At 33.5% G+C, this 144,179-nt stretch overlaps 2 protein-coding genes and 1 long non-coding RNA gene across 3 annotated transcripts; 2 read left to right on the forward strand and 1 right to left on the reverse strand.

Moving 5' to 3' along the window:
• The first annotated feature begins 243 nt into the window (after window positions 1-243).
• On the forward strand, window positions 244-58,117 carry LOC129951077 (protein vestigial). Its single transcript, XM_056063087.1, has 7 exons — window positions 244-859; window positions 30,239-30,494; window positions 33,934-34,173; window positions 48,869-48,960; window positions 49,178-49,362; window positions 49,474-49,547; window positions 57,532-58,117. The coding sequence occupies exons 1-7, from the start codon at window positions 764-766 to the stop codon at window positions 57,579-57,581; spliced, it is 993 nt and encodes a 330-aa protein (XP_055919062.1). The 5' UTR covers window positions 244-763; the 3' UTR covers window positions 57,582-58,117.
• Window positions 58,118-83,272: 25,155 nt separating this feature from the next.
• LOC129951903 (uncharacterized) lies at window positions 83,273-84,314 on the reverse strand. Its single transcript, XR_008782252.1, has 4 exons — window positions 83,814-84,314; window positions 83,613-83,738; window positions 83,462-83,542; window positions 83,273-83,396 (listed from the first exon to the last, which is right to left on the reverse strand). It is a non-coding gene; the product is annotated as an uncharacterized LOC129951903 (long non-coding RNA).
• Window positions 84,315-116,672: 32,358 nt separating this feature from the next.
• LOC129949142 (uncharacterized) lies at window positions 116,673-138,767 on the forward strand. The gene is made up of 5 exons (XM_056060414.1): window positions 116,673-117,798; window positions 117,850-118,023; window positions 118,072-119,580; window positions 120,388-120,668; window positions 138,351-138,767. The coding sequence occupies exons 1-5, from the start codon at window positions 116,673-116,675 to the stop codon at window positions 138,765-138,767; spliced, it is 3,507 nt and encodes a 1,168-aa protein (XP_055916389.1).
• Window positions 138,768-144,179: the final 5,412 nt, after the last annotated feature.

Genomic DNA, 144,179 nt, shown 5'->3' on the forward strand with positions numbered 1-144,179 from the left:
CTGCCGCCATTCACCACCGCCGCACCGTTTTGCCGCGCCGCGCCGTGATGACAGAAGATAAAACCTCGTCGTTTTATCGTTACCACGATGATGCGATGGTGCACCTACTCTGACTTTGACTCTTTCATTCAGCAAATGTACACACACCGCAAATATACCCTACCTTACCTGTCATTCTTTAATGAGAGAATATATTTAACTCTTTTTTTTTCTTTCCAATCACAGGGTGCTGCAGCGGAGAAGGCGTGCAGAGAGGGCATCATCCAGCAAGCTAAATAAATGCATTGTAAACGTCAACCTTCGACAGGATAACAACAACAAAAAACTTCAACTCCCAACAATCAAAGCGTTAATATGTAAATTTGTTCGATATAAACGAACGAGTAAAGAATTTGTGCGGCTTTCGTGCAGAATAAAAATTAAAATACAAAACAAAAATCATGCCGAATGGATACACCCTGTGATTTTGTTTCTTTGGTGTTGAATAATTTAAAAAAATATATAAATATATTGTTGATTCTCGTGAATTAAAATACCTAATAATTGTTTCTGTGGTAAAACGAGTGAGTTCAGTGAAATAAAGAAAAAATAAAGTGAAGAAAAATAAAGGAACGAGTATAATATTGCGTTTACCTTCTGCTCGTTACTTTCTTTCAACGTGCGTCTTCGTCTTCGTCTTCGTCGTCGTCGTGTTTGACGTCAAATTTTTGACAAATTAACGGTAGGCGGTGTCGTTTGTGGTTCGAGGCTTGGATACATCGAAATGGCAGTATCCTGCCCAGAAGTGATGTACGGTGCTTATTATCCATATCTATATGGCCGTGCTGGACCTAGTAGATCATTTTATCAATATGAGCGGGTGAGTTTATTTTAAATTAGTTTTTATTTTCTATCATAAATTAATTGAAAAGAAATTCAAATAGCTGCAATTTATATGAATTAAATTTTTATGAATTTATAGGAGCATAGATTTTGATTCGTGTGAATTTAAAAAAATATGAGCTCAGGAATGTTTATCTATCTACAGTTAAGGTTTGAAATTATGCTGATTGAAGATGCAACTTCCAGAGTTGGTATTTAATAACTGGTTGTTTGCAATTTTTATTTTCTTTCGATATTTCTTTTTTTTTTCTATATACGAATCTCTGGCCATTGTGATGAAGCTTAAGAGTCTCTTGATTCGGAGTTGGTATAGGAAGGTAAGGTATATTATTATGTTAATAGAGGCTTGATGGCGTTTTAATAAAAAGTCCATGCTTATAAACGTATACCTAGATATGTGTTTATTAACGTTCGTATGTGATGCTTAATTTATGCACTTTTAGAGTGAAGCAGTAGCTCGAGGCATAGGTACCTTTTTACTCTTTAGTATAGACGCAGTGTCATGGTGGCCGTGGTACTTTGGCGCGGTAATTAATTGGAAACTATTTTCTCTAAGAGAGAATTTCTTATTAGTTTGTTTTTTTATTTTCCTCTCAGTCTGGGGATTTCCAGATAATTACAATGTGCAATTAGGTTTTTATTTGAGTTTGAATAAATTTCGATATATCGTTGGTTTAAGGGGGTTTATTTGAAGATGGTATACTTTCATAACTTGTATATACCATTGTCTAAGCGTAAATCCTTTTTTAATTGATGATGAAGTCGAAGTCCCATGGCCTGGTTAGATATGCATATTCTAAACTAGAAACGGAGTTGCATGCTATCAAGGGGTACAAAAGACCCGTCATATGATCTTAAAGTGTAATGGAACAACTTTTAGGTATAAGTACATTTTTCAATGCAATAAACCAAAATTATTCTGTCGAAAAAAAAATAAAGGTAAAGTTAGTTTCCTTTAAAAAAAAGACTCTCCTGACACATTTCGATATGGAAAGGGCTCAAGAACTTATTTTTAACGATGCCGTCGCGTCGGCTTATGAAATTGATGTGTGATTAAAAGTAGGCCTAGAAAATGACTGGATCTAGAAATATTCGAAATTTTTAAGACGCATATTAATCAAAAATTTATAATTCTTAGATGTTATTGACTATATAGTGTATTTTTCTATATTTCGGGTTAGGTATACTCCATTTTTGAAACACTTTTAATTCGCTTTGTTTATTTGTTTTCTGTGAAATTTTGTAAGATTAATATAGTTGCAGTTAGGTTGTGGCTGGTTCTTTGTTTTCTGTTTCAGTCAATGGCGGATCCAGAGGGGGGTCGTAGGGGTCATGACCCTCCCCCTGGGAGATAATTTTTTTTTTTTTTGTAGGAATTCCCTTCAATTCAAAACTAATCGTATTGAGTCAATGGATATGACCCCCATTATATTTTGAATTATTTATTATTTCCAGGGGGGGTCATATGAGCCATAAAGCTTACGCAGTTAAGTTGTATAAGTAAAGGTTTGTTAGTAATTTGATGGCGTTCACCAAAAAGTGGTTTGCTGTCAAAAACATTTAAAATATTTGTAACTTTAGTAATGCTTTAAATTATTTTCATAAAATTTGTTTCCAAGAAAAAGAGCAAAGATTCAGTTTTTTAAGAAGAAACTTTGAATAAGGATCTTCAATTTTATATTAAGTTCCCTTTAAATTCATGAAACTAGCCTTCAATTCCATCTTATTTTTTGTATGCACATAAATAGTGAACATTGAAGTGATTTTTACTTGCGACACATAGGAACTATCAATCATGACATTACGATGTTAGAAAAGTTTAAAAAGTTGGTCCCCATTCCATCCGTCTGTCTGTCGTGCCGATTAAAACTAAGCCGATTAGCTTAAGGCGTTTTTTTCATGTTTTAATACTAAAAATAACTGCTGTCCCCATACAAATTTTTTGGTGTAAATTCGAAAATTCTATTTTTTCAGAAATGAACCGATGGATTTTTTAGAATTTTCTCTATTTTTTTCATAATTCGGCCTCTTTTTACAAGAAAAACATATTTTGCCATTGCTCGAGAAGAGTACCCCTCATAAAGCCGTTGTTTTGTTTGCAAATTTTCTCAAGAACTTAATCAGATCTCAATAATATTGTATTTCAATGCAAGCTCAATGATGAACGAAAATGTCATTATTTTTTGTAATGGCATTTATGGTATTGCAGTCGGTCAATATATTTATTTTAAAATTGATTTTCTGTTGAATAAAATTTTTAAGGTCGTAGCAAATTAAAGAAATATACATTTTGAAGGACATTTGCTTTAGATGTTCTAGAACTGAGATTTAAACATGAATTTCAGAATATAAACGTCCCAATAACATCAAAAGTGACACTTTTGTTTAACTTATGGCTAATTGAAAAACACAATGCACGTTTAATATCAAATTAATATTAAAGCTTTGAATCTCTTGAGAACTGAAATGAAAAAAATTCTGAAACGTGTAATTTGTGACTGCTACACAAAATTTTCTTCCCAGCATATTTGTTTACCTTAGTTTATTTTTATTTTATATTCAGAAAAATTATGTGCCTAAATGTACATAATTTTTTAAATTCAAAAACCAACAATTTTTCTCTCCACAATTTTCAAGTTTTGTTGACTTCTTTAAGATGAAGCATCAGCTCGAATCTACCAGTAAGCAGACTGGTAGCGATAGTAATACTAGACTCCCGAAAATTGAGTCCGAAAAAACTACGTAAAAAAAAAAGAAAATTCTTGATATCAGATTTTTTCTCATTTACTGGGTTTTGTAATGGCAGCAAAAAAGAATATATTTTTTTTTGGAAGAAAGCAAAGTTTCCAAAACAATTTCATACATTTCTCCATGAAAGCAATAGAAACCCTGTAAACTATTGTTTTTTTTGTTTTGCTCTTAAATATGACATATTAAGAAAACTGTTAGAATCTTGGAATTCTTTTATATGAAGAAAGTCTACTTAATTAAATAGTAAGACTATACCTTACTGGACAATAGCGTTCTAAAATAATTTAATAACTATAGTTGTCACTTTAGCCCTTGAAATGTGTACATTTAAGGTTAATATGTACACTATGTGATTTAAATTTTGTTTGCCTTCTTTAAACACACATTTTTTAGCAGTAAGTAAAAAATTGTCTATATGTTAAGTGCGTGACCCCCCCCCCCCCCCCTAAAAAAATCTGGATCCGGCCTTGGTTTCAATCGTCTGCAGTTTGGTTCGATCGTTATACAATGTATACATTTAAAATTCCTTCAATAGTTTTTAATTTAATGGAATCGATGGAGGTAAAATGTTTTATTTCATCATCATGAAAACTTAAAAAAAATCTAGAATTAATTTATTTTTAATAAAAGTCATATTAGGTTTTCTCACATTATTTCATATAAAAAAACGGTGATTTTTTAAGAGCTTGAGAACTTTTTTAAAAAAAAAAAACGCATAAAATCTGCAAAATCTCATCGATTCTTTATTTGAGGTGGTCCATTCGGAAAGTCCAATTTTGGGTAACTTTTTCGAGCATTTCGGCCGGAATAGCCCGAATTTCTTCGGAAATGTTGTCTTCCAAAGCTGGAATAGTTGCTGGCTTATTTGTGTAGACTTTAGACTTGACGTAGCCCCACAAAAAATAGTCTTAAGGCGTAAAATCGCATGATCTTGGTGACCAACTTACCGGTCCATTCCTTGAGATGAATTGTTCTCCGAAGTTTTCCCTCAAAATGGCCATAGAATCGCGAGCTGTGTGGCATGTAGCGCCGTGGTTTCAACAACCACATGTCAACCAAGTTCAGTTCTTCCATTTTTGGCAACAAAAAGTTTGTTAGCATTGAACGATAGCGATCGCCATTCACCGTAACGTTGCGTCCAACAGCATCTTTGAAAAAATACGGTCCAATGATTCCACCAGCGTACAAACCACACCAAACAGTGCATTTTTCGGGATGCATGGGCAGTTCTTGAACGGCTTCTGGTTGCTCTTCACTCCAAATGCGGCAATTTTGCTTATTTACGTAGCCATTCAACCAGAAATGAGCCTCATCGCTGAACAAAATTTGTCGATAAAAAACCGGATTTTCTGCCAATTTTTCTAGGGCCCATTCACTGAAAATTCGACGTTGTGGCAGATCGTTCGGCTTCAGTTCTTGCACGAGCTGTATTTTATACGGTCGGTATAAGATCTTTGCGAAAATCTTCCATGTGGTCGAATAACACAAACCCAATTGCTGCGAACGGCGACGAATCGACATTTCACGGTCTTCAGCAACACTCTCAGAAACACACGCAATATTCTCTTCTGTACGCACTGTACGCATTCGTGTGGTTGGTTTAATGTCCAATAAAGTAAACTTAGTGCGAAACTTGGTCACTATCGCATTAGTTGTTTGCTCACTTGGTCGATTATGTAGACCATAAATCGGACGTAAAGCGCGAAACACATTTCGAACCGAACACTGATTTTGGTAATAAAATTCAATGATTTGCAAGCGTTGCTCGTTCGTAAGTCTATTCATGATGAAATGTCAAAGCATACTGAGCATCTTTCTCTTTGACACCATGTCCGAAATCCCGCGTCATCTGTCAAATACTAATGCATGAAAATCCTAACCTCAAAAAAATCACCCTTTATAATATGTTTATTTAATTTGTTTGGCTAAATTAAAAATTTTGAATTCTGTTTGCTTTTTTCCCTCAATAGAATTGTATCAGTGTTTATAAACAGCAGTAATTTCAAATAAAATACAAAATAAATATTGAAGATCCTTCATATACATATGTACATATCAGGCACGAAGAATGACTTTTTTCGTAGCGGAATCACTTAACGTTGAACTTAAAATTAAAACTCATTTATTTAAGATCATATTTTTTTTTTACAGAAATGTAAAAGAAAATTGTATAAAATTCATTTTTTTAAATAAAATAAAATAAAAAAAATAAAATTTAGTAATATAAATAGTTTAAAAGGTTATTTATGTAAAATTAAATGTTAATTTCTTTTTCAAAGAAAACTATAATTGATCACAAAATATTTCTTTGACTCGAGATCATTTCGCGTATAATAAAGGATAATTTAATTGAGTTCAATTATATAAATAAAATTAATGTAATGTATATTAGAATAATATATAAATAATTTAAAGGGTTATTTGGCTTGAATTTCTTTTAACAATCCTTTTTCAATCGAAATGAGAGCTAAATTTGATAACCTTCTTGGCCACATTTATTTCTTAAAAAATGTTTTATTCTTTTAAGACACTAAAATGCTCTCTACAGATGCGGTTGTCACGGGAAAAGTCAACATTAGTTTACAAAGCTTAAAGTACTCAGTGAAACTTTCATCCAAATCAGTATTTATTAAAAATCTAAATGTTTCTTGTAGATTTTTTGACCTAAAATTCTCGTCATTGAACAGTTTTTAAAACTGAAATTTCAAAATACCCTGGGTATGAACTCTGTAAATTATTCAGCAAGTTATTTGTAAAATGGGTTTTACAATAGTCATACAATGTTCCATCCGAAAGCCTTAAAAATTCAAAGTATGGCAGCGAACTAAATCGATTATCGATTTCAGTAATGACTTGGTGAACAATTGTGGTTAAAAGAGCTTTATATTGTTCTTTTGTAGAAAGGTTGACTTCAGAACGCCTGTTGTTGAAATTTGAAAAATTTTCGGTTTCCAAAATGAATCAAAACTTCTTTATTTAATTAAATTAGAAATACTGTTTTTGAAAATATTTACTTGATTGAGACAATATTGAACATCTCTGGACTTGGATTAAAGAATTTTAAATAAAATGTCACTTTGTGGAAAAAATTCGTTAAAAAAATATAATAGAACAATAAATTTCCTATCATTAAAACAATACATCAGACCTTTCGATAAAACTATAGTGACATTTAAGTTCAAAGATTGTTTGCACAACGAGTTGGGGCAGCGCTAGGAATTTTTCTTTTGACAATTGCATTAAATGCTGCAACTCTTTTAGACGAATGGGAAAAAAAACTTACAAAACTATTTAAACTTTTAAAAAGACAAGAACATGGCTTAATTTTAGACACTGACTGTGTTAAAACTAAATTGAGCTTATGAGCAAAACAGTGAATGTAATGTGCGTTTGGGATGATTTCTTTTATTTTAGCTTGTAAAGCGTTTGAACTTCCTGACATAACAGCCGCACCATCGTAGCTTTGACATACTACATTTTTCAAATACATTTCCTTTTTTTAAAAAATGGTACAGTAAAATCAAACAAATTCTGTGCTGATCTTCCAAGCGAAACATCAAAAAAGCACATAAACCTTTTAACGACAGATCCGTCTTTTTTTACCATACGCAACATAACTGACAGCTGTGATTTGTTGGACACGTACGTATTTTCGTCGAGAAGTAAGCTCACATAGTCTAAGTTTTGTATTTCCATTCGTTTTTCTTCGAATAAGATTTTAGCAATTGAGGCAATTAGTTCATTCTGAATGTCACTTGATAGTCCGGAAAAAAACGTGAAACTATCCAAATGCGTTTTTAACATCGGATTGTATGAAGCAAGCAAGTTAACTGCTTCAATAAAATTTCCCTTATTTAATGAATTTTTGGATTCATCATCGCCTCTTAATGGTAACTCCAAGCGAGCTAGATGACAAGTCACATCGATTAAACTTTTAATAATACCACGGTTTTTTTTTCACTTCATCATTATATTTTGAAATTGACAGCGAACGCTATGAATCAATTCAATTTTTAATGCGAACCGAATCAAACATTTTTAAGGAAATCATCGCACTTAAATGAGATGCGCACTCTTTTCCATGCCTATTTCCGGCCTTAGACTTGAGTTCACTCAATTCAATCTTCAATTCTTATTTGAACGCCAACAAATTCAAAAATTTGCTTTGAAGGAGATTGAGTGAGAATTGAGAGTAGGCGATATATCAGAATGCCTAGCTGGTATGCATTCCAAATATTTGTAGGGACGCTTCGTTCCTGATACATATGTATGCAAAAAAATGTCATGTGAAATAACACAATGTTTTTAATTTATTTTCGATCAAAAATAACGTATTAAGCCATTAAACTTATTGTCACGTCTTAAATTAATAATACTGACCTTAGGCATGAGTGATTTAATGGACCTGCTAGTAAACTATTGATTTGTTGTTTACGACACAAACATTTGTTGGCGGACACAATAATTTTGCGGAAAGATCTTGATGTCTTTTTTTTTAGTGTAATTTTTCATCATCAAAAATAAATGACTACCTATCCGATATGTTTCCATCGATCGTCACGTTGAAAAATTAAAACGTTTTTTTCCAATAACTCAGGCTTTCGTTTTTGACGTAATTATTGGTCCAAAAATTATAAAAATTCTGCATTAAAGACTATTTTTTCAATTATTGAAAACTCTTGTAAATTGTTTTTAATAGCAAATCGCAATTGAAAGCAGAGGGTTTCAGGGTGATTGCCTATGCTGACGACCGCGACGTTGCAATATCCGTATCTGGGAAGCAACCCCAAGTTCTCTCGGAACTCCTACAAAATGCCTTAAATAGGCCAACAAAATGGGCTAAGCAATGTGGCTTGCACGTCAATCCACATAAAACAGAATTAATACTCTTTTCGAGAAGATTTAAAATTCCTCAGATTAGCTCACCCAAGATTAGGGGAATACCATTAAGCTTTTCCGACCAAGCTAAATATTTAGGCCTCATTTTAGACAAAAAACCAAATTGGAAGGCAAATATTGATGAACGAATAAAAAAGGCTACTGTAGCGCTTTTGACTTAAGTATAAAGGCCATAGGATCAAAATGGGGCTTCTCCCCAAAAATAACCCACTGGCTATACACTTCGGTAATCAGACCGATACTCATTTATGGAGCTGTCGTATGGTGGACCGCACTGGACAAGATGGTAAATCTAAATAAGCTCATCAAATTCCAGCGGTCAGCAGGTATGTGCATCACAGGAGCACTTCGCTCAACACCAACCGCAGCACTGGAAGTGCTTTTAAACCTAACACCTCTTGACATCTTCTCCAAAATGGTGGCAGCCAACTCATGTGTGAGGCTTAGAGTTACCTCTCAATTGAACAGTAACAATACTTGACATACTACTATTCTAGACAGTTTCAGATCTATCCCAGATCGCTTAGACTATACCACCCTAAAAATGGTATTCGGTAAAAGCTTCCATGTGTCCATCCATTCAAGATCCTCCTGGGAAGAAGAGAGACCCCTGGAAGACGATGCGGTACACTTCCATACACACGGTTCAAAGACCGATCACGGAGTTGGAAGTGGTATCTATTCGAGACAACTGAATCTCAGTCCATCCTATAGACTTCCCAATCAATGCAGTGTATTCCAGGCAGAAGTAATGGTGATTAAAGAAGCACTATCCTGGCTCAAAGAAAATGTTATATCTTGCAAGGATATACGAATCTTCTCGGACAGCCAAGCCGCTCTTAAATCTCTCGCGTCCGTGTCCACAAACTCTCAAACAGTCCACGATTGTCGATCATCTCTGAATGAGATGACGGAACAGTTTAACATTCACCTCATTTGGGTACCGGGCCACAGAGACATTTCGGGAAATTGCAAAGCCGATGAGCTCGCCAAAATCGGAACACTTCTGCCTTATGTTAGACAAAAACATAACATAGGAACACCACTTGCTATATGCAAATATCTTCTCAAACAATATGCTCTAGAATCAACAAATGCTAGATGGTCACAGAGTACCAGCTGCCTAGCAACCAAGCAAATATGGCCAAGTACTGACTTAAAACGGTCAAAAGGATTGATATCACTGAGCAGACAAAGTATAAGCTCTACAATTGGAGTAATAACGGGACACTGCCTCATAGGAAGACATGTTCTGAGGCTAGGGGTCTACACAAATGACTTCTGTAGAAGCTGCATGGACGAGGAGGAAGAGGAAACAGTCCAACACCTTCTATGTACATGTCCAGCACTCTCCATTAGAAGGAATAACTTTCTTGGTAATCCCTTCTTCAATAATACCAGTGAACTGGCAACAATTGACACAAAACGTCTCTCTAACTTTATTAAAAGTACAAAATGGTTTGTTTAAGTTCATTACTCTCAAATGAGTAACCTCATTAGATGGAGTGGTATTACAATGGACCCTTGAGGTCTACGTGCGTCAAAGACATCTGGACCTAACCTAAATACATATACATAAGTAACAAAATAATTAAATTGATTTAGATACTTTCTATATTTGAATTCATCGTGTCCCTCCACTCCCCCTTCTCCACGAAAATCATTGTTCAATTCACAATACAATAAACTAAAATAAATGGTTTTAAATATAAACTTACTAACTTATCACTTACGAATCATTTTTCGCCGACGGTATTCAAGCTGGTTTTATTTATTATGATGATGGATACAATGCAGTACTATAAGATACTTATTTTAATAGCTGCTATAGAAAAATTTGTATAGAAAAACTTTCGAAAAAGCAACAAAGCTTAGAAGAAAAATCATGTCAAATAATGCTTCTTTTTTTAAATTCACAGGCACTCAAAGGGTTATTAGTACCCTTTATATATTTATATTTAAACACAGTGCGAGCGTTAGGAAAATAGGGAAGGATTTAAAAGGAGATACTTGTGCACATTCGTCTTAAAGTTCTGAACATCAAAATGGGAGGGAAAAACAGAGTTGGCCAAAGCGATTTAAGAAAGAATCTCTATACTTGACTGTACGCCCGAAATTGAGCTCAAGGGTAAACTGATGAGCATTCCTAGAAGTGCGAGTATTACGGCTGAATTGTTTAAGGGGTGGAATGCAACTGGCTAATTCGACAGAACATTGTTTGTAAAAATATCTATAAAACAACGAAAGGCATGAAACATTGCGGCGCGGCGGTGTTCTAGCGATGTAATTGTTTCAATTATAGTTCTGTCGCCTATCATTTTTAAAGCCCTTTTTTTTCAATTCTATCCAAGAAATTTAAACTTTTTTTGGGGGCACCTGCCCAGATATGCGAATTATATTCAAGCTTTGGACGGATTGATTCCCCATTTTACAATGCTGTCAAGATCAGAATTTCATGAGCTTATCATACGCTGCCGTTGAAGTTCCACATCCGAAGGACAAGGATGTGAATCTAGAAACGAGTATGAAAAGCTGAGGGTACTGTCGTCGGCGAAACAGTTTAATGGATTAGAATAAGTATGACAGACAAAAGATCGTTTATGAATATAAGGAAGAGAGTCGGAAACAAAACGGAGCCCTGGGGGACACCAGCATTTATTTTATGAATTTCAGACTTGAAACCATCTTATACAACTTATATTGAACGGTTATAAAGATAATTTCTAATCCAACAAAGAAGTGATTCATCAATACCAAAAGCACTCATTTTCATCAATTTTTTTTTGAAATATCAAGTGCAATAATCTTACTTTCTCCAAAACGATGTAAAGATTTGTTCCACTGTTCGGTGAGATGAACCATGAGATCACCAGTTGACCTATTGCGAAAGCCATACTGTGGGTCATTAAGAAACTTCCGTTCTTCGAGATATTTCTTGAGCTGATAATTAATCAGCGTTTCCATGACCTTGGAAAGAAGGGACGTGAGTGCTATTGGACAATAGTTAAAGGGACAGGAGGATTCGCCTTCTAGCATCTTTTGATTACACTCTGTGTATAGCTCTCAAGGGTTTAATAATTAATATTAATAATAACGCTTCTATATTTTACTATAGTCTATGTCAGCTAATTTGTTTTGTCGAAATATTTCAAATTTTGTTGTTGATTTGATTTTTACGTTTCTATTCCCGTTTGTGAATGATAAAACTACACGATGTTTACGAGGTGTGAAGCCCTAAACAGTTAAGTTTAAGAACGATCATACAACTAATCTTTAATTTATGGTATGTGCATCAAATCTACGACTTGAGGGCAGAGTTATACATATGTATATGTGAATTAGTCACCAAGGCCATGACTGCTAAACTTTTTTCGACAGGTTTCTTAAAGTCACAGGTGTATGCCAATAAACTAAAGATAACTGTTGCCCTAAAATTAAACATAACGCACACAATTCCTCAAATGAAGTCGAATAGATTTGGAAAGTAATTTCAAATTTTACCTTAAAAATCTGTGCCACTATATAAGCAACTAAAAAGTCGAGACGACCATTTCAAAGTGCCATATTTTTAACAATTTGAATCTTTTAAATAAAAGAATTTTGTTTAACATTGTAAAAAGCTTGTTTTTTTAATCCAGCATCCTTCCCTTTGAAGAATTCTTTTCAATAAAATTAACGTACAATTCGTTCATAAAATATACAAAAATATTAAAGCAAAACCGATACCCGAATATAGCCTTTTCTTACCTACTTTGAAATCGTTGTCTTTCGATATTTTTGATATTGTGTTGTTATTTTATTTGAAATATTTACAAAGAATCTGTTGTACGGAAAAATCACGGTAATAATGTAAAAACTTTGAAATTGTAGTTAAACTTCTTGCATATTTGACTTTTGCAGAAACTTTAAATTCCCTAATTCGAATACATGAATCTAAGCTTTTTTGTTCCCAGAGACTCATATAAAGTTATCGTTATAAATATAAAATTTTCTATTAATTTCAAATCTCTATCGATTTCTCTATCGACCAAGGCATAATGCCATGTTTTATATTATAAGTGTCATTTGTTAGTTTTCAAATTTTCCCAAGTCAAAATTCATGATTTGATTTATGTATGTTTCTTTAAAAGAAACCAATCGATTTTCCGAGAAAGAGTATACCTATGCATAAGATAAGATCAACTCCAGCTTTGAATATGCCTACTATAATTCTGGAAATATATATTTTTTGTCTATCTCATCTGACTTATCTATGGCAAAGACACACTTTGCCAAAAAAAAAACCCAACAACTCTTCCCAAACTTCTTCCAAAAAAAGACTCGATTCCGATGGATATCCATATCCAAGTTAAAAAATGATCGTATTTATGTATATTTGTTCTTCTTTTGGTTTTGTCTCCGAATTTTCCCACACTCCCCATCATGTCGATTATTTGTGTGATAAAAAGCAAACACAACAACAACAACAAAAAAGACAAAACAAAATTAACATAAACAAAATGAAAAGAAACAAAAATCAATACAAAAACCATCAAAAGCGGTCAATTGCCGGTAAAACACCGCCGAGTACAACTCCGATTAAGTTCATTAGCATTCACATGTTATTCTACAACACACCGCGAACCAACCGACCGACCGAAGGACGACACAACCATCGTCCATCCGTCGTCGTTGGGGCCATTTATAGTGCGATTCCCGATCCTTCCTCTTCCGCTGCCATTTTGCATTGGAACCGAGTGAATCCCAAAACTGTGTTCCTTTATATGCACGTACAACATATACACGGCTGCTGATGCTGAGGCTGAGACTGAGAACTGAGCTGGATATGGGACTACTTATCGTCCTCCGTGATGACGACGATGATGACCAAAGTTTAGCTAAAATTATTAGGTGAATCGATTTTTGGGACGAACTTCATGCGTGGATGTCGTCCAAGAAGTTTCCTTTTTTTGTTTGTTTTATACAAATCGAGGAATAGGGAACCAATGTGCGAACTAAGTCACATAAAATAAATCACCGCAAAAGGGACCGTCCTCGTCCTCATCGTCATCGTTGTAGTCGTATATAGCCGTGTTGTCTTCGTCGATACCTTTACTCGCTCTCAAGATATTGCACTCGCGCACTTCTGCGACCCACAAAAGGGATATGCGCTCACTAAACCGCAATCCAAAACGAAAACAAACAGAACGTGGATGACAGGGATCGTGTTTGGCGATTATCCCTATCTGATCACCGGTTAGTTGGCTTCGATATACAAATTTTCGATCTTGAAGCTCAAATCAGACACCGACCGGCAAGGCACAGGCCAGCATCAGGGATTTACTATAAATTACCCAAAACACGATGAGTAACCTAACGACCGAGATTGGATGAGTATAGTAGTTTCAAGATCCCAGCCTCTCTTATTTTTTTTTATTTTGCTTATAACTTTTTCATCTGATATCTGGACTTGATGATTATATAGTCGTCCTCGCGCGACGACAACTCCTGCCTTAACTGATCTCATATAGTTAGACCAAATTTTTACTTTAATACAGGTCCGCATTTTCTATCATTGTTTGTAGGAAGTATGGGCGCTTAGTGATAAAGGTGAAAACCCAAAATAACAAGACAAAACTAGGTTTACTTTACTAGAAATTACCTGATTTTCCTTATTTTCAGTCGTTACAATTTAAATGTTTTAAATAAGTCGGTAATATACAGTAAAAAGCAATTAAAGTGTTTGTGTTTAGTTTATCTTTATTGAACTTCCTTTCAAAATGTATCTTATTAAATGGACATTTTTAAGTTCAAACCCGAATCATGCTCCTCGAATGGTTTTTGAAATGTTTTTTTTAGCTTTTTTCTTTGAAAAGTAAGGCCTTTTTAAAAAACAGGGAGATATTTAAAAGTGTTTGTTTTGTGTAATTTCCAATCACCTTAAACTTGATGAAAATCAGCAAACTTCCATTTGTCCAACTTGTCCTTTTGGCTTTCGTCGTTTGGCATTTCCCATTAAATTAGATCTTGCAAGCTCTCTTTTGAACTACCTTAAAAAAAAACTGTTAAAGCTACAAAACTTTGATTTAAAGCTACAAAATTTTTATTTTCTAAGTCTAAAATTTCTGTTATGCAGCCCTCTTCTGATATTCACGTGGATCGTATATTCGATTCACCCATTTGATTCCCTTTCACACTGCCTTTGCATTCTGCTATTCAACGGGTGAATTACATTATCCGAAACCAATTTGACATTCAAATAAACAGATGTTCATGTGAAAATCTTGGGATTTATACAAAAATTAGGTTTAGTCAATAAACCTAAACAGAATAATTTGTGTAATTTTTGGAAATGGGCAGTATTTGACTTTTTATTCCAATTGTAAACAGAGGAATACGAGAACCCTCAAACAGAGAATTTCGAAAAAATGTTAAAAAGTGTCTTCCTTCCCCTAAAAATATTAATATTCTTTTATTTATAAAACAAATATTTTAAATTTAGCAATAAATCAGTTTTAACTTACATTTTGCTTACAAAAATTAACAAACCAGACATCAAATGAAAAATCCGCTGCATTTTATATGCGGATCTGAATTGTATAGAATGAATGCATTCACGTGAATAACGTCGATAATACCGCGCAGTATTATCGACGTTACCGACATTTCACCGCACAGATTCACTTCGAATGAATAGCAGAATAATGATTAATGAAAATGCAAGTGAAATTCCCACCCATGAATACCAGGATAGCCCTGATAAAAAAACAAATATTTTCTTCAAGTTCTTTACTTTTGAAACTGAAAATTGGAAAACAAAACTACTAAAACGACAAAAATAATTGTTGGGCAACAAATTAGCATAAAAGGCTAAAATGTTTGGCATAAAAAAACTAATATTTGTGTACGTTTCTACGCTTATAACGTATATATATTGTTAATTTATAGGAAATTACAAATAAAAATGTTGGGGCTACAAAAATTAATTTTTTAGCATTTGAAAAGTAAAGTAAACGGGACATATTTTCCCTATTTCAGCCGTTTTTTTTAATCAGAAAATTCAATTGCTCAAAAAGAAAGCTAGATACAAATTTGTAATTATTATTTTCAATCTCCGAGATTATTACTTTTGTTTCCTGGACAAAGTTTTCAACAAATCAAGGGACGTCAATGGTTTGATTTGTGTAATCTTTCGTTTCAAGTAACTACTACTGTGAATTATATAGTTGCTACAAGTCTTAAAAGAAGATAGATTGTAGCTATTTGTATTGCCTTATAATTCACAGTAGCTCTATGTAGCTCGGATTATATGGAATCTCGATATATCAAGACAAAGAATTGGTGTAATAGTCATCTTCTGATGAGCCCAACCATTATATCGAGGCGAAACGCATATATGAACACTTATGCTGGTTTATTTTTATTTTCATTTTCATGATTTTAAAGCATATTTATTAACTGCAATAGTTTTGTCACTAAAATATTGCTAAATGACAAATGTATAGTTTCGCATAGTACCAATAAACCCTGTCTAGGTTTTTTATGAAAAAGTTTGTTTTAAAGCTATCAATTGATGGAAAATTAATAAATATTTCCCGATTTAATTTTATATACTTTTGTTTAGCTTTAGAGTATATCTAAAAAAAAACATTAAAATCATATTTTGGTTTTTCATGGTTTTGTTCAAACTATTCTGAAACCAAATGTGATTGAGCTTTTTGCTGCTTAGATTCAAAACCCAGACAATTAAAGTAGCAATTTGGAGTTTTTCTTTTAACAAACACCACATTTCTTGGTAGAAACCAAAAAATATTCAATAAATTTAACATTTAACTGATGTTTCAAATAATAATGAACTTTTGTATGAATTCCTCTTGAAGCATGTGAAATGTTAATTGCATACTTGATAAAACTTTTAATAACTTCCAACTGTTTTTGCTCTTTCTTTTTGAATTGAAGCCAAGTTCTTTCAAAAAAGTAGAAAAAGAGAAAAAGATTTTTTTTTCTATTCATGGTAAAGGTCAAGTTTACCAATAGAATACAATATCGCAATTTTATTTCATAATGGCTAAAACACAAACACTCTTCAGCTTCGGCTTTGCCTGACGTTTACGAGTTCAGCCATAGGAATTCAATTGGTGTTTTTCTTTTTTAGTTCAGAGCAGAGCTCGAACTGTCAAAAAAATAATTGTTTCCTTTTGAACTCTGATCGTGCAGAGCTTCAAATTCGTTTTTCTTTTTCAGTTCTGAACATGTTCAGAGCGCGTTTTGTGAGCTCAGAATAAAATAACAGAGTAAACGGAGTAAAATGCTGAACAAAAACAATTTGATATTTGAAAGCCAGGAAATTAGAAAAAATCATCATCAAAACAATAAAAATTGCGAAAGAGGCTGGTCACTCTAGTGCAATGTTAGATAATTTAGAAAAAAATAATTGCACATAGCATTTTTATGAATCAAATTTATTTCAGACGTCAAATGGACCACAACGCTATGACTGTTTTTCAAATCATGACAATTTAGTGTTTAAGTTGTTATTCATAATTAAATCAGAGAGCTCTGAACATACTCAGCTCAGAACTCGCTCAGAATCTGCTAAGTGCTTAGCTCCGAACTAAAAAAGATAAACGTCAAATGCATGATATCACAATGAACGTTTTATTTGACAATCGTAAGGAAATAACGTAATGTTACGTAATGTGACTCCAAACTTTAACTGTAGTTCTATTTTTCTAAACATTTGCATTGTCTGACAGCTCAACAGCTGTAAAAAAGTCAACGATCAAAATACATTTTCTTTTGGAGGGCTTTCCATTCCTTTTTATGGGCTGAGTAAGCTAAATCCGCGATAAATTTAATTTTTTCGATTTCAAAACTATTTTTTTTTATTTTGAGGAAAATAACGGCTGCTAATGACAGAAGTGCCATTTTAGAAATGTCATATTTGAAGTGTCATTCAAAGCAACCTCGAAGCAGGGCCAACGTAACGCAGGCGAAGCCGTAGCTGAAGCGTGTTTGTGTTTCAGCCATAATACTCTTAAGTGCCTACTTTTGAAAGTAAATATAAAAATAAGAGTGATTAACTTTGCATAGCTAAACCATTTTTTTTAGAATTAATGTCATATTATCATTTTGCCGACGCCGACGGAAAAATAATAAAATGTCTTTTTAATTCCAAAATTTAACAAATTTCTAAAATTATAAAACTCAAAAGAAGAAGAGTATTTTTAGATTTCTAGGAAAGTGCAGAGTGTTTAAGTTTAAAATATTAAAGAAAACGTAACTGTTTGGTTTTAAAATATTTTACAGGAACGATAGAATTATAAACAGTGTTTTTACAGTACTTAAGACATTTAGTTTGAAATTCTTCAACATTACTTTTATCATGCATACTTTAAAATTTCCAAGTGGTGAAGAGAGCTAAATGAAATGTAATGTTCGTTTACAATTCACAAGCTTTTTGACTACTTTTTTCAAATTGTCTTTAAAGCAGAACAAAGAAACATTTTTGAATGATAAACTTTATTTGTTTCTCAAGTAAAAGAAAAGAAAGTTTAATCAAAGATTTCAGAAAACTTTGGTCAGAAAAGGTTTCTAAAATGTTCCCATATGTTTAAAAAATCATTTTGGAAACATGACAAAAACTTTCAGAAATGTTCCTGGGTTGTTTTCTTTGCGAAAAGTGTGGATCAACTAGAATTTCATCTAATTGATAAAAATGTATGAAATACAAAAGTTTTGTGAGGTTGAAAAAAATCTATGTTTCAAATTTCCAAAAATTCAAATTATAAAGAAAATTAGACAGAACCAAAAACACATTCATAGGTACGAAAATGGGAAAAAAAGACATTTCAGAAATGCTTCTCAAAGTGTCCACATACAAAATAAAAACAAACCGGAAACATTTCTGAAATGTTTCTGCAAAGATTTTCAAATGTTTTTAAACAAATGAAAAACATTTCAGAAACTTTTTTTAAACAATGTTGTCTGAAATGTTTCTTTGGTGTCGACACCCCTTAAGATACAAAAATCGGAAATTTTAATCATTGCTGCTGAAAGTATGAACCATAAAACATTTTCGTACTCATTTACTCATTTCTTCAAGTTCATAAGATTCCATTTTCTTTATATCAAGAGTCGGAATAAGTTTAAGCATAGAGGTTATTGTAAAAATAATAATAAATAATTTAATATAGATATTGTTTAAAATATTTACTCTTACGATTGAAGTTTTATTTAAAATACACATATTACCCGTGTTTTGTTGGAAAATCTATCAATAGTAGAATAGGATTTTACACGAATAATAAAAGCAATATCCGCAGTATGAATACTATTGATAATAGTTAAAGTACAATCTTACTACGGACGATTTTTTGACATTTAAACGAGTCTCGAATGGATCTTATGTAATTTCGTTCTCAAATGTTGGTACGATTGATATTGCATTTGTATCTCGATGGCTGTGTTCATTGCGTTGTTGTGCATTTGGAATCATGTGTTTTTCATTTGCGAAAAAAATCAATCTGTTACTGTTGATATTATTTAGTTTTGTTAATGAAAATGGACTTACTGGGCTATTTTACAAGTGAAAACAATAGAAAAGTCTAAGTATTGCTATGTTTCCACTAAAGGGTTATCTCAGTTTAGATTCAATAAATCTTTTGGTGTTTCCACCGCACATGAAGTTTTAAAAATGATTCAGTTTGACAGCACTTTCTAAATTGCAAATGGTGTTTCGATGTTTCTTCTGAAGTGCAAGTGCGATAGTTTGATTGGTGTTAAACAATGAAGAACTGAATAGATCAGCACCATACAGGAATATGCTGAGTACTCTATGTGCAGTTTTTTTTTTTGTTATTTAATTAAAACATACAAATGCAAATAAACAGAGCACAACGCATTATCTGTAAAACCAACTCCTGCACACAGGTTTTTCTTCACAAATTTTGACTCGAACCCGATCCCAGATCGAATCAATCTCATTTCAACTCGATTCAGGTATATAAATAATTGAAGCGAGCATCAAACTTACATGTTAAAGTAGTAGCCTATGAACAAACCCTCTTCTTTTTTATAGAATCTTAATTTTCAGACGTTTTCTTAACACTTCTTCTTGAAAATTGTCCATTTTATTAGTTCTATAGTTAGTTTTTTTTTTCTGCTGAAGTTAATTTTCACAAAACTTTCTTCTATTTGTGTTTTTTTTTTGGTTATTATCGTGACAGGTCTTCTTTCAGTTGTACCAAATTTTAAATACAAAAATCTGGCTATTGCCGCTGGGTTTTCTTTGGAATTTTCTACTAGATTATTAGAACCCTAAGGGATAAGACATGGAATCGACTTGGGTACTTGGGACTTGGTCTGTGAAAGATGTTTGTCAAAGTGACAGCTCAATAGATGATGTTTATTACATAATAGGAATATGTAAAAGTAACCGTTACATGTTCTTTGTGCATTTAATTTTTTCGTTTCAAAAAAATATTCCTTCCACAGGAAATGCTCACGGCTTTCAAAAAAGCTAAGAAAAAAATACTCAAATTTTTAAAAGTCACATAGGTAATTTGAAATTTTGTGTTTTGGAAATTGTTTAATTAAATTGAGTTGAATCACTTTAAACAGACGGAAAACTTAATTACTGTTTATCATCTTAGCCGATTCCATCAAATTGAAAATTAAGGTTTATAAAATCAAATTTCAAAATGTTCATTAAAAAACTCCATTTTTTCATATGCTAATTATTCAACTGTGAACAAAAGTCCCTTTTCTTAAGAAGTTTCACTTAAAAAATGAATCTTTTAAACTAGACTGTGTAACTTTTAATTCAACCAATTAAGAAAGTCTTAATTTAGTTTTACATATATAAAATCTTGCAAAGCAATTGCAACTTATCGATTCTAAGGTTTTCATATCTTGCATTTGTTATATGTGCCTCATGGTTACTTTTTCCATCTTTATAAGATGCGGTCCTGAATGTTTATATACATATCTCCTTGATTTTTTCCTCACTCAGCGCGCATTGGCAAATTTTTATATGTGTATATGGCTTTCCGGCCCCCTCTCCATTTTATTTGCCAGATATTTTTTCGCAACCATCATCATCATCATCGCACGCTCTCTTATTTGCGTTGCGAACCTTTTTAGCTTCTCTCCTCTATATGGTCATAATATCGCGGCGGTGTGGTTATACATTTACGTAGATAGTTTTATCCATATACCTAACTCTGGCTGAACTTCGAACAACCATACATGAAAGACCAATTTTGTTTTAGTGCCGCGGCCTTGTATAATTGGGCGTTAAGACAGTCGGAATGCTTTTGTGCTCGGCCGCCAGCCGGTGATGTTCCTGTTTTGTTATATGCCTCGACCGAGGCTTGAGTCTTGAGCCTGAGGAGTCTGCGAACTGAACTGCTGCGCTGAGCTGAGCTGCGAAACGAAAAAGAAAACAACCCTTTGGACGACTTTTTAAACTGCGATTGTTTTTTTTCTCAGTCCGCATATCAGTGCGGTTCTGGCTGACTGTTCCATGGGAACTTTTGCGAAGTCTACTAACTTTATAAAAGAAAGAGGAAAAAAAAGAATTCATCTAAAGCTATTTTATATATACCTAACTACGAGTAAGTATAAAAATGGCCACATCTTTGTTAGCGAACCAAACGGTGGCCCATCTGGAAAATTTTGCTACTTCATTACAAAAGACCCGAACACAAAACAAACACAAAGGCGGGGAGAATGTTGAGCGTAATCTTAAAACAACTTCGTATAGGTACGAACTTGTGAAGGCTTAAGGGGGACTTATTGAAGGGTCGTTATAAATGATAGTTTCTAAGTGTAATTGAGTGCATGGATAAGGTAGTTTTCTAGACCTCTCTTTATAATTCAAAATTAATTGAAGTTGAATTTTTGCATCTCAGAGATTAGATCAAATGTTTGCGTCTTTAAATAAGAACGATGGTTTTCAAACGATGGAGAATACATAGATATTTTTTAAGAAGTGACAGTAGGTTAATCAGAGATCTGTTTCATTTAATTTATGTGTGCTTTTTAGCTGTATGAAAGGTTTCGAATGTCGTGGCTTATGATTTGACAGTTAAGAACGTCAAATTGACGTTTGTGTTGACATTTCTGTTAAGTAATATTTGGTTATTAATCACAAAATGTTTCAAACGCTGCTTTCGAATTGTAAAAAATCACATTGACATAAATAAATCTGTTTGTGATGCTTATAGATCACTTCGTAAATTTTATGGTGTTTATAGTAATATAGCTTATTTCATGTCGTTCATGAAGCGAAGGCTGTTCTCAAGGCATTAGAAATCGATATTGCTTTCATTAAAATTTACTTCTTGGTTTGGTTTATAATTGGTGGCATCATCAGTCCCTATTTCTTTTTAAATATAAGAAAGGCGGCAAGTTAGCACTGATAGCTCTAAGTAATTCTGACTAATTTTTTGTTTCCAAAGATTGCTCAACCAAACAATGAAGACATTTGGTTCGAACAGGTCACAAACCGTCAAATTGTAGCAAAATTAATTGTCAACGAATTTGTATAAAAGAAGTTGTCCTGATAACAGGTACCGCAGTTTATGTCGACAAATCAGCAAATTTAAAAGCATTAGAATCCAATATCTAAGCCACCATTGACGTAATGGAATTATTCATAAAAGTAGTGAAAAATTGGACTGATTTAACTGTTTTGTAGCAACGGGGGGGGGGACATGTTAAAAATCGTATTTAATAATAAAAACTTCATTCCCAAAAAATATTTCTTTCTTGTAACGATTGTTTTTTAGAGGTATAGAACTTTAAGTTGGCAACATTATTAAAACCTGGCAGCCATTTTGTCAGCTGTCAAGTGATTTATTTTTATTTTGGTTTGACATTTCAACATGAATAGACTGACGCCGCAAGAACTTTGCCTCGAAACTCATTTTTGGTGGAATGAATACGTCATCAAACAAAGCTGCCATATTTGAATTTATGATAACCCTTAAATGTTAAGACACCGTTACACCTTGGAAATTTAGAGCTAGAATAAACTGCGTTCGAGCTAATATGGAGCAATATTATTTAAAAAAAAAAAGTAAATTGCCTGTCAATTTAAAATATTCATCTTGTTTTAATTCCTCTTCAAAGTTATATACCCGCCTAAACAACATCCTTTATTATTATTTAAAGTTCTCAAACTCTTAAAAATCACCCATCATCAGGTAATCCAATTGTTTTAATCTTTAACTTTCCGAAATGTTGGGCTATTAAATTTTAACTTTTCATAAGCGCCATTTTGTTTTTACTACTTCCTTTGACATTGACATTTTGGTAGCTGATTTGAAGGTGCGTTCACATTGAAAGTACAAGTTTCTTTAATTTCTTATTAGCTTTTGGTTTCGCATCTGCTACTTACCAACATGAATCAAATTATATATGTAAACCCCTTTCTAGAATTTTAAGCTATAACTTAACTTAAAAGCGATCAAATCTTAAAACCATACACTTACCATTATGATAATGATGTGATGACATTCCCCGACCACTTATACGCTTTCCTATACTATAAATCTGTAAAATGTATCACATCCAATTACCAACCTATCATCCGACTTTTATACTTATATTCAATTCTAATTCTAAAGTGCCCTTAATATTATAATATTTAGTCATCGCATTAGTGCTATTATGTGCGGTTAATGTGCGTCGATTAGGGTCGGTCGTCGTGTCGGTGCGGTAGTGTCGGTCGATATACCGATAAAAAGTGTTAAAATAATGGCCCTTCTATGTTCCCCCCTTTTAATGATGTATTTTAAAATTTATAGCCAATAATTTTACGGTTAGGTACTAAATTTTGTTTCTTTTTTTTTTTGTTTTAAGAGCCCTCTACACTTTTAGTTATAGTTCAAATAATTAAGCTACTGCCTGCCACCGCCATCTATCGCCATCGCTACCACGTGTTTGTCACAGAGTACAATTTGGCGCCAGGTTGTGTTTATTTTTATCGAATATTATATGCATTTTGGTGTTTTAATACTATAAAATACTAATGCCCCTCTCTTCTCGTTATGAACACTCGCATTTTAATCGCCCCCCAAAAATTGTTTGTTCACGTCAAAAGTGTTATTAGGTATAAGTCTACTATAGGGTTAACAGTTGTGTCATTATGTGGCAGCAACGCGCAACGAAAATTCACTTGATTTATGATGACATTTCGGGCGCGAGTTAAGACGTTTTGTACAAAAGTCAAAGTTAATTCCGCGCCTTGTTCGTTTAAAGTATATTCTTGAGGTATTATATGACACCGCAGCTGAAAATCCCTAATGGAAAAATAAAAGGATATAATCTACCAGATAATATGTGCGGTGTGGCAGCCATCAGCAGCGGCGCGGCGGCGCGCGGTGTTGTAGCTGTTTTAAAGAGACTTTTGCGTTCTACACTGAACCAAATCATGTAGGTCATATTGACGGAAATATTTTGTTAACTTTTGAAGAATAATTTATTCAAATCCACAAAATTTCATGAAAATTTTCGTCATTATGAATATTAAATATTTAAATCACAAAAATTTCTTCAACTGCTAATAGATTTAGTATTTTATTCAACTTAACAAATTTTTTTCATTTTGACAATCAGAAATCGTTGAGTAACTCAAATCTCCGATAGGTACCTAATAACTGATTTCTTCATGTTGACAAAATTTATCAACTTGAAGAATATTCCTCAATATGTTAGCGATAACTTATATGCCTACAAATATGTTATCTTTTGCAAACAAAATAATTACTGCAAACTAACGGAATTTCCATAGATTTTTCTTCAAATTGAATAAATTTATTCAAATGTCGGAATGTTTTTTATTCAAATTGATGAAATTTTCTTCAAACCGAAGAATTTTCATAATTATTCGCATTTTTCGTTCCATTTTCTTCAAATTGAAGAAAATTTTTCAAATAGAGGAAAATATTTTCTTCAGATTAAAGAAATTATTCAATTTGAAGAAGTTTGTCCAATATTTTGCCGTTAACTGTTTATTAAGTGATAAGTTTTATTTTTGTTAGTGAAGTTGTGTCGAAAAGTTTAATCGCGTTTTGGAAAATTTAAAATTAATTCATAATTAAATACGGATAAAAATACAAAACTTGTAGAAATAAATACCTCAAATAAACATGTAAGTAATTGAATAAATCCATTTTCAATTATAATATGAATCCAACAAAAGAAAAACAAACAATTATAATCCGTGTATGCATACAAACAAGAGCTTTTTTTATTAAAGTAATTGAAAGTTTAATAACATCTCAATTAATTAAATTTTCTTAAATTGTCAATATAAATACATGAATAATATGTGCATTTAATTAAATATTTTGCTAATGCTCTATCTTTAAGGCGAAATTTGTTTTTCTTTAACCTAACTATTTTCACAATACACAATTTGTACATGTTTGTTGTATGTCATTCACCGTTTCTTGCAGATAATTTCCAGTGTTTTATAAGGAATACATTTTATAAATACAAATAATTCAATATTATAAGAAGTACTATTAGTTTATTTTACCTTAACAAAATTGGGAACCTTTTCAAGACGGAGTATTTGGTAAGAAAACCCTTAAAATACACTTGGCTATAAATGTTTACATATATACTACCACATTTTTAGGGGTATAATTATACCAAACAAAGCGGTCAAAAGCCTCAGGGGAAGATCTATGATAAATATTATAATTTTACACGACTTCTCAAGAAGAGTGGTATTTTACAAAAAAGATCTTACTCAGCCTTGTCTCCAGGAGCACAGCACAAACGAGTTTTTAACCTTGGTAAGAGAGATTATATTCAAAAGAGAATTTTTTCCTCGTGATGTGGTCAATTTAGATGAACCAGAATCCGATGTTTCCGAGCACATTGAAGAAATTATAAGGGACAATTGTACTTGGGCGGAAATGGAAAGGCATTGGGATGCTTCAAAAAACTAAAGACTATTTGAGATCACAAAAGCCGAATCAACAGATATCCTAGCCAAATGGAAGCAATATAAGAACCCGACTGGCTTTAAATTGGTAAGTTTATTTTAATTGTATTTTTAAGAGCTAAAACAAGAAACAATATAAAAACATTTTTGCGTTTCGAGGCAATGTAACCTTAAGCATTGAAGTCACTAAAATGCGTTGATGAGTACGACTGATAATAATGCACTTATATAATTTCTTTCAGATCAATATGGATTTCAAAAACCTATATCCTAAAGCTGAGAGTTTATTATTAAAATATGATGATTTTTCTGTAAAAATTATACCCATTTTTGAACACGAAATAAAGGATCCAACTAGTCGCCAGACCTTAAGCGAAATGATGAATAATAAAAAAAATAAACTCGAAAGTAAGTTTACTTTTAATCATTGAGTAGTTTAACATAAAAGATTAAATTAACCAATTTTCGAATTTCCTTAGACCCACCTTAAAGTTATATTTTTTTTTTTCAGATGGACGTGCCTGTGGCATTTTTTATTTAATTCACAGCCTTCTTATACCAACAGCTAAACTCATCACTGGCAGTGGATCACAGAAGGCCATTACTCGTTTTTCTATTCGGGACTCCTAAGCTAGCTTTCTTTTAGTTGGATCAACTATAGCGGCATGCGACGAAGAGATTCTCCGGAGACAAAAAGAAAAAAAAAACATTCAACCACTGGTCATTGTTACTGGGACAGTTTTGGATCCTAAGGACATCGTTGTATTTTTCGATGGTATAAAGTTCAAACAAAATTCAATTATTTTAGCAATCGATCTGTGTTTCAAAATTTTTAAGTTATTTAATTTGGAATATCCTACTGATTCAAGTTTGGTTTGGGCCTTTATTCAAAACTTTTTTTATAAAATTGAAACTAGTTATGATAAGCACCATCCAAAAGTAAACTCACTCATAAATAAGTTAAATAAATCTTAAGTTCAATATTAATATAATATAATATGTAAGTACATACATAAGAGAATAAAATATAAACATATTCTTGTATTTAAAAAAAAAATATTTGTTTGTCTGTTTTACTTATTTAGATTGATTGGCTAATAACTTACATTTTTAGGATACCTTTTAAATATTTATATAAATAATACAGTAATCAGTAAAATTATTTTTCAGTAAATAAATTTGTTTAAAGTAGAAAAATATTTTCTACTTTAAAGCGTTAAATGAAAACAAAAAATTCAAAAAAAAAATCATTAATTTGAAGAATATAATGCTTTATATTGAAGAAACAAGGAGGTTAAAATAACAACTTTTCTTCAATTTAAAGAAATAAAACCGTTCAAATGACTAAACATTCATTAATTTAAAAAACTTGACCTGTCAATTGGAAGAAAGTTTCTTTATTATAAAGAAATGGGTAAGTTAAAATGAAGAATTATTAGTTAAATTGAAGAATTATTATTCACTAAATTTCATGAAACAATGATGGATATTAGTCAATTTGACAAAATTTTGTAGATTTTACAGCGTAACGAAAAATTTTAATCATTTCTTCGAAATGACGAAACTTCTTGAATCTAAGAATATATTCGTCAAATTGACGGATAGGAGGTGTTGACCGTATATTGATCACCCTTTCTTCAAATCTACTTGCTTTTTCATCAATATCACTACCAAATTTGGTTCAGTGTAAATGAACCGCATAGGAAATCATCTCATGAAAATAAATATATACAAATCTTCAAAACAACATCAACCCTTGTGATGGTTGTATATTTGAAAAACCAAACCACTAATTAAATCTTTACAATTTTCGGTTGCAATGATGAGGCAGTTTTCCAAGAAAATTTGCTTTGTAATCGTGAAAATAAAATGTCAATTTAGAGAAAGTATTTTTGCGGCTTAGGTACATTCACTGAATAAAATTTCAAGTCAATATTAAGGTGAACAAATTTGAAAGTGTAAACAGAGCAAAATAAAATTAATGACATTTAAGAATTCATACAAAATTGCAGTAACCTTTCCCCTCTGCATTATGGATAACCAGATTTTTTATGATATTATCTCAATGTTAGCATAATTTCAACTCAACTTTAAATGAAGCTCAATTGAGATAGGAAATCTGATTGAAATGCTCGACTTAAACCATGGAAAATATAGGTTTTTCATTTACTGAATGCATTCATTATCGATATACGTTGTGACAATTAAGACCCATGAATTTAGTTATAATTTTAAAAGTGGCAACACTTTTGCATTTGTTATCATCTGTCTAAGAAGGGGGATCTTCCTTTCCTTAGGTTTGCGTTTTATGCGTATTTTGTGCAAGTAAATTTTTCAGTGGCGTAGTTAAAATGTGAACGCACAATTTTTAGTGAAATCTGGCGAAAAACCCTCGGAAATCCTCCGAAAATTGCAGGTTGTCTATGGAGACGATAGCATGCCAAAAACACGTGTGTTTGAAAGGGCGAAGCGGTTCAAGGAAGGGCGTGAATCGGTAAAAGACGATCCACGTGAAGGAGCTCCCTTCACCTCTCGTACCGACGCGAATGTTGATCGTTTGCGATCGATCACATGATCACGTCTGACCATCGCCTAAGCATTGGTCTTATACGAGTTAACCATTAAAAAAGAAACGGATCGCAAGATGTTACACTACAATTTGAACATGCGAAAGATCTGCGCAAAGTTGGTGCCTAAAGTTCTCACCCATAAACAAAAAAAATGCGGAAATCGATTTCGGAGGATCTGTTATCTCGCATTCAGAGTGACGGCAGAGACTAGATGAGTCTTTTAGTCACTGGAGACGAGACTTGGATATTTGAGTATGACCCTGGGACACATTTGAAAGCAATGTTGATTGTTTTTTTCGAATTCCGTGGCATCATGCATCGTGAATACGTTCCCGCTATGTTGGTGTTTTGGAGAGGCTACGGGCACGTCTTTTTCGTGCCAAGGATGGCTGGATCTTGCATCACAATAATACACCGGCCCATTCCTCGTTCGTTGTGCAAGAGTTTTTGGCAAAAAGGCATCCCAACATTGCCTTACCCACCCTATAGTCCCGATATTGGGAACTCATCATGGCGGCGGCGTACAGAAGGTCCAAGAAGCTCTAACCGTGGTGCTAAACGTGCCAACTTCGGAGGAGTACCAAGGGTGCTTTCAATCATGAGAGAAACGTTGTAATTGTTCTGCAGAGTTAAAGGGAGATTATTGTGAAGGTCTATAGTAAATTTTTTCCTAAAACTTTATTTTCTTGTTTCTTATTGTTAAATTCCCGGAACTTAATTGCCACACTAATCTGTCAAAATGACTTATTTCTCATAAGTTTTAAATTCACTTTGACATAATATGGTTTAAAACCATTTGTTTAAGAAGCGATTTGAAATGATGAGAAGTCCAAATGAGTTTCAAGCTAAATGGCAACACTGTTAACTTGGTACTTGAACTGGTTTCTTCCGGATTCCTTCGGATGTGATCTCAATTTTAAAATCATTTCAATTCAACTTTAATTGGGAATCAAATAAGAACAGAAATCTGATTGAGATATTCTATACCTTTACGGCAGAAAATACTCACTTTTCGAACAAATTTGCTGAACTGAATGCATTCATTATCCGTTAAAATGGTAAGGGCTTGTTCTTATTGAACTCCATGGAGTTGATTCAATTTGACGTAATTAAAAAAGAGTTCCCAATTTTTGTTATTTAAGTAGAAGCGAGATAAAAAGATGAGATGTCAAAATGAGTTTCCTTAAAAAAGTTTAATGTGATCACCGCCTTATATAAAAATAGCAAAGTAAACATGCCACACGTACATAATTTGTTGACATGCGATTGACTAAACATACTTAAAACAATTTTCTTCCGATGTGATTTCAAAGTGATAAGAAAATATCTGATTGAGAAATTTTACTTTTATGACACAATACTTGAATTTCACTCTTAACCACTGAATGCATTCATTACATCGATATCATTTATCAGAATGCTTCAATCAACATAAGATCTTCTAGGCGTTGTTCACATTGAACTATATCAATTCGATTCACTTGACGTATGTTTCAATTCTCTATTTGTTTTAAATCTAAGTACAAGTGAGACAAAAGGAGAGACATAAAAAAGAATTCCTTCAAAATAGTCTAATTTGAACACCGTTTAATAACAAAAAGCAATATAGCTCAATCTCATGACATTTTTGGAAAAAGTAATTTGCGTAGAAACTGCAATTTAAATAAATTCAATGCGTCAAAATTTAATTGGGTAGAAAGCATCAATCTGGCAGTTGATACGTTAATGGCTGAATAACAAACACGCTCCAGCTTCGGCTTCGTCTGCGTTACGATGGGCCTGCTTCGAGGTTGCTTCGACTGACATTACTATTATTTCATCCCTCCAAAGAGCAAATATTTTGTTTTTTGACATTTTTTTTACAGCTGTTGAGCTGTTTGATTGAACTAGAACTTCCGTTTGCAGTCACATTACGCTCTTTTCCTTACGATTGTCAAACGAAACGTGAGGTCGAAGCTTCATTGTGATAGCATGCATTGAATTCCTATGGCTGGACTCGTAAACGTCAGGTGAAGCCAAAGCTGAAGTGTGTTTGTGATTCAGCCATTAGTGTCACTTTATTAAAAGTATTATTAAAAGAAAACACAATCTTCTTGATTAATTAATTAGTTTTTTATTACATTACTTTTACTTTACTGATTATTATAATGAAAAGTTATATTTAATTGTATATTTTTTAATTTTGTTTTTTCAGTTCAACCAAGATTTATACTCAGCATCGGGAGTACCATTGGCTTCTTCCAGTGCATCTGGCAGTTCGCACTCGCCATGTAGTCCAATTCTCCCGCCTTCGGTTAGTGCAAATGCGGCAGCGGTAGCAGCTGCAGCCGCACAACATGCAAATACCAACTCTAGTTTATCAGCGTTACCAATAGGAAGTAGTAATTCAATACATAGTAGAACATTAACCAAAGAGGAGGATCTCGCGACGACGCGGAGTGATAATGAAGGTAAAAAACTAAAAACATTATTAATAAACATATAATAGAACTTATGTAATTAAGACTATATATTTTATTCTAAATTTTTCGATCTAAAAGTGTTTGAAAATGGTTCATGTAATAGTTAATATATACAAAAAAAAGTCCAGTGAAGTTAAAATATAAATAATACAAAAGCGTTTAAAATTTTCCTGATAGACTAAAACTTGAAAAATGAATGTCCATCATAAATTCATCATTTCGAACACCTGAACACGAATTGTTGGCATTGGCATTGAATTTTCACAAACAGAAGCGATAAGTGCATAACATTTAACAAAAATAAGGAAGATAAGTTCACAGCAAAAGCATTCAACTCCCTACAGAGAGCGCGAACAACCTGCATTATACTGACGTCAAAAAATAAACGGAACCCTATCATGTGAACATGAACATGTCAGCGGAAGTCAGTCGTTGGTTGATTTGCAAATTTATAAGCTGTCATCGTTTGTTGCCACTGAAAATTGATTACGAATGAATGCCTGTCATAGCAAACGTTTTATAATATTTATGGGCAGTAGGCACCTCAACCTAGCCCTTCAAAAATGAATTGCTAAATTATTTACATTTATTTTCTTTTAAATATATTTACTTTGAACGTGCAAAGTTGCTCGCTCCCCCAATAGGTTTTTTTTCAGTAGCCTCTTATATGTCAAAAATGTAGAATGACTTAAAGATGTGCGCGTGTAAACTATGCCCACTCAGGTGTATAAATGTCAACCGCCTGCGTTCTTTTGCAAAAATAAAAAGAAAATAAATATTTAAACAACAAACAAACTATCGACCTATGCGAATGAGCGCGTGAAAAAAATGTTAATAAAAATTCACATAAGAAATGTCAAGAATTTATCATTCCGAATCGTTGACATATTTTAGATTCCATCTGCTATACAACCTAGCGGTGTAGCACCAACAAAACAACGGTTGAAAATATAGAGATGGTGCGGTGGTGGCAGTGGGTGAATGATCCAGGAACTCTCGCTCAATGCGAAAAAATGTCTGCTGATGTCTACACTACTCAGTCACCACTGGTTTTCTTCTGTTGTTTGTGGGTTTGTTTGTTTTGTTTATTTATATGTTCTGTTTTGTTGTTTTATATTAATTGTGCCAATAAACTCGAATCAAATTTGCATCAACGAACGCTTGCCGGCCATTGTTGCCTTCATAGTGTCTGTCTTTTTCCTTCTCACATCATCACTATGGGGGACAACAGCAGATTGACGTTTCTATAATATTCTCACTGAAAACAGAAGCTGTCCCACTGACATGACGCAGTCATGATTCTTTGAATTTGAATTTAAATATATATACGTTGAAAGTTGTGGTGCGTGGTGTGAAAAAGTCTATTCAAATATCAAATACCAAAAATGTTTTCCGCGACTAATTAATTTGCAAATTTTTCAAATGTTTTCGTGTCATTAACTTTTATCCAAACAAAGCATTAAAATGTTTTTGTTTTTTTTTGTAAATAAAGATAAATCTGGATGGAAGATCTGCCGCTCAAATAATTGTTTGTCGTTTATTTTGCGATGTCATATCTATACTTTGAAGTATCTACAGATATTTACAAAAGAGTTATAAGGAATTTTTCGAATATGCAAGGAATTACTAGGTACCTTCTGAAGCTATATTGGAGAGTCGAGAGTATAATTTGTTTTTGTTTTCAACGTTTTGTTTAGTTTCGATTTCAATTAATCATTTTAATGATTAATTACTCTTGTGGTTTGAAAGAAGAACTTCAGATTTTAATGAAACATGACATTTATACGCGATGATAGAGAAAACAAAAGTGCATAAATTAAAACCTTGTTTTTGTGTTTTATATGATGAGTGATAGGGTTGCCATCTTGGAGGACGCAGTCCTCAGCGAATTTAATTTTCCATGTAGTATTTTGACGTTTGTATATTACAACAATTTTGAACCGGAAATGTTGATAAGTCAACTGCGGAAATGTTGCTAAGTCCACTGAACCGAGTTTTAATTGATTCTTATCAAGAACATTAAACCACTGTTCATCCTAACTTTAGCCGAAATCTATGAATTTAAATGCTGATCCAAGTTTTAAATATTGAATTACAATTTTAACAGTCGTGTAAGACGTGTACTTTTCAATCTGGCAATACTTTTTTGGGAGTTGGATTTTTTGGCAGCTGCCACTTTGACATTTCATAACAAATAGACTTATGGTTGAAGCACAAACACGTTTCAGCTTCGGCTTCGCCTGACGTTTACGAGTTCAGCCATAGGAATTCAATGCATGCTATCACAATGGAGCCTCGACCCCACGTTCCGTTTGACAATCGTAAGGAAAAGAACATAGTGTAACGTAATGTGACTCCAAACGGAAGCTCTAGTTTAATTATCTGGACATTTGCTTTGTTTGACAGTTCAAAAGCTGTAAAAAAATGTCAACAAACAAAATATTTGCTCTTCGGAGGAATGAAATAATAGAAACGTCATTCAAACCAACCACGAAGCAAGACCACCGTAACGCAGACAAAGCCGAAGCTGAAGCGTGTTTGTGATTCAGCCATTACTCCTTACCAAAGTCTTTAAATCGTTCAAATCAATTACCAAAATAATAGTTCGGTTCGACCGACGCATCAATTCATTGAAGGAAACTTTTAGTGAGCGCATATCGAGTCGTGGACCTGTTGTGTGACATCCTGGAATTTATTCGAGGCAGCTGTGGCGAAACTTTCCAGAAATTATTTTAAAAACATATTGGTAACCTTTACTAATAAATGACATGCGTTTTATTTCCCCTTAAAAACCAAAAGTCTACGAATAATAATTTTAATATAGCTTTTTTGACAGAAAGTTGAAGTGTTCCATGTTTAGAAGGTTAGACCTAGAGAATTTTTTGAGAGCATATCCGACTTCCGTTCTCAACTGTGTTCAGACATTTAATGGTTTTGACATCTCTAGTTTGATTTTTTCTACGATGTCATTGGTAAGACTCAAAAGCCTTTTTCCTCCATAGCGAATAGTCCTTTTCTCCTGCGCCATTATTCATACTTCACGACCTTTATTTCTCCTATTCACAGTATTTTATTATTTTTTATATCACTTTTGCTGTTTCAGGCAAAATTCAGCATTTGATTTGACTTACATTTGATTTCGCTCCTTGACAATTTACCAACCAATATTACTGACATTTATAACTGACAGAACGACATTGTCTGACAAAAATGTGTGAGATTTAAAGGAAAATTCATATTAAATCAAACTTATCCTCTGTCAACTTCAACGATTACGTTGCCATTACGTATTTGACGGAACCTATATTGTGTTCACAGCCTTATAATTTTTCAATACCACTGAGTATGCAATTCGCAAAATTAAACAATATTGATTTAACTACGAATAACAAAACCAATGAACTTTCAATATAATTTAATATTACAGGTAGACTAGTCGGAGCACATCACAATGATTCCTCATGTTCATCGGGTCCCGATTCTCCTCGCCATCAATCCAGCTCAAAAGATCACCCCCTAGACAGTGCGAGCAGTCAAGGCCATCAATCTAGAGCACAATATATTTCAGCATCCTGCGTTGTCTTTACAAATTACTCCGGTGATACGGCAAGTGTTGTTGATGAACACTTTTCTAGAGCACTTAATTTTAGTAACAAAGAAAGTAAAGGTAAGTTATTTCATTTCCATATAATTAAATTTATTTAAAAAACATCACATCATAATTATTAAGATGCAAAACATTTCAATTAAAGTTCCATTGGAGTGCCAAAAGAAATTCTTTCAACCGCATCATCAAAAATATAATTAAAAATATATAATATCTACCTCTTTCTCTTATTAAATACGAGCAATTTATTCTTTTATTTATCGTATAAACACTTTATATTCGACTCATTGCATACACGTCTTCCAAATATATAAATGAACAACGATCTGACAGCGTAATATGCCTTTGACAGATGTGTAACAACATCACAAGTATGGTTGTCTTGTCTACCTGTCATTGAGCGAGATGACAACGAAAATAAAATCCTCCTCATTATTCCACAAAGAAAAACACACAAAGTCCCTATCTCATCTCTTATGAAAATATATTCTGAGAATCAACATTGTGAGCCCTATGCAAGTGTTTTGGTGCCCTTATAAAATGCCACACACGGAAAAAATTATTTGACATGCTTTTGATATGTCAAAAAGAGACTTCAACAATAAATTAAAATGTTAGATTTGCCATAAAGAGAAAAGGGGAGCCTACATATAGACCCAAAGAATATCAGGCACACATCACATTATGATTAATAAAATAATTAGTTTGCTTAATGAGAATGAAGACGGTTGGGTGTTTAGCACTCAATTTACGTTAAAAAATATCCGTGGCGGTGTGTTTAGTGGCATGTGAGATGTCAGATCACACATCATGTACAACAACTAGGCGATAACTAGACGAACATAAAATGTATGCTTCCTTCGTCGTCGTCGTCCTCATCCTCGTCGTCACAGTCGTTGTACACCCCTTTTGATTTATCTCAAGATGAACGGAATTGGAGCTAAAGGCATTAATTCAACGAATGGCCTCATTTGATTGACTCTGAATGATTTAGGAAACCATTGAGCCATTTCTCTATAGTCTAAACAGTCTTTGCGCCTCTCATAGCTCTGGAGAATCGTATGCACACATTTTCAAAAAATAAAACATAAAACTGACACTTTGTGTGCGATGCGCAGCGTTCATTAATTAAGATGGTCGGATCTATAAATTATTGTTTGGGGAACGTCACCAGACGGCATTGCCATCGGCATAGTAGTGCGGTAGGATCTATCAGATGCTGATTTGTTTTTTTTTGTTAAATGACAATTTTTTCGCAATTTGACTTAATATAATTAATTAGTCGATAAGGTAGAGAACTGTGGTTGGGTTGCCAATTTAAGGATTGAAAATGGAACGCTATCAAACATTGCAAATTTCAAGTGCATTTTTGACATTTAACGTTTGACAGATGGTAATTTAGTTTCTTATCAGATTGTATAGGCGCATATATTTTCCATTTTTGTAAAATCAGTGGCATTCTTCCTTTTTCGGTCCAATTACCTTTTTTCTGGTCAAACTGAAAAGAAGACAACAAATTTTCAATAATGACATATCTTCAAAACCACAGCCATTCATGGTGAAGTAATAAATTTTTACAACAAATATTTAATTATTTGTCAGCTGTCATATTTAAACTGTCACTTGTAGAAGTGTCGCCAAGAAGAGTCCAAAAAAGGACACTGTTGATTCAAATGCATTTTAAAAATTATATGAGCACATTCTATGCGAACAAAAATATGAATTGGCTACCCAAAAAAGATATGTACACAAGAGACATTGCATAAGACTTCATTAGCTACCTGAGCCGGTAATTAAACGAAAGCATATTAAAGACTATAACTGTATTACGCCCATTCATAAAATTATCTTCTTGTTAAGATCAATTTCTTTTTGGGTTCTTTTGGGTTCTGTTTGATGCCGATTGCAATGTGTGGTCGATTTAGAAACATTTCTATTCCATTAGGATAGATGTAGTTAGAAAACAGTTGTTTATTAATGAAAGGTTATTTCATGTGGAAATGTCAATAAAGTGGAAGTCTACCAAAAGAGATGTCATCAGGATGTCATTTGGGGATTAAATTTATTGCCACTCTTATTACCAGAGTTGAGTAACTCAAAGAAATTACTTATAATGTGAATGATAGGTAATAAACGCTATTCAATTAATTTTAACAAATCTGTCATCGAAAAATGACAGCTATAGATTTTGAGAAAACATTGATTGGAGAGTGAAAAAAGGGAGATATGTATACAAAATCTTCAAATAAAATGAAAACACTTGCGATTATTTTTATAGGGAAAATTTACATAGATTAAATCTCCAATTAAACAGTTCTTGTGTCAAAATCCAGAACAAATCTCCAAATCCAGAATTCCCTGGTTAGTATAAAACCTCATTTCCATTCTTCATTTGCATGACATTAGTGAAATTATGCTTTTATGTAAGTTTATTCATATCCTTTGTTTACATCCATTTTAAAAATCCCTCTGGCACCTCACGCAATTAAAACGAACATGAACAAACTAATTTTAGAGATTTTGGCTATGAGATTTTTGACATGTGATGGGTTCTCTTTATGGAGATATCTGCGTTAGAAATTTGTTTATGTTTGGGGATCTTAGATTGGAAATTAGTAACTGGGGAAATGTCACCAACCCGCGGACAAATTGTGTCTCGAAATTAATACTGACATTCTACAAAGATAAGAGTTTGACGTTTATTAAGGAACGAGTGGAGAAAATTATGCTTTTCGTGAAATCATGCTTTTATAAAAGTTTATTCATATCCTTTGTTTACATGTTTACAATTTAAAAATCCCTCTGGCACCTTACGCAATTAAAACGAACATGAACAAACTTTTTTGGAGATTTTGGCTATGAAATTTTTGACATATGGGTTTTCTTTTTGGAGATATCTGCGGTAGAAATTTGTTTATGTGGAGATTCAATGTTTGGGGATCTTAGATTGGAGATTAAGTCACTGGGGAAATGTCACGAACCCGCGGAGAAATTTTGTGATCCAAATGAATACTGACATTCTACAAAGATAAGAGTTTGACGTTTATTAAGGAACGAGTGGAGAAAATTATGCTTTTCGTGAAATCATGCTTTTATAAAAGTTTATTCATATCCTTTGTTTACATCCAATTTAAAAATCCCTCTGGCACCTCACGCAATTAAAACGAACATGAACAAACTTTTTTGGAGATTTTGGCTATGAGATTTTTGACATATGATGGGTTTTGCGGTAGAAATTTGTTTATGTGGAGATTCAATGTTTGGGGATCTTAGATTGGAGAAATTTTGTGATTCAAATGAATACTGATATGCTACAAAGATAAGACGTTTATTACGGAACGAGTGGAGAAAACGTTAACACTGTCAGTTTTAGGAAGTAAATTTATGAAGTATGTATTTTTCTCTTGAGGTATTTACTTTGCAATATCTTATTTTAGAATTTAATCGTTTAATTTTAAACAACTGCAGCTAATGAACATCTGACTTAATTAACATACGTCAATTTGTAGGTACATAAAAGAACATTGTGTCAAAATGTAAAATGTCCCTGAACTGAAACCAGTTGTGTTTTTATCAACATGTTTATCATGCAGTTTAGTGTAGGTATAAATAATGTTGATGTCAATGATAGTGAAGTGATTTGACCGATCACAAGCCCAACACCATCCCGGATGCCAAAGACCAAAATAACACAAATTCTACATAATATAGCAGAATGTATGTACATATATGTTCTTCTCACTCTTCTACTTCTCTGTTGCATGATACTTAAAGGCTAAAACAAATGGCGTGGTGCGGCGCGGCGTATACAACTGCATGCATTTAGTGTCATTCTATAAATGCGTCGTGCAATGAAAGAAATTCCAATCGGAATTTCGTCGGCAAATTCCTAGCATCTAATTAAACTTACTCTCGGATATCTCGGCAATGTGATGTGATGTGATATTTTGTATAAAGTACATAAATGTGGTGCAGGCTACAAGAAAAAGAATCATCAGTTTCAGTTTTTGTGTTGTTTCTGTTTTTGGATTTATTCAAGCGAAAATATCTTATTTTTAGGGGAGTTTTTTCAATTCAATTTTATTTTGTTTCACGCTGCTGATGCTGCCGTGTAAAATACCTTAGCTTATAAAATAAAACATCATTTTAATGCGCATGTTGGTCGAAAGTCTAAATTCGAACAATTGAATGTGTATTTTTGTATCAGTAATTGAACTTTAAATATAAATCTCGTCTCTCGTTTTTCCTCGTCGACGATGACGTTGGCCCTCACTCGATTAGCACGAAATCAAAATAAGCATTTAAAAGAACGATTGAGTGTGTTCAGTGCTTCAGCACATCATCAATACCACTTTTTGGTGGTATTTTTGGGTGCGTTTGACCTTGGCAATATTTGTATCGGCGACGACTAAAAGTGATTGAATTCTTACTTCGAGTTTTCGAACTTCTCATAGCATCAACTCACGTTCCAGTTGTTAGTATGCAAATGTCCTCTTAAGGCTTTTTAGGCATCTTAAGTTGTTCTGGAATGTGTAATTACTCAATTGTATACATTTTACAATCTTGTTTAAAAATCTGCATGAGACCCGAAGTAATACGCGGAAAGACTTGTTTTGGACATTTCTAGAATATTAAGTAGACATTGGATAACGGTGATGGTTGATTGGATTAGATAGTTTTATCAGGGAACACGAAAGCTAATACTTAGATGAGGATAAATGATCTGATATATTTATGGCTTAATTATTGGTAAAGTGCTTTTATTGAAATGTTAAATATGTACTTAAATTCATTTTTGCTTAAAATATATGAAAAAATGTGCTTCATAATAAAATAACCTCTACAAATGAAATCAACCTATCCTCACTAATCATACTGAACTCTTTCATTTAAAAAAATATTTTGTGCGTTCGCTTTTTTGACACATTAGGTCTGTTTATTTTCTTTGAATTTCTGTTTTCGTTTGCCTTTCAGAGCTTTATAACTTTTAATAAATTGTCACAAGATAGAAGTATATTTTAATACATTTCGTATAATTACAATTATACATTCAAGCATTTATTAGCTTAAAATACTTTAAACGTTCCTGGTGTGTCGCCATAAACCAATAACAAAACATATCCCCTAAAAAATCATCCATTGGCTTTATGTCAAAAGGACGAGGAAAGTTCACTTTAGAAATAAAGTTGATACAAATTTAAAGTTAAGGGCATTGTATGACTATAGTTGCAATGTATTTGCTTTGCACACCAAGTCTCAAACCCGGTTTTCATGAAATTATCGGTTTTGACCGAAACCCTACATCGAAAACTCAAGTTTTCCCATACATTTTTGGTAAGTCACAAGTTTTCGTAAACCACAAGTTTTATATAAAACCTCTTGAAAGCTAGTTGCAAATCAAAGTTGAACTAAACAAACAAACCTTTCGAAACATTCAGCGCTCTAATTAATGTAAACAAATCAGCTGATGGCTGCTGTCAAAACAAATATTTCATTTTAAAATAAATTTGGTCACGGTATTATTACTATTATGACAATTTCCTTACAAAATAAGAATTATTCGTTTTTGTTTTTTATTTAAAGAATATGGAAGAAAAAAAAAAACAAAAAAATTAAAATTTTGGGGGAGCTGCGTGGCAACAGAAAATATTGCGGAAAATTTGCCAACGTCGAGAATAAAAGCCCCTACGATAATGCGGCATTGGCGGTTCTTTTATGATCCTCCAGAGTTTCAAACGCTCTTTGTTAAGCGTGGAACTGGAATTCACAATGGCTACTGGCGTGACGAACCCAAGGACGAGAAAAGACTTGCCCTTAGTTTTTAATGACGTTTTTTGCTAGTTCAGTTGGTGACCCCATTCCACCCGTCCACAAAAATTCTGTTGAAACTCTTTCTCGAGACGAGCTAGTGTTATGGCCTTGTCTGCGCGGATTATCGACTTAAGGGTGCCGACGGCAAAGACAAATCCTTAGGAGAATGTTTGCACTTCTAGAATTTTCAAAAAATTGAATCTTGAGAGAATACATACATAGAACATCTTCACTGTGTGAAAGGAAGTACCTACTTGGATATTTTCATTTTATCCTCATCCGAGCTGGTGATATACTGAGAGTTTTTTGTATGTTCGTATCGAAACGTTTCTTAAACCACTTAATGACGGGATCCTATTCGTTCTTTTGGAGCTCGTATACCTAGATCTTTTTTTTCCTCAAAATCAACTTGATAAGTACCTACATTAGGCTAAAGTTTGTATGTTGCATTTTCAGAACCTTTAGTTTGCAGAGTATATCGAAAGTTCTGCGGCCCATTCTGAAATGTTGTTTGAAATATTCATCATCGTTTAGTAACATTTTACGTTCCCAAAAAGATCTGGTACGCACCTGCATAAAATATTATATAAATACATAGCTTCCTATTACTTGAATTGTTATAAGAAGCTATAACCTTTGTCCAATTTGAATTGGGTCCCATTCATTTTATTTTCACAAACTTTTGACTCACAAATTTGTTTTTCAATACCAAATTTGACAGCCGGTGTTATACAAATTTAAATGTCAAATGAAAATGTTCATTGTGAATGATTTTCGGGGTTTCGAAAACTTTTTGGCAAAAACCCGGTTTTGGGTTAGGTGTGAAAAGCCTATTAAGATGACTTTTGGCAACAAAAAAAAATCTGTCAGAATACCACGATAGCGGTCTACGCTCGCCATATTCACTTTTTGCTTTCATAGTATAAATTGCACTAAAAAGTCAATTCGTATAGATGTAATGGTGACTCTTTAATGACTTGAGCTTTCATTGCATAACGTATTGACAGGTGACATAATTGACAGTTAAATATAACGACAATTCTGTTGTGACAATTTTCAACTGTCGGACTATTAGACATTTGTCGTTACAATTTCTATTTTGTGGGATGCTTGAAGTGTCTATTTTTAACAAAATTTGTCTAGCTATTTGGTTTCTGCAGATGCAACATTTTTTCCAATAATGCAACAATATTTGAGGATCACGAACAACGCTTTCTCTTGAAAACATAATAATAGTCATTTTTTTATTAAGACCGAAACTCAATTGTCTGTCAAATAAATGAATTTGTTTTTTCTGTTTTATACAAAAATTGTTACCATAAATTTGTTAGGAATTTTTTTTACAGTTTTCAAAAACTTCTTTAAAATTCATTGTTTATAGTTTTTAAAAACTTCTTTAAAATGTATTTTTGTATGATCTAAAATCTTGACAGTTGTTGAAAGTTCTCTGAAATAAAATTAGACAATAACAAGTTTTCATTTAAAATTTGTCGTATGTCACAACTAAAAATGTTTATAAAATAAGACTTATAGAAATGAGCTCTACCACTAAACACAAATTTTGAAACTTCGGGAATAAATTCATCTTTTCAAAGCAAATTTGTGCAATTTTTTGGAAGCGTTATTTTGCCGTTGAAAAGTTCATAACGAATTGTCCGACCTTATTGAACAAAAATGTCAAATGCGAAGTTTAACATTCTCCACTGTCAAACCATAATGGCTGAAACACAAACACGCTTCAGCTTCGGCTTCGTTTGCGTTACGATAGACCTGCTTCGAGGTTTCTTTGAATGACATTTCTAAAATGGCACTTCTTTCCTTAACAGCTGTTATTTTTTCTCAAAAGTTTGTTCTGATTTTTCGTGCAGTATAAAAAATATGAATTTTGAAATCGATAAAGTTTAATTTATCGCGGAAGTAGCTTACACAGACTATAATAACCAATGGAAATCCCTCCACAAACAAATATACTTTGTTTGTTGACGTCTTTTACAGCTGTTGAGCTGTCAGACAAAGAAAATGTTCAGCAAATTTGAACTAGAGCTTCCGTTTGGAGTCGCATTACGTAACATAACGTTTTTTTCCTTACGACTGTCAAACCAAACGTGCGTTCAAAGCTACATTGAATTCCTATGGCTGAACTCGTAAACGTCAGGCGAAGCCGAAGCTGAAGCGTGTTTGTGTTTCAGCCATAAAGGACAACCATCGGTACCTACTTCTCATTCTGCTAAAAAAAACGTGCTTTACATAATGACAGTTATTGTAATTTTCAGTGGAAGAAATTAGCTTCCACAGAAATTTTCATTTCGGACAAAAAGAGAGAAAGAGAATCAAATCCTGAGTTGGGCGCCAATTAACATTTTCATGATTTTCTTTGATATGTGTGTTTTTTGTTCTGAGAAAATTTCAAGCATATTTTTCATATGAGTTTTCCCATTATAGTTGCTATTTCACAATGTCTAAGATACAAATTTAACAATTCATAAGCCTCGCCTAACAACGGACCTAGACGGGGCCATCAAGTAGCTTTTAGAAGAAGAAGTATGCATGTCTTTTGCCGCCATTCAACTTGCAATATGCAGAGTGAGCATTTCGGAATGCACACATTGGAATTCCAATCTTTTGATGGTCTTTAAAGTCCGCGCCGATCGCATAAATAAGATTTAGAAGTTCTCTCCATAGAAAGGCATCCAACATTCGAATTCGGCAGAAAACGATGGTGGCGATGATGACGGATGTATGATGATGAGGAATAAGGTAGGTGCGGGAGCCATCAGCATCAAAGTCAGTCACGTCGTCGTGCGTCGCCGTCGGTCGGTGGAGGATATATGCGCTGCATCTCTATGCTATCTATTTTATTTTTTGGTAATTGAAATTCTGTTCCTGCACGCTCCGCACACACAACTGCGTGATCCTATGCAGTTTTTATGGGAATTCCTTGATGGTGGCATTTAAAGTGCCCCTCGATTTGCTATCACTCATACGCAGTGCCATACTCATCTAGATATACCATCATCAGCCTCAACCATATCCCAAGCCAGCCATAGCCATAGTCATCATCCAGCCAGTTGTTGTCGCTTGTTTATTCTCAGTTCGCCATCGCCATTCCAATTGGATAGAGGAGAACAAATCGAGAAACTATACACATACTATCTGCTTCTGCTTCTGCTTTTGAATCCGAATCCATTCCCTCTAAAGCTCTGATGATGCCTCTGGTTCTGGCTCTGGCTTTGGCTGGCACGCTGCACGATTGTCAATGCGACACAAGATAAATAATTCGTCTTTATATTCCTTGCGTGGTACTGCTGCTGCGGTGCTGGTGGCTGGTGCTGGTTCTGGTGTTGGATGCTCCTGCAGGGGCTCTTTTCGATGCTTCTGGCTGCTGTTGGAATTTCAACGAACAAATGTTGTTGTCGTATTTATTTTTCCATTCCCTTTGGCTTTTTGGAGGCTTCATAAGATGCGCCCGGCGAGAGCAAGGAATTTGGAATTTCCTTCTATTTTCGGATGTTTTTGTTTTCTTTTCATGTGCGATGCTTGTTCGATAGGTACGAGTATATTCCGTTCCGTGCGTCCGCTTTGTCCGCGTCGGTACATTATAACTTGTGATTTCGGTAAAGAACATTTCCCCGAAAATTTCACGCAAGCGCAACTGCGGCAACAGGCCTGTAAGGCTATACTATAACTAGCTAGTGCCCTCTCTTGGAGAAGTTTGGTATTTTTATTGCACCTAAAAGGGGGATATAGTCACATGACGACACATGCCCTAACGATATTTTTATGTCATTTAAATCAAATTGATGTAATAAGGCGTAAAGTTAAGTGAGACATTTATGTGTCATGCGCCGTGCGATTTCATCAGAGCGTGGGTTAAACCATTAATCATGACCCCTGATGAGAGGTATAAGTATCTATATACTTTATTTATACGGTTATAATGATGCAGGAAAACAGCCATACTTGGTCGTAAAATGGTAAAAATACGCGTCGAATTGCATTATTGTCGGCATTTTAGGATGATCATATTCTGCGTTAGCGTCTTGTTAAGAATGAAGACGTATAGATCATATGACATCACCTGTCCAAAATTAAGCTAGTGTCAATTTTTACATCAACTCAGCTGTACTAGAAAATCAGCCCTGGAGGATGTTAAACGAGTTGCGGACGGCGGATTAGACCGATCGAGGTATCAAAAAAGATATGGACCACTTTACTACTTTTAGGGACCCAAACTTGTACCTGTCAAAAAATACTTTTATAGTTCTTGTTTTCATTTTTATAAATAGATTGTTGGTTATTTTAATCAGAGGGCACGGAAGTGCAGTAGCCCAGCCAAGTTCAAGCAAACTTCTCTAACTTCAGATCGAATCAAGACATGAACATGACCAAATTTCAGTTTCGTAACAAACAACATTTCTGAGATGCAGCACTTCAAAAATCGCTAAAACCGTAATGGCTGAAACACAAACACGCTTCAGCTTCAGCTTCCGCTTCGTCTGCGTTACGATGGGCCTGCTTCGAGGTTGCTTTGAATGACATTTATAATATGACATTTCTAAAATGACACTTCTGTCATTAGCAGCTGTTATTTTTTTCTCAAAAGTTTGTTTTGATTTTGTGTGCAGTAAAAGATATGAATTTTGAAATCGAAAAAATTGTACTTATCGCGAAAGTAGCTTACACAGCCTTGCTCATGGAGCAAGAAGAAGCTCAGACTGGACTGAGAGACGTTGGTGGGTCTGGGAGCTCAATCTATGAGGAGTTCTTCGAAACTCATTTTCTGTATTCTATTAATATTTCAATATCTTGCCTTTTAAATTTTTTGAATTACAAAGAAGAACGCATCCAAAAGCAAATATTTTGTTTGTTGACATTTCTTTACAGCTGTTGAGCTGTCAGAGAAAGCAATTGTTTAGAAAATTGAAGTAGAGCTTCCGTTTGGAGTCACATTACGTAACACAAACACGCTTCAGCGTTGGCTTCGTAACGTTCTTTTCCTAACGATTGTCAAACGAGACGTGAGGTCGAAGCTCCGTTGTGATTGCATTTCTATGGCTGAAGTCGTAAACGTCAGACTGACTGGCTAACTGACTCATCATTTTTCCGTAGGTAGAACTTGGGGTGCAAACATTAAAATAAACCAAATGAGTTTTTAGATTTAGGGGTGTGGTATCCACCCAAAAGAATATATAGAATATATATGTTACAGAATTATAAAATTTTAAAAGTGGTTCGTGTGCATATGTGCACTTAAAAAAAATCTAAGCATATAAACTGTGGACTCAGTGGGCGTGGTATCCACCCATTTTCCAGGTATTTGTTGTTAATTGTAATAAACGCTTCTAGTCCTTGCATAATGATGAAAGAGTAGAACAGATCGATTTGAAAATTCTGATTCTAGCAACATAAAATAATTAAAAAGAGCGGAGGTGGTTGATGGTTTATGCGAGCACTGAAATAAAAAATCTGATGTTATATCCTTAGAAGGCGTGGTATCCACCCACTTATTATGCATTTCTTATGATTTACAAGAAATACTTCAGATTTTTGAGTAATTATGAAATTTAGCACAGTGGTAGGCATTTTGACATGAAATGTCAAAAATCAACCCACTATTTACATTCAAGTGGAACTCATCGTATGTTAACATTTGGATGGGTTTACTGTTAAACTTTTCAGTTCCTTTCTTATTATCAACGTTTTAGTATTCTAAAACTTGGTAATTAAACTCATCCAATTTTACCCAATAATCATTCAATAGCAACTATCTGTCAAAATCAAAAACAATATGGCATCCTTCTTGCTTCCGGTTTTCCACCTGTTCTTCATTTTTTCTATTTGGCATTGCCAGATTTCTTTGTTTTCTGTACTTTTGTGAAAAAGCCCGGTAGATGGCGTGTGAATGAAAGTATTTCATTAAGCATAATTGTTTGGTGTACAAAACGTACCTGGAGGTCAAAGGAGTAGTCGGAATAATTTTTCTAGCATGAGTGCCATTGTCAGCGCATGGATTTACTATAAGTTCCATTTATCATTTATAGGCCCTTCTTTGCAATATTGCCAAAACTTATCTTATAGCATATATAGGTTATTACATTATGTGAACGCCTGAAGCCATTTACTGTCGAACTAATTGGACCTCACCAGTGTGGTTTCAAGCCTGAAAAATCTACCATCGACCAAATTTTCATTCTACGCCAAATCCTGGAAAAGACTCAAGAACATAACATCGAAACACACCATCTTTTCATCGATTTTAAAGCAGCTTATGACAGTTTAGACAGGAACGAACTATACCGTGCCATGTTGAGTTTTGGTATCCCTGCCAAAGTGATACGACTTATCAGGATGACGCTATAAAATGGTCGTTGCTGCATCAAAATTTTAAGAGACTCGACCGAAATCTTCGAAATCACCAGAGGACTTCGACAAGACGATGAGCTGTCGTGTAACTGCTTCAATAGGTATTGTTCTTGAAAGAGTGGTGCCCAAGACCAACGCCAATACAAATGGCACCGTCTTTCAAAAATCCACACAATATCTTCGATATGCAGATGACATCGACATAATGGGAAGAACCAATCGAACAGTTAGGGGTGCCTTCTCTAATATCGAGTCTGAGGCGAAGAAAATGGGTCTTGACATTAACGAGGACAAAACGAAGTATTTACTTGGTCAAAATGTGACAATTGACAGGTACTACTTCGAGGTGGATAACGAATTTGTTTATCTGGGCACTGCTGTTAATTCTGCAAATGACATCAGCGCGGAGAACAAACGTAGAATTACCCTTACTAATCGCTGTTTCTTTGGCCTTAGCAAGTAGTTGAGGACTAAGGATCATCGCGAAGTACCAAAGAGACACTGCACAAAACTTTAATCTTCCCAGTCTTGCTGTATAATGGTGCAAAAGCAAGGACACTCTCCCAGGCGGATGAAGGATCTCTTGGTATCTTCGAGAGGGAGGTTCTGCGTACGATCTATGGTCCGGTTTGTGTCCACAGACAAAGTAACATCTGGCGGAGAAGATTTAATCAGGAGTTATACGAGCTGTACAGCGACTTGCCACTGGTCAAAAAACTGCATGTTCAACGCTTAAGATGGCTAGGGCATGTCGAGCGAACGAACATTGAAGCTCCAGGCCGTAAGGTATTCAAAGCTAAGCCTGAGGGAACAAGAAGCAGAGACAGGCCTCATCTCCGGTGGAGTGATCAAGTTGAGGCCGACGCACGTCAACTTGGTATTCGAAACTGTAGGCAGCAAGCTAGAGATTGAGTAAGCTGGTGAAAGTTATTACTTGAGGCCCAGGAGCACAATGGGCTGTAGCGCCAACTAAAGTAAGAAAGTAGGTTATTGCAAAACATCAAGAAAATTAAATCCCTTCAAATGCATGCGCCGACGGAGCTTGAAAAGTTTCATACCTTAGTTCTCGGTTTTGGGAAATTTTTAGTATTTTAGTTAGAACTGCAATGGCAGATGGAACTTCGGAATAAACATTTTCTTTCCACGAAAATGTACATTACGCGTCTTCCCAAAAGGCATTAAATTTGCTTGATGCAACTTAAGTCCAGCTTTTGTAACTTTAAGTAGATTTCAATAGACAATTGGGTACAAGACGTTCAGTGTTCAGTAATGAAGTCACTAGTCAAACACTGTCAAGAATTTGATGAAAACTTTCGTTTTGGCTATAGTTTTTGACAGACCTCGACCTGCAGATAGGCTTTTATATGACTCATATTATATCTGACAGTTGGTTAATTCTGTTAATAAGTTTGCATTATAAGTACATGCTACCAAAGTGTTTTGAGTGTATAACAAACTTGGTCCAACTCTTCAGTGTCGAAAGATTCGTCGAATCCAACAAAAAATTTGAAGTTTTTATATTAGACTCTTCGTTGAAATATTTACAATTTAAGCGAATTTTGCCAAATATGATTGGTTAAAAACTAAGGTATATAAGCCACAACCTCATGTCTTTTGTCTTGGAAGTTTTCCGACATTTAGCGGGCGGCTTTAACATTTCGAAATGACTCAAAAGAGTTCGCTTAACAGATTCCACTTACATTCCACACTGGCAGACCAGTTGTTCATTTATATACCTTGACTTTTTTTGTTGATGCCTCTCTAAAGCATCTTCAGAAAATCATCAAGCAATGTGGTGATGTGATGGAGGGCGAGGTATGAAATGAAACAACCCAAACACCAAAGGTATTTGCGCTCAGTTCCAGAAGAAGCTATCTTCATCGGAAGTTTGGTTTTGTTGTATACGCGTACCTATATTTAATTCTCAGATCCTACCTATACGCAAAAGATGATGCTGCTGATCTTGCACTCGTAAAGAAGAAACTAACTTTAAAACGATGAAGAAAAATGAGAAATAAAATTAAAACACAAATAAAATTAAAAAGAAAAAAGTAAAATCCAAAGCGAGAGACAACTTGCAGAAAATAACTCGAAGATAGTGTTCGCCTTCATGTTGCAGATACAAATCGTGTGTCTATAGATGTTTCTATACCTGTTCTTATAAGTTAAGGCCAGAGGAAAAAGTATAGTTGTTGGCAAAATGAAGAACCGAACAAAAAAGAACGCACTTCAAAGAAAACCCCGACGACATTCTTTAGCTCAAAGAGTATATCCATCGAGCGCAGCGCAGTGAGGAAAACTCTTCGCGAAGAAGCAACGCTCGCATATCAACTTAGCTGAAGAAGCAAGCTAAGATGTTGCTAACTTGCAGTGTATTGGAAGGAAAACACTGTAATTTTTTCTGTCCGCAACTTCTTTTTCATCTCCATCTTCATCTTCATCTGGAACTTGACTCCATCTTTGTTAAAAAAAAAAAGAAACTGTCTTTATAAATACTTAGTTCCACATATACCTACTATCTCCATCACTCTAGTTAATTTTTAATTTATTTATCGTTGCAATTTCGTTATCTCTCTTTCAGAAGCATGTAGTCCAATGTCAGCTAGAAACTTCCCACCTTCGTTTTGGAATAGTAATTATGTGCATCCTGTGCCGGCTCCAACGCATCCTCAGGTAAGATCTTTCTATCCTCTTATTACCTCTGTCCCCCATGCATTTTCACAGTGCGGAGAAACATTTTGTATCTTTTTATTTTGTGGAACATTGAAAAAGATACATTTGCATCTTTATATGCGATTGCGCTTGTGCACCCTCTGCGCGATGACATCTTTACTTTTATAAGCTTATGTTTTACGCCAAGTACTTAGTTGATCTTTTTTTTGAATAACAGGTTAGCGATTTGTATTCAACTGATGGCGGTTACACCACAGATCCTTGGGTGCCACATGCGGCACATTATGGATCTTATGCACATGCAGCGCACGCTCATGCAGCACATGCGCATGCCTATCATCATAATATGGCTCAATACGGAAGCTTACTGCGACTGCCCCAGCAATACGGTCATGGGTCGAGGTAAGTTTTTCGTAATAGACTTTGACATGTCCCACGGATTTTGAGTGCAATGGTTTCCTTTTGATCTTATAATTAATTATTTTTTTTGTGTTTTTTTTTTTTTTGTTATAGATTACACCACGATCAGCAAACAGCACATGCGTTGGAAAGTGCGGCGGCGTACTCAAGTTATCCCACAATGGCAGGTAAGGGTCAAAACTTTTAAATAAATCTATATTTCCAATCAAATTTGTTTACTAAAAATAAACTTGAGAATTAGAGGTTATGGTTGGTCGTTTTATGTTACCTAACTGCTCCGTTGGACGTTGGTTTTAACTAACACAAAATGGCGAGGGTTTCATAACTTCGTAATTTATAACAATACAATATTTTAAAATCATAAATAATTTAAGCAGATTAAAAAACGACTACGCGATGTAGGAAACGGCACATCTCAATAACATCTCGTTTCGATCTCGTCTGGAAATCTGGGGCCCTACTCTGTAATACGTTTTGAAATCCAATGCGATTCGAAATCGATTCGTTTATGAATTCGTAATCTGTAAAATTTTCGAATCGAACAGAATAACCATCTAGTACTTTTTATAGAATAGATTCACCGAGTCTCGAAGTATTTCTCATGGGATGTGTCAAATCACAAACAAGACGAAGAAAAAATCAAAATTCAAATTCAGTTATCATTATCACTTGAGAATTATGACTTTTTTAACACTTCACTGCTTTGCAATTTCCACTTCGCTCTTTTTAGTTCAAGCTTAGAAAGTTTAAGCTGATTTTTTTCATATTCATTTCGTTTTTTTTGTTCAAATTTTTCTTTTGCCAAGGTATACTTTTTTTTCTTCAAGTCTTACGAATTCCACCATAATTTCAATTTTTTTTTGTTTGGTATGCACATTTTTCGCTGATGATTCCCTGTGATGAAATTAATTTGCTTAAATTTTGAATACAATTATTATTTCCTTACTCAAATTTTATCTATTTCACACAACTTAACACAATTTTCCTTTTCTGTCCTTTAAAAACGAAGTTCGAATTGCAATTCGTTACCTCTCTTGGTGTAGAAAAAAAATGTCCGTTTTTGAACGCTAATGACATTCGGAAACGCATTGCCAGGTACGAAAAATCCCGTAAGTACTAGATTTCCTATCCGCATTAGAAATAGAGAGTACAAAATATTCGTTTTCGAAAATATTTTCTTTCGAAACGCATTACAGAGTATAGTGCCCCTGTCTTGTCTCGGTCTCATCTTGGTCTCTCCTATGACTATTTTTATGAATTTTGTAATTTGATAAGGCCGCCGCAAATAAAAAAAGTCGAAAGCCCAGATTACATCATAAACATTAATGAATGATTCTTGAAACAAAAGGTCCCATCAGATGTTATTTGTATCGGAAACATCCAAGACGATTTAATTGTCATTAAATAATATTTTGAAGAAGTCTCACGACTCCAAACTCGAACTACCTATATAATATCTTTGCCTATTTTCTTTGAAATATTACACGGAAACACGAAAAGACCTGCGAGGACAACGAGACTTTCCACATATTTTGGTACAAAATATACAGTTTCCTCTCGGTCTCATCCTGGAAGCTTCAAAAGTGTCTCGTTGCCAGCCCTGCAGGCAATATTGATAAACGATTATATTATGGAATAACGATTACAGAGTGGTTTTAAGTTAATGTCGTTCATATATATTGGCCAACTTAGTCTACTGTCTTGAATTCCAACAGCACTTCAATCTACAATCTACTTACTTCACTCTGCTAAGCAAAAGTGAAATTAAGGGGTTGGGGTCGAAATATTGTATGGATCATATCTATACTGTATTTTAAATACTGGATCTCAAAATAATGTATTTTAAAATACTCTATGTACAAAGTACTGTATGATCAAAATGCTGCATCTCAAAATTCTATATTTTAAAATTCTCTATATCAAAATTCTGTATTTGAAAATGTTAAAAAATGCGCAATTTTTCAACATCATCAAAACGATTTTTATTTTTTAGCCTTATTTACAGCATTTTGAAAACAGAATATATTTTTTTAAGAAAACCTCATGATAATTTTTCATTAGCATAATTTTCTAATGTACTTCCCACACATGTAGGTACCTATGATAATTCATAAGTCTTTGAAATATCTTCTTATTTTCTCTTTCTCATAAACTAATTGATCTGTCAAAACTTCCAGTACAATACAATATTATATGAGATACAGTATTTTGACAATACAGAATTTTGAGACACAGTATTTTAAATGTACAGTATTTTTCAAATACAATATCTAGAAATAACGTGGTCAATTTGAAGGAAAAAACTCATTTTATAGTCAAAGATAACTCCAAGATCTTTTTTTCTCGTCAACCTTGGTAATGGATGATTATCAATTTTGTTATTGAAACTAAATGAAAATAGAATCCTAAAAACATGTAACAACACTTCATTTCTTAATATCGGAATATTAACAATGCAGTCGATATCAGTTTGAATTTTACTGTCATCTAATGGAGACCTCACACAGCTAAAAATCTTTAGATCATCGGCATTTTAGAGACACTTTACATATGAAATATAATTTGGCAAATCATTAATAAAAAGAATAAAAAGGAGTGGCCCAAGGTGGCTACCTTGTGGTACACCTGAAAAGTTTATTTTTTCATTTGATAAAACATAACTCAATTTAACATATTGACTACGTCCAACTAAATAACTTTTAATTCAATCATGGAGAGTCGAGTGAAATCCTAGCAGCTCAAGTTTTTTTTTTTAAAGAATATTGTGTTGCACACGATCTAAATGCCTTTGAAAAGTCAGTATAAACAACGTCGACTTGCAAGCGATTTTCTAAACAACCAAAACAATAATTCCTAAATATTGATAAATTGGTTGCCGTCGACCTACCATTCATAAAGCCATGATGCTGAGAAATATGATTTCGAACTAAATTGTAGAGGTTATGTTTAACAATTGGCTCAAATACTTTTGGGGTTAACTGAAGTTTAGCAATAACTCTATAATTTTCCACAGATTCCTAAGATCTAGATTTATGCAGAGGAGTGATCAGAGAATGTTTCAAAGTATCTAAAAATATACCTTGTCGCAAAGACATGTTAAAATATAACACAGCGGGGGTGCTAAATTGTATATTTACAAAATTTTAGAAGAAGTGGAGAAATATTATCTTGGGTAGCCGAGAAACTGTTGTCCAGAGGTAATAAAACTGACAACACATCATCTAAACATCATCATAATTTATTCTCAAATCAGGAAACTTTTATTAATAAAATAAGGCATAATTATTACAAATATCACATAAGTTCTTTCAAAATTTTCTTGAGAAATAAGACCAACTTGGAATTAATTTTACCACAAAAGTTTAAAATCAAAATTCTTTTTAAATAAACATACAACTTTCTATACACAAACGCTCGAATATTTGAGCTTACATCTAGTGGAATGATAGTTGGCCTTAATTCTCTTTACAAATTGAATTAAAGCTGAAATTACATCATTCAGAATTGGGATTCGGAGGTATTTTCCTTTGAAAAAGTTACCGGCAGTATTTTACTTTCTTAAAGTGCTATTAAGGCGAATTTGAAATTCAGCACTTTATTTTATCGTATCCGTGAATAACATCGTAATCAGTAAATTGTTATTCGGATATCGAAAAACTATCATAAATGTTATGAAAAATCTAATGAAAATATCATGCAAGTTTGTATCACGAAAGAATTCAGAGAAAGCCTTTTTTAGGGATTCGGAAAACTTGGCGATTCAAAGCATTTGAAACCATGTCTGTTTTGAATATGTGGCAACAAAAATTGCTACGGAAACATATGTCACTCAGCGTAACGTGAACGTAAACGACATTTATCATGAAAATGGCGTCCATTTCAAAAGTTACAAAAGAAGTGACGCAGTCCTATTTTATGATGCATTGTGGTAATTTGTATAATATACCGCTTTATTTTTGAAGAGATATTAGGTGCTTCAAAGCCTTCCAGATTGTCACCACAAAGTGGTTGAAGTGTCTTATAGACTTCAATAAGTGAGAGTTATCACTTTAAATGCTTAAACGATGGGACGTCATTTAATAGAGAGTGATCTGGTCGTATACCAAGACTCACGATACTGCACGACCGAATGGAATTTGCTCGCCTTCACTAAGATTGAACCGAAGGCCGACTAGGGTATAGTTCTCATCACTGATAAGTCCAGGTTTCGTCCACGCTCATTAGACGGACTTAAAACAGTTGCACAGTGGGCAGGCATGGTGTGGGCAGGAATTTCCATTTACGGATAATAACCGGGCTGTGCATAGTGGAATGATCGGTGAACTCGAATTATTATATCACAAACATTTTGGAAGAATATGTAGTTCCTTTCGCACCATTTACAAGACAATGCAAGCCCTCCACCTTGCCAAATGCATTACGGACTACTTAGAAGAAGTAGAAATCGATGTGTTGGCTTGGCCTGCCATGATCTCGGACATGAATTCCATCGAATATAGTTTGAATCTGCTGGAAATTTTTTTAAGAAAATGGCCTACTCTTCCCGAGGCACTAAGTGGGGTGAAATCTGGTCAGATTGAGAAGTTCGGACGAGCGACGCGATCGACGCGATGAAGGTTCTGCCTAGGCGAATTAAACCTTTGATAGATGTTAGGCGAGGCAATACCCACTACTCAGTGAACAAAAACTCATTTATTTTATGTTTTATTTAAAAGTTTTACCCATTTCTTTATTTTGTACATAAATTAAAAATATTAATAAACAATACTCTATGAATCATTCAAGCCCCGTATTAACTTGGAATATCTGCTATACTTAAATTTGACGCCATTTTCGAAAACAATGATCTCACTTCATACGGAAAGCTGCTATAACAATATCGGATACTATGGCGTAAACGCATTTTGTTGTTATTGAATTTGTTACAATATTTTCTTTTGGCAGAATTAATATGAATTTAAATAGATTTTTAAAGAGATTATTATTCGATGGATATTTATGGTGGAAAACAGCTTTAGGAAAAAAGGGACATATTTAAAAGAATATAAATTAGATAGATTATAAATGGGAGAAACTGTGTAAAGCTGTTTACATTCTTGATGTGCCCATTGAATCAAGAATCTCTTTTCCTTGCAACGATTTTAGAATTTTTCCTTTTAGTTTAAGGTGTTGGAAAACAGAAAGATTTATTTTAATTCCATACAAAACATTAGGAGACATGGTTATGAGACAAAAAAATGTTAGTCTATTACTTTCGAGGCATATAGACAGGCAAAAGTAGAAAACTCTTCAAGAATAATAAATTTAACATGCCCGTATGACTCAAACATCATCTTTTCAAAATTTAATTTTATTACTTTTTCAGGGACTAAAAAAGCGTAGTTATGATAAAACTTTTAAGAACACTAACAAAATTCAAATAAAAAATGAAAGAAATTTAGGAAATAAGTAAAATCTCAACCAACAAAAATTAAAACTGTTACAAATCTTTGATGATTGATTAAGGAATACTTAAACTTTTATTAACAATATGTTTCGAAAGCCCATACTGTTTCTACTTTTGACATATCTTTAGAAAGTTTGACAGTTTTAATTATAAGAAATCTGAAAACCTTTGCTTTGAAACAAGAACAATACCCATATTTACCTATTATATTAAAATGGGTATTTCTTATGGCCTTAGACCACTCTAGAGTCTGGAAAAATAAGTTTACCTATACACATACATTTACTGACTAGCTGCAAACCGCGGTGGTACAGCAAACGTCTTTTAAATTAAATACTTTTAATAAAAAACATATTTATTTGGATAAAGATTAATATCATCACAAGATAATGCTTGATTTTGAAACAAATTTGCTTACCATACAAAAGTTAACAGTAAGCCAAATTTAAATGACAAACATAAGTATGCTATTATAGACTATAAAAGGTATACAAAACTGTTAGACCTATACTTTAGTTTAGTAAAACTTTAACCATTTCCACAGAGCCCGCAGTTTAAGCTTTTAAAACGGACAAAATCTCTGATATTAAAGCATTCTTTATTAGTGCTTAGTTCGTATTAGTTACAGAAGGCCTTAAGCCTTCCTCAATTAATCTAACCCTGAAATAATTTTTTAAATCGATCCATTAGTTCCTGAGATTAGCACGTTCAAACAAACAAACAAACAAACAAGCAAATAAACTGTTCAGCCTTATAATATATTAGTATTGTTTTCAGAGTAAAATAATGGCGGCGGTGTAGCGCTTTTGCAATGACCATCTTTTTCAGGGTCCACGGTCTTTTCCATTACATACAAAAATTGCTAAAGAAGCAGGTAGAATTTTGTGATATATTGATTTCTGCAAACATTGTGCACTTCTAAAACGAAACGTAAAAACTTGCTTCAAAAATCGTTACAATATTGTTAATAACCGAATAATAAAATTAAAATTCGAAAGCTGTTTACTCAAAGGATCTTCCCGTTTACAGTTTTTCGATACAGCCTAAAAATATTATATCCAACAAATTTTGATCAAAAAGCTTGATATATGTACTTAGCACCTCGTAAATCTATAATTTATTCGTAATATATCATTTGATATTCACCAGAGAGAATAGACTCTTGGTCGCTAACCCTACTATCGGATTTTAAAATACTATACGTTTCCTATTTTAACACTCCAAAACTTTACTTGAAAAACTCATATATCAAACAAGAACATATCGTCAGCTTTTGTCCTTTAATTAAAAAACCCCTATCCATTATAAATAAATTACTCACATTTGTATATTCAAGTGTGGTGCAGTGTCAGTTCTTAATTCTCGAATATACATATTAGAAAACCCCATTTCCAACCCCAAAAACTGGGACATAAATTCCAACTTGCTTTTCTCTGCCAACAGTCTTACAAATATACAAACATATAATAATAAATGAGTAAAATATACAAAACACAAAGTCCATATACCCACTCTACATACAAAAATACATATATGTAAAAGAGCTCATAAATATTCTTATCGCACCACGAAATTATAATAATTCTATACAAAAATACAACAATACACTCGTACACTACCTTACCTACATGTTTCGTTATATTTGCCTCAAAAGGATAAAAGAGTAGATATTGTATGGAGTACGTTCAGTTATGTGCTGAACACATAAACTTTATGTACCCTTGGAATGTTCTATATCGTATATACCTACATACAGCTCACCCCATATCAAACCCTTACTGACTCGTATGGTCCCGAAACTAACCCTCGACGAGTACGAGGACGACAAAAGCCCTTTCGAAAAATTATGTCGGATAATAAATTTTCCCGACTTACATATAAACTCGTCGTAAATGTAGTATACAAAAGCATAGGGCGAAACGAAAAGGAAAGAAGCTTTATACATTTGAAGTATCCAATCCAAATGAAAAGGATCTCATCCCTTTTATGAACAATATGCCACACGAGGAAGAATTATGCGCAATGCTCACGTTGTCGTCCTCTTAGTTGTCGTCGGGCGTTCATTTATTCACATGATTTTGGGACATAAATGCATGAAACTTTACATATAAACGAGTACAGAAAAACGAAGCCGGACAGACTTTAATAACATCGGCCAATATACGCCATCATAGACTCGAACAAAAGAACCCAACAAAATTTGGAGACATCCACGTCCGTCCTTTCAGTGGCGTCGTCGTCTAAGAGGCGAAGGAAAGTTGAGTCCTTTTTTATGCTATGTATAAATGTTTGCATGTCATGGCAACTTGAAAACTTATTTTCTCAAACCCTTGTTTAAAACGACCTTTTTGTGCTAATAAATTTCTTTTTACATCCTTCTTACGCCGCCACCGCCATAGCTACTCGACGTCACGACGGACAAAAATATCGACAATGTGGTTTTTGTTTACATACATGTACTCTGTATTGTATAAACTACCTTACCTACATATATGTAAAGTCTAAGAATGGTTTTATTAAAAAGAGTACTTAGGGTTGCCATTTTTATGATCCATCACGAGGGAATGAGAGATTTTAATATTCATGTGAAGACCCTAACTTTAGTGTCTATGTGGACTTTACATATTTTTGAGCTAAATATTTATTCTATTTATTTTGTATGATTAATTTTTACCGACATTTCTTTATTTTTTAATTACTTTCAGGACTGGAAGCACAAGTACAGGAATCTTCTAAGGATCTCTATTGGTTCTAGGTTGTTTTATTTTTCATCTTCTTCCAAAACCTTCTAAAAATAAAACAATGGATGCGAGAATGTAAATTTATGTAGGAAATGAGATATTTCAAAAAAGTTATTGAATCAAGGCTTGAGAAAAAAACTTCTTTTTTTAACTATGCATAAATATTTATTTCATTTCTTAACTTTTCTTTCTAAAATTGTTTTATTTATGTGCTGTTTGCAAATATGTAACCATTACAAAAAAAAAAAGAAACACCATCACTCAGGCTGTAAAAAGTGTACTTTTTAAGTTAAAAAACAATCAAAACATCAAAAAAATGTATCATCAAAAACGCATATAATTGTTAAACTCTTGTAATATATTTAAATAAATTTTAAAAAGGAATTCAAAAATAAATTAAGAAGAACAAACCTCTCTGTACGTAATACATATAATAGAGAATTGATAATATTTCTTTTTTTCGTGCAAAATACCACTTAATTTACAGTAGACCAAAATATTTTATAAATTTAGTTAAACAAAATAAACAACATAAATTGTATAATGTATAAAAAAAGCAAACATAAAAAAAAATAATGTTTAAAATTTAAAACTGTATAAATTATTATTATTATCATTATAAAATAAAATAAAAATGCAACAAAAAAAAAAACACAATATACATTAATTACATAAATTGTATAAAATTTAGTAGATAATAATATTAAGAATTAAAATGTTAAATAGTAAAACAAAAAAGCCCAACTTCATAAAATTATATAGAAAATATACATAAATATGAAATTTAATATTATATATAAATCATTTTATTCTCTGAATATTATTTTATTTATAATTTAAAACAAAATACTCTGTGCAACATCATCATAAAACATATACGTTATTTATTTCTCTGGCTTTTAAAAAAAATCTTTCTTTTTAAGAAGAAGGATAAAGGGTTCTTTTGTTTAACGAGCCCGGACTTAAGGCACACAAAAATTGTAGATACATTATTACATAATATAAAATAGGTATATATGATGAATTATTATTATAATAATAATTAAAGTATAAAATGAACGAGTGTATGTGTATTATTTTATGATTATTTTAAAATTAAAGTGTACATTAAGGAAATTCAAAACAAAAATGAATTAAAAGAGAAAATCAATTTAAAAAAAATAATAAATAAATTGTTTTATTTAATCTTTTTACAATTGTAAGTGCCAACACTTTTATTCAATTAGAAATGGCACCACCTTCACTCTGTACAGAAAGTCGTACGAATCTTAAGGGGCAAGTTATACTTCCTATCATTGAAGTCAATCCTAAAAAAATTTCAATTGATATTTTATTGTTTTAAGTTTTTATTAGAAATGAAAATTATGTACTGATCGATTGGAAATTACTTAAAGAATTTTATTTTGAGAAAAAAAGTTAAACGGAAATGCATTTTTCTGGACAGATGATTCTTTAATGTCAAAAAATTAATCAAAATTTCCTAATTCCTGTTTAAAATCTTAATTTTATAAAATTTAAGCTCAAATGACAGGTTTCTGTCAAAAATTCTGATTCATATGACATATTTCTGTCAGAAATAAATGTGAATTATAAACATCACATATTCAGATGATAGATTTCTGTCAAACAAAAATTGTTCCGGTGCACTTTTATCAGGGATGTCAGCACGTAACTTGATACAATCGAGGACTGTCGATCAATTCAAAACAAATTATTTTTGATAGCACATAATTTGAGACCAGTTCTATTGTGACTTTGTGTTGACTTGTGATGAAATGTCAAACAAATTTTCTTTGAAATTATTTCATTCTAGTTTGAATTTCAATTTTTTTTTCGAAATGTTTTTCTTTGATTCGGAGAGTGAAAGTGAAGGCGAAGAAGTGTCCCGTACTAATATCAAAAGAAGATATTTGAGAGATAATAGCAACCCATTCGAATTGAGTAAAAATGATAAATTCAAAAAGAATATAAAGATCATTTTTAAAACAAAATTTTGTTAGCTTTGTGCAGCAGTTTAGAGTCAACAAGGAATATTTTCACACGCTACTTAGCTCATTAGATCTTCCAGAAGACAGAAGAAGAACATCAGTTCCACCAATTCTACAACTTTGTGCAACATTAAATATCCAAGCCAGTGGGAGTCCCCAAACCAATGTTGAAACAAATGTGTTGACAAGTATGACACAGACAACAGTTTCGAAATCCTTTCGTCGAACGTTGAGTCTCCTGGAAAATAAGTATTGCCCGCAATGGATTAAATTTGATAGGCCTCAATTTGGTGACAGCAAGGAGTATTATTATAGGGCTGCGTTGATGGTACTCATATTCCTATTTTAAGAATAAAACAAAACGAGCACATCTATTTCAACTGAAAAGGGTTTCATAGCTTGAATGCAATAGTGGTTATATTATGAACTCAATTTTACTTAATAAAATGTACATTGGTCAAAATCTCAGCCTGTTTTTTATTTATTGACTATTTTTTTCCATTTTTCTGATACAAAAATCACTGCCGACGATAACTAATTTCTGTCGAGTGAAAACTTTTGTTCCAAACGTCAATTTGAAGTTTGAGTGCCGCCAAATCTGACGAAACAAACGAGGACACTCGACTGAACCAAAATGTATGCTGACAAAAGCTCGATTGTATCGACTAAACTCAGTTGTATCAAGTTACGTGCTTCACAGCAGCATTATTTTCAATATTAGAAATTTTGAAAGATCGTCTGTCAAAAAAGCATTGATGATTGGTTTAATGGGCCCCTAAGAGTTTTATCCGAAACATGTCACAACTTCCAATTTGGTGTTAGAAGTATTGAAGATCTATGTAAGGCTTCGATTACACTCAGGGCCGCTACACGTAATGTACATCGAATTTGAAAAACATTGTTAACAGAGGATTTCTGATTACTTTATTAATAGTGGATTTAGGCATGGTAATGTTTTTATAACTAATACTAATTTTATCACTGCTAATGTACAATTTAAGTGGAGAGATTTGTTTGAAATCTGAACGATAATGAAATAATTCTTTTGTCAAATTTATAATTCCTTTTGGGAGTAGTAACTCTACCGGAGGTGATGGAACCTGAAATTAAAATTGGTGCGAAAAAGTATAATGCAATTATGACATATCACACGGTATTGGAGACTCTTTGGTTTCGTTAAAATTGTCATTTTACACAACGAAACAAAATTATGACTAAATTTTTTGGTGTTCTTCTTTTGATTTGGTGAATTTGAACTGGTTTAACTCTTGTATCGGGTTGAAAAAGGTTGTAAAACATTTTTTTCATCAAGAACTAATGAACAAAATTAAAGGACTATACACATGAGAGTGACCAACGAATGGTCAAAGAATGAACGAACATTGATTGAATGACATTTCTTTCACATGTCATTACTCTTCATTACATATGCACAAGAAGAACTACATTGAAATTGTTAGGTTAAGACTCGCGCCATTATTTTATTCGTTGAAGTGTGGATTGTGTGTGGAACTCAAATTCAGTTTGACAGTTCGTTACAATTCACGATTTTGTTTTCTTAAGTTGATCTTATTTTGTCAATAAAATGAAAAAATGTATTACCTTAAAATGTTTATGTTAAACTGTCAAAGTGTTTGGTATTTTAAATTTCAAATCTTGAATTCACATTTCGAACAAACAATGGGCAGGTTCAGACGACAAAAGGGACTTGAAAATTAGGCAAGTTACTAGTATTTGATTGGCCAGCTGCCAAAAAAATTACCTTCCAATTAAGGCAACTTAATGGAAAGTTGGCTGGAAAGTCAGTCAAGAAAAATCTCTCTATCTATTAAGTCAAGTCTACTTCTATCAAAATGACAGTAGATCATGTTTTTTCATTCAACCGAAAGTTGAACTTTATTAATTATACTCTATGATTTTTTTATTTTCTGCACAACTTTATTTAATGCTTTCTGTAAAAGGATTCCTTGTCAATTTGGAAAAGAAATAACTAATATTTCTTTACAATGTGTTTTGAAGACAGGAATTTTGTTCGTACTTTTTGTCCTATAAACTTCAAAAAGAGATTTGGGAAGTAAAGTTCTGAATTTGAAATTTATGACGCTTGAAAAACTAACTAGTTGCCTTGGTCAAAATGTACGTTCAAAGAATGAAGTTGACAGCAAACGTAATCCCTTATGTTGTTTGAACCTGCCCAATGACAAGAATATACGTATTGTTATTCGCTAACAAGTTATGGGTAGGTGACATTGGTTAAGGTGATAAATGATCGTTTTGTACTGTCAAATGTGGAAATCACAGAGCTTTCCGTGTGTGATTCAACTCCAATTAATTTTGTTTGGCAATATTAAATAAAAACTGTCAGTGTGAGCACTAGGAAAGGGAGAGAGGTTGGAAGGAGATGTCGGTGCACATTGGTTTGGAATTCCTGAATATTGCAATAGCTGGGAAAGAGTGTGGCAAGGCATTCCACATTCGCATAGTACGGCTAAAGAATGAATTTCTGTACTTGACAGTACGACCGAAGATGGGCTCGAGGGTATATTGATGAGCATTCCTAGAAGCGCGAGTATTACGGTTGAACTGTTAAAGGGGAGGAATGCACCTGGCTACTTCTCTAGAGCACAAAACATTAAAATAACGGTACAAGAGGGTGAGACAAGAAACATGTCGACATAAAAACATAAATGAACTTATGATGATATTATCATCTATCAATTTAAATAATCTACGTTCAATACTATCCAAGAGGCTTAAGTAAGTTGCAGGAGCACCAGCCTAGAGATGGGAGTTATACTCAAGCTTTGGACGTATGTAAGTCTTGTAGATAATAGCTAGATCAGATCATTCCACAAGAGGTGGTTGGTGACACACATACGGAGAATATCGAGGTGTTCAGTCTCATTGATGCAAGTGCCATCCATGGATAATGGCAAAGGGGGTATATCACGCTTTAACGATACAAGACAGCATTGGGTTTTAGAAGCATTAAATTCCACGCGGTTTTTTAATCCCCCATTGAACAATGCTGTTTAGGTCGGAATTTTATGAGCTTATCATATTTTGTCATTGCAGTTCCACATCCGAAGAAGAGCGGTGTGAATCTGAAAACGAATATGAAAAGCTAAGAGTACTATCGTCAGCGAAACAATGTATTGGATTAGATGTTGCAGACAGGAGATCATTAATAAAAATGAGAAAGAGTGTTGGAGATAAAACAGAGCCCTGGGGCACACCACCATTTATTTTGTGGTTTTCAGACTTGAATCCATCCAATACAACTTTTATTGAACGAGCTCTTTCTCTTACTGGAGAGTTTTTAGATGAGAAATTTACTGATATGACACAATGGTCAGATGTGCCTAGAGGAGATAGAACACTAATAGTGTACTTACCAGGGTCAGAGGTAAGAAACAAGTCAAGAGTGTTTTCTGCTCGACCTACCACGTCCGATATTCGAGTGGGCTCGTTGACCAGCTAAGTTAGGTGGTTTAACTCAGCGAAGATCTCAGCACACACACCTTCTGGTGTTGACTGGCCCGAATGTTGAAGCCTAAATCAACTGCTACCTTACACAGCCTAAATGAAAAATCACCTAGGTTGATTTCATCACAGTTATTGAACACATCCTTTTGTTGTTGAGTGCTATATTACATTTGACAGCTTGATGAATATTAAGGCTGTATGCAAATTGTTCTTAATTAAACAATTAAAGTTGATAATGGAAGCAAAAACATGATTTAGAAATGATTTCTGACGTCCTTTCTTCGGTTTATTTAACCCACTCTATGTTCGTCAAGTTTCGTTTAATATTTATTAGGATACATTTCAGTCGTTCGTCATTAAATTGTATTTGACACTTGAATAAAAACGCATTCAGAAAAGGACAATGGAGAACCCAAATATGAAAGGTTTTGAATTAACTCAGTCATTCTTTTATTGATTTTTTTTTTTTTATTTTCACAGTTGAATCTATTATTTTGACAGGTAGCTTCGCAAGCAAGAAAACCTTAATATAGACACGTTTGGTACTTTTGCTAATGTTCGTTAGGTTTTTGACATAAGTTTATTGTTGTTGAGACTTAATGGAAACTTAGGATTAAATTAAACTAACTTTTTTTTGTGCCATGATACAAATATTGTATTGTTCTATCAACGCATGAATGTAATAGGTAACTCCATTTCCGTCGGGAAAAGATAACATCTTCTCCATATTTAAAATATGAACGCATTCCTAAGTTTCTGCGTGCACAATCTTTCAAAGTTCTTTTATACCATCACCATAAACTTCGCATACCAAATCACTATCTCATGTGCCAAATTTGGTAATTCAGTGTTAAAAATTGTTCGACTATACCAACGATACACAATTTAGATAGTTGGAAAATTCTGCATGCACCTTAACTGCAAAATCCCAGAAGCATTACCAACAACAAAAACTAAATACTACATTACCATCACCTATAACTAAACCACTGACGATCAGCGCCAGTGCCAGCGCCAGCGTCAGCGTCACCATTTGAATCACAAAATATTAATTATATTCGGTGAAAAATCAATTTGATATTCATTAAGAATTCGATCATCGAGATGTTTATTTATTCAAAGCGATCGCATTCCATTCAGGTTTATACAGACATCGAGGGGGGTTCATTATGCGACGATGAGATATTATCCATTCTCGACATCTTTCTCGTTTGTAACGTTTAGGTAAGGTAGAGTAGAGTAGGTAAGGTACCCCTATATACAAAACTGAAGTGAGCACAAGTCCGTCCACCACATCAAGCGCCGGCTCCAACTTCAATTCCAAAACCAACTTCAACTCCATCTCCAAGCTCAATGATTTATGATTAATCAAAAGCCGATAAATAAATTCGATTTATAGTTCGATGATCGTCATCGTCATTCAAGTTGAATATGAAATTAATTTTTTGTGAAAGCGTTTATGACATGAAATGGCGCATAGGTAGGTATAGGTTAGGTATAGCATCGGCGCAGTGTTCATATGGTAGACCCCATAGCCAAGCCGCATCTTGGTGATTCGATAATCCCGCAGCATAGAATCTAGATAGAAATAAGGTAAAAGGTACTCGTATATCGTATAGCGGACATCGAGATGTTAAGATACGCGTCTTGAACGTCTCTTGCCCGTTTGTTATTGTTGTGGTTTTTGATGGTCGATATCATCGTTTTGAAGAGGCAGAGGGTAAAGCAGCGCGCAACGCATCGGTGGCGGGCTGCTGCAATTGATGACATAAATTTTCGAAATATCGACATGTTTCAGTTTTAGTTCAGTTCGATTTTAAGTTGAACTGAACTCTGTGTGTTTGCAGGATGAATGATTTGAAAATTCAGAAAACTTAAGGTGATGCTGATGCTTCCCTACCGCTTCTTCTTCTGTATATGGATGAGATGTGATCGTTTTGCCTTGCGTCTGTCGATTTCGTTGTCTTCTTTCAATCGTAGAATCGTCATCTTCAGCCAGCAGCAGCCAGCGCAGCGTTGGAATAATATTTAGGAGGCGGGAAACGTTTGCTTCCTCCGGAGCTTCTTCTCATGGTCCGGTCGTTTAGAGGCGTATTAGCAGTTCAGATGTTCGGGTGATAAGGAATGTTTTTTGGGTTCATTTTTTAGTCTTTTAAGACAGCACGCAGCGCAGCAGAAGCAACGCTGGGAAGATTTCTCATATATACGATTTCACGGTCGTGCGGTGTGTGGCTACTTGTTGGATGGATTTTTGTTTTTTTTTTCGTGACTTTTTTTGTTGTTACTTTAATGTTCGGTTGACACTTCATTATCAAAATTTAGGAGATAAATTCTTATAAGTGATTTTTTAAAGGTTTTTTAATTTTTATATATTTTCTTCTTCTTTTCTTTTGAAACTAAAGAAGGCCAAACGAAAAGGTATAAAGATTTATGCTATCCATAACTTGACTGTGTGTGGTTTTGATAAATTAAATGTAATTAATGCAGTCGCCTTGGAGAAGTTTATAGGTTCCTATCCCACCTATCATTTTATGGGGGGAGATTTTGGTTTGATTAATATATCATTAAAAGATTGTGTTTTTATTAATTTGCATTTGCATTAACTTGTTGATGAAACGAAGTCTTGTAGAACAACTTCTGAGAGTGTTTTGTTTTCTTTTTTTGTTTGTTTTAAATTATACTTTGACCTAAAATAAATTATGTGAAAATTAGTTAAAGAGACAGAAGTGCTTGTTTTTAGGTCTTTAGGCAATTTCTAAATCGCTTTTATGTTTTAGGAGACCCTTCTATTGTTATACTTTTTTCTATAATCATTTTCCAAAGTTTTATTAATTAATTAGGTTATGGAGTTTGGGAAAATTAGAGAATATACCTTCAATTTCCTGTTAGCTATAATTCATGGGAGTTATAAGTACGTGAAAGTAATCTTGCATTTGAAGCAAAGATTGTAAAAATTATTAAACTGCATTTGCTGCTTATAAACGGTGATTTTTTAAGAGCTTGAGAACTTTAAAAAAAAAAAAAAAACGCATAAAATTTGCAAAATCTCATCGATTCTTTATTTGAAACGTTAGATTGGTCCATGACATTTACTTTTTGAAGATAATTTCATTTAAATGTTGACCGCGGCTGCGTCTTAGGTGGTCCATTCGGAAAGTCCAATTTTGGGTAACTTTTTCGAGAATTTCGGCCGGAATAGCTCGAATTTCTTCGGAAATGTTGTCTTCCAAAGCTGGAATAGTTGCTGGCTTATTTGTGTAGACTTTAGACTTGGCGTAGCCCCACAAAAAATAGTCTAAAGGCGTCAAATCGCATGATCTTGGTGGCCAACTTACCGGTACATTCCTTGAGATGAATTGTTCTTCGAAGTTTTCCCTCAAAATGGCCATAGAATCGCGAGCTGTGTGGCATGTAGCGCCATCTTGTTGAAACCACATGTCAACCAAGTTCAGTTCTTCCATTTTTGGCAACAAAAAGTTTGTTAGCATTGAACGATAGCGATCGCCATTCACCGTAACGTTGGGTCCAACAGCGTCTTTGAAAAAATACGGTCCAATGATTCCACCAGCGTACAAACCACACCAAACAGTGCATTTTTCGGGATGCATAGGCAGTTCTTGAACGGCTTTTGGTTGCTCTTCACTCCAAATGCGGCAATTTTGCTTATTTACGTAGCCATTCAACCAGAAATGAGCCTCATCGCTGAACAAAATTTGTCGATAAAAAAGCGGATTTTCTTTTTTTCTTTTCTAGGGCCCATTCTTGCACGAGCTGTATTTTATATGGTTTTACACCAAGATCTTTGCGTAAAATCTTCCATGTGGTCGAATAACACAAACCCAATTGCTGCGAACGGCATTAATTGTTTGCTCACTTGGTCGATTATGTAGACCATAAATCGGACGTAAAGCGCGAAACACATTTCGAACCGAACACTGATTTTGGTAATAAAATTCAATGATTTGCAAGCGTTGCTCGTTAGTAAGTCTATTCATGATGAAATGTCAAAGCATACTGAGCATCTTTCTCTTTGACACCATGTCTAAAATTCCGCGTGATCTGTCAAATACTAATGCATGAAAATCCTAACCTCAAAAAAATCACCAATACTTTTTTTTGCACTATTTTAAATGCTGAACAAGTCGGTACTGTAGTTTTTGCCTCAGAGACAAAAATACTATATATTTAGACAATATTGCTATATCCACAGTTCTCCCTTCAAAACTATTATGTTGAGGTATGGGATTGAATTGGTGAGTTTAGGAAAAGGAGGCACCGAAAACTGTAAAAAATTCCATTTTGAAGTTTAAATGTAGCAATTGTCTGTATATGTTAATGGTAATTCCATTATTCTTTCAATTAAACAGCACTGGCATTTGACACCTGTCAAAACTAATTGTTATTTGAAGTGTTGTTAGATATTGTTTAATGTTTTCTATTTACGATAAGGAATCGCAAAAAGTTGACACTTTTCACCGACTATACAAAATCAATCGGTACAATTTAGAATTGAGGCAGAATCTTCCAAAGGTACATCCAATTACTCGGATGTGCAAATGATATTGACATAATTGGAAGTTCAAAGCGTGAAGCCAGATGCCTTTTCGAGCATTGGACGGAAGTGAAGAAGATGGATTTAGTGGTCAATGAGGGAAAACCATATTTATGATGTTATCAAAAAGTAATATTGAACAACGATGTCTTGCACAAAACGTCACCATGAACGGTTATGACTTAGAGGCAGTTAAGGACTTTGTCTATATATTGGCACCTCTATAAATTCAGACAACGCCACAAGCGCTGAAATCAAACGGAGACTTTGGACTTAAATAGCAATTGAGAAGTAAAATCCTCTCTCGAACATCTATAGTCACCACCTATAAGACGCTTACTATCCCTGTTCTCATTTATAGCCCTGAGGCATTGTCAAAGAAAGATGAGAGTGTCTTAGGATGCTTCGAGAGAAAAATAGCATAGATAATGGAGAAGAAAATATAACAAAAAACTGTAGCTGTACCTACTGACCTGGTTGAAAGAATAACAGTTTAACGACTTAGATGGCTGAGTTATGTAGACAGAATGGACATCAACGCTCCACCCGGAAGGTCCTCGAATGCATTCCTGAGGGACGGCGCAGTAGAGGGAGACCGTGACACAGGTGGGAGAAGACTTCAACCAACTTAGTGCGATAAATTGGAGCCATTAGCATGGGGACTGAGCTAGTTGCAGACACAATTTGGTTGACGCCTACGTAAGTCCCGTACTGTAGTGCCACCTTAAGTAATAAAGCAACAGTATTAGAGAAATTGGAAGAGAATGGGAGCGTAACTGTTGTCGTAAGATCATTATTGTTACTTGTTGAGATAAGTGTTGCCGTAAGTGAAATTGTTGCAAGTTAAGCTCAAAATACTGCCCTAAATGTGCGAAAAAGTAAGTATCAATTTGTTGGAAATAAGATTCTTGGGACCAAGAAACGGCGAGAAGTACCTATTAATCCTTGTACGTCCTTGTGTAAGTGACTATGTTTGAAAAAACTTTTTATCTTCAATATCGCAGGGACCAGCGACAATATTTATTTAATAAAAAATTAGTTTTACAAATTAAGACGTCACACAAAATTGAGATGAATTGCAAGAATTCGACCACACACACTCTCAAGCCATTCGTATTGGTATAAATTGCACATAAATTCCGTTATACGTTCCCTTACAGGACACTGCATTATAGGACAACGTGCTTTTCGACTTGGAGCTCCTATTAATGATTTTTGCGGAAGAAGACAATATCTCACCTTCTATAGTCATGTTCTTCCCCTAAGAAGACATCTACTTCAATGATACTAGTGATCTGATAAATCCCGACATTTATTGTTTCAAACGATTTGGGTAATAGCGGGAGAGATGCCGCGTCGGGAGAAATGCCGCAGGCCGCACTGAACTGAAGTCATACATCTAGTAGTCCTGGCAATTTTTTTTTTCAAATTTGTTCGTTTTACATTCGAACTAAAACGCAGCAAAAAAGTGCAAAAATCGGACAAGTAACGAGAGTTTTTATTCTTTGTTTTGTTTTGCGTTCCACTTTTGGTTATGGAAATTTTTCAAGCTGGTGAAATATTGCGGAAAGTAGTGATTGCGTGTTTTTTTAAAGGCACGTTTTTTTGGGTTTTAGTTAGTGTTTTGAGAAGTGGTTGGTGTGATTTTAGTTTGTTCTTATTTTTGTTGTTGTTGTGTAGTGTGGTGCGGCATTTCTGCCTCACGAAAGCGATACATGCCGCAATTGTGTTTGGAGAAGATGCCGTATTTTGATTTTTGTGTTGTTTAGAAGCTAAAATACAGCTTAATTATGCCGCGAAAATATATCCGTTAGACTGATAGAGGAAGTTGAACCAAAGAGGGTTTAGAAAATGCTCGAAAATCCATCGAGGAAGGTATGTCTGTACGAAAAGCAGAAACAGTGTAAGGCATCCCGGCTAGAATACTTTTTAGGCGTATAAAAGAAGGACATTTTTTGAAGAATCCTTTAGGATTAATGGTAATTATTATCTACTTTAATTACTATCATGATTGTGTCAATAGTATCATTGAACGTATTTTTACATTGATATATGTAGGTGTTTTAGGAATACAAAATGAGAAGAAGCTTGCTGAGCACGTTAAAAAATTAGCTTCGGCAGGTTTTGCTGTTGATAGAGAAGGCATTCGAAGTTTGGCGTTCGACCTTGCAGAAAAGATGGGTATCAAGCACATATTTAACACAGATTATGCTTGGTTGGCATCCTTTTTGAAAAGGAATAAGGACATTTCGTTGAGACAATCTGAAGGACTTTCAAACAATCTCCCGTGCCCAGGGTATGAATCGTTAACAGCGAATGACTTTTTTAAAATTCTGGAGGCAATTATGACCGACACCAATTTAATGGACAAGCCTGTCAATATTTTTAATATGGACAAAATAACAATAAACCAGGTAAGGTTTTGACCAAAAAAGGTGCGAAAGACGACTGCCAAAGAAAAGAGTGAAAATGTTACATTAATAGGATGCTGCAACGCAGAGGGAAATTTTTTGCCACCTGTGTTAGTTATGAACGGAGTAAACAAAAAAACAGAGTTCGCCGACGGATTACCAAGTGGCTCTGAAGTTTATATGAACCGAAAGTCGTCGTAAATTAATGCTGAATTGTTTTTTAAATGGTTTGAAAGAACATTTCACGCCGCGAAAACCTGCAAGGACACTTTTAATCTTAGATGGTCACACCTGTCACAGCAATGTTTTTGTAATGCTTGAGTTTGCTGAAAGCAATGGCATCATAATAATTGTATGCTTGCAAAGCCATACCACCCAAGCTTTGCAACCTTTGGACTGCAGTTTTTTCAAACCATTGAAACCAAAGTTTGGATGAACCACCATAAGAGGACGACAATAACAAGGTACCAGGCTGCATGGGGAAAGGCAGCGTCAGTCGCAAATGGAGTTTCAGGATTCAGGGCTTCGGGAATTTACACCTTTAATCCTCAAGCTATTCCGGATCACTTTTTTAGCATTTCATATGCAACGACTCTTCATTCAGATACCGTTACAATTCAATCCCATCAATTAAAAATTGTTTATCCATCATCTTCTGCAAATTAAGATAACCGACCAACAACTCATGTTTCTGAAACTGCTCCTATTAACAGTCTCAGAATTAACTATTCCAACCACAATGAGCACTGCGCATTCCTGCAACCATTCAGAAAATGAAACCCACACTTCATCGTGCTTCAAAACCCCCTCGCCAACCAAACTTCTTCAAGAACTTTGACCACTGCCAAGGATTCCAACACCAATTTTTTCCAGACGAAGACAGTTTGCTGCCTATTTGCACCTACCTAAATTGCAAACAAAAAAATCTCCAAACGTACAAAGGCAAAAAATGATGATTTAATTGAGCCAGCTGATGACCCAAACAAGTGTGCCGAATGTTGGGAAAATTATTTTTTAATTATTTTTCAACAAAGAAAAAGAAGATTGGGTCCAGTGCGAAAGATGTCGGAAATGGCTCCATGAAAATTGTACCGGGTACAAGAAACCTGGTAACATCTATGGTCGTGATGAATGAATGAATATGCGGCAACTCTCCCACACATGCAGGGAGAGTTGGCGCATTTAATTCTTGACCGCGAAAGAATCTCAATTCTTAATTGAGCGGTTTATTTTAAAAGTGGCATAAGTCACTTTTTCAAAAAAAATCGAGTTAATGGCAACACTAAATACAATTGAACTTTATCTTTTCATTTTAAAAAAATGTCTCGACTTAAAAAAGTGACTTATGCCACTTTCAAAATAAACGTCTCAATGTTTGATTGCTAACTTTTTGAAGATGCCATTAGAGCAAGTAAATAAACTATTCTTCCAAAGTTTCATTGAAATCCCAAACAGCAGATGGTCAGCTCTTGAAACTTGCAGGGTTTCTAGGAATCCATGACCGAAGTATTTCAAAAGGTAAAACAAAATTGCTTTTACAATTAGGTAGTGCTCAGTTGTCCTTATTGATAGGTATCAAACCAAATCACAACTCACTGGGTATTCACATTTACAGAATGAGTATCAACTCATCCGATTTATATATAGAGGATTTGAGTACGAGAAGACGCAGGAAGATACTTTAAACTTTCTAAAATGAAATGATATTTTCAACGACTGATGCGAGACGTCTCGTCCTTTCCACCTAGGGACATTCTGAAATTTTCCCAGAAATCAGGGTGGTTCAGGGAGGCATCCTTAACCTAAATCTTCATTAACTAACCTTTCTATACCTTATACCCAAGCTTTCCCAATTTTATAGGGAGCATAATGGATTCAAAGAGTTCCAAATGAGATGTTTCTCAGCCTTTACGAAGATCTTTAAATGGCAATTACAAAATAATATTGTATCCATAAAGGTAGCAAATGGGATTTTATTAGTGTGGCTCGCATACCATCAGCTTCATAGCCTTCTTCAATATTTGTTTAATGAATTTATAGGGACCTACAAATTTATAGCGATCATGTCAAAAATGAAATATGCATTTTTGGCCGCATGACTGACAACTCGTATCCATCAAGAAGCAAAATAAAATCAACTTGATGTACCACTGGGGAATGTTATTGGGCCTTGTTTCTTTTCTTTGATTAAAATTGCAGCCATTTTACTATCCCTTGAGATTGATATAGATTCTTTGGTCAATTGCGTGGATCAGACATAGATGATACGCGATTTCAACGTTGACCAAAGCTCCACAGCGGGTATAACGAAAGAGTGATTAAAAAAATCAACAAATTATCAAAAACAAAACAAATTTCCATATTTTATCCTTTTTTTACTTCCTTATTCACATATATGTAAATCTATTAATTTTATGTATGATACATTTTTGGAACAGCCCCCAATTCAATTTGTTTTACTTATCACCTTCTACAACGACCAAAAACTATATCATCCATTTCGATTGTAAATCATATAATATAAATGTCAAAAAGAACACAAAATGGTATTTAATGACGTTGAACTTTCATAAATAAAACACCCGCACTCCAAAGCCAGAAAAACATGGGCATTACTTATTCCATCCATATTTTTTCTTTGGGATACTTCAGCCACCTTCACCACCGCTGACTGTTCCCAACAGCCTAAAGTCTTAAACATTTGCCAACGCTTCTGGTTGTCTTGCTGCTGCATTTTTTTGTTCCCAAGTTATTTTCCAACGTTAAACGACACTACCGACCGAAGACTGACGACGCGACGTTCGACGTCGACCAAAACTAAAAAGTATGAAAAAGAATACCTAAAGGATATAACCAACGTTATACGCGCGGAATGTAGGAGAAATATACGAAACAGGCTTCAATATTATAAGAATGAGTCAACGAAGCTCGATGGAGGCGCGGAGGAAGACAATGGAAATGGAGACACAATGGTCAAAACTCAAGTCGAGTTATTTTAGCATAAAAATGCACTCCACTCTCACAGCACGATGATGTCCTCAAGGTGTTCAACAATTCGCAAATGAATGGGTTTATCGCTTTTTAATAAGTTCTTCTTTTCACTGAACGTCTTCGTCGTTGTCGTCGTCCGTTTTTGGTTGTTCGATGGGTCTTTCGTGCGTTCGTAGCGTCGTTTGGTTTTGGCACTGTTTGTCCACTTTTTGACATTTGCTGCCGCCGCACCGCGTCACGATATTGAAGAAATAATAAATTCTTATTTTTTTGTTGGCCTTATGCTCGAACAGAATATTTGGGGGAAGAAGTCGAAAAGTCCGACGACGACAGCTGATGTATAGTTTTTGAGACAATATCAAATCAAGATATCGATTGAATTGAAACCGCATCTTTTATAAAAGGTGAGATCTAAGTTAGGCGGTCTTGCAGACTTGTATATGTGGCATATGTCAAGTGACAGCACAACAACTGTTGCCGCGCATTACCTATACATATTGATATTCCCGAATCGAGTCATGGACCATGGATAATGTCAGCGGGAGCACTATGCGTATAAGCTGCTGAAATAACGATTGCCATCAGCAACTTCAGCACCTTTACGCGGTGTATATGGAGTGATGGAGGGGCAAGCGTCAATTCATTAAGCGGTTTGTTTACTTAAATAAATCGGCCATGCAACAGACAACGTACGATCTCTAGCCCCCTGCACCAATAACTCGGATTATTCGTGACATTTATGTAAGAAGACGTTATAATTTTTTCAAGAGTGCTTCTGTTTATGGGTGAGGGAGGACGCACTACGCGTCCGCATCCCTAAAAATATCAAAACCCTAGAGATGGAATTTTATATTTATTGAACTCTCATAAATTCTATGAAACAGAGCAACAAACGGTAGGTCGTCTCAAAATGCGTCGTGCGACGTCGGCAGCGGGTGAATGTGGCACGATGGACGAGTTCAAAACAAATTGATTTCTATTTTTGCATGTGCGCACGATCGCGTTAATATACAGACGCTGGAATGTCGTAAGGAACCTTTGAATGCATTTCGTCGATATATTTTGAAACAAAAATTTTAAGTACCATATATTTGGGGTCCAGGTCGATGACTATACGCGAAGAATCAGCGTCAAAGCATTCAGCATATCAGACCTACGCATAGCACGACCCGTGCGTAGCGTGCGTCGGTTGGTGGAAAGAAACTCAATCTTAGATGGCATAACGTGTCGTTTTGTGGTGAAATTTATTGAACTCCTTGTAATAATAATGTGGCGGTTGTAAATTGCTGGAATGCCTTAAATTTGAGGAAAACAAAGTGATTGCTATTGGCCTTTAATTTTATAGTTTTAGTACCATAAGGTAACAATAAATTCTTATAATTGAAATGGCACTTTTTATATGACATTATAGTACCTGGGGGTGTTATAGAGGTTATAGGTATATATTTATACTTCTGGTTAAGACAGTCTTCAGCAATCATAAGAAAACACCTAACTTCATGGTTGAATATTGATATTAAGGAAATTTAGTTTCGTTTACTTGTAAATATTTTCAAAACTATTAAAGATCTTTAAAATTTTAGTTTTATTTTATTTTATTGTTACTCGGCTAAGAATACAGAATTTGTTTACGTTTTCTCTCAAGGCTTTGCATTTCAATAAGTTTTAGACTGTGGCAATAAGGTGGAAGACAATAGAGATTAACCCATTATTAACCCCTTCAGCGCAAATCTCTTGGACTTTTTTTGCTCAAATATAAGTCTAGAGCTTGAAAAACATATTCGAGAATTACTTGTTAATAAAAAAGTTATCATAAAATTGTTTTTATTTCCTCTTAATCTTTAAAACGAAAATTGAATTAGTGTTATAAATTTCCAATAGGATATTATTGTAATGAGTCCGATTTGTCGAATTGAAAAATTTGACTTTTCTCGACGTTTCAAAGTCCCTAGATGTCTGTGCGTGCGTATGTACGTACGTTTCTACGTCCATACTTCTGTACGTCCGTACGTTCGCGACGTTTTTTCGCCGTCCATAGCTCAAGAACCAGTAGAGATATCGATTTCAAATAAATTTTGATATACGAATAATAAATGCAGAAAGGGCTCTCAAGAAAATTGCTTTTTTTTACCATATAACAGCTTAGAAAAATGTGAACATTTTAGTTAACCCTAAATATCTCACGGTACAATAATGCCAGAGATCTGAATTAAATTTTATATTATATATTGTTTGTGATATCAAACAAATGTATTTTTGGAAAAAATCCAACTAACGGTTTTTTTTATAAATCAGAAAAAAACCAAAAAAAATGTTCACCTCGAAAATTTTACGAATAAAACGTGATTTTAACTCCAAAACAATTTTGATCAACGAAAAATAATGTTTTCAACATGTGGTAAAATTTTGACAAAAATCGAATTGCCAAGTTTTTTTTTAAATAAGAACCCAAAAAAACACATTACTCAATGTTGGCAAAAATTGAGATTATGGCTTTCAACTTATTTTATATTGTTTTAAACGTTCCGTAATATATTAAACAAAATCAAATTGACAATTGTTTTTACAAAAAATGAATGGGATGCGACCCACACTGATAACTTCCCATCCCGTCTGTCGATTTGTCTTGCTTAAAAGTTTGTCTATATGTATTTTTACCAAATTTGCGCACTATTTTTTGTAGATTTTATTTTTTATGAAAAAAACGGACTGTTGGATTTTTATATAAAAATTAGTGAAGATTGAAAACAATATTTTCTCTGAAATAAAATAAGTTTGAAGCCAATATTTTGTAATTTGAGCCGAAAGTAAATTTTTACCAAGTTTTAGTATTGTTTTTTTTTTTAGAGTTTTATTTTTTGTAAAAAAACTGTCAATTCGAATTTTTTTAAAAATTTTACCAAATGTTGAAAATAATATTTCTTATAAGATAAAATTAGTTTGAAGCCAATATTTAAAATTTTTGAAGAGATATTTTAGTCGAAAATCAATTTTTACCAACTTTTATACATTTTTTTCAGGTTTTTATTTTTTGTAAAAAAATTGTCAATTCGATTTTTCTCAAAATTTGTCTTAATGTTGAACACAATATTTCTTATAAGAAAAAATTAGTTAGAACCTATTATCTCAAAGTTTTTAAAAGATATTTGAGTCGAAAATCATTTTTTACGAACTTTTGTTAATTTTTTTTCGGTTTTTAATTTTTTTTACAAAAACTGTCAATTCGATTTTTTTCAAACTTTAACTGAATGTTGACAACAAAATGTTTTGAAAGATAAAAGTAAATTGAAGCCAATATCTCAAAGTTAGGAAAAGATATTTGAGTCGAAAATCAATTTTTACAAACTTTTATACATTTTTTTTTAGGTTTTTATTTTTTGTAAAAAAAACTGTCAATTAGATTTTTCTCAAAATTTTATCAGATGTAAGAAACATTATTCTTCGTTGCACAAAATTGTTTAAGAGATGAAATCATATTTCAGTCGTAAAATTTTGGAGGTGACAAATTTTTTTTTTCAGTTTATTGATTTATAAAAAAAACCGTTATATTGATTTTTTTCAAAAATATACCTGTTTGGTATCACGTTATAATATATTATATAAAATTTAATTCAAGTCTCTAGCGTTTTTGGTTCGTAAGATATTTAAGGTTAACCAAAATTTTCACCTTTTTTTGCCCTTTCTGCATCTTTCTGCCTTATTATTATTGTATAACAAAATTTATTTGAAGTCGATATCTCTTCTGGTTCTTGAGCTATGGACGACGAAAAAAAACTCGCGAACGTACGGACGTACGGACGTACATACGTACGTACACACGCACGCACAGGCATCTTTCTAAAAATCTTTTATTTCGACTCTAGGGACCTTGAAACGTCGAGAAATGTCAAAATTTTCAATTTGAGAAATCGGACCATTACAATAACTTCCTATGGGAAGTTAATAATAAAAGTTAGTAAAAATTTATGTTCGACTCAAATAACTTTTCAAAACTTTAAGATTTTGGCTTAAAACTAATTTTATCTTATGAGAAATATTTTGATTTTAAAAAAAATCGAATTGAAAGTTTTTTAACAACAAATAAAAACCTAAAAAAAAGCATTTCTAAAAGTTCTTAAAAATTGATACTTGACTCAAATATCAGGTCAAAAATTTAAAATATGGGCTTCAAACTAATTTTATCTCAATATATATTGTTGTCGACATTCAGTAAATTTTTTACAAAAATCCAACAGTCCGGTTTTTCATAAACAAAATTTAATCTACAAGAAACAGTACGACCATTTGGTAAAAATTGATGTTCGGTTCTCGATATCTCGTTAACAATAGACGATATTGACTGCAAATTCATTTCATTCATCTAATTTGTATTAGTTGCACATTTTTAAGAATAATTTAACTGACAACATTCTTAACAAAACACGAAAACCTACAAACTTTAAGCTATAGATAAATCGAGAGACGGGATGGGAAGATATCAGTGTGGGTCGCATCCCAGCCTCTTTTTAGTTATTGAGTTTATGTGTTTTGGGTTGTATAAGCTTTCCAATAATTAATTAAAAAGTAGAGAGTGCAAGGTCGGATCCAGACTTTCAATCAGGGGGGGAGGGTGTCAGACCTCATACAATTAACATAAAGATGAGTTTTTTAACAACGTTTAAAAATGTTCTTTCATTGTCTCTAAATAACATTATGTGTAACTTAACCTTACATTTACATATTTCGAGCGGTAAGGCAGTGAGAATGTTCGCCAAAAAAATTTGATCTTTTGTCGTAGGAAAATAAAACAGAATGTGTTAGGAAAAATTTGTTAGCATTTTTTAACGTATTTTTTTTTCAATTTTCGGGGGTTTAAAATAACTATTGTTATAAATCTGCTTACTCGTAGATTAGAACTGAGGCAAGAAGACAAATTCTAAACAAATTACTGTTTTCCGTGAATCATTTGAAAAAAATTTGGCCTTAAAGAAGTCAAGAGAGAATGCTTGGTTCTTGAAATTAAGGAAAATGGTGCATTATAGTACATAGTTTTTCTTAAAATTAAATAAATTAAGGTAAACAAATAAGTTGGGAAGAAACTTTAGTGTTCGACTAACAAACTAGACGTTGCAAAATCTCTTTTCGCTTCAGTTCAAAGCTTTTAAATCAAACTGATAGATAAAAGAAGTTCTTTGTTTTTCAATTAGCCATTAGTTAAACGAAAGTATCACTTTGGCTGTGTTTGAGACACTTATATTTTTGAAATTCGTATTTAAATATCAGTTCTAGAGCATCCAAAGCAGAAAGTAGATTTCCTTAATTTTTTTAAATCTTAAAAGTTTTTTTTATTTTATAAAAATTCAATTTTCAAAGAAAAAAAAAACTTTAAGAACGCCTTACATTATTAATGTTTGTCAAAATAGAATAATAAGGAATTGAAGACGAGCTCCAGGAATTTAAAGGCAACTTAGTATCAAATTGGCTATATCTTTTATTCAAGGTTACTTCTTAAGAACCTGAATATCTGCTCTTACTCTCAGAAAAGATTTTATGAAAATAATTTAAAGCATTACTAAAAATTTTGTGAAAAGAAAGATTTTATTTAATTTTGACAGCAAACTGCTTTTTATATAAATGCTTTTACTTTAAATATGACTCATTTAAATCCCACCCTGAATCGTTAATTGGTCAAAAATTGATGAATTTGTGCTGAGCGATTGGAATAGTGCTGGATTTCCTATTCATGGTCTAATCCTCAGTTAAATGTAGTATTTTTAGCAACAAAGTTTAATGTCATCCCCATTAACGCAATGCGATTGCAAGGGAGTTCATAAGAAAATTGAAACAAAATAATCTCAAACGGTGGTCATAGCCCGTACGACCCCTCCCGCCCCACTGGATCCACGTTTGACGAATATGATCTATTTAAACGAAATGTTTGTTATAACTAATCCAATCTTATTTCATCAATAGTTTGACATTTCCTTAATATCTTGCCTAAAGTCTAAAGCCAACACTTTTGGTTGTCATTATCAAGCTTCATTAATTCACCCGACGACGGCCTAGGACTTTATAAAAATCTATTGTGCCATCTATAGAAACCAGTGATTTTTGTTATCTACATTGGTTAGAACAATTTATTGGAAGTTAACTCTTTGTAGGTGGTAGAAGTGTTGATATAAATATGCAGATAGTTTATTTTAAAAGGAAACTGATGATATTTATTTTGGCTTCGTTGTTTCACTTCAAAAGTTCTTCTTATTTCAAATCTTGGTAATTAATAACGATCTTTTGCTACTTCCATTATTTCCCCTCAAATAATAATAAGATTATAAAGGGTGATTTTTTAGCTATTATCTTTTTGGCAACACTGGTTTAAACAGCTGACGCACGTTTTGTGTTTTTTTCACTGTCAAACATCTTCAGTTTGGTCTATAATTTAACCATGAATCATTTACAAACGAATAACGCTTGCAAATTATTGAATTTCATTATCAATATGCGTGCTCTGTTAAGAAAGTTCATTGCGCGCTTCTTTCATTCTGTGGTCAGTTTAATCGACCCACTGAAGCGGCTATTCGGCTTATTGTGACTTAATTTCGCACCAAATTTATTTTGTTGGACATTAAATAACCAACACGCCTACGTAGAGGCGAACTGAAGAAAATATTGCAGCTGCATCGACCAGTGTTAATGATGACCATCAATTATCGATTCGTCGCCAATTGGGCCTCTGTTACTCAATAAAACGTGTGATGTCTTGGCTCTTGGAAAGTTGGTCGAAGATACACTTTTTGGCTCAATGGGTACGTGCATAAGCAGAACTGTCAAATTTAGAGTGAATATCAGCCAAATGCATCCAGAAAAAGTCATAGTTTGGTTCTGTTTATCACTGAACCAAAAAGGTACGTAAATATAATTAAAAAGTTCATTGAGACAATGAATATAGTGATGGAATTTGTCCAATAAACATGTTAATTGTGTCAGTGAACAATCGTTTATTATTCTCCATTTCCGGGTGAAAATTTTACAAACAACTTAAAATTTTAGTTTATAACCACAGTAAACTGAGTTTATTGATTTTAATAAATCAATTAATAAACATAAACAACCGTTTATTATTTCCGTTTATAATAATAATAAACCTGTTTATAATCCCAAGGAACAGAATTTATTAATTTTAATAAATGCATTCATAAATATAAGCAAATGTTTATTATTTCCGTTTATAATATTAATAAACTCGTTTATAGCTTTAATGAACAAAGTTTATTGATTTTAATAAACGCGTTCATTAATATAAACAATTTATTTATCAATCCTGTTTATAATATTAACAGATAAGTTTATAACCACAATAAACAAAATTTATTGATTTCAATAAATTTGTTTACTGCGTTTATTAAACCCATTTGTTACATTAACAAACAGGATTATTAAAATAAATCCTTTTTTTCAGCAGGATTTACATGACTGCAAAAGCTTATTACTTCTGCCATACTTTTACCATTTATCGTCAAAAGCGTGTTTTTTGACAAAACATAGTAACGTAATGGCAAAAATGATGACACTTTTTCAGCCGTGTAAGTCCAGCATAAGATTGATCTAAAACGTATAAAAGAAAACATTCATATTAATGTTGTTTAAAAAAAGTTTACAACTTCCAGGTACAAACCTGTTTACAGCGCCAATGAGTCACTTCATCCTGGATCTCACTGAAATCTTTGCTGAAAATTATAAAAAACTGAAAATAAAGAATTCCGAACTAATAAAAAAGATCAAGTTAATTTAATTTTATAATTTTTATTTTTTGTAGTTTAGTTCATTTATCAATAAGTAATTTAATTGTTATTTATCAAGATAGTAAACCTCGTGAACGTTTCTTTCCCTATTTGTGTTTTCTCACAACTTTTTGGAAAGGCACAAAATACCCATGTAGGGCCCAGAGTATGGCTGCATCTTGACAATCTGAGAAATATAAAACATTTTTCATATCATCGATTAATAAAAAAAACTATTGTTGATTGGATTTTTTTTTTCTAAAAATATATGTATTTGCTTGGTATTATGTTAAAATGTATAATACAAAATTTATTTCAAGTCTCTAGCGTTATTAGTTCGTGAGATATGTAGGAGTAACGAAAATGTTCACCACTCACCCAATTTTCTTGAGAACCCTTTCTGCATCTTTCTACTGTATTATCTGCATTTCTAAAATTTATTTGAAGTCTCTCTTCTGTTTCTTGAGCTATGGACGACGAAAAACGTCGCGAACGTACGGACGTACAAACGTGTGACATTTTATTGATATAAATAAATGTATTACTGTGGTACTAAGTTAAAAAATATTCAAGAAATGAGATGAGAATTAAAAGAAAAATTTGTGTAGTTTACTGACGCGCTCCGCCGCCGCCGAGTAGCTCATAGCGGTATGCAATCAACAGATAGCGAAACCATTTTGTTGGTGTTGCGCGTTGCAGTAAGGAAATTCGCAATTATAATAATAATAACTAATAATAACAACTAATAATAATAACTAATAATAATAATAACTAAAAAATAACTCACCTGATTAGTTAGCTAATGCACAGATATTTTTTAAATAAATCACTTCACTTTTTTTATATGCACTTTAAACCACTTTTTCGTGCGGCTTCTTTTTCTAAATGATTTGTATTCGTTGTTTTTCGTTGGAATTCGGCGACACTTCATTTGTTCGTTCAGTTCGGCAAAAAAGGTTCTTACATTTAAAGTATTGTTAAGCTCCGTTTATACTGCCAAATTTCAAAGAAATGTTAATATTTTTTAGCTAGGAATTTGATAATTAATTAATGGTTTATTTAAATTAATAAACAAGATGTTTATTTATATAAACGGGTTTTTAAACGCAATTAACGATTAATTGATTTTAATAAACATGATGTTTCTTATTTATACTCCGTTATTTTTATCAGACGCTTCGTTCAATTTGTAAACAACCGCCAGGAAAATTAATAAACTGTTTATTGTCATATTAGTAATTGGGTTAGTTAAAATACATGAATATGGTATTTATTTCTTTTGTAATATATTACCGACTTATACCACGTTTTCACTCGGACAAAAGCAAAAATAGGAGAAAGGAAAACTTAAATCAACATTTATTTGAAAAAATAGCTCATCACATTAGTAGGATTAAAACTAGATATAAAAAGATGGCGGTCGAGCATACTTTAAAAATGTAAGAACTTGGTCAATCTAACATAAAAGATAAAATCTATAGTTATTCTTAGAAAATTTAAGATTTGAGTGTTTTAATAAAAATTTAAATGACTATCAATTACATTGGTTTTGGCTAACCTTATTTTTAACAACACTTTACCTAAACAAATATTATTATTACTATTGTTAATATTATTATACATTATAATTTAGTGCATGAGGTTGATACTCATTACCATGAATGAAATGCGAGTGCATTATTTAAAAGAGGCTGGGATGCGACCCACACTGATAACTTCCCATCCCGTCTGTCGATTCGCTTAAAACGTACACACGCACGCACAGACATCTTTCTAAAAATCTTTTATTTCGACTCTAGGGACCTTAAAACGTCAAGAAATGTCAAAATTTTCAATTTGACAAATCGGACCCATTACAATAACTTCCTATGGGAAGTTAAAAATAGGAAATGAATGAGAGTACATTAAAATATATTTTGGCTATTGTGAAGTGTAGTGTGGATTAAAGTCAATGGCCGAAATTAAATGTATAATGAAATAACCCAGTAGGAAATTTCAAAAAATTCATCGGTGAATCACCAACTTTTTCCTTGGTGAATGGAAGCTACACCCCATGAAAACATGGTGAAAACATCAGTGAAATTAACATGGGGATTGGATTGGCGTTCACCAAGTTGTGAATTTCATGGTGACTGTTCAGAGAGGAAATCACCAAGCAAGTGCATTTGGTGTATTCCAAAGTGAATTGTAGTTGATGAAAAATACCGTGAACTCACACCGGGGAAATCACTGGGTTAGTGGAGTTGCTGATATACTTGTGTACTTTACATTGGTGAAAAATGTGATGAATGTTCACCAAGGAATTCACTTTGCAAAATTGAATGCCTTTTTCATAAATGAATATTGACCAGTGGTTTCCTTAGGGAAGCCAATGTAACTCATTCACTAATGCAAATTGACCTGGTGAAAAATGTAGTGAATGTGCATAAATGAAGTCAATCATGTTTTTATTATCGAATTATTTTTTACTCATACCTAAATCTTTGGATACAAATATTTAAAAAAAAAACAGCCACGTAAATTTTTATGATTTTATTGAAAAAAATGCTGCCAATGTGCAGATTCCATTTTTTAGCTGCTCCGTGGTGACACACAAACTTTTAATGTCCGCTCTCATTTCGTCTATCATATCTTGTTGATTCTATACAAAATGTAAAGCAGATATATAGAAATTTAATTTAATAAAATAATAATAGTTATAATTACCGTTTTCTTAAAAATCTGCCTTGGCTGCTTTGTGGGTGAAAATTCAATGGAGTCCATTGCCGACTGTTTAGATCCGGAAGCCTTTAAAAAAAGAGCAATAAAATAGGATTAGATAATTGTAGAAAGGGATTTGTAATTTAAATGAAATTACCTGAATATTTTTCTTGTCCATTTGAACACAAATTCTACCAATTTACCAAAATATTCACTTTTTTACAATTATAATTTATTTTCTAAACTCTTTTTAATAACTTTAAGCTTTACTCACTTGTTGACACTATGAACAATGAAATTCAACTGAAAACTGTTTTTTTGAAAAAACAACAATGCTCTCAAAAAAAAAATCACTTACCCCGAACACTGTGCGTTGTTGTTGGAAATAACTTTGTTTCTAAGCAAACCAGGCTGACGATCGCGAATCGAAGTTTTTATGATATGTAAAAAACCCGAACATTGCAATCCTTCAACCATGCGTCGCCATCACCGTCGGTCGTTGTTGTTGGAAATAACTTTGTTTCTCGAAGCAAACCAGGCTGACGAACGGGAACGGCAATTTTTTATTGTATGTAAAAAACCCGAGCATTGAAATTCTAAAACTGAAGCCAATCTCCGCATTATTCAGTGGCAGGTAGAGAAGAAAAAGGCAAATATAAACAAAAACAAAACACCCATCTCGTGCTTCATATCGGGAATGAAATATTTTACAAGGAAAAAGATAGGGTGGATTGTATAATCATAGGAAAAACGCAATGCCTTTCAGTAAGGATTTCATTGCATGCTATTCCTAAATGATTCGAGTAGCTGATTTCCTTGGCGATTTCACACAAAATTTTCATTGGTGAGCAAATTTCCTACTGGGAATCGCTAGTGTGATCCCTTCACAAAATACACATTTACATATTCGCGTACGATGTAATCATGAACGTTCGTGCTTGCCAAAAGATAAAACAACCAAAAAACGAATCGTGTAATCAGACCCTTATTCGATCACGCTTACTCAGTGTCAGTCATAGAAGATAAAGCATTATAAAGATACAAATCCTTCTTACGTTCCCTAAATACGAACGTAGATTTGTATATTTACAATGGTTAACCTATAGTGTCATTGAAATCGAGTCGAAACCTTACTATATCTTATTACATTTTTTTAGAGTGCTGAAATAGGCTGAAAGTTTCCTTTGACCCATTATATATGTGTTTTAACTTAAAATGAGTTTGGTTTGGCTGGTTAATGTGAGGTGGTAGAAGTTAAAGTAGAAGTTGATATGAGATGTGTGACTCGACATTTTTTTATAAAGGTTTGAGTAAGAGAAATGCACTAAAGTTGGACATTTCACAAATAAAATTAGTCTCAAAAAATTATTGCCCTTGTTCTCACACTATGAGTTCACATTTCTGGAAATCATGTATTCTGTAGGTGTGACATATTTCGATACCCAGCAATTACATTTTAAATATCGACTATAAGGATTTTTAGGAAAAAGTGTGAACTCTGCATCTAGATAAAAAATACAATTTTTCGTTAAATTTCAAGAAACGATTTATTATTTTTGATAAATAGTTTATTATATATAACAATTGTTAATTAAAAACACAGCCATCTACAACAGACATGTTAGTTACACCCAGCTTACATTACTATTATTTACAAAATAGTAAGGAAGCCCAAAAGATGCCAATGATCGAATATAACAACTATGAATGAAGGCTTGTGTTTTTGTTCCGTATTTTAATGACTTTAAATGCAAGTAAAAAAACTCTATATTATGATTTTATTAATCTCTTATGATTCTTTATCATATAATATTAAATGCAAATATTTCACATTAAAAATTAACTTGAAGATCGATTTTATCAAAAAATTGTGTGCTTAAACAAAACATAAAAGTACTTAGCCAAAACTATTACCTATATAGAATTAAAAACAAATATAAAAGACATCAATTAAGCTCTAGGACTTTTGTTCTTGTAGAACGATTTATAAACGATTATAAATATACTGAACATTTTACTTATTTTGACTGCAGTATTTCTGCAATTCACAAGAATTCGTATAAAATGATATAAACTTTAGCGATATATGTACCTCATACAATTTCATACAAATAATGATTTTCCGCGTCGCGTCGTGAAATTTAGTTCTGCTGAGTTTGAGTGCAGTTTTATCTTTATGATTTAATTTTTTTTTAGTCAAGGAATCAATTTTATTTTTGGAGGTTGGGATATAATATTTAACAATTCTCTCAATAATGTTGTTCATAGTCACAATAAATGGTTCTATATTTTCCAACTACCAAAGTTTATTGTGTCAGTGAATAAGGTTATAAAAAATAATAAACTGCTTTTAAATTTTCCAATTCGTCTATTAATAATGGTGTTCATTACAACAATAAACGGTTTATTATTTTTTAATTCCCAAATTTGTATTTGGCAGTGAATAAGGTTATAAAAAATAATAAACTATTTGTAAATTTAAGAATTGGTTGTGATATTAGATGAAGGTTGGGATATAATCTTTAACAGTCCCCTTTCACACATTTCGTTTATTGTGGCAATAAACGATTAATTATTTTCAATAACTAAAATGTTTGCGGCAATTAATATAGTTACTAATTTAAATAAACGGTGATTAAGTGCTTTATTTTTTATTTAATAAACGGCCGTTAATAGTATTAACAAACGATTATCAAACGCTGAAATTTGTTTTAATAAACCATTCACTCTGACGAGAAAAAGTTTGTTGTGACAATAAATAAGCAGTTAATAAACGCCGTTTTTTATATTAATGCACGTTTGTTTTTTCAGTGATTGACTGGTGGCATCATTGGACCGTACTTCTGCAAAGATGATGCTATTCGTAACGTAATTGTGAATGGTGAGCACTACCGTGAGATGATATCCAACTTTTGTTTGCCCATAATGCAAAAGCTTGACTTGTTGGACATGTGGTTTCAACAAGACGGTGCCACGTGCCACAATTCAATTGGCCGCCTAGATCGTGCCTATACAGACCCGCTTGAATTGACGCATTGGAAGACAACATTGAAGCATTTATTCGTGAGAAACCGGCCAAAATGTTCGAAGAGTATACCTACCAAAATTGGACTAAGCAGATGGACCATTTGGGGCGCAGTCAAGGTCAACATTTGCATGAAATAATCTTCAAACATTAAATTATATGGACATTTGATTCAAATAAAGATTTCATGCATTTTTCTGAATTGTATGTGTTTTTTTAACTTTCCTATAGCTTTTAAAAAATCACCCTTTATATCTGGTAATCAAAATAAACTTTCTCTTAATCTTTTGATGGTTCAAGTTCAGATCCGGCTCAAAACCAATCTATCACAACAGGTTTTTAAGAAATGCATAGCCTTTTGAAATTCAAAAAGACCTTATATTAGGCTTTTTAAAGGCTATGTACATTCATAAAGTTGTTTTGTTTGTATGAAATTTTTGATGGTTTTACAATTCTAAAACCTCTATCTTTAAAAATATTCCGTTTAAATATTTTCAATATTTGATTTAAATTTCAAAAAATAGACAACCCCAACAACGTCCCGTTCGTAGGTTTTTAGGTATGTCAGTAGCGATTATGCTACTCTGGCTACCCCAATAACAAATACACTGAAAAAGGGTGCTAATTTTGAGTTTGGAGAGGTTGTGAAATATATATTTAAAAGATATAAGAAGAATGTTGAAGACAAGGATTTAAATGGGACCATAGCTAAATTCAGAGTTCGTAATCAGTAACACAAATTAAATCTAAAACGTATTTTTAAAAACCGCATAAGACTTAATTTTGCTAACTTTTTTAAAGTAAGTTCTTTTTTAAATTTATTGGTTATATCTACAAACTTATCTCTTTTTTGCATGGTGCAAAAGTGGGGTGAATATTCCTATCGCCAATTCGTTTATGCTTGTTTCAAATAGCATTCCTTTTGCAAGCTCAATCGATAAAGCCAACACTGTTTGCTGTTGATTCGATACTGCAAATGAATGACATGGCTTCTCCTGTACTTGAAAGCGTAAACGAATCTATTGGACGAATATTCTTTTGCAATGGTACAGTTGCTAGAATGCCTAAAGTTTTTGACATTTACAAATCCGCTGGCCTGGTATCCCCGCTATTGTTCTGAAGAGGTGTTCTTCTTAAACGCTGGTAAATCCATCTGTCCTATTCTACAGGTCTCCTTCCGAGTAGAAAGAAAACAGCATTTATCCAACGAATTTTTCTCATCCTCTAAGTATCGTACAATCGCACTTACGTCCCTTCTTTCCAAGGTTATGCAAACGCTGATCAATTTTCAGCTAAAGAAATATTTTAAAGAAGGAAAGCTTCTTTATGACCGGTTATATGACGTTCACAGCAAAAGGCCGACTGTTAATCTCATGGCTTATCTCACCGGACAGTGGAACAAATTTGTACATCATTTTGGATAAAGCAAGCCAGCTCTCTTTTCGAAAATACGTTCATTTTGTTTTGATGAATCTCTTGTTTGCAGGTTTAGAAACTATCTTTCGGACCGCTCAATTCAAGTAGTATTGGATAGGTTCAAATATGATATCCACAAAACAATCACCGGTGGCTCCGTTTTGTCTCCGACACTCTTTCTAATTTTTTTAAATAATATTTTGTCTGAAACTTCTAACCCACTAAATTGTGGAGCTGTAGACCGTACCAATATAAGTGTGATGGGTTCCCACTCAGCGAATCTTGATCTGAGTTTTTAAAATTAAATTGTTTCCATTTTAGAAAACCTATCTAAAAACTCACTTAAAATATCCACTGTTAGGTCACGACCATTTCGATGCCCAGTCCCAAAACTTTTCCCAATATAAATGACTGAGAAAACATGGAAAATTGTCAATGCATTGACTGAAAATGGTTTTTCAATGCGCTTTTACTACATTTTTCATTGACATTTACACGCACGTGACATTTGTGGGGCAGAATTTAACTTAATTTTTATATCAGAGAGACAAGGCGTTGAAATGTACAATAATCGCGTAATATAAGGCTAAACCATCTTCCACATGAGCTACGAACTACGAACTGCGAACAGTGGATGTTCGCATATTTTGACTTTTCTTTCACATCGGCTTTATTTCTATTCGCAGACAGCGAAGGATTGAATTACGCTTTTCTCCATCTTTTCCTCAACCATGATCTTTCAAACAAAAACAAAACAAGATTGATAAATTGTTGAGGATATGTTGTGCGAGAACAATTTATTCGTTGCAGTGTGGATGGTATGTGGAACGCGAATAGAGTTTGACAGTTCGTAGCAACCACACTGCAATTCGTTACTACCAAACTGTTTTTACAAAATTTACCTGTTTAAGAGAACAAAATAAAAGTTTTATTATCCTCAAATGAGTGTAAATTGGTTTCTTATAATTTAAATGTGTTTTTGTTTGAAATTGACTTTTTAAAATGTGTAAAATCATGTTTGTTTGTCCATACGTTCATTCGTTGTTCGCTCTCATGTGCAAGGCCCTTAAGACTGTCAAAATGTTTGTTTTTTAAATTTCAAAGTTGAATTCGAATTTCCCAAACAAACAATGACAGGAATATATTGTTATTCGTTAACAAGTTATGGATAGGTGAGATTGGTAAAGTTGATAAATGATCGTTTTGTACTATCAATTTTGTACTGAAAATCACGCAGCTTTCCGCGTGTGATACAACTCCAATTAATTTTGTTTAACAATATCAAATAAAAATTGTCAAAATAATGATTGATTTCAGTAGTTCCAATAATATATCGAAATAAAATTTTTAAATTAGTTGACATGCGTGATGATCTTAAATAGTCTTAAAAAAGTTTTTTGTTTGAATATAACAGAGACAACGTCAATTTTGTGTATGTGTCTGGATTGGAAACTCTAATCATCTTCAAATAAAAATGTCATATTGCTTGAAAAACAAGTGTCACATTTGTGTTGTGACTCCTATGTACTTATTACCAGTGACTGCCTTACACAGCCTAAATCAAAAATCACCTAGGTTAATTTTGTTGAACGCATCCTCTTGTTGTTGAGCGCTATGTTACATTTGACAGCTTGATGAATATTAAGGCTGTATTCCCATTGTTCTTAATGTAACAATTGAAGTTGATAGTGTTTGTTTAAATTTGCAACAAATGGAAGAAAAAACATGGTTTGGAAATGATTTCTAACGTCATTTATTCGGTTTATTTAACTCACTCGACGTTCGTCAAGTTCCGTTAAATATTTGTAGGAGCTATTTTAAGTTGTTCACCATTAAATTGAATTTGCCAATTCAGCATTTTGCACATGAGCTACGAACTGTGAACTGTGGATGTTCGCATATTTTGACTTTCCTTTCACATGAGCTTTATATCTATTCGCAGACAGCGACGAATTGTCAATTTATAATTACCCTTTTCAACAAACAAAAGAAGAGTGGTATAATTTTGTGGTTAAGTTGAACGCGAACAATTTATTCGTTGCAGTGTGGATGGTATGTGAAACGCGAATAGAGTTTGACAGTTCGTAGCAACCAAACTGCAATACGTTTCTACCAAATGCAAATTGTACTATCCTTAAATGAGTGTCAATTGGTTTCTTATAATTTAAATGTGTTTTTGTTTAAAATTCACTTTTTGAAATATCACCTTTTAGACACCGGTTGTTTCTTTTTATTCCTAAAAAATTACTTGGAATTTCAAAGTTTTTCAAGCGGTGAGTTGATTTTCGCTCGTTAATAGTACCCGTGGCATGATTGTTAGTGCGTTGGACTGTCATGCAAGGGGTCTAGGGTTCAATCCCTGCCTGTGCCACCTTAATTTAAAAATATTAATTTTCGCGGGTACTGCCTCTTGCGAGGAATTGATAAATCCTTTGTGCTTTGTAGGTCCCTTCCATTCCTGACAACAGTACTCGCACACAGGAATGGTTGAGAGTTGTAAGTCACTAGGCCCTGGTTCACAACGGACTGTTGCGCCACCCCATTTGATTTTTTGAGTTGATTTTCGTTGATCTACAAAAAAAGTAGTTTTGAAATTTGATAAGTTTTATCCTCAAATCTTTAATGATGTCAAAAAAGACATGGAACGATTTCAGAAACGTGTTCAATCAGAGTAGCGTATTGTCTTAGATGTGTTATTTAAGTCTATAGTGAAGTCCATTTTTCGATATCAGTCTTATAAGTGTCTTAATTAATTTACAATTTTGCATATATGTATGTGTAAATGCACGGCCCCAAACATTTGTTTTAAATGAGTGTTCTAAATTTAAAAGCCCAACATTATTTTTCCCACCATCCACCATACCTAACAACCTGAGTTATAATGTCTAAAGAACTTAACTTTTCTTCTCTTAATTCAAATTATGGCTAACTGATGATCTTACTTAGACTCCCCAAATCTCAATATACCTACTTTACAGTACTGAGTACATATATTCCTTTGAATCCGCTTATAATTGCACTTCTTCTTTTACTTTCTCCAAGAAAACACAAACCATTTAGGTTCTTTCTTAAAGGTAATGAACATAAGAAGCCCCAAACCCTCAATATTGCTTTGCTCTATCCCAAGTAAAAATAAAGGATGAAGTGTTCTGTTATAGGTATAACCAACCATACAATCTTTGAAAATTAAATCAACCCAAAATTTGTGGTATATATCCATAAGGCAGCCTTTATCTGCAACCCCTCCCACTTACATAGCACAAACCCATTAAAAACTCCTTTAGAGCGAAATCCACCAAGAAGAAAATCAAAGGAATTCAAGGAATTATTATACGAAAACGAAACGAATGAAGACGACTTCTGCCTATATGTAAGTCTTTTGTAGGTAGGTTTATAATATTCCTTTAGCTTTTCTTATAAGGTTGATAGGTAGGTATATGAACGGGTGCAAAAAGGACTCGCAATTTTCAGCCGTCGTCGTTCCTTTAAATTCAAGAAATTCACTCTTCCCCATGAGCAACAACATAAAGCCTTGTAAATGAAAGTCCAACGTTGTATTATAAACTCAACCTTGATGATTCTTTCCAGGGGGTAAATTATTTGGGAATTATATTTATGTACATATATTTAGGTTCATCACATATACACGAGACTTTCAAAACTAAATTAACTGACTTCCGCGTTACGCCAAAATTCAAAAACACTCAAAATTCTATTTTCCCGCAACACCGGATGTGTGATGTAATGTAATGTAGGCTCTATATCGATCCAATTATTGTCATTTACGCAACGCAACGTATCGACACGGGAATGAGAGTCATCCATCAAATCAATTAACTAAAAGTGACACTTTACTCGTACTCGCTCAAGGATATATTTCCACATAACTCGCTGCCTACTCGACTCGCTGTCGCTACACACTTGGATCCTTTTGGATATAATTTTGAGCTCTCACTTCTTGAATAATGAAACATGAATGGCATTTACTTAATTAAAAATCAATATATTCCTCCTCCCGTTGTCATATTCAGGAAATAAAAAATAAATGACTCGATGGGAACAAAATTAAAATTCAAAATTCAAACAACAAGAAATAAAGAAACAACAAGAAGAACACCAACAAAAAATTAAATTTAAATATGTCCTGAGACTGAGACTGATACTGAGGCTAACAGCTTTACGAAAAGATCCTCGCGATCTGGTTAGCAGACATATAAATCACACTAACGCCAGCAGTTCAGTCGCCGAACTCTAAAAATGACGTATTACCTCTCTGTTACTGGTGATGGTGCGTTTAGCGCATGACGGACCTCTGGGTCCTCCTGCCTCCATATACTCAAAGTCAAACGTTCCCTTTCATATACGAGTATACTTAAAAAGTCTGACAAGAAAATACAAAAAAGAAAACCAAGTAACATCATTGCGACCACATGTGGTCCAAAGATGTTCCTGATGCGCATCGGAGTCTTTTTGGGGCGAGGAAAATTACCATTTTCTTGTTGTTCAAAAACGGTTCGCTTTTGTTTTGTGTTTATGCTCCTGTTTTTGGGTTCCGCGCGAACATAATTTCAATTTCGGAAGCATCAGTAAACATCAGAAAAATAAAATAAAACTGAATGCATTTTTTTTTTGTTTTAATATAATGTTTTGCTTTGTTGTGGTGTCGCGGTGACACACCACAAAATTAATACATTAGCGGTGGCGTTCTTCGATGTCATCGGCTTCCATGCGTGCGACCATATGAAACAAAAGGCTAAGGCACTTACTATAAAGGCTTTGGGCAGCATGTGTAGAATTAAAAAAAAATAGATGTAGGAAGTAGGAACAAGGAACATAAAAATAGGGCTTTGAGTTGTTATACCTTAAGTAGATATTTTTCTATTTTAAAATTGGAGATATTTTCCGTATTTTTAAAATATTTGATTTACAATGAAATTGTGCAAGAAATTACCTTGAACTTGAAAATATTTGAAATTTGAAGAATTTTTCGCAACACATTTCGTTTAGTCTTTAAATTATGTTGGAAATTGATAATTTCCAAAAAAGCACTTTTCAAGTCCTTTTCCAATATGGGGACGGGTTGACTTTGACAGTTCATGGAAACCATATTGTTTCTTTTCAGTCACTAAAAATACAAATCATTATGGCAAAAGACAGCGTCGAGTTTCATGGCTGAATCACAAACACGCTTCAGCTTCGGCTTCGTCTGCGTTACGGTGGGCTTGCTTCGAGGTTGCTTTGAATGACATTTCTATTGTTTCATCGCTCCAAAGAGCCAATATTTTGTTTGTTGACATATTTTTACAGCTGTTGAACTGTCAGACAAAGTAAATGTTCAGATAATTGAACTGGAGCATCGGTTTGGAGTCACATTGCGTTACATTACGTTCTTTTCCTTACGATTGTCAAACGAAACGTGAAACGATAGCATGCATTGAATTCCTATTACTGAACTCGCAAACGTCAGGTGTAACCGAAGCTGAAGTGATGTTTTGATTCAGCCATCATGTGCAGTTGATTAATCTCTAGTTTCAAAATGGATTTTTTCTAGCTATAACGATTCGAGCCTTGCAACCTTTTCATGGGGTACATGATCGTTCTTTCAAATCGAAAAAAACATCACCAGTATTGGTAAAAGTGTACAGCAGAATCTGAGGTAGTAAATTCCTCGTCACAGGTCACAACAAAGTGGTAAATCTTGCTTCGTGATTTTGGCCTGCACCCACCATACAAAATCCTGCTTACCCAAGAGCTGAAACCTAACGACCTGCATACGCAGAGTCGTGTGTTCGCTTTTTCTTGAGCGTCATAAAGTTATGGCTGAATCATAAACACGCTTCAGCTTCGGCTTTCTCTGCTTTGAATAACATTTCTGTTATGAAATTTTAAAATGACACTTCTGTCATTATAAGTTGTTAGTTTTCCTCAATGGTTTGTTTTGGTTTTTCGTGCAGTAAAAAATATGAATTTTGAAATCGAAAAAATTCAAATTATCGCGAAAGTAGCTTACACAGCCTATCGTGGGTATGTTCAGCTCATGGAGCAAGAAGAAGCGCAGACTGAGAGACGTTGTTGGGTCCGGGAGCTCAATCTACGGAGAGTTGAGGAAGGAGCCTATGCTCTGAACTATAACCAAATGATGGATAAAGACCCAAAGCACTTCTTTAAAACAACAAGGATGTCTTCCCAAGCATTTGAGATACTCCGAGCTCTTATTGAACCACATCTGGAAAAGACTTGTTGGAGAAAACCAATTTTGAACCAAGTGCAGACTTTTCTTAACTCTGTTATAAGTTGTTCAAGTGTATAGTTATTATATTTATATTTCAATTACTTACATTTTAACCTTTTCTAATTAAAATACCTCCAAGAGCAAATATTTTGTGTGTTGACATTTTTTTACAGCTGTTGAGCGCTCTCAGACAAAGCAAATGTTCAGGAAATTTGAAGTAGAGCTTCCGTTTGGAGTAACATTACGTAACATTACGTTCATTTCCTTACGATTGTCAAACGAAACGTGGTGTCAAAGCTTCATTGTGATAGCATGCATTGAATTCCTATGGCTGAACTCGTTAATGTCAGGTGAAGCCGAAGCAGAAACGTGTTTGTGTGCCATTAATGTTTGGTGTACCTAAATGGTCTATTTTTTTCATCAGAATTTCCATGACCTTATTTTGGTACTTTAAGCCGTCAATAACTTTACGAATTCTATCTTTAAGGTAATCGATTGGCTTCAAATGGCCACAAACAAATATAAATGTGCATAATCACAATAGTGCTGTCAAAAACTGTTTCTTGCAAAACTGCGATTTTTTTGTTGATTGTGTTATAATTTCATTGCGCGAAGTCGAAGCGTGTATTGTTCCATTTAAGCAATGGTGTAGTTTTTACTCATCTTACTTAATCTCAAGAGATGACATGACGGCTTCAAAAGTGACAGCTGCTTTTAATGTGGGTAATTCACAATGAAACTTCTAGAGATTTTTATTAAAGGTATTACCATCCTAGGATTTAGAATTTCGTGTAAAATTTTCTATGTGTTTGTTTAATCTTTCTAACTTCGGAATTGAAATTATTGAAATTGGAATAATTAGAAAATTTTAAAAATTTGTCGACGTTTCGAAGTCCTTAGAAACTAAATCAATTTTTTCATTGTATATTTCATACAAAATACTTTTGTTAACTTTCAGTAAGACAGATATAAATCAAAAAGCTTAAAAGCAATAGTTAATTTAGTTTAGCTTACATTGGGAGGGCCTCAATCAGAGAATCCCAGTGGCGGTTGAAAAGTTTTTCAATTACTGTGAACGAACCACAAATAAAGCAATCTATGAGTATCGGTTTACTGCCGTGAAACATATGTAATCTCAGCCTTGGGGTAGCACAAAAATTTGTTACCTTAAGAAAAATGTATACCTGGTGTTGTTTTTTTGACAGCTGTCAATGCGAAGTTTTGGTTTAGTTTGCCATATTATAATAAATAAATATAAAACTCAACAGCGTTTATAAATCGTAAAAATATATTGTTAAAATAACGGCATAGTAAACACTACATGGTATACCTTCAGCCAACGAAACAATTTATTTATTGAAGGAAATTTTAGTGAGACGATTGACGTCTAGAAAGAGAATATTTGTCGAGTTATTACTGTCATACGCCGACTGTTTCTGTAAAAGTGGTCGAAAATATCTTTGCTAGAATTTAAATAAGCCAACGGCGGTGGCAGCCTTTAGCCCAAAATTATTTATAAAACACAACATCAAATTCTGGTCTTCATATAATAAGCTAAGTTCTTGGCCATAACATTAAATTACTCGTACATGCGAGTACAATTACCTATCGACTGTTCAATGTCCTACAATAGTGTAAACTTATATAAAATGTGGCGTGATAATAGGAATAAGAAATATTCTGTACGAAGTGCGGACGTAATATTGAATCAACTATATAACAATATAAAATGATGTAAATTGAAAGACCTTGAGAAAAAACTCTGCATAATCTGTGAAACAAATATGCCTATTGTCAATTAAATTGACGTTTTCTTTTCGTATTTTTGAACAGAGCCTGGGATTGTCAAAGTAAATATTGTGTTTTTTTCTGTTTAGTGTATTCAAAGTTTCAAAGTTGTTGCTTATTTTCGTTTAGAGAACAGTTTCGTAAAACGGTGTGAGTGAGTCATGAGATGACGAAAAAGTAATAAAAACTTTCAAAATAACTAAGATGGCGAAAGAAATCATTTTGTTTTGACAAAGAACTAAAACTAAACTTTGTGATGAATTAAAAAATCAATTATTTATTAATAAACAACAAACAACTTATTTTAGATTTCAAATATTAACATTGTTTAACATGTTCTTAATTAAAAAAGGTTGTTTTATTAACATTAGGCATTCTTTAAATAGTAGGTATAGTAAAAAATTGCCAAGAAAACCCATCGGCAGTAGTGATTTTTTGCACAACTGAAAGAAGAATAATAATACAAAAACACAAATACATACAAGAAAGTTTTGTAAAAATCAAAAGTTAAAATTAACTTCAGGAAACAAAACTAAATGGACAATTTTCAAAAAGAAATGGTAAGAAAACATCTGGAAATTAAGATTCTATAAAAAAAAGTTAATTTAACAACTGCAGCTTTGCCATAAAATAAAAATTTCAAGAAGGGGGTTTGTTCGTAGACAACTACATTAACATTTGGTGTTGAAGCGAGCTTGAAGCTCGTCTCAATTCTTTATATGACTGAATCGAGTTGAAATGAGATTGATTCAACTCGTTTCCGGTCGGGGATCGAACTCGATTCAAAATTTGTGAAGAAAAACCCGTGTGGAGGAGTTGGCTTTACAGATAATGGGTTTACAGATTATGGTCTGTTTATTTGCATGTTTGTGCACAAAAAATATAGTTTTGTTTTAATCAAATTTAAAAAAAATTGCACATGGAGTAGGTAGCATATTATTCTTTTATTGTGCTGAACTAATCAACAAAAATACTCCATTTACCAAGATCGGAATCTTTCGTACGTTTCACTCTCCCAAACCCGTTTGTTTACATTGTTGTATTTGTAATTTTGACAATTAGTCCATGAATAGATGTGAAAACAAACAAAAAATACGATGCCGTGGGCTAGCGGCACTTTGCAAAGCAAAAACAAAATGGGGAGGTTAATATTTTTTTTTTTTTCATGTTTTTCTTTTTACTTTTTTCGATGAAAAAGTCAGTTTTAAGCTTTAATTTCATGTTCAACATCATTTTATTGTAATTAATTCACTAATTTAGAGTAATCACTACGAAATTCTTTAAATTTCATAATTAACTTCGAATTATTGTATCAAAGATGCGTTCGAAGAGCATCAAATTAAGGGTGCGAGCACAATTTTGTTTGTATTGAATTATAATAAATTTTCGTTAATTTTTTGCGAGAAATCAAAATCTATATTAATTAACTAATCCAAGTATATTTATAGTTTGTTTTTAATGATTTAAGCTTGAAACTATTATTCAATTAAATTTTGATTAATAAATATTAAGTTTAAAAAAAGAGTTATAATCTAAAAATACATTATCCACAACATTGTTCATTGATGCATATACCTACATGTGTTTGCTATAAAAAAAAAACTTTGCATCAAAGGAACACCAATGTTTTAAAAAAAACTAATCAGAACGATTATAGCGAACCTGTTGAATAAATGCCGAACAAATAAAATGAAAATTTTGACATATATCAGAAAATGAAAACGTGAAAAAAACGTTCTAAATTCATGTACAACTCATTCAATAGATCAAATAATTGACATTAATGTTTATTGTTGACGTAAAGAAGTTTTTTTAGTGAATTCCCACAGTTAAACGCAAAATATAATTTTCATTCATTCCGTAAAAATGTTTAGTTACCAAAGTTCAAATTAACTTATTATTGTTTAAAAGGTATGTTTAATAAAAGTGCTGCTAATAATAACAAAATTAATTAGTTACGTATATATTAAAAATGCCTTACACAAAGCAACTTATTTTTAAAACATGGTTACCTCAAATTTGTATTTCAAAATCTAACTACAAACGAAATTCTAACTCTAACATAGTCCCTTAAAAGAAATTTTCAGGAATATTCCTGCAACAAATAAAACTAAAATTTGGTCTTGCAATTATCAAACTGCTTAAATGATGATAATACTAATTTAATTGAGGAATCTAAACTAGCTAAAGTTGGCAATGAAATTTCACAAGTATGCTTCTCGTAGCATTGTCTGTACAAAGAAATACGGAGGCATCCGCCTAACGTCGCCAAAATAATGCTCTAAGCCACCTACACCTGAAAAAATTGTCTGTTTTGTCGTTTTACAAAGTATTGTGTTACACTTTTATCCATTTCCAATTCTACTTAACCAGTTGCAGCTCATATTGCGTTCTCAAATAATTTAAGTTAATAAAAACCAGCACTAATAAATCATTAAATATGTATTTGGTCAATCTTATTTTATATCCATTAACAACATTTATTTGGATTGAAATGAAAAAGCTATACAAATATTCCAATTTAAGACCGTGTCAGCACTTCAGATTCTGTTGGTTAGGATTGTTTAGTTTTTGAACGAGGCATTTAGATGTGCCTGCAGACTATAATGAAGCATTTCGATGGGAAGAAACACTGAATGTGAGAATGTGTTTGGTTTTTGCATCATTTCACGCACACTTTCTCAAATTTAGTGTGTACTTAGCTTGTAGACAAACCGAAATGTCAGTCTGAGATTCCGATCTTGGGAATGGAGTATTTTTGCTAATCAGTTCTTCCTTGTTAACACAAATCAAACTATCTCACTTGCACTTCATAAGAAACATCGAAACACCATTTGCATTTTAGAAAGTGCTGTCAGACGTAGGTAATCATTCTTAAATCTTCTTGTGCGGTGGAAACACCAAAAAGGTTTATTTAATCTATACTGAGATAAACCTTTAGTGGGAATATAAGACATTATTTATTTATTTATTTAGTTTAACTATCAAGTACATTAACTTTCTTAGATTTAGCATATGTGAGTATAGAATGATGGGTTTGATATAGATATACATACATACAAGATACTTACAATAAATTAAGACAAGAAGGTAAATTAAGTTAGTTAATAAAAAATATGTATATAATGATAATTTTACATGTTATTTAATATGATACTTTTACAAATATTCCGACTCATATTAAAATCGATTACGTGGTTATATTTATTATAATTAATAGAAGCCATAGTTATTGGGTCATTAAAACCGTAGTTAGTCCTATGTGAGGGTATAAAAAGTAAATCACCTCCTCTAGGTCTAATACGTCGATCCGGGACATACAAACTAAACTTAGAGAGCAATTGTGAACATTGAATATGCACACATAAAACATCTCGTGAAAAAAGAACAGAAAAATATTCACGTCTTATATACTTAGTGGCTTAAGATTAATCAAAGCACATCTGGCATCATATGATGGACTATAGGACCAATTTAATTTTCTTATAGCAAATTTAGTGAATCTTCTTTGAACTTTCTCAATGCGTAGCCGGGTATTAGCATAATACGGATTCCACACAACAGAACAGTACTCTAGAGATGAACGTATCAATGCAATGTAAATTGACTTGAGAGTATAAGGATCTTGAAAATCTTTAGCATTACGAAATAAGAAACCTAACATTGAGTTTGCCAGGAGAATTTAAATTGTTCGTCAAAAATCACGCCTAGATCTTTTTGTTTGGATACTCTCTTTAGGCTTATATTGGCAATTTTATAGTCAAATAAGATGGGGTTAAAAATTTTGAATATAGTCAAGACAGAACACTTACTAATATTAAAAAATAGTCCATTGCGATCACACCAAACAGAAATATTATTTAAGTCATATTGTAGTTCAAAAACATCGGATTCGGTCCTAACTTCCTTGAATATTTTAAGGTCATCAGCATATAATAAGCACTTTGAGTGAATAACATGTGTTGGCAAATCATTTATGAACAATAAAAATAAAAGTGGACCAAGATGGCTGCCTTGTGGAACACCTGAAGAATTTGTGGTCTCTGAAGAAATTTCAGATCCAAGTTTTACAAATTGTTTTCTTCCAATCAAGTAGCTTCTCAACCACAATAGTAATTTCGAGTGAAAACCCAGAAATTCTATAGTTTCTTAATCAGAATGTTGTGTTGGACGCTGTCAAAAGCTTTGGAAAAATCAGTAAAAATTGAGTCAACTTGATATCTATTCTCTAAGGCAGACAGGCAGGCATTAGAAAAAATTACCAAGTTCGTAGTTGTGGATTTACCGCTCACAAAACCATGCTGAAAATCAGATATATTATTACAAACCGCAGCATACAACTTATTTTTGACAATAGCTTCAAAGATTTTTGGAACTATCTGAAGCTTTGCAATGGGCCTATAATTTGTAATTACTTTTTTCGAGCCGGATTTATGAATAGGAGTAATAAAAGACCACTTCCAAGTTTCAAGGAACTCACCATAACATAAAGATTTATTAAATAGAATACGAAGTGGCTTGAGAAGTCCAAGCTTACAAATTTTTAAGAAAATTGGTGGAATATTATCAGGTGCAAGAGAATAACTCGATTCAAGAGAAGATAATTCCTTTAGAATATCCTCTTCCGTTATAGTAAGATGACCAATATCAGTTATAGCATCACATAACGGTACACTTGTACATTCAATATCAAGATTCACAAAATTTGACTGGAAAAAAGAAGCAAACATGTTGCTTATAACATTTAAGTTATCACTTAAAACACCATTTAGCTCCATTTCAGATGGAATGCCAAGTGATTTTCTCTTTGTATTAATAAAAGTCCAGAATGCTTTAGAATTGTGCTTGATTTTTGACTCAAGCTACCAAAGATATTGATTGTGAAGAAATTTCTTCAAATACTCATATTCTTTTCTTAATTGACAAAATTTACTTCGAAGTGAGACATCTTTTCTGCTCTTTTTGTATATGTTTGTCATTGCACGTTTTAAATTTAAAAGATGTTTATTAAACCAAATAGGTCGATTCTGCTTTTTTATTAATTTGGCCGGTACATACTTAGAAAAAGCGGTTTCTATCACCTCACAGAAAACATTATAGGTAAGTTCAAGACTAGGATCTGAAAGAATATTTTCCCATGGAACTGAGTAAATATAGTTATTTAACGACACGTAATCGGCTTTAGAAAAGTCATATACATACTTATTACAATTTGAAACAGAAATTTGATTTAAAATGGCAAAATTAAAAGATATATGTAATGCTTTGTGATGAACACTATTATTCAAGAGTGAAAATTCAGCTTCAGCAACGGAACATTCAATATCTTGATGGACAAAAACTAGATCTAACATTCTTCCAATGGAATTATAAATACAATTTGTTTGCTGAAGATTCATATCTTTTCTATTCTTGCAAAATAACATAACGAAATAATATCAACAGATTGTTTTTTTTTCCCCACATGATTCCAAATGCACAACTACTCACCGAACACAGCCATCCATCGAGATACGAATGCAATATCAATCGTACCAACATTTGAGAACGAAATCACATAATTTGAGACTCGTATAAATGTGAAAAACCCATCCCTAGTAAGATTCTACTCTAACTTTTATCGCTAGTGTTCACACTATGGATATTGTTTTTGTTATTTGTGTAAAATCCTACTATACTTTGAAAGTTTTGCTAACATTTTCAGCTCACCAAAATAATAAATGAAAATTTCTGAAAATTAAATGCTCAAATAGATTTTAAAACGTAATCTGGGTCTTCAAAAAATATTGAGAGCAAACTTTGTTCTGAGCGCGTTCAGCATGATATAGACTCAGATTTCAGGGTTCTCAACTAAAAATTAAAACACTTATTGGCAGCTACTAACTTAATGATATGCAAATTTGATATAATCTAAAATTCGTCTTTTAACTCTTAAGCTTAAGGGAAGTCGTTTTATAATATTCGAATGGAGAAGGTACCTCAGGGTAGTGGTATAGGAACTTTAACTTTTATTTTCAATGTTATAGGTATCGATAACTATTTTACATACTTTAAATCAATAAAGGTATACTTATTAAATCTAAAAACATATGAAAATAAATCTTACTAAATTTGTAAATTATAAGTGCTCCCTACCTAGGTAAATTACATTTAGGTACATCAAGGTATACGTATGTATTTAGGTACATATAGAACCATAAAGGTGAACCAACCTATCTATCATTCGCTCTCGAATAAATTATTTTAATAATGTCAATTACAAATTATTACAACGAAGCTAATTGAATATTTCTGTAATTGACATTTATGGCGACATGGCAGCATTCCAACCAAGGTAAATTCATATGCTAGACAAACAAACCAACTTACCAACTTACCAACGGCCGACGACCAAAGACCGACGACGACGACCGGGAATGGAATTATTGTGAGTTTTTAAATAGCATGATTAAGCCGCGTATAATTTACACCCCAACAAGTAAAGTATGTCTATACCTACCTTCCGACTGACTACCAGCAATCACGATCCACCAGCCACAGCCCCCACACCTACAAATCCCCTTTCTACCTTTTAACAACTCCTAAAGCCCGACACAACAAATCAAACTTTATTAAAGCTATCAAAAGTTATTATCCTTTCCCGTCGCCACCGCACCACCCGCACCAATCGGTAAATTCACAAACGGAAAGCACTCATAATTTATATATTTTTATAATCGAAAAAGTTGCTCTTATAATAAGACTTAAGGTAGGCTTTATTTTTATTTTCTCAATAAGGTAAGCTAGAGTTAAATTATAGGGTATAGTTCAAAACTTCTCCCAACGTCAAATAAATAATATTTTTTTTTCATGCAATAAATTTAATTTGCACGAAAATCAATAAGTTAGAGAAAGATAATAGGATGTTGCGAAGAGAGAAAATGTCATTCCGGTTTTAAAAGTATGAGGAAAGAGATAGAAGAAATTTGTAACTCATATACAACGTTCTGTCTTCTACCAATTTAAAAACAACAAAATTCCAAATACAATAAAAACAAAAAGACTTCATGTCCATAACCATCTGTCAGTTTGGTTCCGCCCCAAAGCTTTCTTCCTTCAAAAGAAAGAAAGAGAAAATATTATGTTTGTATAACCAGTTAATAGAGAGGAAGAGTAGAGTGGTAGAATGCAACTGAAAAGAGGGGAATTATTGCTGCTGAAGCCGATGGTGTTGAGTTAGGGTTGGGCTACATCACTACAATGCAAATGGTTGAAATTGAAGTTGATGTGGAGTGTGGACTTCTTCCCGCGTTGCGTCGCTGGCGTCGTTGTTGTAATGTATTTCTCTGCAAAAAAAGGAAAGAAAGCACAGTACGCCTAAGTACGAACAGAGTGCAGCAAAAATGCAATGTGCCGCTGCTGCCGCAACATAAATGAAAGATAAAACATTTCCATTGAAAAATATGTTAAAGGAGCATAAGTAGTAAAGAGCGGCACGACCGACAACAGTAGCGAGCTGCGTGGCGATAGCTATAGATTCCCTCCTCCTTCTTTCATTTATTACCGACCGAACCGCTGCGGAACGAACAAATATTTCGCCTGCACTACACATTGAAATCAAACACACATCACTTGATGGCGAATTCGTTACCGATTCGCGGCGAGTTGTGTGTCAATTAATTAAATGGCGGCTTTTTAGTTGCGGTTAATTTTAAACCTCTCTCTTTATAAAGGTGGAAAAATGTTTTGTAATTAAATTGGGCGGTTCTGCAAATATGGTGGTTGGCAGGTTTTGTTGGTAAGTATAAGTACCTCACATGATGATGAAGAAAAACATAAACTAACCTCACTTGATGGGAAAAGTATCTAGTTATCTATAGATATTTTAACAATATAGGTACATTTGGTCTATCGGTTGGGTGAAATGTGCAACGTGGTGGAAGGCAAGTGAGGTAAGGTAAGTTATCCCTTTCCTTCATCTTCAATATGGTTTGCTAATTTCATACCAGCATCCTCCTCCTTTGGCGTGTATGATGCATATAGACCCGTCCTTGCAGTCTTATATCTATCTATACTCGTACTTATAACTTGGACGGTAGAGGCAGTAGGCACCTGTCTATATATTTCTCTATATAGAGTTGTAATTCTCTTTCTCTCTCTTTCTCTCGTTGTTGAAAATGGATGCCATTTTGCGGCATTTCAAAGGAAATTCCGTTATGAGAAGCTAGGTATATAGTTAGGTTAGGTATCTATCTAAAGATAGGCCCATCATCAGGTGAGTTGGGGACATGGATGAAGATGGAATTGCACATATCGGCAATCGGCACATTTGTACCTTGTTAGGAGAAGTGATGCACTAAGGAACTGAGGATTTTGTGGCATATTTACCTAGGAACTTATACCTATATCTATATCGAATATTTATAGCTGTATCTTGTTATATTTGTATGTTGATAGGCATCAAGTACGAGCTTAAAAGAATAAAAGTTTCTTGACTGACTAACCATGTTCCTGTATACCAAGGAACCTTTACAAATTCGTCATTCCTATTTTAGTTTACGAAGGTATTTAATTAGTTTGCAAAGATACCTAGATAGGTGGATGGTAGTACCTACCTATACTTCTGGCTAACTTTTTCGAAGTACAGGTGTCTAGGGTTGCCTAGTTAGGTACCGACGACGTCGGTAAGTCTTTATTCAAGTTATAGCTTTACAATTTGCGAAGTTAGCGTCACTCTACCAATATGTAGGTGTAGAAACTAGGTAGGCTTATGTATAGTGAGAGATTTAGGTATCTGATGACCATCAGGGGTGGATCTAGAGAAGGCAACCGAAAGGCTTTTTTTTTAAATTCCTTAGTTACATTTAGTTGACATTAATTAGTTAGTATGAGATAGCTCATGAGTCTTCTTTTATTTAATGAAGCAAGTCTAGTCAATCGATTTGTAAGCGAGTTGTGTTCGATAGCCTTGAGTCTTAAAATATGCGTTTTGGTAGAATCTTTCTTGAAATTTTTAATACAATAGAAAAGCGAAAAATAATTTAGGCTTTTGGTTCGGGGTTATTATAAGGAATTCGTTAATTTTCGAATAATCAAATGAAACTTTAGAGCCAAATTTTCGATCTTCTACGCGTTGATAGGATAAAATTTTCGGTTCTTGTGCTCTGACGAAAATATTTTACTCGTTAATGGCTTAAATTTTGTATTCTTAATGCTTATGTTTACTTAAACTCTCAACAAATTATTAAAAGAAATATTTTTCATAAATCGCAAAAAGAAAAATATTTAGCATAGTGGGGCAGACAGTGAAAAATGTCAATTTTTTTAATTTATTTATTGCGATATTTGATATGCTATTGTTTTAATTAATAACAGTTATTATTCGTTTTCTTTATTTCATTTTCGTTTGTGGCTCTGAGAGACTTAGGAAGTTCAACAACATTATTTTACCCAGATAATAGCCGCGTTTTATTATCACCATGATCTGATCCGGATCTTGGATTTACATGCATTACAACAACAACACAAGATTCTGCTTTATGTTTGGATCTCAATTTGAGATTCAAAATTTAATTCTTTTTTTCACAACAAGGAGCGCTCTATCATTGTGATTTCACATGTAAATGTTGGTATCATTGCAAACAAATTAAATAAAACCTGTATTGCCATATAAACATTTTAATTTGACTGAAATAAAATATTTTTTTAAATAAAAAGCGAGAAGCTTTATATTTATTTATTTGGTATATAATCCATGAAATAATTAGATATTTTAACAAAACTAATTAATTGGTGAAATTAAAATATGTAATTAAGTCCAAAAAATGTATATTTGACATAATTTATGGGTATTATTTTCCCCAAAAAAAAGGAACAAAAAAAAATCATTGAGCAAAATGTTCTATGGGCAACCCTGCTTTAAATGTCAAAAAACATAAATAAAATCGGGAAAGCTGCAGCAGAAAAAAATGTTGAAAATACTTTTACAAGGGATTTTTTTGAATTCATTCTTAAAATTGAAAATGGTTGTACGAAACACTAAGGTGACATAAATTAGAACTCAGAACCGTCTGAACCATCTCAATTAAGAGAGTAGTTTTGAAATGACGGTGGGTTGTATGTAACACTTTTAAGAATTTTGTATGATTTTCTCTCGAAATTCTTGTAGTAGTGATTTGATTTTTGCTGACTTCCAAATGTCCGGAAAAACTCCAGACATCAAAATAGTATTAAATGCGTATATGTAATGTAAGGCAACAAAATTGGCAAGATTATTTTTAAAAATTTTGGGTTAATATTGTTCAGCACTTGACTTCACTGAAAGCAGACTTTCAAGAGCATCGGCAGCATCCACCGAACAAAAATTGAAACAAGAGTGATCTTAATGTTCCCTAAATGAAATGTTATCAGAGAAAGTCGCCCCGGTTGAAAGAACTGAGATGAAAGTTGTATTAAGTGAGTTTATATCAACATCGTTAGTAGGCATATTTCTTGCCTTACCAATACCAACGTTTCGCAAGTTCCTCCACAATTTACGTCCGTTTAATGAAGAATGATGTCTGGAGTTTTTCCGGACAGTTGATTAGACAAAATTTGAGATTTGGCTAAACGGATTTCAGCTGTGACTTTGTTTCGTAGTGAACAAAACAAGCGTCGCAATTCGGTCAACCGATATCGCTTCCAGTTGTTATATGCATTATCTCGTTGTTGCATCAACAGTCTAATATTTAGCGTGAACCATGGTTTATCATTAGAATTTAGAGTTTTTGTTTTCAAAGGAACATGCGTATCGAAAAGGGTTTGGATATTATTTGTTAACAGTTGCCATTGTTCGTTAGTGGAGGGCATAGAAAATATATCTACTCTCCCAATTGATGAGTCTAGTATGATCTTCAAGATACTGAAAGTTAATGTTTTTGAAGTCACGGTATGATATTTTTTTGTCAGAATATTCGAGATTAAATTTGATTTTAAAAAAAATTAAGTCATGTTTTGAAAAGGCAGGTACGAAAGTTGATCATACAAGGGTAGGTACATCGTCTATGTCAATTACAAAAAATAAGTCAAGCAGAGTTGCCCCACTATCAACAAAAATTAGTTGGATTCGTGGTGTTAACTGGACTTAAACTGAGCGATTGCATGCTATAAGTCAAAGTATTGGTAGGTATTCAATAAGTTGCAATTGAAGTCTTCGCATAATACAATATTAGGGAAACCCAACGAGACTTCTTCTATAACTGACAAAAGAGGTGAAAAGTCTATGTTCCTATTTGGCCTATAAATAACCCCTAAAAGTAGACTACTGTCACTGCCCAGAAGATCAATGAATATATATTCAAGATTGCTACCTGCGTCGGACGTAAACTTAAGTTTGCATTTGATAACAGATTTAACAAATATTGCTACACAACCCCCAACACGATCAAGTCTATTTAACCAAAAAGTACGATAGCCCTCTAATCTGCACATTTCGTCACTTACTTCATTTCTCAACCATGTTTCGGTGACACAAACGACATCAACATTTGAATTAACAAAGAGATCACGGAACTCATCAATTTTCGGTAATAATCTTTGCGCATTAATATGACAAATCCTGAGGCCACATTTCTGCTTACTGAGGATTTTAACCATATAACGCAGAGAACTAAAATTATTTATTATAGGTACACAACAAGAAAAAGAAAACAGAATACGAAAAACAGTATATATACAATAATAAGGATAACAAATGATTATTTAAATTTAATTTAATTTAAGTATTTAAAAATATTAATTTTCATAAGAAACTGCTGATCTGGCAACGTCATCAAGTCCCTCGATGCAGTCAACTTTCACAGCTGTGTCATCTGAATGACGTTTTACAAATTACTCCTCTCTTCAAAAATTAAATTGCAGTCTGCTTTCTCACCGTTATATAAACATTGAAAGTTTTAAATGTCACAACAACAATTTGGTGGTCAATTACAAAGAAAGTATGAATTTGTGGTAGACCACCATATTTTTGTTGTTACCTTTAAAACCTTCAAGGTTTATGTTCCGAAAGCAATGAAGAAAAGAGTTTATATAGTTGTTGTTATATTCAACACCTTCAACAACAACAAACAAAATTGGTACTACATGCCTTCAACGGTCCATAAGATATTAATGCATGGAACCGAGATTGTAGAAACAGCAGTATGGCCAATAGGAATGCTCTCGGAGGAGGTCTAAGAAAGTAGAAACAAAGACTATAAAAACTACCGCCTCCATTTTACAAGAAGTTCCCGTAAGTCCAAGAACGAAAATGTATTACATAAGCTTCTAGAGTCTTGAGATCCCTACACAAGGGCGGACCCAGACTTTTCAACAGGGGGGTGGGGGGTTTGACACACTTGATGAGTTTTTACTCACCGCTTAAAAAATTTCTTTTAAGTTTTGTAAACAACATTAATAATTGCTAAAATGACAACTTTAGTTATCAAATTATTTAGAACACTATTCAAGATTCCAACAGTTTTCTAAATATGCCATATTTAAGAGCTAAAATAGAAAAGCTCAGAGGGTTTTTGGTGCATTTCGTGCAGAAATGTAGGAAATTGTTTTGAAACGTTGCTTTTTTCCAAAGCAAAACACACTTTTCTTGTTTTCATTTCATAAAATTCCAGTTTTTTCGAACCCAATTTCCGGGAGTCTCTTATTACTATCGTGATCAATCTGCTTACTCGTATTTGGATCTTATAAAGGCGTCAACAAAACTTAAACATTTTAGAGACAAAAAGGTTTGGTTCTTGAATTTAAGGAAATAGTTGCATCTTGCATTTAAGAACATAATTTCTCTAAACAAATTAAATTTAAACAAAGTAAGGTAAGTAAACAAATAAGTTGGGAAGAAAAGTTTTGTAGTACCTACTCACAAATTAGACGTTTCAAAGCTTTTATATCAATAGATATGAAACGTTTATTATGTTTTTCACTTAGCCATTAATTTAACAAAAGTGTCACTTAATTTTTTGGGACATTTGTATTTTTGAAATTCGTGTTTAAATCTCAATTCTAGAGCCTCCAAAGCAAATTCCCTGCTAAAGAAGATTTATTTAATTTTTTAAGATCTTTTGTATTCAACAGAAAACCGATTTTGAAAGAAATGAAATGCACGACTTTGTCGCAAGAACTTGAAAATTTCTTACAAGAAGTCCAAAATAAGTTGTTCTCAAAAATTTAAATGCCATTTTATTTATCAAATAATCTAGATTAACCTTTTTTTTGAAAATCATTTTAAATGTTGTCTTAAAAATATTTTTGGTATAAGCACTAAATAAAGAGCTTATAAATATATGAACATTTTACATTTAAATTTCGTAAAAAAATGTTGTTCCCTTTCTGAGATATCGAGTTTTGTAAACAAAATTAGTATTTTATTAAAAAAAAAAAAAATACATTTCTGATCATAAAAAATCATCATCAATTTGATCATTGACAAGAGCTTGCACAGAAAGAGAAGAATTTTGAAATTGTTCCATAAGTTCTTGAGAAAACTTAAAAACAAAATAAAGATTATTTTGAGGTGTACCCTTCTGGAGCAATACAAAAATATGTTTTTCTTGTAGAAAGAAGCCAAATTAAGCACACAAAATTAAGAGAAAGGCTTAGAAAAATCAAATGTTTGAACCGAAAAAATTGTGTGGGGACTGCAGTTATTGCTCGTATTGATGAAATGAAAAAACGCCTTACACTAATCGGCTGAAAATCTTAATTTCAATCAGCACAATTGTTTGGACTGTAGGATATAATATTTGCTTTTTTTCTAAGAAACAATTTTTATGAAAATAATTAAAAGCATGACTAAAGTTTTTTCAAGTTCTAAATTGAGCGAAAATCAAAACTTGAGTTGTTTCTGACAGAAAACCACTTTTTGGTGAATGTCGTTAAATTACTAATAAATCTTTAAATGAAATATTTACTTATCCAACTTAACTGTTTAAGCTTTTGGCTCATATGACCCGCCCCTGTATCGTCAATTGGTCAAAAGTTGATGAATTTGTGCTGTGTTTTTGAAACAGGTCTGAATATCCGATTTATATTATGATCATGGCCCAATCTTCAGTCAAAAGTAGTACTTTTAGCAACAAAGTTTAAGGAAGTAAAATCCAAATGTAGTTTTCATATTCAAAAAATAAATAGTTCAAAATATAATGGGGGTCATATCGATTAACGCAATACGATTAGTTTTGAATTGAAGGGAATTCCTACGAAAAAGCAAAAAAATAACTCCCAGGGGGGGTCATGAACCCTACGACCCCCCTGGATCCGCCATTGCCCCCACATAATGTACATTAGACCTGAAACCAATAAATAACACCTTCCTTTCAGTGACGAAGCACTCCAGTTGATAATGTGAGCCAATAATTGTTTCCTTTGTTATGGCCTTTTCAGATCAATCTTAAGAAATATTAGTTATTTTTATTTGATCTCTCAGTTTTTCGAATGAATCTAAAAAATTAAAATTATATATGACAAACTTAGCTTATATATAAAAAAAATAAAAAGTATTATTGAATTAAAGTAAATTTAAAACATCATTCCTGAAAATTTCAAACAAATCGGTTCATTGGTTTAGTTTTTATGGACTTTTTTCCGCTCTCCCATACAAGTTGCCCCACTGTGCGTCGTATTTTCCATTTTACTATCATTTATTTTATCAGATTTTGACGAACTTTTATCCCTAAAAATGAATGAATAGGGCTTTATATGCCTCATATAAACCTTTAAAAAAATACACTTTTTCTGTACAGCTATTTTTTGTATCCTTATGTTTGTTTATTTTTCGAAAATTTGTTTCCTCTTTTATTTTATTTAAAGTTCACACTACCTTACCATTCGAAACATACACTATTGATCTACCTGTCATAATAAAACACAAATCGTTTCAATTCGAAATGTTATTTTTAAACACTTCTTAGTTAATACTTAATCAAAATGGTAAGAAACTTGATACCATAAAAACGATTCAAATGTAGAACGCTGTAATATTTTGTATGGGATTTTTAGAAGTTCAACATTTATTAAGCTTTATGAAGGGTGTCCCAAAATTAATGCAAGATTTGAATTTGCCGCCATTTGTGCAGTGAAGTGTTGGCAACCCTGAAAAAAAAGCAATTTGACAGCTAACAGTATAGGGTTATTAAAAATGGAGCGTTACCACGATAGAACAACGTGTCTTCATTATTAAAGAATATTTAAAAAAAAGTGAAAGCTTGGCGGCTGCAGTTCGAAAATTTCATACAAAATATGGTCGGAATAGTGTTTTAACTTCGTCAACTGTGAAGAGATTAATTGAAAAATTCATGGAGACTGGATCCGTTGAAAGCGCCAAACACAAGCCGTTCAAATGTGAATGTCGAAGCAGTGCGTGAGAGTGTTGCTGACAAGCCAGGAACCTCAATTCGACGTCGTGGACAAGAATTGCAAATTTCAAGAACCTCTCTACAGAGTTTACTCACCAATGATCTGTGTCTTCATGCTTACAAAATTCAATTAACACAACAATTGAAGCCTTATGACCATGGACAGAGAAGAGAATTCGTTGAATGGATTATTGAACATCAACAAATGGACCCTAATTTTTCGACCAAAATCATCCTAAGCGATGAAGCACATTTTCATCTTGATGGCTTTGTCAATCGCTAAAATTGCCGTATTTGGGGTTCGGAGAACCCACATGTGATTGTCGAAAAACAAATGCATCCACAACGCGTGACTGTATGGTGTGGATTTTGGGCTGGAGGCATAATTGGGCCATATTTTTTTGAAAATGATGCTGGTCAAGCAGTGACTGTTACTGGTGCTGGATATCGCGACATGATTACACAGTTCTTTCTGCCGAAATTGGATGATATTGATGTGTCCAATATGTGGTTTCAACAAGATGGTGCCACATGTCATACAGCCCGTGAAACAATTCAATTACTACATGAGACATTTCCAGGTCGTGTATCTACTCCGTCGTGTACTCTTCCGTGGAGGCCATTTGTCGGATGTGTTATTCCATACATAACCCTATCCGATGTACTTTAGGAGTCAATAAAAATATAACTACCAAAAGACTAAAAACGGCGTTTTCTATTTAATTCAAATCTTGCGTTAATTTTGGGACACCCTTTACTTCCAATCATAATCAATTTTACTTGAATTCACATTTTAAATTTTTGCACAAACGGCGGTGAATTTTCTTATGTGTAGAAAAGCGTTTAAATCATACCATCCCCCAAAAAAGAAAATCCTTCCAACCTTCTAAATACAGACCAATCAGTATCTCATTTTGTCGTTTTCATGTAAGGTATTTGAAAAATAAAGGTACATGACCAAATCCAACTTTATTTGAATGAACACAACTGACTCACAAAATGCCAATCTGGATTTCGCATAAGGCACAGTTGTGAATTAGCAACCATATCCGCTTACCCTTGGCTCCGGCCACTTTGAAGTTGTGTTTATTTTATAAAGCCTTCGACTTCATTGATGACTTAATCCTACTTTCCAAACTGATGAGAAATTTAAATTTTTCTACCTTATCACCTAGGCTTTTGTGCAACATCCTCATAGAAAGAGTTCAGCGAATAAAAACTGCGAAGTTGGTATTTTTAATCCCCTTATTTCCAGTTTCGGAATTCCTCAAGGCTCGGTCCTAAGACCTCTTTTATTTTAGTTATTTATAAATGTCCTTCCCGATGTCATTTCTAAATGCAAAGTTAATTTGTATGCCGATAATTTAAGACTATACAGTTTTAGAATAATTGATTTAGGAGGGCTGATGCATATAGCTACGTTGGTCAAATATGAACAAAATTAAACTCAATCCTATGAAGACTGTCGCTGGAAAGCTATTCCATAGACACCATTCGAAATATTCATTCTTCGATATATCCAATTCTGGAAACTTAGTTGCTCTTAACGATAGTGTCCACTTTATTTACTGATGTATTTCAATGTGTACCATTGAATCACATTTAAGACACATTCTCTTTGGAATGAATCTTGATGTTTACCTAAAGTTTAGTTAAAGACTCCTATTATCATCCACAATATATGTGTCCTAGTTACCTAACGAAAAGTTCTTAATTTTAGGCAACGTCCTAGTCACTGATAAAGCTTCGGTTCACATCGGTCACCGAAATCAAGCATCAGTGAGCGTGGTTAGTAGACAAATTGGGGACCGTCTCGAAACCTACCGCGTGCTGTTGTCATGTGTTCTTTCTGTCTGTTATTCTTTCTCTTCTGTCCTTCTATCTTGTGTTGTGTTGTCACCTTACATAGTCTAGTTCTCAAGATGCTGTGTTCTCTACTCTGTACATTTATGTGCTGAGTAGTGTTTAATGTAATGTAATTCTTAATTTTGCCCATTTACCGAAAAGGGTTTTACCGCGTTTTCACACAACATCGTTGAACGTTTATTTTACATATCTGTAATTATTTTTTTACATCTCTGTAATCATTCGTCTGTGGAATTCATGTCCAGTCTTGGTAAATATAAAACTTTTCAAAATAAATGAAATGAAATAAACTTCGCGAAAAGATTTTTTTTTCTAAAAGTGCAATGTTCTGGCCTAGAGAACCAGGGCCTAGTTACTTACAACTCTCAACCATTCCTATGTGCGTGTAATTGGATGGAGGGGACCTACAGTTTATATGCCGAATCCAAACAGCTAATTTGAGAAAGCACTTTTCATGACAAGAATTACTCTTGGAGAATTTGTCAATTCCTCACAAGAGGCAGTACCCGTCAAAAAAGTTTGGTATCACAGGCAGGGATCGAACCCAAGTTCCCTGCATGAGAGTATAACGCACTTACCACAATCAGTTGGAACTAAGAGCGGTAAATTACATTTTAAAGTCATTGGAATTTCGTATATCGACTGTGATTGTTACCTGAAGTTTAGATTTTAAGGGATACTTTGATGTTCTATAAGATAGGAGTATTCTTTCAGCTAATATTTGATCTTTAAAAGGGCTAAAGGACTCATATGATTGACGCAAAGTGATTTGAAGACGCCGCGCCGTGGATCACTTCTCACACCAACGCCGACTTCTGATGGAATCGAAATATCGACGAGCTGGTCCACTTTAAAATGTTTATGGTTTGTTGAGACTCGAAAGAATTTGCTAATCCCAGTGATTGTGTAACTTTCATTCCTTTCGCCAAATGTTCAAAGCCAGTAATGGCTGAAACACAAACACGCTTGAGCTTCGTCTGCGTTACGTTGGGCCTGCTTCGAAGGTGCTTTGAATGACACTTCCAATATGGCACTTCTATCATTAGCAGCTGTTATTTTTTCTCAAAATAAAAAAATATAAGTTTTAAAATCGAAAATTAAAATTTATCGCGGGAGTAGCTTACACAGCCTATAATAACCAATGGGAATCCCTCCAAAAGCAAATGTAATTTGTGTGTTGACTTTTTTAGAGCTGTTGAGCTGTCAGACAAAGCAAATGTTCGGCTAATTTGAACTGGAGCTTCCGTTTGGAATCACATTAAGTAACATTTCGTTATTTCCTTACGATTGTCAAATGAAACGTGAGGTGAGAGGCTATGGCTTAACTCGTATTTTTCTTCTCTTTTATTACTTTTCTCCATTTAGAGGTAGAGGGGTCCTTAAGGTGGACTGAAACTATTTAGCTCCGTTCTTACAATTTCGGAAAAGGATAAATTCCTTTCTTCGGGATTTTCGAAAATCCTTGGGCAAATGTCATACTGGTCTTGAGGTAATCAAGCCTTTGAAACAAAATTTGATTTGCAATTACTTTATTTACCCTTTTTAACTTAATCTTATATGTTGCTTTTTACAAATATATTTTATTTTTATGTTAGTTAAATTATAAGTTTGTTTCGATTGAAGTGGAACTCCGTTTAAAATAACTATTCGTTGAAAAAACAGGCCAACTTCATATTATGTATTCTTCGTTTTCAATATCTCAGAATATCGTAGACAATTCTTTTGTACGATGGGTGAATCTTTACTACGAATCTATTAAGGCGGGGCTTGTGATAAAGCTTCCCAAAAAAACAGACTTTTATCTCGAAAGCGGATAACCACAAAAAGATTTATAAAGAACAATTAAACAATACAAATCAACAAAATACATATACAAATGTTCATAAACGGTGATTTTTTAAGAGCTTGAGAACTTTAAAAAAAAAACGCATAAAATTTGCAAAATCTCATCGATTCTTTATTTGAAACGTTAGATTGGTGCATGACATTTACTTTTTAAATATAATTTCATTTAAATGTTGACCGCGGCTGCGTCTTAGGTGGTCCATTCGGAAAGTCCAATTTTGGGTAACTTTTTCGAGCATTTCGGCCGGAATAGCCCGAATTTCTTCGGAAATGTTGTCTTCCAAAGCTGGAATAGTTGCTGGCTTATTTGTGTAGACCTTAGACTTGACGTAGCCCCACAAAAAAAAAATCTAAAGGCGTCAAATCGCATGATCTTGGTGGCCAACTTACCGGTCCATTCCTTGAGATGAATTGTTCTCCGAAGTTTTCCCTCAAAATGGCCATAGAATCGCGAGCTGTGTGGCATGTAGCGCCATCTTGTTGAAACCACATGTCAACCAAGTTTAGTTCTTCCATTTTTGGCAACAAAAAGTTTGTTAGCATTGAACGATAGCGATCGCCATTCACCGTAACGTTGCGTCCAACAGCATCTTTGAAAAAATACGGTCCAATGATTCCACCAGCGTACAAACCACACCAAACAGTGCATTTTTCGGGATGCATGGGAAGTTCTTGAACGGCTTCTGGTTGCTCTTCACTCCAAATGCGGCAATTTTGCTTATTTACGTAGCCATTCAACCAGAAATGAGCTCATCGCTGAACAAAATTTGTCGATAAAAAAGCGGATTTTCTGCCAACTTTTCTAGGGCCCATTCACTGAAAATTCGACGTTGTGGCAGATCGTTCGGCTGTCAAATGTCAAAGCATACTGAGCATCTTTCTCTTTGACAACATGTCTGAAATCCCGCGTGATCTGTCAAATACTAATGCATGAAAATCCTAACCTCAAAAAAATCACCCTTTACTTTGTTGTTATCTGAATTTTAACAACTCTTGAACTAATATTTGATGCTTGGAAAGATGGGCCCATTTTTTGTGTCTGAAAAATTATTGTTTAAATTAATAAATAAATTAGGTGGCGCAACAGACCTTATAGAGAATTTATCGTCGTCACTAATAACTCTCAATCATTCCTGCATGGAAGTAATGCTGTCAGAGATGGAGGGGACCTGCGGTTTTAAGCCGAACGAACGGAACTTTTCATGACAAGAATAACTCTTGGAAGATTTGTCAATTCCTCGCGAGAGGCAGTACCCATGAACAAAACTTTATACATGTTACAGACAGAGATTGAACCCAAGACCTGGCATGACAGTCCAAAAAATATGTCATCTTAAAAACCAAAGTAAGGTATAGCAATTTCACAAAACAACATTTGTACCTGTTATAGCCTTAATGATTATTAAAATGTGTTAGCTATTAGGTAGCACTTGTCTTTAGCAAGAAAAGTGATGTACTTATTTAATATGACGCAATATCCTCCTTCTGGCTTAGACATCCAACGTGGTAACATCATTGCGAAATAAAAGCAACCATTTTAAAATACAATTGTAGACGTGTTCTTTTCTTTCACACCACGAGTACAACAATTTGGCGACGAGGATTCGAATTGAAAGAAAATTGATACAAATTTTAATTTCATCGATTGAGTACATACATAATCATACATAATTACGAAATATGATTGGTGGTGGTGTTGCTGCGGGTGCTGCTGATGTTGCTGCGGGTGGTCTTTCTGCTGTTGCTGCACCTACGTACGTCGGCGGAGTGCCGCCTAATTTCTCCATAGAATTCTTTGACGAGACTAAAAGTAAATTCGAACGCTGGTTGCAACGTCTTGAAGGAGCGTTTACAATCTTCAATGTCAAAGATTCGGTGATGAGACTCAATTACTTGCTACATTATATTGGGCCAAATACTTTCGATTTACTTTGTGATGGAATCTCCCCAGCAGTACCTGAAACCAAGACCTACGACGAGTTAGTCAACGTGCTCAAGGAGCATTACAATCCGCAGCCTTTAGAAGTAGCGGAGTACTACAAATTTCACCATCGGGAGCAGTTGGAGGGAGAGTCCGTCCGTGAGTACGTAGCCTCGTTGCGTAAAATGGCCATACATTGTAATTTTGGTACTTATTTGACAATTGCACTGCGAAACCAACTTGTTTGTGGCATTCGAGACAAACGAATAAAGGACCTATTGTTGGAAACAAAAGACCTAACGTTCGAGAGAGCGATCCAAATTGCTACGAGCCTAGAAATGTCACAACAAAATTCTACTCAATTAAACGAGACAGCAATTCATAAAAGTTCAGTACATTCAATTAACTTTCATAAAAAAGATCGGAATGCTAAGATCCAGAGCAACCAGACGACGAGGAACAACAACAATCAACACTCATCAGAGAAGTTACACGTGTCAAATTTTAATAAAGGCCAAAGCCAAAAACAAATACATTGCTTCCGTTGCGACGGCCCCCACCTTGCGAACAATTGCTCTCACATAAATACTATTTGTAACTTCTGCAAGATTCGCGGTCATCTGTCAAAAGTGTGTTTTAAAAAACAAAAAAAGAATAAGAAAAACGGTACAGTTAACCACTTAGAAGATGATTGCGAATTGATCAGTGAAGAACCAATAGTTTATATTAACACAATATGTGAGAGTAATGATTGTACAAAAAAAATGTGGATTAACGTGTACATTGAAAATAAATTAATTAAAATGGAAATTGATAGTGGGGCCGGCGTATCGGTTATTAGTTATAATGAATTTTGTAAGAACTTTAGTGATATTCCGATTAAAAGTACTAACATTAAGTTAAATACATATAATAATTCTTCTCTTAATGTTTTAGGTGTTGTTGAGGTTGTTGTTGCTCCGCAGAACTTGAAAATTGAAAAGAGTTTGCAGTTGTATGTTGTTGAGTCAAATAAAAACGCGCTATTTGGAAGAGAGTGGCTGTATGCATTTAATGGTTTACCATTGACGGAGATATTTCGTGAAGAACGCGATACAAAAAATGAAAATTGTTACCAGGTAAATGAAAAAAATTTGAATGTTCAAAACAACTCCAAAGTTTCATATTTACCACCGCAACTTTCAATATTAATTCAAAAATACAGTGCGATATTTGGCGAAGATGTAGGCGAAATTAAGGGACAGCCGGTTTCAATTGAATTAACGCCAAATTCGAAACCTGTGTTTGTTAAGCATAGACCGGTACCGTTCGCGCTTCGGGACTCCATCGCGGAAGAAATAAATAATTTAGTTGCTCAGGGTATTCTTATTCGTGTTGACCACAGTGATTGGGCAACTCCAATCGTGCCGATAGTAAAGGCAAATGGAAAAATACGCCTCTGCGGAGATTTTAAAATTACTTTAAACAAATATATGATCGCGACTGAACATCCTCTCCCCACAATAGACGAGCTTTTTAATGCAATGAATGGCGGTGACAAATTTTCGAAGGTTGACCTTCGCCGTGCTTATTTACAGTGGAAGGTGAGGGAGGAGGATCAGGAAAAATTAACTTTGTCTACGTTTTTAGGTCTGTTTAAATGTACGCGATTGTGGTATGGTCTTAGTTGTGCACCTGTAAAATGGCAGAAAAAAATCGAAGAAATACTTGCTGGGATCGAGGGTGTGGGAGTTTTTATTGACGACATTTGTATCACTGGTCCGGATAATGAGACACATCTCGCAAGATTAGAAACAGTATTTTCGCGTTTGTTTTCATTTGGATTACGTGTAAATTCTGAAAAATCACATTATTTTCAAGACTCGATTGAGTACTGTGGTTTTAAAATTGATAAAGACGGAATTCATAAGACCGCAAGTAAAACAGAAGCGATTGTTAAAGCCCCTTGCCCAACAAATGTATCTGAGGTACGATCTTTGCTAGGTTTAGTAAATTATTATGGACGATTTTTTCATAATCTGTCAGAGATTCTTGAGCCATTGCATGCATTGATTAGGAAAAATAATAAATTTAAATGGACATCAGAATGTGAAAGTGCTTTTAAAGCAATAAAAAAAGAAATTATTTCAGATAATTTTTTGGTGCATTACGCAAAAGATAAGCCGTTGTGTTTGTCGACAGATGCTTCGCCAGTGGGTGTGGGGGCAGTATTGTCCCACATATATCCAGATGGCACTGATAGACCCATCCAGTTTGCTTCACAAACGTTGTCAATTTCACAACGTAAATGGTCTCAAATAGACAAAGAGGCCTACGCTATTATATACGGTCTTAAGAAATTTTATCAATTCCTTTTCGGTCGTCATTTTATTCTATTTACAGACCATAAGCCACTGGTACAAATTTTTGCGGCCGATAAAAGTTTGCCACATATGTCTGCTACACGTATGCAACACTACGCGATTTATTTGCAAGCATTTAATTATACAATAAAGTACAAACGTTCAGAGCAAAATGGCAATGCTGACGCCATGTCAAGACTGCCGATTTCAACCAATGATTCTTTTAAGCTTGAAGAATCTGATTTATTTGAAATAAATCAGATAGAAACATTACCAATTACGGCAAAACAGATTGCAGAGGAAACGTCTAGAGATTTGTTACTGAGTAAATTATTGAAAGGGATTCAAAAGGGGACTCAACTTCAAGCTCACGTACGATTTGGCGTTGACCAAAATGAATTTTCTATACAAAGTGGTTGTATAATGCGAGGTTTGCGGGTCGTTATCCCAACTAAATTTCAAAAAAAAATTCTTGAAGATTTACACTCATCACATTTTGGGGTAACCAGAATGAAAGAACTAGCACGTAGTTTCTGTTGGTGGCCAAAAATTGACCACCAAATTGAAGAATTTGCAAAAAATTGTTCAACTTGTTGTAAATATCAAAATAACCCACCAAAAGTAGAAACCCATCATTGGAGTTATCCATCAAAACCTTGGGACCGGGCCCATTTGGATTTTGCAGGTCCGTTTTTGGGCGTTTATTTATTACTTTTTGTCGATGCGTTCTCCAAATGGCCTGAAGTCCATATCTTGAAAAATATAACGACCGATACAACCATTCCAATTTTGAGAAAAATTTTCGCTACTTTTGGGCTACCAAAAGTTATTTGCACTGACAATGGCAGTCAATTCACGAATATAAAATTTAAACAGTTTTGCGACTCGAATAATATCGTACACAAACGAACTGCACCATATCACCCTGCCACAAATGGTCAGGTAGAGCGTTATGTTCAAACGATAAAAAACAAATTGCGTTGTCTTAAAAACAAAAACGAAGATTTAGAAGTCAAATTAAATAATATTTTGTTCCAATACCGAATTACACCGCACCCTGTTACAAAAAAGTCCCCATCTGAAGTATTATTTAATTATCCTGTTCGAAATAAATTTTCGTTATTATTGCCAGAGAAAAAAGATAATGTTCAACCATTCAATGAAGATATTAGTAGTAGAAGTTTTTCAAAGGGAGAAAGAGTGGCTATTAGAAATTACATTGGCAAGGAAAAATGGAATTTTGGAGAAGTTAATGAAAAAACTGGTTTATTGCATTATAATATTAAACTAGAAAATGGTAAAGATGCGTTCCGGCACGTCGATCAAATCAAAAATGCAGGCAGCCAGGTCGTTGATGGTAATCCCCAGTTCCCGAGTGAAAGTTCGGAGGAGCAACAACAACTTCCGGTACCAGTAAATCAAGAAATTGATAAAGATATAAAGGAAAAACAATCAGACCCTGTTCCAAACGTTTCCGAAAACAAACTACCATTTATACCACGAAAAAGTAATAGAATTCGGAAACCTGTGGATAGGCTGACATATTATTAATGATTTGAAATAATTAAAATGAATCGTGAAATAATATAATTAAGTATAATCATAAAGACTTATAAATTAGAACTAAGTTTTGCTGTTACTTGTATTTAAATTTGAAATTATCTCATTTAGATTTGTAAGTAAGTTTTTAAATTTGTTGAATTATGATTTTGAAATATGTTCAGTTAAAATAATACCATTTGGATGTATAACGAAGAATGTGTTTCTCTTGAAGAGAGAAAATTGTTATAGCCTTAATGATTATTAAAATGTGTTAGCTATTTGGTAGCACTTGTCTTTAGCAATAAAAGTGATGTACTTATTTAATATGACGCAATATCCTCCTTCTGGCTTAGACATCCAACGTGGTAACATCATTGCGAAATAAAAGCAACCATTTTAAAATACAATTGTAGACGTGTTCTTTTCTTTCACACCACGAGTACAACAGTACCAGAAATCGAAAGTTTCAATTTAAGATAAGAAACTATACTTTAATTTGTTGATGTTGTCAAGAAGTATTGATTCCATTTATATAAATTCCTTTCTCCCTTTTCTTTCACTTATCAAAGCAATTGAATCTTAAAGTCCCTTTAAAACTTCTTAGTGCCCCAAAAACATAAATAAAGGTATCGACAAACAAATTGTGAAATGCACGACTTGTCATATTTCTTTCAATAACTTATTCAGCTTTATAGGATGTGTACATATATTATGAAGGTAAAGTATGTATAAGACTTTTACCAGCAACAATGGCGGCGACAACAACGACGACGCACGGTGGAAGGTTTGTCTCTCATCTATAAAAACACTGCGGGAAAGAAAGTTATAAACATCAAAAAACTTACTCCAACATTATAATATACCACAGTACCTATACCTAAATGACAGTAATGAAAACGATTTGGAAATATTTCCTTTGAAGGATCCTTCAAACCACTTTCTTTCATATCCTTGGGTTATTTTCTTTTGTCCTTGTTGCGTGCCTTTATCGTTTATACCTATAAACCTCTATTTATATCTTCAATTCGTTCCAAAGTTGAAGATGGTACTTGCCGTATACTTCAAATATGTAGGTACGAGTAATATATAAAATAAGTCAGAAATAGGAATTTTGCCTTCATTTTGTTCGAAGAGAGAAAGAGGAATATTGTTTTAGTATTTTTTATAGGGAAAGCTTTGTTCTCAAAAAGACAACTCTGGGTTTCTTTTGTCTTTTGAGTAGACTTCCACAACAAAAAAAAAAAAAGAAACTTCAAAGATAATAAAATAAAAATGGAAATGAATCCTTTTGTTCTTTTTAAAGAAAAAAAATAATAAAGAGCCGAACTAAACAAAACGATGGGGTTAAAGCTTAACCTTTCACTTGAAAATACATGAAAAGTCTGAGGTTGGAAACCATTTGTTTGTCTTTGAAAAGTGGAGAAAAAAGATAGATTGCCTTTTAGGGTTATGTTAAGATTTTTATGTTTTCGTAGGGTTGAGCGCCATTGTTCGATTTTTAAAGATGTCGGTAATGAGGTTTCAACTGGTTGATTTTTGACTAAATCTAGAGTTTTAGAGTTATAGGTAGGGAATTTTTAAAATTTTGAAAAGAGTAAAATTATAAGCAGCTTCATTTTTATAGAGGGAGCTTTTTAAGAGGTATACAGCACTTTAAGTTGGCAACACTACATTTTAACTGGCGGCCATTTTATCAGCTGTCAAGTGCTTTATTTTAAGTTTGGTTTTGTTTAACATTTCAACATGAATTATAAATATGCTGGTGCATTAACAATGCTTAGGTATTCTAATTGTTCAATTTCATTTTCAAAATCATGGTTCTCTTCAAAATACGTATCGTGCGAATTTGGTCTACAGCGATGAAGCTCACTTTTGTTTCAATGGATACGTCAATAAACAATCTGACATATTTAGAATGATGATAATCACCAAGTGTACCTATGTTGGAGCCACCGTTACATCCACATAAAAACTTTTAGTATGATGGCATGCTTTTGGGTTAGTGGATTAACTGGTCCGTACTTCTTTACAACTATGCTGGTCAGACCGTCACGGGCAATTGCGACCGGTATAGAGCCATGAGTTTTGACTTTTATCGTTCGTCAATTCAACAAACATCATTTGCAAGAGCTGTGGAAACATTTGATAACCGCATAACGGATAAGGACCCGTGAATATTGCATAGACTTGCTTATTTAAGGTGGCGCTACTGTCCGGGGCGGACCAGGGCCTCAATCAACATGCGTCTCCAGCCAGCTCGGTCTAGCTGTCCACAGTTTCGCACGCCAAGTTGGTTGAGCCCGTATCCGCGGCTTGTTAATGCTTCGCAACGAAGGTATTTTTTACGTGGCCAGGAAGTCAGCCCGACGCACGGCACAACTTCCAACCTGGAGGGCCAGATCCTTAGTATAACTCCAAGGACGAGGAGCCGGATAAACCGCTTCTTACAGGCCTGGACTCCGAATACGTCGAAGAAGTCCTGAAGAAGGTGTTCACTAAGTAGTTCAACCTTACTGGAACTGTAGACGCCATACCGTTGATTCCATCTTGAGAATTCGTCCGCTGCCGTCTGGATGCCTCATTTGCTACCCCCAACAACTTTCCACTGGGGTTAGAACCCAATCTCCTGTGGAGGTTCTAGGCACCCGATGTTCCCCGCGGGGAGGTGAGAGTAAGAGTTGATAGACAGTGGTGGGTTTTGAGAAAAACCTCTGGACGCTTGCGTCCTCTTGAATGCACATGTCTACCATTTGAACATCGAATAATGCATAGAGCTTCAGGAAAAAGGAGAGGTTATAAAAGACGTGTACATGTGTAACGGAGATGATACAGCGTGATAAGGCATTCGCGAATTACGGCCAAAAAAGGATTCCCTGTATTCACAATACGTCAAGGGTAAACTAATAGGTATATCTAAGAGGCTTGATAAGTTCCTGCAGCACTAAAGTCAAACTATACTCTTTGATGAAATGGCTTTCAAAAAGCTTTCAAAACGTAAACCATACTTACATTTAAACTTGAATTGTATATAACATTAAAAAATACATCATAGTGATGGGCCAACAATTGCATCATATATTTTTCCACTATGTTTTAAGTCTCCACTGATGGAATCAAAATAAAATTGTATCATCAGGATATAGCAGCTACCAACTTATATACCTGAGAGACAACAGTTCATCAAAGTCACTCATTCATATACCGAGATACTCTTCATAACTCAAATGCAGAAGGATACTTCTCGCTATTTTAATTTATTTGAATACAAAAAATATTGCATTTCATTTGGAATTTTTGATCCATCATCATTGCATGTGCAAGCTCAATTTTCAGCCCTTTTTATTTCCTATAGATAGGTATATCCTATATAACAAAAACGCATTCACAAAGGAAAAGTTCCACAACCAACTCACAAAAAGACCACAATATATTCCGTGATGTCCGCTGCATTTTGCATCAGTCATCATCATCATCAGTAGGTTCCTGAATAACGTCGAATCCATATTCATGAATCATGCGATGCATTCACCACCATTAGGTGTACTCATAGATACAGAAGTATCTAACTATATAGATTCGCTATAAACCTTCCTAGGAGAGTCTTTCTATCCAACTCAATTATGAAATTAACCGGGAAGTGAGTACTGCAACAAAGTGCAGTATACGAGTGCAGACGTTATAATTTTTTTTTTAAAGTCCGGAATGCACCATTTCGAAAATGCACAATGCATAATACGGTACACATGGAATATAAATAGGTATAGAAGGTAGATAGGTAATTGGATTGTAAAGTTGTTTTTTTGTGCTTTTTTAATTATTGTTTTTCTGGATGAAAGTTGCTGGTGTTCATTAGCATTTTGCAATAGAATTTAAAAATTAATTTAATTGTTGATTCTCAAATCAATTCAATAAAAGAAATCTTTTTTTCCGAGAAGATATTTGTTATATTGTATATCTAATTTATTAAAAATGCCATAATCAAGTTGTATATTATAAGTATTTTATATATCAAACATTCTTTCGACATTCAGTAGTGCAGAAAATTGAGCTTAAAATATAACTTTAATTTGATGATTTAACATTAAAAATGCTAGCTTTGTGGAATATTGGATGATTTCCAACGTTATATCTACTTAAACTTTATTATTGAACAGTTAATGTAAGAAAAAGAACCAAATTTTTCTTTAAAAGGTTTTTTTAAAATTGCGAAATGACAAATTTGAACTTTCATTGATATGTAAACGCACCCTTATGCCAGTGGCTGAACTGTCAATGTCAAAATATTTTAGTAAAAACAAATTTTTCATCATGACGTTCGGTTTTTTCATGTCATTTAAATTGATCAAAATAGCAATTGTCTCGTTTTACTATAAACATATACTTTTCGGTCAAGTTGGAATTTGTTTTTATTATGCTGTTAGATTGGTATAAAAATGACAGACGTGCATTTTGATTATTTTGAGTGCAAAAAAGAAAGCATATGTGAGAAAATGTGTGCAAAAACAAAATTCCGGTGAGTCTCGGGAAAATTTCTAGTAGACTCACTTTGACGTTTCTTTTTTCTCATATTCGTTCATATTGCTGGGATAAACAACATCGAATTTGTTTGAATTTGTTTGTTTATTGCACACTTCAACAGTTTTAATAAATTTTCGGAATCCATTTCCAAAATCCATTTCAAAAACTATCGAAAAATTAAAGTCTACGAGAAGGAGTATTCAAAACAAAACAAACAATAATTGTCAAATTTGAGGCATATGGGGCACGAGTCAACGTGTAATAGCGCTTGCCTCACCCAATACAAATTTATAAGGAAAGTCAAAAGTGCGGGTCGTAAGTCGTGAGTCAACGTGTAGATAATAGGGGACTTAGGTTTAGTCGATCATCTGTACTTTATTCTTAGCTTTCCTAAACAAAACTCTCGTTGTTGATCCTTTAGCAGTATTAAATAAACAGCAAAATTTCCTAAAGATTGATTGATTGATTTTCGGCGGTAAAAAACTTGAGTTTTTTCCGTGGCATGATGATGATGAATTTGTTCTGTAGCTCGTTGATGTCGTCTTGTCGATGTCGGTTGCAATGATGGCAACCATAAATCCTCCAAAAAGTTAAACGTCTTCGCCAGAATATGAGCTATTGATTTGGAAAAAACCCTCATGTCATTCAAAAACTACAACTTCATGCACAAAAAAACATTTTTTCGTGTGCCAGTGGGTGAAGTCATTGGCCCGCTTCTTTTTCCATTGTTGAAAATGACAATCTTGTTAAAGTCAAAGAGAACGCTTCAGATAGATCTCTTAACGTTATTTCTTACCTTAATTTAAAACAGACGATGGAACATACCAAAACAAGTTGTATCAGATGTTATGTGAGGACTTAGCTACTTTAAATTATAATACAAGACGAAAATATGACTATACAAAGAGCGATTTTTTAAAAAGTTTTTTTTTTTTGGAAATAAACAAATTAAAAAATATATACTCGTACAATTGAAAAAACGCATACAATTTATAGTAATGTTTGATGATTATTATGCAAATATTGGAAAGGACTTAAATGGTTTATTAACTAAGTCCAATTCTGGCATACTTTTCCTAACATTCCGGATGGTATCTTAACAATAAATGCTGTAATGTTGGCTACGACCGCGTGATCGGCTTTTCGCCTTAACATAGTTTCACAATGATCTAGAGGCTTTAAATTGCACGATATAAATTGACCAGACCCAAACGTGAAATAAACTGTTCATCGAACTTTCATCTCAAATAGTCTATTGTTACGCGTTAAAGTTAATGTTAACGTTGCGATTCTGTACTGGTGAACACCAAGCAGTGAATTTTTCTGGACGCTCTCCAAATGAGCTTCATTGCTAAACATTATCTTTCGCTTAAAAAAGTGCGCGATGAACTTTATTAAAAAAGTACGCATAATCAATTCCTCACAAGAGATAGTATCAGTGAAAAAAAAATACCTGCAGCGATCCAATTAGTTGATTCATTCTGCGTGTCACATTTTCGCGCAAAATTCATGAGCTAATTCTTTGTGTGCGTCAAAACAAAGTAACCAAACATTGCTGTTGGAATTTAAGATCTTTTCATCGACATTACAAATTCAAACAAACGAGAGGGGCAGTTAACGCCATAGACACACCATATGAAGTCCTGAAACCAATCTGTCATTCTAGTTTGCCTACAAGCTGAAACGTCAACTTACACGCACTCTTAAGTCTAACAGCAATTCCCCACAGCTAAAGTCAATTCACCACCCTCTAAAGTCAATTAACCACGAAAATAAAGTACAGTGATGAGAAATTCTTTAGGGGAGGTACCTAGTGGCTACGGCGACATTAGCTATTGCATTTTTTGGGAAGAGTACTATATTTCAAGCCAGGCGACAAAGTTTGATGACGGATTTGTATAGAACAGTTAAAAACAAGCATTTTTTTACTATGGGATGGGGTCTGTTTTCCCCCCTTTAGAAGGTAGGGGCAATTTATAATAATAATGGTAATACTTACAACTAAGTTTTATACATTTTTTTAAACCCAACACTTTTGTCTATTAGCTTCTTTTTAAATCAAGTCAAAACAATGCAAATTAAAATAGCCTTTGCTAATTACAAAACAGTGACTAAGTTCTAACAATTTCACTATAGGTAAGTTAAATTTTTTAAATAAAAAAAATTGTATAAGTGTGACATCACCTCAACATCACACATAACATAATTGTTTACTTCATCGAGGTGAGTTTGAAAACGTCAACATCGTCAACAGTCAAATGGAAAATAGTGGATAGGAAAATACAAACATTGAAACTCACTTGGACGTGATCTTATGAGTTTTTTAGTTTTTTACATAAAAGTGTGAATGCAACGTTCTTACGCACACTTCAAGGATTCCAGGAAGGTATAAACCATTCATGTAGGTACACTATTGTACCTAGGACACGTATTTTACTATCGAAAATGTTTAAAAATTCAAATATTGGAATTCATTTTGTCATTTGACAGCTTAAATCAAATAAAAATTTCCCACCACAGCAATTAAAAAAAAAAATCTTTCAAAACAAATAAATACACCGCATCAAATTGTTGTTGGATTTCACATTTCAAAATGGACGGAATGTCAAATTATAAATACAACAATGTAAACAAATGGGTGTTGGAGGGTAAAACGTACGAAAGATTTCGGTCTTTATATGATGTGTCTGTGGTTAACGCGACTAATTCTGAAATTAAAGTTATCAACAAAATCATTTGGCAATATCAGCCAGGGAGGTTCGATAACAGCAGTTCCTATTTCTTTTCGAAAGAAGTAAGAACTGATGAAGCCGCCATCGTGTAAACTACATTAAACAGTGAGCTTTATAGCACCCTGGTTTGATCTAGAGCGTAAAAAGGCCAGAAAATTATCATTTGGGTGGTTAAGAGCTTATCGTCGCTCAAGCCGTGATCACCTTGTGTTTCCAAAAGAAAACAAAATACTTTGAGACAGAAGCTCGACGGTTATCAAATTGCATGAATTCGAAGGATTTTTGGAAGTTTTGGAACAATTTGAATGGTAAAACCTTTAAAATCCATCCCAAGTTGAGCCCCTTGCTTTTGGCAGAGCATTTTAAAAAATTTGCTAAACCCAATTTCTGAAGGAAACAACTGTCATTTCGCACATCCGGGTATTTATAATGAAGTTTTGGACACAGATATAACCAACGAAGAAGTAGATGCAGCAATGAACAAAATGAAGGATGGAAAAGCGGCAGGTTTCAATGGGATACCGGCGGAATTTTTTAAGTATCGAACCGTTGAGTTAATAAGTAAGCTTACTGCAATTTACAACGAGGTGTGTGAAACAGAAATGATTCCTTTTAGGGAATCAATCATTTGTACGATCCCCAAAAAAGGAAGCTGGTCCGAGATGTCGAACTATCGAGGAATATCCTTTTTTAATTTGAGTTATAAAATATTTATAGCTCTTGCTGCAAACATGGCTTAATAAATGGATTGAAGAAAATAAGCTGTTGAAAGAATCTCAGGCAGGCTTTAGATCCGGTCACTCACCACTCGAGCATATCTTTGTTCTGAAAAGCATTGACGATTCATTTATAAGAAAAAGGAAGAAGTTATACGCGTTTTTCTGTGGATTTTAAGTCTGCATTTGACACGTTGAATAGGCAAGCTCTTTTCTATAAGCTCTTTGGTATGGGAATATATTTAAAGAGTCCTGCAAAGCCTGTATATGCAGGATACTAATGCAGAAGTTTTAGAACTAATCGCTTTAGAACTGAATCAGGTGTTAGACAAGGTAGTACGATGAGTCCAAGCCTATTCGCTCTATTTATCGAAGACTTAGTGGATTTCTTCCCTGCTGGTATATCGAACACGCGGGAGAATAAATTAAAGCAATCTTGTTTGCGGATAATATTGTGGTTCTCGCCTCATCCCTAGAATCACTACAGCTTATGATAAACCGGATTTTTGAGTGCTGTAAAATATAGAACCTAAAGTACTGTAAGCATGCAAAAGATCATGATTTTTAAGAACGGAGGAGGTAGAAACTGCCTTAATGAAAAATGGAACTACAATGGTGAAAATATAGAGATTGTCAAAGAGTTCAAATACCTTGGAGTGATTTTGAGAAACAATTTAAATATGGAAACGCATCTGAGAGAAAAGCTTACAAGTGCACAAGCCATTTAACTAGAAATGAGCTTTATCAATAAACACCGTCACCGTAAAATGAATGAAAATGAATTGTCAAACAGATATGTCAACACTTTTTGACATTCTCTGCTGTCAAACCATTGCCATCAACCATCGAAACTTCTTATGCAAGTAAGAGGCGTTTTTTATTGGTAAATGTATACGCAGCGCAGCAAAATCTTACACACTAAACAATAACAAAGAAAATAAATAAGGCAGTAAAATAGTGCATATAAATAGTTCAGATAAAGTTTTGGAATGCTTGGAATAGAATGACACTTCATCCAGTTCCAAAAATATTTTTTACTTAAAGGTTGGCAGGATTTTATTATTTGGGGGTGCGTTGGTATTTTTCTTGTGCTCTGTTCTCACTAGAATAAAAATAAATTGGTTTGAAATATTAATCTACGATTAGACTGTCAACGTAAATATTCAATGCGTTGACTATTTGGCATCACCCAAAAACCATAAATAATCACAGTGCTATCTCTAAATTTATTGACGTGTGATGTGTGTTAGGACTCGCCCAAAACCAAAGCGAAACATTTGATGCGAAAACAAAACTTTCTTCATTGGTCGGGTGTAAAGGCTCTCCCAAACCAACGCGAAAGTGGCGCATTCGCCGACGCGGCATTGTTGTTATCATTGTCATTTTTGTTATCATTGCGAATGATTCGCCCTGATTCGTTTCGCGTCAGTTATCGCAGTGTAAGTTTATTTTGAGAAGAGAAATTTTTGGCGCTGCTGTCTACATTGGATTTTTAATGCTGGGTTTTATTATGTTCGTTGTGTCCATACAATGAAGAGAAAATCAATCTGCACATCCCTATCTTACACCCTTGAAATCTATCTATCTTTCACTCATACAATACAAAATCTTTCAAGTTGAACCCAAGAATATTGTTTGCATTTGCTCCTTAATCTACCCATCTCTCTCTTTTTCACTCACATAAAATCTACCTGGCTCCTTGTATGTGGACAGGCACTCTTATGTCATTTCAATCTTTCAATTCATACTCAACTCTATTCTGACTGGACCTGCATGTACACACTAAATTGAACTCTTATTCAACTTTTCATAAAAACAACACAGATATACCAACTTGGAGATTTAAAACAAGAGCGCATATAATAGTGAACATGTGTTCTATTCACACTTTCCATTACTGCACTTACTTTCCATTACTGCACTTACTTCCCATTACTGCACTTACTTTCCATTACTGCACTAGCTATTACTTACCAATAAAATACGCCTAGTATGACTCCCTTTATTGCATCGAAAAATGGAGCTTTATATTGATGAAGTGATTGGACAGCTCAAGACTTATTTTTACTTCCGGTCAAAAGGCGAATATCACATCACAAATGGTTGTGAAATCCTTATTAAAACACCCGGATAGTTGGCAATTAATTGATTTACTTATTACTTTTGAATATAAAGTAACTACCAAATACTTAATATTATTAAATATCAAGTAAATGAATTGAATTTATGTAAAAATAAATAAATTAAGTAGCGACATAATTTTCTATAAATTATGTTTATTTTTATTAAAAAACCTTAAATGTTTTTCTTCATTAAAACATCTACCAACCTATTGCATCTTCTGGCTTCTAATTAAGAACACACTTTCTTTCATTTATTAAGAAAAAAATTGTAGGTATATTACCCTTTTTTTGTTTCAATCCAAAAGGACTCCCATAACAATTAACAAAAAGAAAATAAAAACAGGAATTTTTATTACAAAAGAGGAAGGATACAACTTAAAAAACAAAAACATTATCAGCGATAAAAAAAAAGGGTAAATGTGTTGACATGTGCACCCGCATTTTTTCAATTTAGGGTTGTTTGAGACTTAATTCAGAGAGAGATCGGGAGTATAAAACAAAATGAGTTATTACCGAAAAATAGTAAATGTCAAAACCTTAAATATTTTGAATAAATATTTTTATATGACTTTTAAGATATGATGCATTGAGACCTCATTAGAAGTATTTTAGTATGAGCAAATACTTAAATAGTTAATGTGCTCATCAAGGAATGGAAATGAAAAATGTGTTTTTGTGTCCTTTGATAAGGATATGAAGATATTTCTTCATGTTCATGTGATGTCAAACTAATTTGTTTGGTATGATTATATCGACTTTTGATCTGTGGTGCAGATGTTTAAACGGTCATATATATTAGACAACTTTATTTTGTTGAACCCTTTTCTAATTGAGAAGTCAAATAATCTTTTCACTTGGGTGGTTGCATCTTCTTAGTTATGTTGAAAGATAAAATAGATTTACATGATTGGTATGTTTATCTCCTCGCCATTGTGTTTAGACTTAAACTATAACCTAACCACAAACTGAAACAAAAAACTTTCAAAGCAAGTTGACATTTGACGCCATTTGCAAAATGCAAAATATGGTGCATTCACAATTTACACTACGTTTGCATTACTCTTAGTGCAAAAATCAAGTTAAACAATATAGAAGCAAATTTGTTGGAGAAGTTAAACCATTTTAGTAGTATTTTTGTACGAAAAGACTGTCTTAATTGGACAAAACAAATATGAAGTCAATATTTATTTTTTTGCTTTCAAGACATTTGAGTCGAAAATTAATGTTTAACAATTTATTATTAGTTGTTTTTATGTAGGCTTTCGTTTTTTGAAAAAAACGTTGTCAATTAAATTTGTTTTTAAACTAACAAAATGATAACAACAATGTTTCGCACAAGTTTGATTTTACTATACATTTTTTGTTTCTCAGTCGAAAACTAATTTATATCAGAATTTCTTGAAAGTTTTTATTTCGAATACCAAATAAATCAATTGGATTTTTTTAAAAGAAATCGACCAACCTTTACAACAAACTTTTGTAGAATTTAATGATTTTGATGTTAATATCTTTATTTCTGAAGATATTTAGGTTTTTATTTTATTATTAACAAAAACTGTCGGTTGAACTTTTTATACGAAAATTACTTAATTTTAATTATTATTTTGTATAAGATAAGATTAATTTGAAGCCAATATCTTTGTAAAGATCGTTGTGAAGATAGTCGAGTCGAAACCCAATTTTTCGTATTAATTTGTTTTACTTTTTCTTTCAAAAACCTAGGAATTCGATTTTTCTAAAAATTTAACCAGGTGTCGTTATTCTTTCGTTTGCCTTCGTTCCATTAAATTATTTTAAAGGAAATATCATTGGGTGTTTATAAAATGATCGTTTAGAAAAATATTTTTTTTTTTTGAAAAAACTATCAGTTGATCTTTTCTTAGGTTTTCAACAAATCAAAATGACGTAACAATATAAAGGTCGATAGCTTGAAAGTTATTTCTTTACCTTTTGATGTTATTAACTGTAAGACAAATTGATTTGAAGTGGATATCTCTACTTGTTCTCAAGATATGATCAACCGTAAAAGGTATCCCGAACGTATGGACGTCGGAAAATGTCAATATTTTCAATCTTCCAATTTGGACACATGTCAATAAAGATAATACAAATTAAGAAAAATTTCTTTAAGAAGCATTTATGATACAGCTCCTATTTGGAAAATTAAGGAATTTTCAATTAAAGCTGGTCGATTTTGGAAACTGAATAAAACAAGCTGAGACAAGCCACGAAACAATATTTTTATTTATATTTTTTAGATATTAATATTAACAATTGGGACATTTCAGTTTTCAAAACGTTTTGAAGCTCGAAATCCATTGCTGGCATGTGATGGTTATCACGTTAAGCTTCTGGGTTAGCATAATTATTTATCTTGATACGTGGTTCTAAATCCATTATGCGAAATTTAAAGACCACAATAGGCGGCAAACCGACTGCCTAAGGGCGCCTTGATCGATTTCGGGGAATTTGTTTCCAATACTTCTCTGATGTTATGTTTTTCAACATACCCCCAGTGACAGGAAAACCCTAGCATTAAATTATTTTATTTACAATGAAATTCCAACGATCATTGAATTTTTTGTTGTCATATATTTTGACAGATAAGTTGTCAACAAACTGAACTTTACAAATTCGAATATTTCTTCGCTTAATTTATTTGACTATGATTTTATTAAAGCTCTGTTAAACTTATTTTATATTTAAACAAACGTTACCTTAATGTTTACATACAAAAGCATGACAGAATTAGATTACTTTAATAGAAATATTGTAATCATTTTTCACTTTTTTATTTTAAAAATACCTAAATGCAATTTTAAGATCAAAAAATGTATTAAAAATAAATAAAGGGGTCTATTTTACAATAGAATAAAACAAATTGCATATGATGTGTGATTTAATATTTATTTAAGAGCCCTATCAATGACATTATGTTTAAAAATATAACACAATGGTCACTGCGTCTTCGCTGGGTGAAGCTCATTCGAAAGGTACAGTTTTTGATGCCTTTAGGCTGAATTTTGTGAATTATTCGCTTAAACCTGTAACTTAAGAAAGTCCTACATGAAAAAGTCTAGAGAAGCAAAATCACACGATCTTGGCGGTGAATTCTCGTAGCCTCGGCAAGAGATAACAGAATCGAGCACATAACGCTATCCTGTGATCCTCGACCTACAGCGATCTCCGAAGAAGTGCGGACTGACGCCTCTAGCCCAAAACACACGCCAAACAGTAACTTTATTTGTATGCATTTGCTTGCCATGATCATTTGTCTTTAGTGTCCGATTGACAGAAGATATTTTGGCAGAAAGTAAAAGAGACAAATCAATTCGTCCCTATTGAAACAAAATTTAAAAGTAAATACATATACATATGAAAATTAATATCTTTCTAGAATTCTGAAAACAATTTGGATTTTACACAAGATCTAGTGCGAGGATTATATTGTCAAATTTGAGCACAAGTTTGTTAAAAATGGCTCTAAAGTGCACCATTTATTATGGTAAAATCTCTTTATTTGAACTTGAGTGATGCCAATTCGAAAAATTATTTACAGAAAATAAAAGCTTTTTAATTGAAAAAACTTATTTCAAACTTTACGAAGCAAAATTTCTTCAAATAAAAAAATTACTCTGCTTAGATTTAAATCGCGTATGTTGATCTGATTAGCAAATTTTCACAGATAATTATTCTTATACTCACTTCAAAACTGAAAGTCTTCAATAAATTCGACCAAAAAAGAGCGACGACGACGATGCAACGGTGGAGCGGATTAAAAACAAAACGCAAAACAATTTTTTCTTTATATTACGGTGGTCTGTGGTGCTTGAATGCCAGATCCTTCTTTTATTTTGTTCTTGGTCTTTCTTGTTTTTAATTTTTGTTACAATAAAAGATGGCCGATGATTTATAGTGGCGGCAAATTTGAAAAGTTAAGAATTTTAGTACGAATTTAGAATCTTGACATTTTAAGCTATAATCGCAATGATTTTTTATTTACATTTTAGAATTTTAATTCATATTTAGGTTTTAAGTTTTAATTCAAGTTTAGACTTTAAGTTTTACATTTAAATTAAAGTTTAAGTATAAAAAATATCAAATTGAAAATAAATTTAGTTTTAAGTCAAAAGTTAATTTAAATATAGATTTTAAGTGAATTCAAAAAGTGAGTTGAAGAAAATTCAATAACAGGTTGATGACCTGCTTGTGCATCAACACAAAGAGTCTGTTTTAAACTATTAACTATATTTTAAGTATTTATTAATTTTTAGAAAATCGTTTATAACATTAAAAGAAAAAACTTCTTAGAAATATTTTTGGTATGTATAGTAATTAAGTGCATTTACGTAGACGCTTTACGTTTGATTTTTAAAAACAAAAGTTGACCTATTTTTGAGAAAGCGTGTTTTGAAAGAAATTATTTTTAAAAATCCAAAAAAATGATATTTCCGATCAGCAAATTATTTTTCAAGCAATTTAAAGAAAAATATTTAAATCAGTTCATTAGAGTGAGAAAATTAAAAAAAAGAAAAACAGTTCTGTCTGTTATTTATATCGAAGGAAGCTAAGTAAAAATTAAAAGTTAGAGAAAGTTTTATAAAAATCCAAGATGCTGTTTTTACAAAAACTCGATTTTTGCCAAGAAATTTGTATTTGTATTAGTGTTTTTGGTCTTAAAAAAAAAGAGGCTAATATGCGACCCACACTGTAAACTTCCCATTCCGTCTGTCGATTTGTCTTGCTTATAAAAGTTTGTAGAGTTAGGCTAAAAAAGTTGTTAGTTAAATTATTCTCAATAATTTTAAAATTAACAACAATATATTTCATATAAAGAAATAGTTTAGTTTGAAAATCTAGTTTTGTTAAATAGATTTTTAGTCGAAAACAAATTTTTACCAATTTTTGTAAAAAAAACTGTCATTAGATTTTTCTCAAAATTTTACTGAATTTTAACAGAAATATTTTTTAAAAGATAAAAGTATTTCAAAGCCAATATCTCAAATTTCTTAAAAGATATTTAAGCCAAAAAGCAATTTTTACCAACTTTGATTCAATTTTTTTTTTAGGATTTTATTTTTTGTAAAAAACTGTCAATTTGAGATAAATCTACAAAATTTTTCCGAATGTTGAAAACAATATTTCTTATGAGTTAAAATTGTTGGAAGTCATAATCTCAAATTTCTTAAAACATATTTGAGTCGAAATCAATTTTTAATAACTTTTGTTAAATTTTCTTTTAAGTTTTTATTATTTGTAAACAAAACTGTCAATTTGATTTTTCTCAAAATTTTACTGAATGCTGACAATAATATTTTTAAAAAGATAAAAGGAGTTTAAATCTAATATCTCAAAGTTTTGAAAAAATATTTGAGTCGAAATTCAATTTTTACCAACTTTTGTTAATTTTTTATTTTTTTGTAAAAATTGACAGTTGTCAATTCAATTTTTCTCAAAATTTTACTGAATATTTTTAATAAATATTTTTGAAAGACAAAAGTAGTTTAAGCCAATCAAAGTTTTAAAAAGATATTTGAGTCGAAATTCAATTTTTACCAACTTTTGTTGATTTTTTTTGTAAGTTTTTATTGTTTGTAGAAAAACTGTCAGTTTAATTTTTTTTCAAAATTTTACTGAATTTAAAAAAAAAATATTTTTTAAAAGATAAAAATAGTTTAAAGCCAATATGTTAAATTTTTTAAAAGATATTTAAGCCAAAAATCAATTTTTACCAACTTTTATTAATTTTTTTGCTTATGTTTTTATTTTTTGTAAGAAAACTGTCAATTCAAACCTTTCAATTTTTTTCCAAATATTGAAACCTTTATTTCTTATAAGTTAAAATTAGTTGGAAGTCATAATCTCAAATTTTTGAAAAGATATTTGAGTCGAAAATAAATGTTTACCAACTTTGACTAATGTTTTTTTTAGGTTTTGACTTTTTTTATAAAAAAAAACTGTCAGTTTGATTTTACTCAAAATTTTACCAGATGTTAAAAAAGTTATTTTTCGTTACACAAAATTGTTTTGAAAATAAAATCATTTAAAATTTCATTGATAAAATTTCGAGGTGAAAAATTTTTTGTTCAGTTTTATTGATTTATAAAAAAAACCGTTAAATGGATTTTTTTCAAAAAATATACTTCTTTTATATCACGTTGCAATATATTATATAAAATTGAATGCAAGTCTCTAGCGTTTTTGGTTCTTAAGATATTTAGGGTTAACCAAAATGTTCATCTTTTTTCAAACTGCTATGGTAAGAAAACCACCAACGCAATTTTCTGGAGAGCCCTTTCTGCATCTTTCTGCCTTAATATCTATATAACAAAATTTATTTGAAGTCGATATCTCTTCTGGTTCTTGAGCTATGGACAATGAAAAAATCGTCGCGAACGTACAGACATCTTTCTAAAAATCTTTTATTTCCACTCTAAGGACCTTGAAACGTCGAGAAATGTCAAAATTTTCAATTTGAAAAATCGGACCCATTACATTAACTTCCTATGGGAAGTTGAAAACCTCCAACGTGAATCTGCTTAAAAACTTAATTTCCATAGTTTGAACTCAATGGTTTAGACATAAGGGGCGAGGTCAGTTCACTGGAATTAAATTTTGGCCTAGCGATATAAAAAAGGCGAAGTTAAGAAAAACTATGAACAAAGTTTGTGGTTCAATCTTAATAATTTTTTTTTTTTAATTTTCATAAATACCACTTTTTAAAAAACAATGTAAAATTAGAAAACAAATAGTTTTAAACACCATCACATACATACACTTGTTAAATCCTACCAAATCTTTCTTTTTTATTTTTCGTAATTTGAAATTTCTAGTAGGGGAGAGTGGGGCTTAAAGTAACAGGGGTAAGAAGTAACAGCTAAAAATAATAGGGTTCCCCTTAAAATTAAGAATCGCGTAAAGGAGAAAAATGTGCATCCTTTCCATATCTATCAGCGTCACTACTACAGTTGTCAATTGGACGTCAACGAGAAAAGTTCTGTGTGTGGTCCCAAAAAACAGCAGGTTTCTAACTTTTTTTTTTGTTTGTATTTTTGGACTTTCTGTTCACACAGAAGAGATAGCGTGGTGGTTGTTTTTTTAAACATCCATCATAGTTTTTGTTGTTTTTGTATGTATATCTTATATATGTATGATATTCGGTTTTTTGTATATTAATTTCTTTGTGCGAAATTTCATGGTGAGGCAAGTTGTAACGTTTTTGTGGGGTAAATAGTAACATGTTAAAACTTACCCCTCGATTCTTCTTTTACTGATCGTTGTGATCGCTCAAGATGCCTGGATGCGAAATAACTCCGGAAAGCAATGACAGTGCATGATATTCCGTCAATCGTAAGCAAAGCTCTGCCCTTAGCCCTGAATCCGACAAACATACAAAATGGATTTAAGAAGACTGGAATCGTTCCCCTGAACGAATACATTTTTCAGGATCATGATTTCTTGTAGGCGTTTGTAACTGATCGGCCAAATCCAACAGAATCTGATAACACACTTCCTTATGTGGAACAACAAGCTGAAACAGGAGGAGCCATTTACGAGGAGCAACCTGACCAAACATTACCTGCAGTGGCACAGTCTTCAGTTACTGAACATGTTTTATCATTGGACCCTGTTCCGATACTTACATGTTCACCGGGACCACCCGGATTCGAACTACAAAAAAATAATTTCCCACCCGATCATATAAGGCCTTTACTAAAGGCAGGGCAGCGAAAAAAAAATATAACTCGTATGGTTAGAAAAACGGCAATTTTGACGGATATACCCGAGAAAGCAGCCATTTTGGAGGAAAGAAACAAAGTTCTGGCCAAAAAAAGAACCAAGAACGCAGCTAAAAAGGGGCCTAGGAAAAAACAAAAATAACAGTTGAAGAAAAAGGTAGGTAGCCTCTCCATTAGAAGATGATGATGACCAACAAAGTTTGTATCTCGTTTATTGTGGGGCATTTTCTGAAAGCTTGCCCCCACCAAGTGCGTAAAAAGATCTCTTCGTGTATACGTATGCCTCAACTGTGACACGGATAAAGATTCTTTTTCCTAGTCCTATATTTTTTGATGAATGAATTGTGATTTTTTATTTTTTTGTTTTGAACTTATTTTTTTTTTAATTAAAACTAGGGCTGCTTTTTTACAAAACATATTTAAATAATACATTTTCCTTAGCAAAAGTTTTATATAATTGAATTAAGAGTTATGTTTTTTTTTATCAGATTTTAATAAAATAATAATGTTCATTAAAAATATTTCTTAGTTTTTTATAATTCGTGTTACAACTTACCCCTACTTATGTTACAACTAGCCCCATGTGGGGGTTAGTTGAAACAACACGTTATTTTTTTTCAATGTAATATCTTGACATCTTTCGAGCATTCTTTGTTTAAATTTGTGTGTGGATCTTGTAGCTGAAACATTGTTTTTAAATTTAAAAAAAGTTTTGGCAGACTTATTTTCAAAATATTAGGATCTACAGAGGTTTTCGTATAAAGTGTTACTTTAAGCCCCACTCTCCCCTACCACTCAAAATTACACAGCTGTTGGTTTTCACTTCAATAAGTGTCCTTCAAATTTCCTTTTCAATGAACAAGACATATTAATAAAATAATAAACATCTGAAAAAAAAAACTAATAAAACAAGTGCATCATGCAAATTTACACATTTAATTAAAATTATCTATATCTCCACTTCACCCTAACTCTCGTTTAATATTTCAAACCCTCTATATTGGTATTTCTATACTGACTATGACACCACCACCACCGAAGCGCCGCCTCGCTTTATCGCTAATCGTCATTCTCTGTTGAGTCAAATCTCAAGTTATTAAAAAGGCAAACATCCGCATCCTTATCCTCATCCTCCTTTTCTCATCCTCATCGACATCCACTTGACAACCCCCTTATTTACAAGCCCGCAACACGAGTTCCATTTATTTACTTTTTTAATAAAACAGGTGCTCAACCCGGTCGACTGACACAACACATACGTTTAGCGTTTTAAGCTTAACCTCTCTAAGAGTTCCGACTCCGAGATCCTGTTTCAACTTCGACATCCCTCAAATGCCGTACCATTAAAAGGAAAGGATATTCTCATCCTCAAAAGGCATCCAGGCAATATTAGAGGAATCACCATCATCGTCATCATCATCATTGTCATTTCAATTGTTGTTTTCGCCGACAATGAATTTTAAGCGATATTATTGCTGCGTAATTTGTTTTGTGCGTGTCGAGGGTTGAAGGTCGTATCGCGTATGATTCGCATCCCTTTCACAATTCAACTGTGATGATATTTCTATGGCGTAGTATAAAAGTCATTGACACCCTTCTTGTTTTTCGTCGCGTCTCCTCGTCCTCGTCTTCGTCGTCGTCGTCTTGTCAAAGACTAAGGCAATATATTTGGTATCCTTGATGTGGACCATGAAATTAATGGTATTCGGACATTTCAAAGCCCGTGAACGACAACAAAAGAGAAATGTTCCTGTGCATGGTGATGCGAATTTAATAAAACTTTATCCTTGAGATTCATATCGTCGCTTTATATTGGGGGTGCGATAGCGATATTGGGTTGTATTATTATAGCACGTTTTCAAGCCCGATGTTGGTTCTCAATCCTCTTCGGTTGAGTTTTGTGCTAGTTTCGGGTGAACTCACAACAACTCATCGCATAGACAAATCATTTAATTTGTCGTTTATTAGTTTTTCTTTTCTCGGTCGGTGGTGCTATTATTCTTTTTTCTTCCTGAATTCAACTTATAATCTGTTGGTTCTTGGTTCCTGCGAATTCGAGCAGAGCAGAATTAATAGCTTGTATCCGTATACCAGAAGTCTTGATAAGGAGACTTTGATGGTTATAGAAAAGCTGAAGTCGAAGTGGAGGGAGAATTAACATTTTGTACTCGTGTATTATAGAAATTAAAACTTTCTGTGGGTGAAGGGTGTTTCCTTACGTGTAGCTCCGTATCATTGGGATAATTTATTCTTTTATTGGATTTATATTAAATAATTTGGATAAAGCAATAATTCATTTGTCTAAAGTTCGGGTGTCAATTTTTTGACAGATGCACATACTGATGGAAAAAAATAACAGAAACGAAAGTTTTAATTTTATTCAACAATTAATAACTCCAAATCTAAAAATGCATTTCAGTCTTGAAAGTTTTATAATTTAAATAAGCTAAGCGCTCAATATAAAACGGTAGAGTAATTTGTTGTTATCAGCTGTTGATGTTGACTTATAGTAAAGTATCGGAAAATATTCGAATTTTTCCTGGAAAAAACTGTTGTTCTTGTAATTCTGTTGAGATAGATAGTTTATACTTCATAATCATATTATTCTTCCTTATTAAATTGGATTTTCAAATGGTAGACATGTGCATTCCAAAGGACACAAGTGTCTACAGGTTTTTCTCAAAACCCACCTCTGTCAACAACTCCTACCCTTACCTCCCCGTAGTGAACATCGGGTGCCTAGTACCTCAACTGGAGATTCGGTTCCAACCCCAGTGAAAAGTCGTTGGGGGCAGCAACCGAGAGTGAACATCTTATAGAGCTTATACGACTTATTGGGAGCATATAGGCCTATAAGAAGCGTCTTTATCCGGCTCCCCGTCTTTGGAGCTATACTAAGGATCCAGCCCTTCAGGTTGGGGGTTGGGGTGGCTTCCTTACCACGTAAAAACCTCATAGTTGCGAAGCACCAAAAAGCTTCGGATACGGACGAATTTACTGTTGACAACTTTACAAACGAATTAAGGACAACGAACTTCGGATATGCACGGGGAATGTTAGTTCCCTTAATAGACCACGTGAGGGCGAACAATTAGCGAAGGCCCTGGCCTGCTCTAAAGCAGACGTCACCACCATCCAGGAAATATGATGGGATGGGTCGGGCAAAAAGAGGATGAAAAACTGCGATATAAATATGGCGATTGCTACCACGAAAACCAACAGCGCTCATTTGGATGCGGCTTCGTCATTGGAGCCAGACTTAGGCAAGAAGTCTTGACCTATAGGTGCATCAATGAGCGCGTCATGACCATACGCATCACAGAAGAGAAAGACGACAAAACTAAAGATATGTTCTTCGAGCTCCTATAGACAAAAAATATGATCAGTGCCCTAGCTAGGATATTAAAATAGTCCTGGGCGATTTTAATGCGTTTTCCACACCTCAACATCCACAAAGGAACTTGGACTTCTCCAGATCAATCTACCGTCAGCCAGATTGCCATATTGCGATCGACTCCAGACAAGCTTCCAGCATCATGGATATACGAACTTTCCAAGGAGCTAACATCGACTACCACTACCTCGTTGTAGCCAAGGTAGCACTTCGGATTCCCAGATCCAAGGCAAAACAGGGAGGTGCTGGGAGAAGGTACAACGTCGAACGGCTATAATCGTCAGAGATCGCCAAATCCTTTTAAAACCGAGTTACAAGTAACCTCTCTCGAAGTTCTCTGCCGCCAACACAATGCATCGAAAACCAGTGGCAACATTGCCAAGATGCAATCAGAGAAGCCGCCTCTGATGTGCTGGGTTTAAAGCAGCCACCAACAAGGTACCCCTGGGACGAGAGCTGCTCATGAGCTCTATGAGCAGAAGAGGCGAGAGCAACACCGACTTCTCAGAAGGAAAAAGATAGGGCATGAGAAGATGAAAAAAGGAGACCCTCTATACTGCATCAACTATAGAGGAATAAGTCTCCTTAACATCGCCTATAAAATCTTCTCTGCCGTAATATGTGAACGTCTAAAGGCCATCGTCAACAACCTGATAGGTACTTATCAGTGTGGTCTTAAACCAGGAAAGTCCACAGTTGATCAAATATAGACATTACGGCAGATCCTGGAAAAAACCCAAGAACACCAAATCGACACCCACCATCTTTTTATCGATTTCAAGGCCGCATATGACAGCATCTACAAGGACGAGCTGTATAGAGCCATTTCTTAATGTCTAAAAGTCCAACGACTATGATGGCTGGGTCACGTAGAGCGCGTGGAAACCAATGCTCCGGCTTCGTTCTTCAGATTCCGAAATCCTTTTAAAACAGCTAAGTTAGGCGGCATTTTCGACAGTGTATCAATTACTTATGGTTCCCAACAGAGTTTGACAACACTGGGAATCAGAACTCTTTTAATCGACTTAGGTATAGGTAGGTAGGTCGAATTGGCGATCTCAAGGCAACCTAACCTGAGATCCAATTAGCGCTGTAAAGGAGCCGTTTTGATACCAAAAACTCGTTTGACCTTTGATTGAAAGGGATAGATTGATAGAGAAGCTTCATAGCGATTATGTTAGAGCCATTTTTACGCATTGAGAAAAAAGATTAGGTCTCTAATCTTTGTCTCAGATAGCTCATCAAAAGTTCGTGAAAGAATGCTTTTCCAAAGCATTTCATTCTAGTGTTTGCCAAAGCAGGACATTTGCAGAGGAAATGGATTATCATTTCACTTTCTCTTTGGTCACTAACAACTACGGCAAAAGGTGTTGTAAGAGATACCCAACTTCTCTGCATGAACTCTTTCTAGATATAATGCAGTTGGGTAAATTGCTCCACCTTCGGTTTGATTCAGTTTGGTAGATAGAAAAGATTTTACCCTTCATAGCACCAAGAGGAATGTTAACCATTTGCGCAAGTGAGCTATGAAGGCCGATCCTTGCCTGGTTAGCTCGCCAGCCCGTTCATTTCCCACGATACCACTATGTCCCGGACCCCAGATCAGGGTGACACCGAGGTTAATATTCAGGCTCTCAAACCTATCGCGACATTGCCGGACCAATTTAGATGAGGATGTGGCCGAGTTAACGGCTTTAACAGTCGCCTGATTGTCTGTAAAGATAGCCGCATTTCGGTTTTAGTTTGTGCTTTGTTTAAGTATCTTACATGCCTCCCTTATTGCCAGCAGTTCAGCCTGAAAAACGCTAGCAAAGTCAGGAAGCCTAATGGATTTAGCTACATTTAGAGCCGTCGGTAAAGATATGGTTGTGTCAAAACATATCGACACGATATCATCCTCCCAATCTTCTCTCTATGGGAAAATAACCTTAAAACCCTTACTACGGTTTAAAGTAGGAGTGCAGTAGTCAGTGTCTACCGAGATAATATCTGAGGGAATTAATTTCGTAGTGTTGCTGTGACCGTAAGGTTTTGACAACCAGCTATTTGATTCCTAATAGCGCTGCAGGAAACTATGTATTTAATAAAAAGGTCGATTGGTAGAAGATCCAAAATAACGTTAAGGCGTTCGTTGGGCAAGTACGCATGGCCCCTGTAGTG

The sequence above is a fragment of the Eupeodes corollae genome, chromosome 3 (assembly GCF_945859685.1).
Source record: "Eupeodes corollae chromosome 3, idEupCoro1.1, whole genome shotgun sequence".
Classification (NCBI taxonomy): domain Eukaryota; kingdom Metazoa; phylum Arthropoda; class Insecta; order Diptera; family Syrphidae; genus Eupeodes; species Eupeodes corollae.

Excerpts from the sequence above, each read along its gene's own strand:
- LOC129951077 (XM_056063087.1), top strand. The coding sequence starts at position 764 with ATGGCAGTATCCTGCCCAGAAGTGATGTACGGTGCTTATTATCCATAT. Across the intron at positions 49,363-49,473 it reads CAATACGGTCATGGGTCGAG|ATTACACCACGATCAGCAAA; the intron begins GTAAGTTTTTCG and ends TTTTTGTTATAG. Across the intron at positions 49,548-57,531 it reads AAGTTATCCCACAATGGCAG|GACTGGAAGCACAAGTACAG; the intron begins GTAAGGGTCAAA and ends AATTACTTTCAG.
- LOC129949142 (XM_056060414.1), top strand. The coding sequence starts at position 116,673 with ATGATTGGTGGTGGTGTTGCTGCGGGTGCTGCTGATGTTGCTGCGGGT. Across the intron at positions 117,799-117,849 it reads TAGTGATATTCCGATTAAAA|GTGTTGTTGAGGTTGTTGTT; the intron begins GTACTAACATTA and ends TTAATGTTTTAG. Across the intron at positions 119,581-120,387 it reads GTCTAGAGATTTGTTACTGA|AGAAAAAAGATAATGTTCAA; the intron begins GTAAATTATTGA and ends TATTATTGCCAG.